Genomic DNA, 119,986 nt, shown 5'->3' on the forward strand with positions numbered 1-119,986 from the left:
TGTTGATCCTCGTTTCACGGAGATTTGCTAGAATTTGAGGTTACAGATACTACTCGTTAACAAGGAGACGTAGTAGTGAATGTGGAACAGGATATACGTTTCTTAACACTTTTCAATTATATGGTTTTAAAAAAATAATAACAAATGACAAACGGGGAATGTGTCAATAAGACAAAAAGCATACCTAAGAGTAAAAAACAGCTCAAAGCCCCAAATGCAGGGGGAAAATACTACTTCAGCCTCATGGATGCCACCAAAATATTAAAAACAAACTACCAAAATTTACAAAAAATAAAGATTAGTTAAACAAAGGCTATATAGGTTTTTGACTTGGGACATTCGCAAAAATTGCGACGGGATTGAATGTATAGCCGACTATAACTCTTTAATATTAAATATATCATGATTTCCTACGACTATTGTGTGTGCAAATATTGTATTATGTTACTGATTAGGTCCATTGATGAAGGACGACAAGTTTACAACAAAAGCGTTCAGTTTATATAATTATACATTATCAAACGGCAAAAGGGGAGCAACTCATCATAAATATGATCAAAAAGGATAGAGTAGTCGTTACGTGATCAACTGCAGTTTATTTCACAAGAAATATGAAACATGAAACAAATTTAAAATAAAAAAGGGTTTGTGTTATCATACTTTTATTAAGACTTGGAACTTCGTAAAAAAAATATTGTTGAATAAATACAAACGTGATAATTCAAGCATGTATATCTATAAACAGAAATCAGGATGAATGAGTATGGTCTGTTAAAAACTAAAAACTGTAAAACTTACAACCAAGTGAAAAATGATTATCGTGTAAACAATGATTAGTTTACTCATTTTCTACCGTAATGAATCCATGTAGGATTTAACATAAAAATAAGAAAATTATCTATCCTCTGAGGACAAGAGGACGTGAAATTAAACAACTGTATTTGTCAGATCAACAGTTCATCCTCATAAATATTTAGAACTTATATAAAAGAAGCCCTTCCCTAGCAAAACAAAACCAATCTTTAGACGTCATTGTTTTCTTAGACTACCGAACACATTTGCAGACACGAAACTTGTATTGAAAGAGAAATATGTGATCAGCATTTGGAGACAAATTTGTTTATAATCATCGATTTTGCATTAAAAATTTAGGATTCTTCATACAGGATATGGTACATGTTGTATGATTGCCAATGAGACAAGAAAAATTAGGGATCATTTTGTTGGTTGAAATACTTACAAGTACCATAAACGTTTACTTCCACTTCATTTGAAATCCGAAGCATATTTGTCTCATTGGTAAGTATATTTATTCTACTAATTCTAATTTTTTCAGTAGATGATACATGTAACTATGTTAAAGCAAATTAATTGGTAAATATGAATCGTCTAACCGTAAACATATTTTATTATGAAAACAGGCTCTCCATGACAAAGATTACATTCTACTTTTTCCGATAGTATTTTTTTTTTGTCACTAGTCTTTTTCTCTTGTAGAGATTTGTCTAACTCGCGATTATACCACGCCTTCTTATTTTAACACGATATACGACAAAAGTGACAAAATATTCACATAACATTGTTAGCTTCCTGGGTTTTTTTTATAATTATAACAGTTAAGTAAACACTCAGCTGCCACCTATTGGTTGACGCCTGATTTTTTTTCAAAGGTGAATTTAGATTTCGAATATACACATGCACATATTTCAAAAGTGATGAGGGGTCTCAGTGCCTGAGTGGTGTAAGTAGTTATTACTGTAATCACTAGCCAGTCAACACTGATGTTGTGAGTTCGAACCCCGCTCGTGCGGGTGCACTCGACTCCAATCTTTATTGACAAGAATTGTCAGTTTTCCTATCGAAGGTCAGTGGTTTTCTCCGGGCACTCCGTCTTCCTCCACCAATTCAAATTGACCGCCACGACAAAGCTTAAAAGTTGCGTTAAAACTCCAAAAATCAATCAATCAATCTAAAGGGATGCATCAAGAAACCCAATAAAACATGAAAACTCACAGGACAGTTTGCTCAATATCTATTTTTTTTTATTACAAATTAATTTAAAAAATAAGGAGATACAGTGTAAATGGCAATGAGACAGCTATCAACCAGAATTCAAATGAAGTGAACCATGCAACCTTCAACAACAAGAAAATCCCAAACCGTAAAGTCAGATATAAATTCCCTCGACTGGAAAAATATGAAACCATCCAATTGTTAAAACTAATGCCGGCATAATCAATAACAAAACAATTTGCCGAAAACAAATATGACATATATGAACCAAAGACGATCACTGACCTACAGGCTCTCGACTTTAGACAACCACAATAGTATGACATTGTTAAGCATAATTGAATGTGCAAACATCGTCAATGTTTTAACTCTGGGACGGTGGTGTAATCGTACAACACAAAAACATGGGGATGTATAAATAAAATGGTTTTTAATTAAACGACCGAATAAATATCAACCAATCAGCGCTCTCGACATAAAATCGTTTCGATCTCACAGACGACAGTTACATGTTTCAAGTATGGCTGGAGCAGCAGAAGTAGCTACTGAAAAACGCTTTTCATAAATATATTATATATAAATTATATATAATTATATATAAATATACTAAATAAATAAATGATTTGGAAAATACATTGAAGGTATAAAAAGTCATGAGAATTCCGAATGCAATTAGGTTATATCCGGGCACTCTGGTTCTAAACTGTGGTTCCATCTGGGTTTTCTGGTTCAGAACCTTGGTTCTTTGGTTCGAAACCATGGTAACTGGTTCAACATCCGGGTTGTTTGGTTAGGGCAACCCGACTTCTTGGTTCCATCTGGGTTCTATTCTAGATCATTCTAATCTTCCCGTTGAAAATAACAGAAGATAACCGCAAGTCTCCGAATAAACAGGTAAATTAGGTCAAAGACGCTATAATTATTTTATAACATTAAACATTTAAGCATCGACGGGAAAGGAAGCTATAAGGTATTTATCATCTCATTTTAATTATTCTGATAAGGAAACAAGATAAAAATAAAGCATCGTATAGATTTTTAAAACAAGTATACATGCAGTACATCGAGCATCCTTTTATTTAATTCAGTCGTTTTGTTTTCTTTTTTTCCCCTGTACGCATCCCTTATTTACGTAAATATGTCTAGACAGTGGCGGATCCAGAACTTTTCTCTAAGGGGGCCCGCTCCAATCATGCTTCAATGGTTCCCTATATAATCAACCAAATTTTTACCAACAAAAGGGGGGGGGGGGCTCCCCCTGAATTCACCTATGCTAGAAGTTTTAAAACCACCCAATGATAAAAGACATATATGTGGAAAGTGATGATCAAGTTGGTAAGCTTTAATTAGTTGGAAAAAAAGTTATGAAATATAATAAAATGTATAATTTATATGTACAACAAATTTGTCAAATTTGATACTCATTCAGTCATTGTGAAGGGGATGCATATGATAATTTTGCCAAAAATAAAGAAATTAAAATTAAGATTGAATATTTTTATAATAAAATTGTGTGTACATGTGTTAATGACAGTGCTAGTGAGATTTGTATCACCAGCAAAATAGTCAGAATTTATGTGCTGGCGCCATGATTTAGGGGCATTTACACTAGTCCGTCTGTCTCGAACGTCCATAAACACGGGTTCCGCTCTCCCAACTTTATATTAGTTTGCCTCAACAAAATACTACAAAACTTTTACAAAATTAAAAGAAGCTGGTGCATGAGTGTCAATGAGAAGTCTCCACAAGACACAGAAATTAATAATTATACAATGTAGCCTAGGTCACCACACGGTCTTCAACAAGGAGCAAGATTCATACCGCAAAGTCAGATAATTAAGGCACCGACATGACAATGTAAAACAATTAAAACGAGAAAACAAACGGTCTAATTTATGTACAAAAAATAAACGAAAAACAAGATAGGCACGTGCATATAAAACAAGGCGGGGTTAAACATGTTATCGGGATCCCAACCCTCCCCCTTATGTGGTATGAGTGCCAATGAGAACTCTCCACAAAAGACCAGATGACACAAACACTAACGACTATAGGTCATATGCAGCTTTCAACAATAAGCAGTCAATACTGCATAAAGTCAGCAATAAAAGGCACTGAAATGACATACAATATTCAAACGAGAAAATAAACGAACTAATTTATATACAAAAAATGAACGAAAAACAAGTATGTAACACATAAAAAACGACCTTCATTGAATTACAGGCTCCTGACTTACCATAGGCACATACATTGTACATACCGAATAAGGCGGGTTTGAACATGTTACGAACGTAAGCGGGATCCCCACCTCAACACAAAAATCAAATTTGAAATTTTCAAGTGTCACTTTTACCGTTCAACCTTTAAAACGTAAGTGCTGACTCTTTCGTTTCCTTTCTCTTAAATAAGTCTGACTCAATAAAGTGTTAGGAACCTTATACGCGATTCACATTATCCCATAACACAGATCTATTAAGTTCGATATTGGGTCCCGATGGCGTCACTGTTCATGAGTTTTTAGATGTAAAAAGTTGTGGTCTGAGTACCAATGATACAAATGTCAACCCCGGAACCTTGAGATACATGTAGGAAAACTGCTTAATCTATTGTTTCCGTTTTTTTACTTTAATTTGCCTCAACCAAATGTCTTGAAACTTATTCACAATGCGTATGGTCACAAAATGATCAAAATTACTCGAATCCTGCATCTATATGTGGAAGTGTACTCATTTTTTTCACAAGCAGGGGCATCTGTGGTTAATAGACATATTCTACATTTATTTCAGTAATCAGCGTATTTACTTCCATTGAATTCTTCTTTAAATAGACTTAATTTGCACATTTTTTTCAAGATCTCGATGCAGTTTGGTAACAGACAGTGATATTTCAAGTTACATGTGACCAACTTAACAAAGTGTTTCACTAGAATGAGCTCTCTGTCTTAGTGTACTTTAAAGGTTCTTAGCATTGAGTTCAATTTATTGATATGCGTATACCTTCTGTGTGAATTTTTATGATGTAAAATCAGACTATCCATATCTACATGTCCATGAAATGAAATCTAAGGAAAAATGATTGAAACATTTTGCATTATCTATCACAACTGGCAGCACGCGATGCCACTGAAGCAATGAATTTCCTTACTTGATATTCACGAAAATTAGAGGATTTGGTGTCATCTGAACCAAACATTCTTAAAAATTAAGAATGGAAATGTGGAATGTGTAAAAGAAACAGTTACCATGTCAAAAGAGCAGAAAACAGTCAAAGGCCACTAATGGGTCTTCACCAAAGCGAGAAAATCCCTTGCCCAAAGCGGGCTTCAGATGGCCCTTAACAGAATGTGTACTAGTTCAAACTCCAAATCATAAAATAAACTAACAATTAAAAACATACAAGACTAACAAAAACCAGAGACTCCTGACTTGACGTCAAGGTAATCATACCAAGAGACACATCCAATATGCAAAGGTCAAGAGTCAAAAAGTCATAGTCTGGTTATGAGATCCTTGTAAAAAAAAAAAAGAAGCGGATGTTGAGAAGGGTCATCGTGGTACACAAAACTAATAATATTATCAGATTATTACATGGCATTTGTCATATCGCATGTATTATCAGCCCTAGGTTCAATATCAGCCCAAGAGACGCATGGCTCGAGGTCTGATATTGACCGAGGGCTGATAATACATGCGATATGAAAAATGATATGTTATGATCTTTTTATCATATGCTTCAACAATGGAGAAAAATAACTGATTCGTATATTGATCCTTTTACGTGGTTCTGTAATAGAAGTTCAAAGATTCAAAAGTTCACGGACGTCGGACCCCAAATTTAGTACATTCGATATGAATTTTTTCTATCATTTGCCTCAACAGAGAAGAAACACATATCATGGACGAATCGACAAAAACAAAACAAAAACTCACAATACACATAATGAAGACTGATTGGCAACTTTTTAAAGTAACTTTCTAAATTATGTTTAAAACTTTTAAACAATGCATTTTTTTTTTTTTTTTTTTTTTTTTTTTTTAATTATTTCACAAAAATATACTTTCCAGTATCCAAATGATTGTTTTGTACACTACTTTGTAATGGTTTCTACTGAAAACGTAACATTGAGATGTATTTTCCGGAATTTGCCGAGTATCACCGGAATGCCATGTGATAACGTTACGGAAAGGCATGTGATAACAATCGAAACATGTGATAAACTTTTCATATCAGCCCGCTAAGGACCAATTCGAAAAATATGGAATTTACGTTAATTTAATCCTATTATCATACAGTAAAAATCATATGTTATTTAGTCTACGTATATGATAAATCTATATATCTAATATATCTAAGAAGATGTGGTACGAGTGCCAATCAGACAGTTTATTCTCCATTTAATTCAAACACGATATACAAGTTTTACATTGAGGGCAAAGGTAAAGCTCACATGAAGTTTCTCGTGCCAATAGACTCATCATCTTATGACAATACATCTACATGCCACATATTCAGAAGCAAGGTCAATTGAAAATTATATTTTGAGGTCGAGGTAATATACATGTAGGCCAGAAGCCAAAAGTCAAAGTCTGATCAAATGTTCCATGTAAAAAATACACACAGCAGTCTTGCACGAAAGCTTATTATGGTACACGTAACAATGTCTCATGTTATGACGCACTACACATGCAAACTATAGAAAACCTTGGGCAGAGACAGAAACACAATATATATAACTAAACTCAATTGAATGGTACTTGTATTACAGGTCAATACAATTGCCTTTCCACAAAAATAAACTCTCGCAACAATGCAAAGTTAAACCCGTCTTTCACTAAAGTTTGAGCAGAATTATTAGCAACGACTATCTTACCACTGTTAATTGAGAATCGAGTCTGATCATGAACATGTTACGAACGTAAGCGGGATCCCCACCTCAACACAAAAATCAAATTTGAAATTTTCAAGTGTCACTTTTACCGTTCAAGAGTTATCATGTCCCTTTAAAACGTAAGTGCTGACTCTTTCGTTTCCTTTCTCTTAAATAAGTCTGACTCAATAAAGTGTTAGGAACCTTATACGCGATTCACATTACCCCATAACACAGATCTATTAAGTTCGATATTGGGTCCCGATGGCGTCACTGTTCATGAGTTTTTAGATGTAAAAAGTTGTGGTCTGAGTACCAATGATACAAATGTCAACCCCGGAACCTTGAGATACATGTAGGAAAACTGCTTAATCTATTGTTTCCGTTTTTTTACTTTAATTTGCCTCAACCAAATGTCTTGAAACTTATTCACAATGCGTATGGTCACAAAATGATCAAAATTACTCGAATCCTGCATCTATATGTGGAAGTGTACTCATTTTTTTCATAAGCAGGGGCATCTGTGGTTAATAGAAATATTCTACATTTATTTCAGTAATCAGCGTATTTACTTCCATTGAATTCTTTTTTAAATAGACTTAATTTGCACATTTTTTTCAAGATCTCGATGCAGTTTGGTAACAGACAGTGATATTTCAAGTTAAATGTGACCAACTTAACAAAGTGTTTCACTAGAATGAGCTCTCTGTCTTAGTTTACTTTAAAGGTTCTTAGCATTGAGTTCTATTTATTGATATGCGTATACCTTCTGTGTGAATTTTTATGATGTAAAATCAGACTATCCATATCTACATGTCCATGAAATGAAATCTAAGGTAAAATGATTGAAAATGATTTTGCATTATCTATCACAACTGGCAGCACACGATGCCACTGAAGCAATGAATTTCCTTACTTGATATTCACGGAAATTAAATGATTTAGTGTCATCTGAACCAAACATTCTTAAAAATTAAGAATGGAAATGTGGAATGTGTAAAAGAAACAGTTACCATGTCAAAAGAGCAGAAAACAGTCAAAGGCCACTAATGGGTCTTCAACAAAGCGAGAAAATCCCTCGCCCAAAGCGGGCTTCAGATGGCCCTTAACAGAATGTGTACAATTCAAACTCCAAATCATAAAATAAACTAACAATTGAAAAATACAAGACTAACAAAAACCAGAGACTCCTGACTTGACGTCAAGGTAATCATACCAAGAGACACATCCAATATGCAAAGGTCAAGAGTCAAAAAGTCATAGTCTGGTTATGAGATCCTTGTAAAAAAAAAAGAAGCGGATGTTGAGAAGGGTCATCGTGGTACACAAAACTAATAATATTATCAGATTATTACATGGCATTTGTCATATCGCATGTATTATCAGCCCTAGGTTCAATATCAGCCCAAGAGACGCATGGCTCGAGGTCTGATATTGACCGAGGGCTGATAATACATGCGATATGAAAAATGACATGTTATGATCTTTTTATCATATGCTTCAACAATGGAGAAAAATAACTGATTCGTATATTGATCCTTTTACGTGGTTCTGTAATAGAAGTTCAAAGATTCAAAAGTTCACGGACGTCGGACCCCAAATTTAGTACATTCGATATGAATTTTTTCTATCATTTGCCTCAACAGAGAAGAAACACATATCATGGACGAATCGACAAAAACAAAACAAAAAATCACAATACACATAATGAAGACTGATTGGAAACTTTTTAAAGTAACTTTCTAAATTATGTTTAAAACTTTTAAACAATGCATTTTTTTTTTTTTTTTTTTTTTTTTTATTATTTCACAAAAATATACTTTCCAGTATCCAAATGATTGTTTTGTACACTACTTTGTAATGGTTTCCACTGAAAACGTAACATTGAGATGTATTTTCCGGAATTTGCCGAGTATCACCGGAATGCCATGTGATAAAGTTACGGAAAGGCATGTGATAACAATCGAAACATGTGATAAACGTTTCATATCAGCCCGCTAAGGACTAATTCGAAAAATATGGAATTTACGTTAATTTAATCCTATTATCATACAGTAAAAATCATGTTATTTAGTCTAAGTATATGATAAATCTATATATCTAATATATCTAAGAAGATGTGGTACGAGTGCCAATCAGACAGTTAATTCTCCATTTAATTCAAACACGATATACAAGTTTTACATTGAGGGCAAAGGTAAAGCTCACATGCAGTTTCTCGTGCCAATAGACTCATCATCTTATGACAATACATCTACATGCCACATATTCAGAAGCAAGGTCAATTGAAAATTATATTTTGAGGTCGAGGTAATATACCGAGGAACACACTGCAACATGATGACACACCCAACGTGCATACATGTAGGTCAGAAGCCAAAAGTCAAAGTCTGATCAAATGTTCCATGTAAAAAATACACACAGCAGTCTTGCACGAAAGCTTATTATGGTACACGTAACAATGTCTCATGTTATGACGCACTACACATGCAAAATATAGAAAACCTTGGGCAGAGACAGAAACACAATATATATAAATAAACTCAATTGAATGGTACTTGTATTACAGGTCAATACAATTGCCTTTCCACAAAAATAAACTCTCGCAACAATGCAAAGTTAAACCCGTCTTTCACTAAAGTTTGAGCAGAATTATTAGCAACGACTATCTTACCACTGTTAATTGAGAATCGAGTCGTGCAGTTATGTCAATAAATTAAAACGGTTGGGTTAAACAATGGAAATTAACACTGTATATTTATATAAACGATCAATCTTGTAAATAAATAAATAAATAATCTTTATTTCAAGAGGATGATCCCATTAGTTAAAACTAATCTTCCTGAGAGTCCTCAAAATAATAATAACATAGTTATGTTATAGTTATTGACCAAGCAAGTCGGTATATGGGATTTAATCTGCACAGCACGAGATGACACAATAACCCGAACGACGTAGGAGTTCGGGTTATTGGGTCATCTCGTGCTGTGCAGATTAAATTCCATATACCGATTTGATTGGCCAATAACTGTTTTAACACATGACGCAATCAATTTACGTGAACGTTTTAGAAATGTTGACGTCATTCCGCAATCCACGGATCCTAGGAAAATTTCTTGTAGGGTAAAGTAAGGCGAAAATACGACTTTGGTAAGTTTAAAATTTATAATTTTTTTCATATTTAGACTCATTCTAAAATTGGGATTTAATGGTATATTTTTTTTTTATCGTTTCCACAGGCGCTTGGGTATATGATAAAAAAAAATGTTTTGTTGATTAAAATATTTCCGTTAAATTTATTCCCCATTTTCATTTAATTGGTGACTATTAAGACTTTCACAAACTGTGTACTTTCGGTGTATGAATAAAAAAAAAACATAACTGCAAGGGTTATTGAGTTTAAATCAGAATAATTGCTTTTGAATTTCTCAATGATATGCTTAGAGAGAAAAAGAAACGAGGAAGATATTATATTACCTAAATTTAAAATGTATAATAAACAGAAAATACGTTTCTCTTTCAAAACCTTTTACTCCCCGCAACCCCGTCCCCCCCCCCCCCCCCCCCCAATCTCTTTTTATCTTCTGTATTGCTTTTTAAGACACGTCAGTCTAAATGAAGTCTGATTGATCTCAAGCTAATCCCCCCGTTTTAAAACAAACTGAAATATGGTCCTCATTAAATTCGATCCAAAAATAGTTCCTTTATATTCGGATATTCAAAAAGGCGTTATAAATTCCATTGAGTCTGAAACTAATCTAAATCAGATTGATTTATTTATATTCGGATATTCTTAGATACAATTCTTTTTGGGCAGAAATTAACAAAAATTGTTTTAACTTTCTTTTTTACTTTAAAACACTGATATAGATTTACGTTGTACACAAAATATAATAAAATAGTTTATGTCCCAGCTTTAAGATAAAAAAAAATTGAAGGAATGAGAAACATTTCTTTTTCCTATTTTGAAACTACGATGTTTGCACGAAGTTTATCTTTGTCGTAATTTCAAGGCAGATGGCAGACTCGGGGGTGGGGGCGAACAGGTCGTTAACCCTTGGATTTGACAAAGTATCGTGTTTTAGCTTCAAAACGTCAATATTGTCTTTAGTCTCGCTACACTCGGGGATTTTTTTTTAATTTGATAGAATAACGCCCCTTTCAAAATCCAAGAACCGCCCCTAAAGGAAAAATAGATTTGAACTGTGCAGTTATCTGAGGTAGTTAATGCACACCTTAGCTGTGCATTATCCAGATTATACCACAGTAAGAACAAAGAGATTTTACTCTTGCCATGTGTTAAAAGTACAAACAGTATTATAAAGTCATATTATACACAATATACAATTGTATTGAAATAATAATGAAAAGGCATATTAATTTGCACAATTGATGAAAAATTTGTAACATTTTGTTTTAAAAGATACAAGTGTATCACTCATTTTGATTTCATTTGGTAAACTGTTCCATATTTGAGAACCTGAATATGTAAATGTTTTCTTTAAAAAATTTGTATTTGGTTTTGGAAGATTTAATAGTTTTTCATCAGCTGAACGTAAGTTATAGTTTTGATTATTAGTAAAATGAAAATTTTCTTCTTAATAGTTAGGAACCATGCCATTAACTGATTTAAATACAAGTATTGCCTTTTGGTATTGAATTCGTTTTTCCACATTTAACCAGTGTAAACTTTTAAACAATAAACTGGATGATGTCATTATGTCAGCTTCTACTATAACCCTAGTAGATCTCTTTAATAACTTATTAAGTTTATTTATTCCACTTTCACAACAACTTCCCCATATATTGCAACAATAATCAAATAATGGCAGAATATAAGCATTAAAATAGATAATACGTATATGCATAGGTAAATATTTTCTTATCTTTTGTGATAAATTGATTCTATTTGATATTAGTAATTGACATTTTATCTATTTGCTGATTCCTATTTAAGTTTTTGTCAATATATAAACCAAGTAGTTTTTCACAATCTACATTTTCTATTTGTTCATTTGAAATATTTATATCTAAACTGTTTCCAGTTAAACAAAGCCTTTGTTTTGAACCAATAATCATTGATTTACACTTTTTGGCATTTAATGTCATACAATTTTGCAAACACCAGTTTTCAATAACATGAATATCATTTTGAAGGTTAGAAGCTAACTGAATTACATCATTACCTCTACAATGTAATGTAGAATCATCTGCATATAAATCTATTAATGAATGTTCTATATTAAGTGGTAAATCATTGATATATAAAATAAATAACAGAGGGCCCAGGACAGAACCTTGTGGTACACCAGTTTTTATGCATTTAGTATTAGACATGACGTTATTGACCTTAACTTGTTGGCTTCGTTCAAACAAGTATGACTTAAACCAGTCTAGTGTACTATTTGAAACATTATAATATTCAAGTTTTTTCAATAAAATTATATGATTAACCAGATCAAAAGCTTTCTTTAAATCTAAAAATATAACTCCGTTTATCTCTCCATTATCTATATTTGCTAACCATTCATCTACTAATTTAGTAAGTGGAGTAGTACACGAATGTTTAGGTCTGAAACCTGACTATGTAGAATAAGAAGGTCATTGCTTATTTAACAATATATACAAACTATTAGCTATATGTCGTTCTATGATTTTAGAGAGACAAGGCAAAACTGCTATTGGTCTATAATTATCAGGATAACAGGCATCGCCACTTTTAAAAATTGGGCATACTCTTGCAGTTTTAGAAATACTTGGAAATTTACCACATTTGATACTTAGATTAAATATATATGTCAAAGTTGGTGCTATGACATCGCTGCACATACTCAAAATATTTGGTCCGACATCATCTAAACCAGTTGCTTTCGACTTGTCAAGTTTTTTTAAATACATATTTACATCTAAAATACTCATTTCTGGTATAATGAATTTTTCACTACCCCTTTGTAACTTTGATTTTACAAATTTATTGAGTGCATCAAAACTGGCACCATCATCACTATTACATAATTTGTTATCAACTAAACCTTCAGCAATATTTGTGAAATGCAAATTAAATGTATTTGCTTTATCAACATCATTTTGAATTACATTATTTTTATATTCTACATGCGTGATATAATTACGTATTTTTTTTAGGATTAAGACTTTTGACATACTTCCAAATAGTTTTACTATCTTTACAATTTGAAATAGCATTTTGAAAATATTTTTTCTTTGCCTGTTCTACTAAAAATGTAACCTTATTACGCCAAATCTTATAATTATATATATCATTAATTCTGTGAAAATGATCTCTTTGGTGTCTAGCGTTCATCGTTAAATAATGAGGAAATTAAGAAGATTTTGATAGAAAAGGATTCTAAAAATACTCGCCGATCTACAGATTCTAGCGGGAGTCTATTTAAATCTTATTTACGAGAGAAAAATCTACCTGAATACCATCTAACAAGCTGGATATATTTCACAATCTAAAAATATTAAAATGACACTGAGAAATAAAGAGTCATATAATAAAGCAATTGTTGACTTTTGATATCAGTTGATACAATGATTTATCAACCCCAGAGATGTGATATTCACCTCGGCCGTTGGCCTTGGTGAATATCACATCTCTGGGGTTGATAAATCATTGTATCAACCTCATCAAAAGTCAATAATTGTATAATATCGTGTAATAAAGATCATGTCTAGATATGTCAAATTATTTCATGAGTTTTCAATTAATTTGGCTGTAAGTGGAAAATGTAAATGGAATTAATCCCATTTAAAAGTGTAATCTATTTTTTTTTAAACAGGTGTGTAAACGAGAAACAGTGCACTCCTTCTAAAACACATCATTATTTTTTTAGGTACTTGTTAACATCTTTTAATGTGTTATCAGTCTTGAATACACATTTAAACCATTGGGGATTTTTAAAAAGAAATTAGTCGATTTGTATAATAATGGATGTAGTCAATATGATGTATATATATTGAGTGTTGATCAGTTTTAAGGAAACGAAGCCAACCAATTGAAAATGTTCACAGCAGAAATTTTAGGGACGGTATTATGAACTGCAATATTGACACAGTATTCACTGATGAGTATGTAGACGAAACGCGCGTCTGGCGTACTTAATTATATTCCTGGTACCTTATCAAAAAGACAGGGCTATGAATCAATCAAATTAAGGTTATCACTTAAGACATTTTACAGTCACCATCATGAGCTGACAATTATGACAAAAGTGTGTCATAAATCATATCTTATGTTCTTCCTCAGTCATAATTACCTTCCATTATTACCAAACTGAACAAAGAAATAACACGACGGGTGCCGTATATGGTGCAGGAAATGCTTACCCTTCCGGAGCACCAGATTTCACTCACGGTTTATAGTGGAGTTCGTGTTGTTTCTTCATTATTTTTTATAACTGTTGATGTAAATGTCCTTTGGTTTTGTGAGTCTGTTTTCTCCTTGGTTTTAATTGTTATTGTTTGTTTACACCACTGAGTCGATGGCAGTGCTGGTGGAGGTTTCGTTCCCGAGGGTATCACCAGTCCAGTAAGTAGTCAACACTTCGGTATTGACATGAATATCAATCATGTGGTCATTTTATAAATTTCCTGTTTACAAAACTTTGAATTTTTCGATAAAAAAAACATGAGGATTTTCTTATCTTAGGCATATATTAACTTAGCCATTTTTGGCACAACTTTTGGGAATTTTGGATCCTCAATTCTCTTCAACTTCGTACTTACTTGCATTCAGCGTCACTGATGAGTTCAATAGTTCAATAGTGTCAATCCATAATAATCTATTATACTTTTAAACTTTAATACATGCTATTGTGAATAAGCCATTTTACTTATGTCACGACATGTATCAATACTTACACCAAATTATCGTTAAATAAATTGGATACCCTGCATTTATAAGGAAAAGGATCACGTTGTTTCAGTTTTCGATGTAGATATCAATAATGTAGACATATTTACAGTAGCGCAGAACTTTTATGTAATTCTAAGATCAATAAAATTTGTATTAATTGTGCTTTTTGATTATTTTGTAAGGCAAATTTTCTGTTAACAAATTTGTTTAGTGGACGTTATTTGCATTCAGTGAATCTGATGTTTTGTGGACAGTAAATGATATTTGAATAGACAACTTTCGAGTTCATCCGTCACCGGAAAAAACTCGTCAATTATACGCGCCTTTATCGCAGTCATCTGTGCGTTTAGGGGCGTCGTCACTTCCTTACAGGTGGCACGGTAGTATTTCCTGGCCATAAGGGATAATGATAGCCTTTTTAGAATTTTCACCACTTTCTAACACTGCAAAAAATTCTACATTCACAGTTAACTGAAGTACTTTCATTTTACCATTCAGAAATGAATTTGGATATGTACCATGACCGTTTACTTTTTTTGCTATTTTTAAAATCCTAAGGCCACTAGTACTTTTAGGTCTTTTATGGTGCAGTGAATGCAAAATTTAAAAAAAATCTCAAAAAATCATTTTCATCTGTATATAAAATTATTTCATATTTTTCTACACCTGATTCATCACTCAGTTTGGGAAAGTATGTTCAGTTGATACTGTATTTTTTGTCCAATCACACTGTTTAGATACATTTACCTAAGTAGGGTACACAAAAGAGCAACCTAAATTCTGGAAAGCAAATACTACCGTGCCACCTACAAGGTTGAGCGAGTGGTTGGAAAATTATAATTCTATATTGTACGAATTATTCGGCAAATTGAATTCTAAAAATAGACAATCAACACTGCTGTCATTAGGGAATTGTCAGTAAGTACCTACAGAGCAACCATCATTTCTAGTTTATCCTGCACAAAAACGATCACTAATACGCTTGATAAACGTAAATAGTGCAGTGATATAGGCGAGCCCCTCTATATCTGGTAAATGACGTCATAAAGGCGTGCATAATTGACGAGTTTTTGCCGGTGACGGATGAACTCGAAAGTGGTCTATTAGCTTGTAATGCTTAATAAAATGACATGGTCACAAATCAGAAATGTGTTTTGCTATTTTATATTATATGATAGATTTACGGTTTGGATTTGAAGTTGTTTTCCTAAATTAAGTAGCGGTGTGCATATAAATACCTAATGTTCGTTTAAAAGTGAATTCTGACATAAACGAGGATACTCTCCGCTGTCATATTCTGAAAGTGTTGACTCACTTGTCGCATAATTATTTCATTAGAACAAAAATTATATTGTAAAAGTTTTGAATGACAATAATTTCACGTAATAAGACGTACTGCATTACTGAATGGCTAACGTAAATAGTTCATTCAAATCCATATTCAGTCAAGATGTTGCAATCGAAATCAAGAATAAGACATATGCGGTAAAAAATGGAGTTGTATTCTGGTAGCTGAAGATATATGACAATTTTGGAACATGTCACTAGGGAGCTGAGACACAGACGTACAGCATCATCAACCTTTTCGGTCTTATACTTGTGGAGTGTCGATGTCAGACATTTCTCCTAATATAATAACCAATTGCACTGTACATCACCCTTAATCGTGATGACAAATAATGAAGGTTATCACAGGCAGTGTTATGAATAATATTGTAATATTATCGCCTGGATTTTTTCTAAAGAGCTAGTGAACTTATTTTTGCTTTCATTAATTCTGTATTTTAAAAGCCGTTAAAATTTCTGTTCACCGATTTACCTAAATTCTTTGGACAAAGGCCAAACCGACTGCTTATAAAGAAATATTGTTTCACAATTCCGCTGTTATGTTCCGTTTTGTACGTGACAGAGTTACTGGTTAAAAAATAGATACTCATGAAATAAAATGGCTAAAAATGACATATATTTAAGTCGAGTAGTTGGTATTAGTTTTTAACTAGTTTTTAGGAATTTCGAGTACTCCAGATTGGTAATTTGTTTCTTCAGTCTTTTTCATATTTATTTGTCTGTAATTTACGGTCAACCAACTCGAGATCGTAGTGAGGTCAGTAATACCATTTCGTAGAACTATTGATTTAGTATTCTCCTTGTATGTCATCCTCTTTTATGGAAATAATAATAGGCAATGCAAGCTCTTCATCAACTGTGAGATATATACTCCAAGGGATATCTAAGACTAAATACAAAACCGATATTATATAATTCTTTGTAGATGTTTGGCTTTTTTCATATTTTTATCTGAGTCACACTAATGAAACTTATGTAAACGAAACGCACGTCTGGTGTATCAAGTTATATTCCTAAACCCCTTTGATAACTAATAAAGTTGTTTATTTCTAGGTTACAAGATTGATCGTTTATATAAATATACAGTGTTAATTTCCTTTGTTTAACCCAAGCGTACATTTCAGATAAATAAATTGAATGAAAACTACGGTTCCTAATTTGTGCATTGGGATTAAAAATTCGATATGTATCATTACTTATTTTTGTTTACAACTCTGTCTTGTATTGTTCTGGTCGAACTATTTCAAATATTCAATTTCATAACTGTATCATGTTTTTCAATAAGTTAATTTACCTTAGTACTATCATATGGTTGGGTTAAAAATTAATGGTAAACCCTAGTTTTTAGTGTTTTAATGTCTAATCTTACCGTTTTAATTTATTGACATAACTGCACGACTCGATTCTCAGTTTTATGTGGTAAGATAATCGTTGCAAAGAATCGTGCTCAAACTTTGGTGAAAGACGGGTTTAACTTTGCATTGTTGCGCGAGTTTTTATTCTTTGTTGAAGGCAATTGTAGTGACCTGCAATACAAGTACCATTCATTTGAGTTTAGTTATATGTTCTTGTGTTTCTGTCTCTGGCCTAGGTTTTCTATATTTGGAAGTGTAGTGCATCATGACATAAGACATTGTTTCGTGTACCATGATGAGCTTTCGTGCAAGACTACTGTGTGTATTTTTTACATGGATCATTTGATCAGACTTTGACTTTTTGAATCCTGACCTACATGTATGCACGTTGGGTGTGTCATCATATTGCAATGTGTTCCTCGGTATATTACCTTGACTTCAAAAATAATTTTCAATTGACCTTGCTTCTGAATATGTGGCATTTAGATGTATTGTCATAAGATGATAAGTCTATTGGCACGAGAAACTTCATGTGAGCTTGATATTTGCCCTCAATGTAAAACTTGTATATTTTGTTTGAATTAAATGGAGAATTAACTGTATGATTGGCACTCGTACCACATCTTCTTAGATATATTGTTAGTTTTGTGTACCACGATGACCCTTTTCTCAAAATCCGCTTTGTGGTTTTTTTTGACACGGATCTTTTGACCAGACTATGACTTTTTGACTCTTGACCTTTGCATATTGGATGTGTCTTTTGGTATGATTTCCTTGACGTCAAGTCAGGAGTCTCTGGTTTTTTGTTAGTCTTGTATGTTTTTAATTGTAAGTTTATTTGATGATTTGGAGTTTAAACTGGTACACATTTTGTCAAGGGCCATCTGAAGCCCGCCTCTAGGCGAGGGATTTTCTCGCTTTGTTGAAGATATAAAAAAGAAGATGTGGTATGATTGCCAATGAGACAACTATCCACAAAAGACCAAAATGACACAGACATTAACAACTTAAGGTCACCGTACGGCCTTCAACAATGAGCAAATTCAATACCGCATAGTCAGCTATGAGGACCCATTAGTGGCCTTTGACTGTTTTCTGCTTTTTTGAAATGATTATTGTCTCTTTTACACATTCCACATATCCATTCTCAATTTTTAAGATTGTTTGGTACAGATGAAACTAAATCCTTTAATTTCCGTGAATATCAAGTAAGAACATTTACTGCTTCAGTAGCATCGTGTGCTGCCAGTTGTGATAGATCAAGCAAAATGTTTCAATCATTTTACCTTAGATTTCATTTCATGGACATGTAGGTATGGATAGTCTGCTTTTACATCATAAAAATTCACACAGAAGGTATACGCATATCAATAAACTGAACTCAATGCTAAGAACCTTTTAAGTACACTTAGACAGAGAGCTCAATCTAGTGAAACACTTTGTTAAGTTGATCACATTTAACTTGACATATCACTGTCTGTTACCAAACTGCACAGAGATCCTGAAAAAAATGTGTAAGTTGAGTCTATTTTAAGAAGCATTCAAAGGAAGTAAATAAGCTGATTACTGAAATAAATGTAGAATATGTCTATTAACCACAGATGCCCCTGCTTGTGAAAAAAGTGAGTAAACTTCCACATATAGATGCAGGATTCGCGTAATTTTGACCGTTTTGTGACCATGAGCATTGTGAATAAGTTTCAAAACATTTGGTTGAGGCATATTAAAGTTAAAGAACGGACAATAGATTTAGCAGTTTTCCTATCTCAAGGCTCCGGGTTGACATTTGTATCATTGGTACTCGTACCACAACTTTTTACATCTAAAACTCATGAACAGTGACGCCATCGGGACCCAATATCGAACTTGAGAGATCTGTGTATACAGTATAGGGTAATGTGAATCGCATATAAGGTTCCTAACATTTGATTGAGTCAGACTTATTTAAGAGAAAGGACACGAAAGAGTCAGCACTTCTTATGTTTTTAAAGGGACATGATAACTCTTGAACGGTAAAAGTGACACTTAAAAATTTCAAATTTGATTTTGTGTTGAGGTGGGGATCTCGCTTACATGTTCAACCTCGCCTTATTTGGTATGTATGTGCCTGTGGTAAGTCAGGAGCCTGTAATTCATTGAATGTCGTATTTATGTGTTACATACTTGTTTTTCGTTCATTTTTTGTACATAAATTTGTTCGTTTATTTTCTCGTTTGAATATTGTTTTACAATGTCATTTCAGTGCCTTTTATTGCTGACTATATGCAGTATTGACTTTGCTCATTGTTGAAAGCTGTTCATGACCTATATTTGTTATTGTTTGTGTCATCTGGTCTTTTGTGGAGAGTTCTCATTGGCACTCATGCCACATAAGGGAGAGGGTTGGGATCCCGCTAACATGTTTAACCCCGCCTTATTTTATATGCACGTGCCTATCTTGTTTTTCGTTTATTTTTTTGTACATAAATTATACCTTTTGTTTTCTCGTTTGAATTGTTTTACATTGTCATGTCGGTGCCTTTCATAGCTGACTTTGCGGTATGAACCTTGCTCATTGTTGAAGACCGTGTGGGGACCTAGGCTACATTGAATAATTGTTAATTTCTGTGTCATTTAGTCTCTTGTGGCGAGTTCTCATTGGCACTCATGCACCAGCTTCTTTTATATATTGTGTATACGTTTTGTAGTATTTGGTTGAGGCAAACTAAAGTTAGGGGAGCGAAACCCGTTTTTATGGGACGTTCCGGACAGACGGACTAGTGTAACTCTTTATGCCCCTAAATCATGGCGCCAACACAGAAGTTCTGACTATAATTGTGCTGGTGATACACATCCCACTAGGCAGCACTGTCATTTACACATGTACACATAATTTTATTATACCAATATTCAATCTTAATTTTGATTTCTTTATTTTTGGCCGAATGATTATATGCATGTCCTTCACAATGACTATGAATGAGTATCAAATTTGACAAATTTATTGTACATTTTATACATTTTATTATATTTTATAACTTTTTTTCCAACTAATAAAAGCTTACAAACTTATTGGTCATCAGTTTCCTTTATATGTCTTTAAACATTCTGTTTTGAACAAAAAGATTTGCTTCACATGTATTTCTTTCATATCTGACATTATTAAAAAGCCATTAAATAAAGTTCAGTCGAACTTGATAATAAATATGTGCAATCAAATATATATGCAAGTCGTCAACTGGTCAAGTGGCTAGATGCACATATCGTTAGCCATATACACAACATGTCCTAATTGGATGGTTTTAAAACTTCAAGCACAGGCGCCCCCCCCCCCCCCCCCCCCCCCCCCCCCTTTTCGTGGGAAAAATTTGGTTGATTATATAGGGAATCATTGAAGCATGACTGGAGCGGCCCCCCCTTAGGAAAAGTATTGGATCCGCCACTGTTTAGACATATTTACGTAAATAAGGGATGAGTAAAGGGAAAAAAACAAAAAAAAACCCGACTGAATTAAATAAATTAAAGAATGTTCGATGTACTGTTTACTTCGGTTTGTTTTAAAAATATATACGATGCTTTAGTTTTATCTAGTTTCCTTATCAAAATAATTAAAACGAGAAGATAAATACCTTAATTATAGCTTCCGTTACCGTCGATGCTAAAATGTTAAATATGTTATAAAATAATTTTAGCGTCTTTGACCTACTTTACCTTTTTATTCGGAGACTTGCGGTTATCATCTGTTATGTTCAACGGGAACATTAGAATGATCTAGAATAGAACCCAGATGGAACCAAGAAGTTGGGTTGCCTTAACCAAACAACCCGGATGTTGAACCAGTTACCATGGTTTCGAACCAAAGAACCAAGGTTCAGAACCAGAAAACCCAGATGGATCCAAGGTTTAGAACCAAAGTGCCCGGATATAACCTAATTGCATTCGGAATTCTCATGACTTTTTATACCTTCAATGTATTTTCCAAATCATTTATTTATTTAGTATATTTATATATAATTTTGTTTCTGATGGAAAAATATCTCGTTGGCAATAACATCACACCTTTGTATATGTGTAGTGTATGTACATGAGAATGTTATCCTGCAAGTACAACCAGTACTTGAATTAATCCAGTTTAATAGGTATATGTGTTTGTGTCCTAGATTTACTTGTCATTTCTATATAATTACATAAGATGTTTGTTTCATTATAATACGTTATTTTGATTGGCTAACTGCACATCACATGTTATTCCGTAAGCAATTGCATTAGACAATAAAATTTATCATTCATGATGACACGAGGTCTCACAATAAAGTGCACAGGTGAATTAAATAAAACTTGATAAAAATCGTGTTTTTCATGTTTGATATTTTACTCAACACGAACGTTGCATATAAACTTTTTATTATGATTAATTTCCAAGGCTATGATACAATAGTACTAGTATATCATTTAAATTTGATATAATAATCAATAATCTTTACAAACAATTATTTTAAGAATTGAATGCTTCTTTTTGTAACTTTATAGGGTTGTAAAAGCGTTGACCGTGCATACATGTTTAAAATAAAGCGCTTCTGCGCTTCATACAAAATGTACTTCGGTCAACGCTTTTACACCCCAATAAATTTACAAAAAGAAGCATTCAATTCTTAGAATAATTGTTTGTAAAGATTATTGATTATTATATCAAATTTAAATGATATACTAGTACTATTGTATAATAGCCTTGGAAATTAATCATAATAAAAAGTTTATATGCAACGTTCGTGTTGAGTAAAATATCAAACACATGACAGTTTTATTTAGTAACTCGATTTTAATATCATCTTACAAGAAATGGTGGTTGCAAAAATTCTTAAATTCGATGTCAGCGGTTGTTTTGTTATCATATTTAAAATATTAGTATATTTTTCAACAGTTTGTACTTGATTTTGCCTTTTTTAACTTGTTTGGTTTCAAGCGTCACTGATGAATCTTTTGTAGACGAAACGCGCGTCTGGCGTAAGTATAATATTTAATCCCGGTATCTTTGATGAGTTTATTAACAACCACTGGGTTGTTGCCACTGCTGATGGAGTTTTAATATCACCAGCCCAGTAGTCAGCATTGTTGTGATGACATCAATTATCATTGATATGGTCATTGTTTTGACCTTGTCGATAGTAAAGGCGAGTAATCACAAAATCATCTTCTATGTTCTGTTTGCTTTACTGTAGTGAAAATAAACATGGAGACATTGGCGCGTGACGGCGTTGCGGGCCTATTGTTACATTTAATGGCAAACGGTAAAACGTTAAACAAATAAAATAGTCTAAAATACAAAACTAAAACTATAACTTATTCACAACAGTTATATTTATAAATTAACTGTTTACAAAACTTTTGAATTTTTGAAATACTATGGCTTTTCTACCTCAGGAATATATTACCGTACCTTAGTTGTATTGGCAAAATGTTTAGGAATTATGGTCCTCAATGCTTTTTCAATGTCGAACATTATTTGGCCTTTTTAACTTTGGATTCGAGCGTCACTGATGAGTCTTTTGTAGATGAAATGCGCGTCTGACATTAATATAAAAAGTAAAAACACAATAATACTGAACTCCGAGTAAAATTCAAAAAGGAAATCCAAAATCAAATGGCAAAATCAAAAGTCCACACACATCAAACGAATGGATAACAACTATCATATTCTTGACTTGGTACATGCATTTTCTAATGTAGAAAATGGTGGATTGAACCTGGTTTTATAGCCCGCTAAACCTCTCACTTGTATGACAGTCGCATCAAATTCCATATCATTGTCAACGATGCATGAAAAAAACAAACATACTCAAAGAGTAAAAATGTCAAAAATAGGGGTACAGCAGTCAATATTGTGTTATCATCTTAATATCACTATCAAAACAACAAATGTAACGAAGAAGCACAAAAAGGAATACATCAAATTTAACATACTCATTTTGCTTCTCTTTTACGACTTAATATATCTATGTAAAGTCTACCCGTAAAGGATAGAAGGTTTTCAGTAAAATAAAGCTTAATCCTGGTATCTATGATGAGTTTATTTATATCAAAAGATATAAAAACAATATACAAGAAATTACCTTTCTAATTTTGAAACGTGATCTTATATATTTGTTTTATTTCTTTAAAGTCAGATGGAAAGTTTTATCTCGGAAAAGAACAGTGTGTATCATACATCAGATTAGCAGTTCCACTTGTGACTTAGACCGTCCACACCATCACTCCAATACGAGTATCTTCAGGTGCAAGGCCATATATGTTCTAAAAAGAATGTCCTGATGTATATGTACCATTGATCAAGACAATAAAGATCCAAAAAAAACTCCGACGGTGAACCTACGTGACTGAAGATTTTAAATGGACATGACATTTCATCATGTAAAATTTGCTAACAAAACCTTTAAATAGACTAATTAAGAAGGGATATAGTTACGATACTGTTTTCAGGTTATTAAAGATTGCATATCGGAGCGTTAATATTGATACACTTATAGGGTCCTTGCTTCGGAACTATTTATTTAAAAACCAGTTGTTGGTATGACACGGATTATGTTCTTCTCATATATGTTATGATGGTATGATACTAAACCCCTCACGGGAAGGATTATGTTTGATATTCAAATGATGAAGACATAATCTTTCAATCAGTTTAATTGAAGTCTTGAGCTATTTTGCGTATTGTTATGCGTTTACTTTTCTACATTGGCTAAAGGTATAGGGGAAGGGTTGAGATCTCATAAACATGTTTAACCCCTGAATTGTTTGTGCCTGTCCCAAGTCAGGGTCCTCTGGCCTTTGTTAGTCTTGTATTATTTTAATTTTAGTTTCTTGTGTACAATTTGGAGTTAAGTATGGCGTTCATTATCACTGAACTAGTATATATATGTGTCTAGGGGCCAGCTGAAGGACGCCTCCGGTGTGGGAATTTCTCGATGCATTGAGACCTTTTGGGTGACCTTCTGCTGTTGTCTGCTCTATGATCGAGTTGATGTCTCTTTGACACATTCCCCATTTCCATTATCAATTTTATGTAAGCATCACTAGCAACATGGACTACTGAGTAGAAAGTTGATGAATCAGTAGTATGTCAAAGAACGTCTCGTCCTTTTTCCAAAAAAAGTTCATCGGAAGGTACCAAGACCTTGTTGATAAATATTCCGTATCAACTTCTCAAATAATACACGATGGTCTTAATGTATAGATTCTGCGTACTGGTCTTGTTTATTAGCTTAACAACATGTTTTACTGTTCTTTCATTTGACTTTGTTCTATTATTAATATTACTTTTACTGTTAAATGGTTTTATGTGATATCCGTTTGACGTGGCTCGATACTTATACATCTCGTCAATGTTTGTGTATTGGCTTTCATTTTTTGGTGGTTCGTATATGCGACTCTTTGTATGTCTTTTGTTCTTATTACGTGACTCTGTACTTTAAAAGATCCAGTCAGTATTATTCTGGTCTATTATATGTCATTATGATATATTTCTATTATGAATTACTATATACGTTGAACCACAAACGTCAAAATCATTCAATCGCGTAGTGGAATTAACTATTTTTGGATTCTCATAAATTCTACCTATAACTTTTGGACTAGTTTAAATCTCGGTCTATTTCTGTAATTTGTTCTTACATACTTTTGATTTTTTAACTCTGTATGCTTACATTGCCTAAGTAAATTTTAAAACTGTTTGTATGCACAATGAACGACAAATTTATGTGACGTATACATATTTTATGACGTCAGACACTCAAGTCAATCCATGTGCTCGTAGATAGATGTTTTTGTGTTCTGTTAAATTGTCCCTTTTAAAATTGTTATGCGATGATGACTGATGTACCCATATTTTGACTATTTTATTAATTGTGACTGTTTATTTAACGCATCATGTAAATATAACGGAATTTGATGAGACTGTAATAAAAGAGAGAGGGTTAGCGCTATAGAACCAGATTTAATCCACCATTTTCTACATTTGAAAATGCCTGTACCAAGTCAGGAATGTGACAGTTCTTGTCTATTTGTTTTTGGTGCGTTTTGTTATTTGATTTTACCATGTGATTATGGACTTTCCGTATTGATTTTCCTCTGAGTTCAGTATTTTTGTGATTTTACTTTTTACGTATAAGTCGAAAACGGTTCGGTAACAGCGAGTATTCTTACGTTTGCACTTCATATCATATTTGATTAAAGTAGTTTTGTATGCTGCTAAGAACCTATCTTATGAGTCCAGTCCTTTTCAACATAGTTTTAAAGCTTGATCTGTTTTAACTCTTATAATTTGACCTCTTATAATTTGACCTACCGATATAGACTATTTACCGGATTTGTAATCACATAAGCTACACGACGGGTGCCGCATGTGGAGCAGGATCTGCTTACCCTTCCGGAGCACCTGAGATCACCCCTAGTTTTTTGGTGGGGTTCGTGTTGTTTATTCTTTAGTTTTCTATGTTGTGTCATGTGAACTATTGATTTTCTGTTTGTCTTTTTCATTTTTAGCCATGGCGTTGTCAGTTTGTTTTAGATTTACGAGTTTGACTGTCACTTTGGTATCTTTCGTCCCTCTTTTATAACTGTGTCTCAATTTAGTGTGATGGTTAAGCGCTCACAAACATGTTGTACACTGCCATATTCTGAATTTGTTTGTCATAAACCAGAGGCATGTAATCCAGAGATTGTTTTTGATTGCTGTCCGTTATTGATCGGTTGGTTGTTGATTTAATTGTGCATTAATTCATTGATTTGCTCTACATTTTAACATCTCGCTGCTTTTTATAGCCTAGAAAACGATATGTGTTTTGCTTATTCTTGCAAGTAAACGCTAACCTGTAGCTGTAATCAACATTTTCCTTGTTGTTAGACATAGACTTATGAGCAATCATACCAACTATCGTCTTGTATATATATTATTCTATTAGAAGACCCTTTAATTTGAGGAATTTCATATTCAAAATATATGTATTTTATCCCTTAATCACTCCCACTTAAATAACTTGAGCATGAACAAGATGAAAATGTGCAATATTTGTATATCAAATATCGTCTGCCTAAATATTACATCAGTCGTATATGATATTTTAGCTAAACACTGATTTTGTGACACAAATAGTCTTGACTGAAGGAAATCTTTGACATTTCAAAATAGCATACAGCTAAACCAATCAAAACATTTGAATTGAGACGTGTTACAAATTCACCTTTTTCATTTGTTTGTATGTTAACTTAAAAAATGGTTTATCATGGTTTTGGGAATCAAATACTTGACGTACATTTCTTTATTTCTGTGAATATAAATTAGTTATGGTGTGATAAAGAAATGTCAAAGTTAATATTTCAATGCCATTTACAAAGAAAAAGTTCAAGTTCACGTAACGACATTATGGAAGCATGCATTTCGGCCAAATTCCAATGCCTGTTTGTGATTTTTTTTAAATTTTGTTTTGAATAATTAGAAATTTCCTACATTTTGGAAGCCTAGCGACGATATGATGAAATTTTAATAACCGATAAACCAAATTGTATAGGTGTGCATTACTTGCTACAAACAATACATTTTCTGAGTCTTACTAAAAAGTAAAAAAACGAATGGACAGCAACTGTCATATTCCTGACTTGGTACAGACATTTTCAAAGGTAGAAAATGGTGGATTAAACCTGGTTTTATAGCGCTAAACCGGAAGAGAAGTTTTTGAGTATATTATTTCGTATAGCCTGTTTGGCGTCTAAACAAATATACGAACTGTTTCAAGATGACCGATTTATTGATTTTCAAAACGACTACTTGTAATTGCACAAAGTTGTAATACATGTCTCTTCAGTGGTATGTTCGATGTCAAAATTTTCGATAAAATCCAAAACAAATCCAGATAAGTTGTGAAAAATAAAAATAAATCTAACTGAAAATAACTGACAATAACTGATTATGTAATTAAAACTGTACCCTTATTTCGATCCTTCCCGGATATATTTACACCCAGCTGTAAACTTTTTTATGAACATATAACATTGCCATCAAAAACGACTAACAAAAGGAACAGAAAGGTCGTCCCGTTAAGATGTCTCCGTGATAATTTATAAACCACGTATTCAATCGTAACGATATATTAAGTTGTGATCTATTTTTCTATTGTCTTGATTGTATCGATCGTGTTCAGTTGTTGCAATATGTTTAGATATGATTCCTTACGTAAATTGGCTCGAGTTGCTTTTAAGGTTCGTGTTTTATTCAGTCATTATTAAGATTATGACTTTATCATTTCAATTAACTGGCTTTACTGATTTTGAAAAGTCTCGATCGCTTTAGGACGTTGGGATTGGTTTACAGTTGATCGATTAAATTAACTGATTCAATACATTTTCATGACAAAAAAATAAATCACAAAATGCTGAACGCTGAGTAAAATTCAAAACGGAAAGTCCCTAATCAAAAGACAAGATCAAAAGCTGAAACACATCCAACGAAAGGATAACAACTGTCACGACTTGGTACATAAGCCTGTTGTTATAGTTAGCTAAACCTCTCATTTGTATGACAGTCGCATCAAATTCCATTATACTGACACAACGATAAACAAACAGACATAATAGGTAAAAATGTCAATCGAGACAATTGAGGCTTCAGATTTGCATGATCAATGTTGATTTGTAATAAGGATAGATGATTTGCATTTTTTTATTTTTAATTAATTTGACAGTTGATGCCAATCGTCAGCAATCGAATACTAGTATTTCATTACGATCGCTTTTCAATTGTTATTGAGTTGATTGGGTCGGTATGTCGACAGATGTAAAACTCAACTTTTGTGAGTTGTGTCAATCGGTTGTCGAATACTGTGCAACTTTCATGTCTCATACGCGTAAGGAAGAGAAAACCTTCATATTCCTAACTATTCCTGACTGGGTAGGTATTGCCAATGTTAAAGACAGCCTACATGTATGTATCTGAAGCATTAAACTTTAAGTTCTGTGTTGTCAATTGCGTTTTCCTCAACCTTTTCTTTAGAGTAAGCCCTGTTGATATTGGCGGTTTCTACTTTTGTTTCATTGTATTTGCAATCCACAACTTGTCGTTTAGTGTTTACATATACGCAATTTCTTAACTGATGGAAGATTTGTTTGAAAAGGGGAAAACTTTAAATCAATGTTAAGAACATTTTCATAATTACATCTATCTAAAGAAGTGTCTATTTGAGAAAAATTGTAGGGCTGAAAACTACTTGTTGTTTATAGAAATTTTACATTAACGAAGCAATATGAAAGATGACACTTCTACGGGAATATTAAAATTAACGTTTTACAATAAAATAGGTGAACGTGATATTTAATTTCCCATAAATCAACTGTTCATGTTTAATTGTTCAATTTTCGCCATATTTATGATTATTACTTTTCTACAAGAAAAATGAGCACCTTTATAACAGGTAGATTATCCTGTATAAAAATGAATTACCATCTTTTAATAAATCAAAGGAAATTTACACCTCTACAATGCATTTCTTTGGACTACCTTTTGGAATTATTATAATATTTTGTGGTTTGTCATTTTCAATGCATTTAAATATTAAGTCTAATTGCATGTGTTGTATATAAGAGCTATTTTTTACTAATTTCATATATTGTTCTTTGATTTGTAATTTTTACCAAAAGATGTTTTTTTTTCAATTCCACAGAAAAACTTTATTTTAAAATATGATTTTTTATTAACTAAATGTAATATTGGACTTGTAATTTAGATTTACCTTGTGTTTTAAAACTTCAAACACCTAGTATATAATTAAACTATGCTTTTTAGTTGTTTTATTGTGGGTTTTTTATTGGTTTATTTTTTCAGAATTGTATTTTGCCTTTGGTATACGTAATAGCTTATGCAATGATGCTGCAGCAAGTATTGGGGATTGCACTTCGGAGGCAGGTTTGCTGCTTGATCGTTCCGGAACATTTATTCTTGAAAGTCAAGACTATTTCACTGGTTGTACAATAAGGTAAGTTAAGTTGTGTAAATCACGAAGGAACGTTACGATTTATATGCCTGTTACCTTTAATAACAGAAATAACAAAAATTAAATATTAAAAACATTTGTTTTTATATAATGCAATCTAATCGTACAAACATTTACTCAACACGATATGTCTACATCTTTAGCTCAAGATTATTCAAATATCAAAACGATTAAAACCAAAATATTAATACAGACACTAAAGCATAAAACGAAGATAATTAACAAACATATCAAACCTCGGTGAATATTTAAAACAGAATTCAAATATTTACTTGCCATTGAAAATAAAAACAAAATACAGTATCATCAAATATCATTTGCCAGTCGACATCAAAATACAAATCAGCATTAAAAAATCCACCATGATTTTGATATTAATTGAATCATTGCAGTCTTATAACCACGCTATCCGAATGTTACGAGAATGTAACTGATAGTTGTCCAGTATACCGGGGTGATGGACCACAATTGATGGACAAAACCACATATAAATCATTTCTAATTGGGACATGCGTAAACCAATATGGTAAGTTAGACTAAAGTTTGTACACTTTTTATTAACATACGAATGCTTTGTAATGAAAGAGTTTTATGGTAGTTGTATGATTTTTGCTTACATGAAAATAAATTCCTCAAGCCAAACTGCCTCATATCAAATTTTAAAACTGTCTTTTGAATCCTGTAAAATCATTTCAAGGATCAGGAGACAAAATCATCATGTGTGTGTTAAAAGTTGAATTATACGAACTAGGAAGTAATGTACTGTTGATTTAGCCTTTGTATTTCAGTATTTGAAGAGGGTTTGTTTTGTATTGGAAATAAGCTACCCGATATGACAACATATATCAACCAGAATTGTCTTTCTTCACAGTTCTATTACGAAACTATATGGGATGCATATATAGAAATGGGTGACTGGAATTGGCAAAGGTTTTGTAGGTAAGTTAAATGTGTAATAATGTTAAAAAGTTATACTTCAATATATATTTATAACTTATCGAAGTTGTTACAGCTCCACTTGTTCGTATGTAACCTTCCTAACTACAGATACAATTAAGTCGGCCTCATATCTTGACTTCCATCTACAAATTGACAATGAGGGTCGGTAAAAAACAAAACTTTACGACAAAAGTAATGATTTCAACTTTCCAATTGTGAACTTTCCATATCTTAGTAGCAAGATTCCAGCAGTACCTGCATACGAGGTATATATCTCCCAATTGATACAATATTCCCGTGCTTACATTTGCTATCATGATTTTTCTGATAGAGGGTTGCTATCATAAAGGAAGCTATTAAACCATTAGTTCCAAATTGTGAAGTTGAAATCATCCCTTCTTAAATTTTACGGACGCCATCACGAATTGGTTGATCGTTATGGAATAACCGTTTCACAAATGATATAGGATATGTTTCGTACGTCGTAACTACAACCCCCTTCCCTTTTATGAAGGTGAACTACCGAATTAGACTATTTACCGGATGTGTTACCATATAAGCAACACGAAGGGTGCCACATGTGGAGCAGGATCTGTTGACCCTTCCGGAGCACCCCTATATTTTGGTGGTTTCGTGTTGCTTATTCTTTAGTTTTCTATGTTGTGTAATGTGTACTATTGTTTGTCTGTTTTTCTTTTCATTTTTAGCCATGGCTTTGTCAGTTTTTTTTCGATTTATGTGTTTGACTGTCACACTGGTATCTTTCGTCCCTCTTTCCGAAGATTCGAGATCTTCTGGGGAGTTTTATGTGCACGCACATCCCTAGTAGTTTTAGTGAGGTTTATGTGCACGCATACATCAGACATCTTTGGTGGGTTTTAACAACCAATAAAGGTCCAAGTAACTGCTGATGAATGTTTCGTCCTCGAGTGTGTTGTCATCCCAGTAGTCGGCATTGCTAGTATTGTATTGACATGCAATACCATTGATATGTTTATTTTTTGTAAATGAAATGCATATGAAAACAGTTGATTACAAGAAACAATCAATTTTGTCTGCCGCAGGTAAAGGTTGCTGAAGGTGCATTTGTTACAATTTTTCGAAATGTTTGGTTGCTCTACAACTACTTTTTTTCATTTTGGCCCACAACCTGTTTTGAGTCGAGCACAAAAAAAAGCCATGATATGTAGACAGTCTCGCATCTGGCGTTCAACAATAAAAACCTGGTACCTTTGGAGAATTTTGACGCCTTTTTTAACATTATTCTATTCATTGTTAGCAATTTTTTTAAATCAAATGGGGATAAAACAACAATATTGAAAAGATACAAACACAGCTAAAAGTATGAAAAAAATTAGGTTTAGATTTAAAAGAAAGTTAAATCGCTCTACATGTTCACTTGGCGGCCCAAAGAGGAATCTCGTTATTTGTTATTATTGGAGAGTGTTTAGTGCTGATGTCATATCTTAGATACTAATACTTTTTGATTAATTTATACACAACTTTGTTTTCATTTGTGTTGAATTAATCTGTCTTTGTTAAATTCATCTCGTACTAGTATTTTAGTTCTTTCTGTCGTTGGATTTCGGTTACTATGGAGTGCGTCTCCCATCTTCTTTTATTTAATGTATCAATCAGAGAAACTGTTGGTTCTAAATTCAGCGATTAAAACACCATGGCAGACCATCGCCTGTTGGCCCAATACTAGTAATGTTCATATTCAGATATCAGCGATTAAAACACCATGGCAGACCATCGCCTGTTGGGCCAATACTAGTAATGTTCATATTCAGATATGTAGTGTGACCACTTTAATTGAACACTAAGAGATAACGGTACAGATAAAACCCATTAATTGAAATGAATTTCATTTCAAGCCCACTGTTACTTCGCTAAATTTAGAGTTGTAGTTCATGGTGATCTTCGTAACATTAATGACTTATAAACTGGTGTGTCCCTTCTGTATCTTTCGCTTCTCGTTAACATTGCGAATACGCAGTATTTAGGAGGCATTAAAGAGTTATAGCAAAGACTGGTTAGGCACGAGTTAGAGGGATGGGTACGGATGGGGAGTGTAACCCTGTGAACAAGAATGTTATAAATCCCACACAGATTGTCGTTCTTGAGCATATGCAAGGTTCGTAATTAGGAGGTTTGGCTAGCTATAAAACTCGGTTCAACCCATCATGTTCTTTGAAAAAAATGTCTGTACCAAGTGAGAAATATGAAAGTTGGAGGCTATTGGTTTTGTGTGAATTAGCTTTTGATTTTACGATTTTATCGGAGACTTTCCGTGTTGAATTTTCTTCGGAGTTCAGTATTTTTGTGATTTTACAATTTTCTATACGTTCTGCATCAACTCTAACGTTTGTGTTTCTAGTTGTTATGGACTACTTTTATGAATTTACCTTGAAGTTCGGTAATTTTGTTATTTTTATTTATATTATGTGTTTATTTATATCACATTAGCATATGTTTTATCTCGATACACATGCAATACTAGCCACTGGATATTTAACACCATGCAATCTATCATCATTGTCATCATTTTCTTATAAGTTTGAATTTCTGTCTTAGTGTTCATCTTTTTGTTTCGTTTCAGCTTGGTTATTCAGGGAATTGAATGTTCTGTCAATAAAACGACTGAGTACGGATGTTCCGATGAGTTTCGTGATTTTCTGATACATTCATCATATGTCCGATTACCAATTGAGTGTCGTGAATTGAATTCAACGACATTGAAATGGCTTGACATTTATCAGGAAATACCAGACAGTCTTCCCGAACCACCAGTCACTAACTCTTCTAACGTGTATAGTTATATCGGGGCATGCTTTATTACAATATCCAGCCTGTTATTGGTTTTCATAGCAAAATACACCAGTGACTGATGTTATGTCATTCTAAGTATTAGTGTCCGAATGATCGTCCATCTTTCCTGTTGAAGATCTCTTTTAACGTTTTTTTTCAAATAAAAGGAAAGACAACCTTTAATTAAACTATGTTTTCGTGCAGTGTCTTGTCACTGATAGCTATTGTATTATAAAATTTAAGATAGTAAATTAAATTAGAAACTAGAAACTAAGGTTCCAATACCTTCAGAAAAAGTTGTCCTAATTGTTTTTAGGTGCATTTTTTTACGTTATGACTCCTCGTGTAATTGTATTCAGGTGTTGCAATGTACACGTCCTTGCCTATCAAATGTTTTGGTTTGAGCGTTTCTGGTTATGCTTAATCAAGAAAAGCACAAAAAATAAGGTGCCATTTCGTTTCCAATTTATGCCGATTGATTAAAAATTTCAGAAAATGTTTTTTTTTTTTTTAATGAAGCAATGCATTGTTTACAAGGATACCGCAAATGCAGTCAACTAATTATAATTCGATTCTCGATGAATTTGAAAACATTTTTCGTTTTTTATTGTTTACTCTCAAGAAATATATGTGGCTATGTAAATAATCATTACATTTTTCACGGCATTCGAAATCATGATCTTTAATGTGTTATGCCAGCTGAATGCTGAAATGAACAAAAGCATCTATATCAAATAGTTTAAACAAATTGTACAAAAATAAACGACATGTGTATATTGAATAGTTAAATTACATTTTGAAGGCTAGCAACATAACACTATTTTAAAAATGTGGTACAGAAATGTGGTGAGCTCTTTCAGGCAAAGAATTGTACTTAAAGTTTATTTATTTATGTTTCATTGCTTTAATCACAAAGAACCAAGTCATGAGAATATCAATTAGATTGCATTTACCCTTCTGAAGAGGAACAATACTACATGGTTTAATAGATGCCCTACCTTTCTTCTCTAGTGGAGGTAGAAGTTTCTAATCTTTCATTGCTGTCAAACTTAACGGAACGACTGTTATATATACTTGTTCTCGTCCTGGGTAGATCTTATTATCTTATTAATATCAAGTTATCATCAGTATCTTATAACAGGTGCGTGCTTTCATGCTTTTCCTTTAAAAGTAAATTAGCTTAGAATATATACTTACAAAAACAACGAAATTGAACTATACATGTATTGATTGCTTTATAGTTATTATTCCTCCAAAACGTTGCTGAAGGGTAAAGTAATGTATTAAAGACACACGAGAGTATAAAGTAAAAATATAAGGTATGATCATTGCCTATGAATAGATTATCCACTCTAGAGTAAGCTATTATAAATGTCGTACTTTTTAAGACAATGGGCAGCAAATCAAAATAGAAAACTTAAGGCCTGATTTATGCTTAATCATTACGTGAAATACATTAGCCATTGTCAACCACTGGATTAATAGCCCCTTTGTTGTTAAAGTTACATCTTTATCAAAAGAAAGTGATTGGATTACTGAATCCCCTAACCTGGGACAGTTATGAAGACAATATAAGAACCAATTGTAAATATCAGTTGGAAATGGCTTGACTCATCAGACTGGTACAAGGCAACAACAACATTAAAACGAGATGACAACACAACGTGTCGATCTAAGAATTATTTCAAATCCTATTTCAGGTCATATTATTAAGTTATCCCTGACTCGAATATCAATAAGAACATCGCAAAGAATTACGTATAAGCTAAAAATAGGCAGTCTAAGAAATTGATGACCTGGGCTACTGTCAAAATTCTTGAAATATTTTCAGGAATTCATTTTTTAAGCTGGATAGCAATAAATCAATGTACAATGTACACTGTGATTTCAAATGAGAAACGCAATGGCCTAGGTTTATATATGACCTGAAAAACATAAATATGACAGACAGCAACCAAAAATGTGAAGGGAAATTTAACATGCTTCTAAGCTTTAAATCCTCTCCTTAACCCAGCGCGGACGTTTCGCTTTTTGTAATGGACAAATTCGCTTAAATTTTCATGAAATTAAATCCTTTTAGCTGCTAGGACAATTACGCTTTATCAACATAGCATGCGGGTCATTATGTTAAATGTCTAAAAATTCATTTGATATAAATTGATTTGCACAATGCATTCAGAAATTCACATACAGCTAAAAGAATCAACATTTCCCCATCATAATTGTATCAGACGAAAACGATAACATTTAAGACGTTGGATTGGAGTATTTTTACATAACAACCATGACTCTTTTCGAAGACGCTGGTGGTTTAAAAAAACAAATTTCGGTCTTTACAAAATAGAATCAACTCTAGATAAACCATGATAGTAAAGTTTCTCTGATCATCCGTGCAATGAAATGGACATACCATGCACGAATATATATATATATTTTTTTTTAATTCATTACTTGTATTAATTAAGCTGCTTGAATTGAAGAATTAAGGACAACATTTTTAAACTTTCGTTTTCTCTTCAGTTGTCCCAATATTGTTTCCTGATGTTACTAGTCAGGAGGGGTTTGTTTGGTTTTTTTTGTAAATTTGGTAAGATTAAGAGTTAAAATATTCTATTCAATTAAGGCCAAGAGCATCATAGTTTAAAGCGCAAATGTCCATAGTGTTTGGAGCGCAATTAAATTGTCCTTTCGTGTTGCAAAAAGAAAAAAAGAGGGGGGGGAGCGGAAACGTCCTGTGCCCAACACCCACATCCCCTCCCCCTTACCAAGACAGTGAGTAACATTGTAGCATGACAACGTCGTGAAAACGCAAACAGTGAAAATTAATTGAAAGGCTAATGCTACATTAATCTGGGCATCGGCCGTTCAGTGATAGATATTCTGGATAATGTTTGTGGAGGCGACCAACCTAATGATACATGGACTCATTCGATCGACGCGTTGTCAGGACAAACAGCTAATAGAAAACATCAAAGTATTGATATAAGAATACTGAGTGAATGAATTTGCAAAAAAAAAGCATATATATGCTATAGCAACGAAAACATAATTACAACATGACAAATGATAAACGGCAGAGATCAATACATATAAACCATTATAGGAAAACAAATAATATTAAGTAACAATATGTGATCTGACTGATCATACAGATGTTATGTAATAGTCTAAATAAACATTTTTTTATATGTAAAACAGACATTAACTTAACTTGACTTGATAAATCTTCTAATTTAGTTATGTTTGGCCGAGAACAATATAACTCAAGTAACAACTTTCATGACTTATAAAAATCCTAAACAATAGGTTTTTTGTTAGTCATGTTAGTTAAAATATTAAACAACCAGTATACTAGAATTTACAGTTGAAGCTAGTCCAAAGGCATTTCAGGTATCATGAATAAAGTTTACCATCCCGGCATTCTTTATTCTTATATATGATATATATATATGTTGAATTTTTTTTTTAGATATGATCATTGGATATTAAACTTACTTATTATGCTTATAAAATGTAGAAGAAATGTTTAAAAAAAAAAACAATAGGCAAACTCTAATAATATTTTAATGATAATCTCTGATAATAAATAACCGTAAACAGCATGAGTTAAAAAGTATACATTCTAAAATGAAATCATACAATGAAGCTTTTTTTTTAAATAAGTTAAAAGTAAACCTCTTCCTTTAATTAAAGATGGTATCCATCCAATCATAGATATGTTAAACATATCGTCAAAATCAATTGTTATGCCTCAAACGTTTATTTCATTAGTGTACAGATGGGTACGTTGCAAAATGTTTCTGGTGATTAGTTATATATTAAATGATTCCGTAGTGGGCTAATCTGAAAAGTGTTATATCGATCGATATTTCTTCTTTGTTTCTCGTATTTACATTATTTTGCATGAAAATGGTTTTGAGTATCATAAATTTTACGTTTAAAACCAAAATTTATAGATTAAACAACAAAGGCTAAAAAAATATATTATTTTTTTCACGTAAAGAATATTTACTGCGGGCTATTGTTTATCCTTAGCAACGTCAATTTTAATGGAGGAAATGTGATTTCTTTTTTTTTCTTGTTTATATAGGTAAAATGTTCATAATATATCAAAACTTCAATGACGAAACTATATGTTTATTCAGTTTTAAAGATAAATGTATTTTTAAATCTTTGTAGTGTCATAAATTAGGTGCAAATAACGCCAATCAAAACAAAAATACGCAAAAAAGATCGGACATCGATAAGGTACTGTAGATCACATGTCTTTAACTTTAGGGGTTCTTAACCACCTTAAGAGCTATGCTAAGCTTGCCCTTACCAAAGATCAAACCACCATAATCATTAGATTTGTTATGTCACCATGTATAGTTCCATAGAGTTTAAACGTTTTGTTTAGGAACACAATTCTTACATTGTCTTTGAAGAAGAACCATAAATGGACGTGACACATCATGCACATGAATGACTGTATAACACTGTTATATGAATAACACTTGAAATTTTAATATAAGGACTCAGGACATGATATTGTTTAATTTTATAGTGTTTTATCTAAAGCAAAAGGTCATTTCTGGAATCCTGTCTTTCACCCGAAAAGAAAGTCAATTTCGCGTGCCTTTATGACATCATTCACCAGAAAGATATCCCTGCTCTACTAAAAGTTTCCAGCACTTTCATAATCGTCATTCTGTAGGGTAGTATAGAAATAATTAATATTTGGTAAGTAAATAATCGAGATTGCCATTTGACTACAGAAAGTTGGCCATCCTTTTAGGTTTTTATATCAAAAATATTTAGTGTAGTATCAATCGTTTCCATCAAATAAACATGTTAAATGCTGATTCAAATAGCTATGTTGTATTTCTCACACATGTTGTTTTTTATCATTGCAACATAGAATGCACAATGCGACACTTGTCACTTGATTATTTAAACTCGAACTCCAAAACTATAATTTATAAACTTGAATCTTGGTACGTACACATCATTTTGGTTTAAAAATCTGCGCATTAGACGATGGTACAGGCCCTGAAACCGACCTCTTTCTGTGCACATTTCCCCATAAATTGAATTTGAAAGAAAGTTACGAAATCGTTAAAACTAATCACAAAATACTTACCTTTTACTGTTTGTCCATATAAAAAAATAAACAAATTAAACACTATGGCAGCCAAACAATTATTTCGAATTTTTCAGTATTTATCGCAGAATAAGGAAAAAACGTGAATAGCAATATCACTAACAACCAAAAAATGGAAAGAATGAAAAAGCGTGTAAAAGTGTTGAAAAGCTTGTACACGCTGTGTGACAAAATCCTCACCTGTAAACCATTGTAAATTTATGTATTACACGCGAATAATGACACATGGCATGTATGGTGATGTCTGATTTTAAGTATTGAAGGACAAATAAGCATACAAGTGTAAATACGTCTATTTGGTCAACTTGGTGTAAATACATGTAGTAGTGTGTCCAATCTTTTAAGCGGATTTATTTGAGGTAATGTCAGTCATATTTCCATTACCAAACTTTTGATTTGAATGAAATGTCAAAACATTGTGTTGAAAATTTCTATTATTTTATAGGTTAGGGAACTGTAAACATGGCGGCGACATTGCCGCCGATAAACAACAGAGGGCAAAATGGTGTTGGGAATAGAAATGTTTTCATGCCCACTCCACCTAGAGGCCCACCAAGTGGCAGATTACAACCTATTAAGGTACCAGGCAAAGCTGAAAGGGATTTGTTTTTTAAACAAGAAAAATTAAGACAACAACAGCCTGAACTAAGCAAAAAGCAGACCACAAGGTACATTGTAATTATTAATCATACTGTTACATACATGAGTACATATATTTATAGTTGTATACATTATATAAATATATGTTATTATATATAATTAGTACAAAACAATTTGTATATACGTACAATGTAAGAGGTGTGATGGTCTTGTTGCATTTGAAACAAGAAACACATTTTTTCTAGTCAATGAAATTAGTTACTACTTTTAAAGTTTTAAAACAAACAGGGTTTAACTCTTGATTTTTTGTTTATAAAAAAAAAAATCTATATCCAACAAATTAGACCGTTGGTTTTCCCGTTTGAATGGTTTTACACTAGTAATTTTGGGGCCCTTTATAGCTTGTTGTTCGGTGTGAGCCAAGGCTCCGTGTTGAAGGCCTTACTTTAACCTATAATGGTTTAATTTTTAAATTGTTATTTGGATGGAGAGTTGTCTCATTGGCACTCACACCACATCTTCCTATATCTAAATAGATATATATATATACATGTAGATAAAAAACATTAAAAATATGATTTATGTATAAATCCATCACACTTCAGATTAACCACTCGGCATTGACTTCAGCCTTTTTTCACCACCAAGCTATATAGCTAGTACACATGCATGATAAAAAATGAAACAGTGCACAATAGGGTGACCATCACGGTTCTGAGTTCCATTGGGGTTCAGACTGTCAGAGTCTTACATATATACATGTATCCACATAACTCCAATATCCAACTAAAATCATGTTCATGTACTGTTATTAGCAATTATCTATTCAACCACCACTAAATTTTTACTACAAAATCAATATGAATAATAAAGATACAATGTAGATATGGGCATATCATGTCAATATAAAAGTTACTTTAAAATAAAAAATAACTGTAAAGAGGTTATAGCTGCAGTATAATCAACAATAAACTGTTCTATACTGTAAGCAATATAATAAATCTCCATTAACATTAAACAAGCTTTAAAAAAATGATTTGCTAAAAACTTGAAAAAGATCTTCAAAAAAAGGAAAACACATAGAAATTCTGAAAAAAACAAGTGAAACGTCACTGAGGAAATGAGAAAAAATAACCATTGACCAAATTCCAGATGTTGGGACAGATAAATTAATTCAAAAAGACAAACTGTATTATGTCAAATATCAATTAATTTTGCAGTTTTTATTTTACAAAATAGTTTGATTATAAACATTTTGTATTTATATTTATCTCATATTTTAATAGGTACAGAAATTCATATAAACATAACTTGTGCTTAGACATGCTACAAGATGGATATCATAAATCATTTAGTGAACTTTTTGCACTTATAAAACAACAAGAAGAAGAAAGACAAAGACAAGGTGAAGAGTCATTAATGTGGACAATGGTCATGTTAAAAGACCAACATGAAAAACTGGACATGTTAAAACAACATTTGTGTAAAGCAGAAGAAGCTGAAAGAAAAGGTATATAATCATGACAATCAATGAAATCTCTGGAATTGATATTAAATAAAATTTAAAAACTGTATTGATTTAAAAGTTTTTTATAGCGTTTTTCTGAGTTAGTGCAAAGGTAGAAGATGAATGTTAGTAATTAGTAAACTTTATCATGAAACTTCTAAAGATTGTATTTTTCTGTGTCCAGAATCAAAAATATTGAAAGATTGTTATTTATACTATATCTAGGTTGCAAATAAAATTTCAAGAGCCCAATTTAAGATTTACTGTTTATGGCATGGGAAATGAAATTTTATTGAAAGTGGGTATGAACTCACAAACTCACTGGTTTTTTGCTTTACTTGCTTGATTAATGAAAGTTATGCTGTAACAAAGATTAAATGATATCAAATAAGCTATTGATGATGTATACTTTTTAAAATTGAAAAAAATAGGGAAAAGATATAAATGCTTACATTTAATAACATTTTTTTTCGATTCAGGGATAAGAAAATGCCAAATGAGTTACAGAAATATTAAGGCTTAAGAAAAAATACATGTGTTTCAGCTAAACTTACCTACCATAATTTAAGTGCCTACGGTACCCTTCAGATTTTTGTCATTTTTTAACATGCACTATTAAAGTCAGATAGTTTCCCCTGTTTGAAAAATTAGATTTTGAAATATTTTAATTTCAAATGTTATGTATTACATCATGAGACTATAAGAAATAAATAATGGTAAAGGATAATTTACACTTTATGAACTCATTTGTATGTGATTTATTATTCTTTGCGTTATTTTTCCAGGTGATTTTGGTGAGGTATACAGAAGTAGATATGAACTTGCCAGATATTTTCAATCAGGTGGAGATAAGTGGTTAGCTGATCATTTTTTTACAACTTGTTTACAAACCAGTGCCCAGGTCAAAGGTGATAATGGGAAAACACAAGCACAAGGATATTTAAATGTTGGATTAGCTTTAGAGGAACAAGGTAATTCAAAAAACTAATTATATGTGCACACCATAAATCATTTTATTGTTGAATATTTTATGTTATAAAAATATAAAACTTGTGGATGAGTCAACAAACATTCCCTTTGGGAAAAAAACTTAGGAACTGAAAGATATACATGAAAATAAAAATTCAGGGAAATTATTATTCATGTATAAATGTATCATTAATTGGTTTTAGGCATGTTTTTTCTTGGGTTTTTATTATTGTGTATTTTGCTTGACACTTAAGTCCAGAAAAAATATATATAATTGCTACTATATATCAAAATTTTGGAATTATATAGTAGATTTTTATTTTGTATCACCCAACAAAAGTAAACCAACAAATAGTCTTATATATTTGTTTGCTGATTTTAAAACTTAACACATTAGATTTATATTAATGCAAACTTCGTCGGGTTGTTGTCTCTTTGACACATTCCCCATTTCCATTCTCAATTTTATTATGTTTATTGATGAATGTAACAAATTGATATACATATACTTATTTTCTACAGATTAAGTTAAGATAATTTGCATACAAACCAAACATAAAATGTTGTAAAAAAATTACCATTCGTTTTTTTTTAGTTAATTGACCCACACTCAAAGACTTAATATCAAAATAAACTTATTTTACAAGGTTATGATATATTTTTCTCAACAAGTTTTTTGTATACCTACAGGAGATGTTTTGTCAGCTGCTGAACATTTTGAAGCTTATTATAAACTTTCTGTGGACCATAGAGAATGGATACAGGCAGATAACTTAACATTCCACACTGATGCCTGTATCAACTTATGGAGGATTTACTCTTCAATAGCTGCTAGTATAGAAGAGGAGGATCCACAAGAGTCATTAGATTATTTGATCAAGGCCTTAAAATTAGCAACAGAAAGTAAGTTATTAACCTCCTGGTGCATTATTTTATTGCTGTGTTGAAGACCCATTGGTGGCCCTCGACTGTTATCTGCTCTTTGTTTCCCATTGTTGTCTCTTTGAAATATTCCCCATTTTCGTTCTCAATTTTAATAATTCTAATGCATTTATCAATGATTCTGATTGGTTTGCAATTTAAATAAAATTCTCTATTTATCTGTTGGTAAAGAAGGGTTGCACAAATTTTGAATTCTGGAATATATTGACATGTAACTTTTTCCAATAATAAGCAAAAATACTCAATCATATCTAGAAATCTTCTGTTTCAAATATCATAACATTCTTAGGCAAACAGGAACATGGACCAATTATGTATGATTGCAAGCTAGAAACACAATCAGTGTTTAAGACAATTGGGTAAATAGGAAATCATAGTTTCTTCAATTTATCTACCCTTGCCTCTACATACTGTGGTATGATCAAAAGGTGTTTATTGTAAAAGATACAATGCAAAAATGAATTATAATGTAATGCTGTGTACATTTTAGGTCAAGACAAAGAGTTACAAGGAATAGCCTCCTACAGATTAGGTCATGCTTATGAACAGAATGGAGATGGGGAGACTGCTCTATTGGTTGGTATTTTACTCTCCTTGTTCAGATTTCTTCTATATTCGGCAATTTGTCAGAGAAATCCTCTAATAACACATATGTAATGTGTTGAGTGAACAAACAAATAAAGTGGTTGTTGGAAAAATGTGGTTTGGAATTTAAACACCTTAGATTCCAAGGGAATTTGTTTTTGTATTATTTTAGCACAGGATGAAATTGTTATTATCTTCATACAAGTTGATATAATGATTTATTGAATATTTTACATATATATCCAGATAAATCAGCAAGATCACTTAAGGTGCTATAAACATATCTTTCATTGTAAGAAAAAAGTGCCTTTTCTATAACTTTGTCCATAATCATTAAACTATTGAAATACATAGAATAGTGATAGTTTATAACTCAATTGTGCATACCCGTAGCCAGGGCAAACCCCCCTTGAAAACAAATAAGCACTGTTAAAGTCAATGTTCTGTTCGAATTGTGACTGTTAAATTCGAGTTTGTGTGAGTCCAACAACCCCCCTTTGGACATTCCTGGCTACGGGCCTGTTGTGTATAGGTATTTTTTTCCCCACAGGTAAAGGAATAAGTTTAGTCATTGGTTTTGTTGATTAACTGTATTATTTAAATGTTTCATCATTTGGTCTTGCAGTAGTCTGAATGGCAGTCATATCACATCTTAATATTTTTATATTAATTCTTTTTCATTTATTTTTCAGCATTTAAATGAATATTTGAAAATCTGTACCGCTGAGAGTGACAGTGAAGGAATTGGTAAAGCTTGTGATGCAATCGCAAAGGCTTATGCAAAGTAGGTTTTATTTTTAACCAAAGTTATCTACCATACAATGAGCACAAATATCAACACACTACACTCTTCATTGCTTTGAAATATTCCAGAAGGTTTTAAACAAACTATGAACAAAAAAATTGAAATTGATGAGACTTAATTTTCTGATTGTGTTTTAAGCACATATTGTGATAATGTTTTCAAACTAACTGATAAGTATATCAGTTAGTTTGAAAACATTATACAAATGCAACATTAACGGGAAAGTGGTTAAAATAGATTATAGTATTGTAGATTCAATCAGTTTTATAGATACCACTTTTTGTAGAGTAACATAAGTAAAAAAGGAGGAGAATATAGTTAATTAAATTCAGAATGTGTCCCCCCACTTCCAATATAAAAATTGTAGTCTCAAAAACTTATGTAATTCAAGGTTGTTTACATTGAAAGAATTTATTTTACAGACAAGGTAAAGTTGAAGAAAGCATCACCTACCTGAAGAAATTTGTTGAAGTAGCTGAGAAAAGTGGAGAGGAAGTGGCTCTTAGTAAAGCTTGTCATAACTTAGGAAATATATTTAATTCTCTGGTAAGCTGTAGTTGAATTTAAATAAAATTACAATAGTTATAGGAAGATGTGGTGTGAGTGCCAATGAGACAAAGCTCCATCCAAATAACAAATTTAAAAAAAAGTAAACCATTATAGGTCAATGTATGGCCTTTAACACAGAGCCTTGGCTCACACCGAACAACAAGCTTAGAAAGGGCCCCAAAATTACTAGTGTGAAACCATTCAAACAGGAAAACCAACGATCTAATCTTTATTAAAAAACAAGAAGCGAGAAACACGTATATATTACATTAACAAACGACAACTACTGTACATCAGATTCCTGACTTAAAACAGGTGCAGCACATTTTCAAAAATATAATTGCCTTTGTTGCCTTTTGTAGCATGTTTTGATCATGAAAAGTTGTGATTTTGATTCCTGAGTGTAGGGTCTAACCAAATACTTGAAAGCTAATATGGTATTTTACTTTTCTAAGGACATGTCACCAACATAAATTTATCATGTACTTAAAGGTGCCAACTCACTACTAAAAGGAACAAGTGCAAGACAAAACATAAGTCTGCTGATGCACATTATACATATTCATCCATTATTACAATTATAGATGTTTTATTTTTTTACTATTTTAGGGTCGCTATTCAGAGGCAACAGAATATTTCAGTAAATCTTACAATTTATCACGGTCCCTGGGAGACAAAGAAGCCATCAGTACTAACAGGGTACAGTTTGGTATTGCTATGGCCCACAAGATGATGAAGGGACTAGACAGCCACACAGTGATGGGAACAAGACCTGCATTGGAAAGATTGATCGAGTGGAAAAACGCTAGAGTTGATGAATTTGAAAAGCCCTTCCCAGAACCTAGTAAGTTTCCCTTCCTGTTTTAATATTATACACATTAAAATTTTCTATTTACAATTGTTTTTAAAAAAATTTAGTCTAGAGAGAATGTAATGTCACTTATTTTTACAGTTTATTGTAAAAGATTTCATTGATGATTTGCACTTTAATATGTCTATCTACTGTATGAAATGGATGTAGTTATATTTATGTGTGAAAATGGAAAGCATTACTAATTTAGAAAAAGAAAGTAAGCCATCAAGTTATCACATGTATGAAAGCAAAATTAATCGTACCAATTTTACCGCACCAGATGTGGATCTAAGTCTTCAGGTTAAAGTATAAATGTATTTATAGTCAGTAGAACATATTTTCAAATGACAAAAGGGAAATTTCTCTGACAAGCTTAAAAAAATCATTTACATAAATATTCACGTAAGGTAGAATATTTAAAAAGACCACTGAGTTTTTCCCAAAATATTTAACATATTTCAATACAGACAGTATGTATATAAATTGTTTTCTGCCTCTATGTCAGATTCAATGCATTCATTGTCAGTTTTTGACTGTCCTTCTTGTATCTTTCGAACCTCTTTTATGTTTCAATTTTTGTTTAAATTAAGAAATATTGGCTTGCATTATCATTACAAGTTTTTAACAAAGGACAGAAGTGCAAGTTTAATTATTTTAAGACAATATTGCAAACAAATAATGTTATCAAAATTTGAAAAGCAATTTCTTATTTATTGCAAATTCTATGCTGTGCCAAATTTTGCAATAGTTTGAAGAAAAAAACATTGGAAATATATCTGTTTAACAGAATGTGATTATTCTAGTCATTTCATCAATCTGAATCTGTAAATAAAATTGATTCTATTTGTTAGTTCCTGAATGGGAGCTTAGGTAAGAGAGAATTGACAAAATAAACTTTGGTTTGAAATGTTTTACAGCTAACTGCTGTGTTTTTGCTTTTTTCTGATGACGTTATATTTGGCTTACCAAAAAATATTATAACAACTTTGCTGAGTGTTATTTAAAGCATGGATGAGATTATTATTCTCATTATTTACATTATTCAAGAAGTTATAATTATGCATGGTGTGTTTTATAGAAAAGATAACATTCATTACTTTGATAATAAATAATTTTAAGGTGCGAGGAATATTGCTTTTTAACTTCTCACAATGTTATTATATTATGGTGTAAAAAAATAATACAAGTATACCAGGTAATGGTAAATAAATAAACAGAACATTTTTGTCTTCATGAATTAGAGATATAAGACCAAAATTATTGAGTTTATTTAATTAAGAAATGGACCCTATATTTTTGCATTTTGCAAATCCTTACCAATTAATAGTTTCCTTAAAATTTAATATATGAAAAATAACAAATGAGATAAAATTTAATATATTACACTAAAAAAGGATGAAAGCAAACAAAGGCGAAACACACACCCTTCTCATAGAAACCCTTGAATAATTTATATCGAATTATCTCCTTTCCTCTCCAACTTCAATTCATTTATTATGCAGACATATCATTTCAACAATACTGATTTTACAAAACCTTAGGCCAAAAATTTACAAATGAAAACGACAGATGGGTTTGACTACTACGTTAGGCCCTTATTGTTAATGTTTATTTCCTCATTATATTTATCCGTCTTTGCCAACCCAAAATGAAGTTTAGCTACATTTCCAGTTCCTGATGCCTGCTATCCAGAAATTAACATCTTATTACTGTTTAAAGGCTGGATTCATTTAGTAATGGTATTATGATACCCAAACAATCAAAGTTTTGGAAGTGAATAGGAGTGACCCTGTCTAGATCTGTCTGTCTGTCAATCTGTTTGTCTCTCTGTGTGGCTGGCTTTCTCTCTGTGTTATAATATTTTATGTCTTTGCTGAAGAGTATATTCTGCAATTAATAAAGAAAAAGGTTTTTGAATCTTTCAGTATTTTATTTTCAATAGTAAAAGATGCTCATACATATTTTTCTAATACACAGATTAAAAATACAGAAAACATCTTTGGGCAAAGAACTTTGCTCTTTTTATCCAAAATGACTTTAAAATTGTATATAATGCAATAGTTTATAATGTTTTTGTACCTTAAAAGGAAGTTCTCAATTGTCTGATTTTTCTAACCTTTCAATATTTTATCTACAGAAAAAGAAGAGCCAAAACCCAGAGAGCCAACGCCCCCACCACCACAGTCTCAAGTGACTGAAGAAACAGAGCAGGAGCCACAGGAAGAGGAGAAAGTAGACGATACCAAAACTAAATCTGAGGGGTCTGAAGATACCTCATCTGTCACTGAAACTACAGCTAGCTGAAATACTACAAACAATTAACTAATCATTGTATACATCTTTGTTGATTCAGTATTGAATAGAACATTTTCTGCTGAAAATTTGTGGTTTATTTCAAAGGAATGAATTGAAAGATACAAAGGTTTCTTACGATTTAAAAAAAAAGCAAGATTTACTCTATTTTATCCCTCCTCTGAAAAAAAAAACATAAGAAGAAACAATAGTCCTTTTAAGCATTCCTTTTCAAATGAATATCATATGATATGGGTGATTTTTCAGTACTATATTTGTGTTGATACTCATTTCCACAACTTAGAATTCTTTTCAATATTTTTTTTCATAAATTTAAAATACTGAATGGAATTCTATGTTTTATAATTCATTTGAATATAAGTGCTTTGATTTCAATTATGAATTTTCTGATAGCATTCTTGTACTTTATACTTAATGGACAGCATTAGTAATAAACTTTTCTTCTGTCTTCCAGTCTTACTCTTAAATGAACTTAAATAGGTGCCTTTTTTGTATTTTGGTCTATTGTAGATGTAAGTGGCTTATCACATTTTGTAATGCTCTGTTTCTTTCTTTTCTTTCAATAATAATAGGAAATTTATTTTTATATTTCGACTTTGTACTATTGTCATGTCAATGTGCATTACATTGTGTCATATTTTGTGTAAATTATTATATTTATTTGAAAGGAGATATTCCGTCCATTTTAACTTGAAAGTACAGAAAATCAATAAAGAGATTCTGTACTGAGTTGTGTTACAATTCTGTTTACATTTTTTTAACTGCTGCTTTTAAAATTGCAGAAGGAATGTTTTTTAATTTATAAATTGTTTTCAGATTAACTGATCTTTAATGCAAAATTTGGTTGTTTAAGTTCCCATGAAACATAATAGGTAAAACTTAATTTATTTCAAGTCCTGTTTCAAAAAAAGTGTTTCATTTTCTTATATAATAAAATAAATTTCGGAGATAAAAACATATTTCTGAAAAAAAGAAAATGGAAAAACTATATTATAATGTGACAAAGGACACAATTGAGTTTGAAACGTCTTAAAGGATTTAGTTTTAAAAGAAGAGTTGATTTGTTTTGTATTCTGTGATATATTTATCTGATATGTAATAAAACATATATTTTTCATTCATGTTATTTTCTAATCTTTCATATACAAATTGTTATATGTAAGTATATGAAAGATTAATTCATTAGAAAATTTAAAGAATAAAGTATAAAAAGTCTTTGGTATTGTTATCAGATAAAAAAAAACTTGTTTATCTCTTATATGCTAATTTTCATACCTGCCAACCTTAAATTGGGATATCCCAAATGAGGGGATTTGACAGGACTTAAGATTGTTTTGATATGATAAAGTGAACACCTCAAAACAGACATTCAAATGAGTTTAAAGGGTAATTAAGCACATACATACTCATTCAAACAGTACACTTGTAGATTAAAAAAACAATTGTGACAATATAAAAGAGGGTCAACTTGCTCTTTTTTAACAATCCCCTAAAGAGATTTTGAAAAAATATTGGAGGTATACATGTTCTACCATAGAGTTATCGTTTTCTTTTTAAATAAATAAAAGTTATAAATCTTTTTCATAATTAGACGTTGATTAAACAGTATAACAGTAACCGTAAAAAATAATTTCAAAGACCAAAAGGTCTAAAACTTTGTATGTCAGATGTGTGATAACAACATTAAGGGTACCAATTTTCCTGCACCAGATGTGCATTCGACACTACATGTCTCTTCAGTGATGCTCTTGGCCAAAATATTTGAAATCCAAAGCTAATAAAAGATGAAGAGCTTTAATCCAAAAGGTCCAAAAAGTATAGCCAAATCCGCATATGCATGAGAGAGATACATTCCTTAATTTATACTAATTTCTAACACTTTGTAACAGCAAATTTTAATAACACAAAGAAATCTGTATTTTCATGTACTGGCTACTGGGCTGGTGATACCCTCGGAGACTAACAGTCTACCAGCAGATGTTTCGACCCAGTTGTAGTAATAAAATTCATGGTACCAATTTTCTGCACCAGATGCGCATTTCAACAATACATGTCTTTTGAGTGATGCTGACTAAACTACAAAAGACTCATCAATTTACAGATTAAAAAGATTGAATCCAAATAAAGTATCAAGTTGAATAGTATTGAGTACCAAACATTCTGAACGTTTTTATCAAATACAGCTAAGATTACTTCCTGGATACAAAACACCATATCCAGTAACATTCAAAACAAGAACTCGAAGAAAAAAATCGCAACAACAATAGACGATAAAAATAAACATTCCTGCAAGAGAGCTAGAATTTTTAGTCTTGAAAAAAAAGATAACAGAAACAAAGAAAAACACACACAAAATACACGATGAAAAAGTTAAGGAAAGGATACAAAATTTCAACATGAAATGCATGATAGCACTCCTGATATGAACACTCACCAGAGCAATACATACAATCATCAGCATCATAGTAATTATTGGTCTTTTCATAACCACTCCTGTAAATCAAAACAACAATGAAGCAACCAAGAACACGAAATAATGGAAAAAGGATTTGGTCCTGTTATATAAATATATCATTACTCATTAGTACTTCTCTGAACTTGCAATCCAGAATGGTAATTCCACCTCCAACTCACGTTCCTTTTAAACAAACACCTTATATCATGGTCAAGTTGCCTATTTAAACAAAATGGGGTATATTGTCGGCATTCCTATGGGAATGAACTGTGCGCCTCACCTTGCCGACCTCTTCTTATTTTCATATGAGTCGAAGTTTCTTCAGACACTTGTCAAAAACAAGAAGATCAAAGAAGCCAAGTTATTTTATTTCACTTTCAGATATATTGATGATGTTCTTTCCACTTACAATTCGAACTTTTCTGATTGGGTTCCATTAATATACATACAAGAACTAGAAATTAAAGAGACAACAGACACGGCTTCCTCCGCCTCATTTTTAGACTTATACCTCGATTTGACATACACAGTCATCTCAGTACCAGTATCTATGACAAACAAGACGATTTTAATTTTGAAATTATCAATTTCACCCACCTTAGTAGTAATATACTAACTTCACCTGCATATGGAATATACATTTCCCAAGTTATTCGGTATCCAAGAGCTTGCAGCTCCTATTCAGTCTTTGTAATACGTCACCAGTGTCTGAGCAGAAAGTTGATGAACCAGGGGTATGTCAAAGAACGTCTTGTCCTTTCTCTAAAAAAAATTTCATCGGAAGGTACCAAGAACTTGTTGATAAATATTCCGTATCAACTTCACAAATACTATAAGATCAACTGGACACTTAATCAGAATGGGTCAAAACAATCAGGTCTCTGATAAAACGTCACATTCTTAAGTTGAAAAACTGTGTGAATGATCGACCTAAGTCCATTTTCAGTGACAAAAAGGCTGTTAAATGTCTATCATCTCTTCAAGATAAGTATGTTGTTGTTCCTGCGGACAAAGCTTCAAATAATATTGTCTTTATTTGTAAATCGTATTACTACGAGTGTCTTATAAAATAATTAGGAATAAATGAGCACTCAGGTAATCCCACATACAAAAACATATCATTTGACAAGGATGAGATTTAGGCGAATCATAAGTCCTTCATGGCTTCTATGAACATTGCAATGAACAACGAAACGGAGGACTTACCTTGTTTGTATTTGATACCTAAACTTCACAAAATCCCGTACAAACAACGGTACATTGCCGGCTCATCTGCATGTTCTACTGAATAATTGTTCATTAGATTGACTAAAACTCTGTCCGCAGATAAGGAGGGTCTTCAGATGTACTGTGAAACTGTTTACTCGCGTAGTGGTATTAACCATATGTGGTTGTACCAAGAACTTGCTGCTAAATATTCCGTTTCAACTTCACAAATAATACAATATGGTCTTGGAGTATAGATTTTGCGTACTGACGTTGGATGTCATCATAATAACGTGTTATAGTGTTCTTTTATTTGTATTTATTAATATCACTTTTACTGTTAAGTCAGGTTTTTTTTAGATATTCATTTGACGTGACTCTGTGTTTATGTAAAACATCATACTTTGAACGACAAAATTATTTATTTAATTAATATTACTTTTACTCATGGATCTTGTCTGCTTTTTATGATTTAAATTTGACGTGACTCTGTACTTATTTATCCGGTCATACTTTGAACCACACAATTATTTTATTTATTATTATTACTTTTACTGTCAAGTCTGTTTTTTGTTATATCTGCTTTACGTGACTCTGCATTTATGTATGCCGTCATAATTTGAACGACAAAATTATTTATGTGTACCTGTGCGAATTTCAAACGCGCAATTTTACACCAGCACTGAAAACCTTCCATCCTTTACGGGTAGACTTTATATAGATAAAAAAAAATCGTATAAGATAAGCGCAATGAGGATGTTAAATTTGATGTATGACTATTTGTGCTTCTTCGTTACATTTGTTGTTTTCAAAGTGATTAAGATGATAACACAATGTTGACTGCTGTATTCCTATTTTTGACATTTTTACTCTTTGAGGTTTTTTTTTATTTTGTTCACGCATCGTTGACAATGTAATGGAATTTGATGCGACTGTCATACAAGTGAGAGGTTTAGCTAGCTATAAAACAAGGTTCAATCCACCATTTTCAACATTAGAAAATGCCTGTACCAAGAAAGGAATATGACAGTTGTTATCTATTCGTTTGATGTGTTTGGACTTTTGATTTTGGACTTTACTTTTTTAATTTTCCTCAGAGTTCAGTATTTTTGTGTTTTTACTTTTTACTTATACTTATAATAAATATTTTATGAAGAACTTTGTACCATCACGGATCCCACAACCTGTTGTAAATTAACTGATAGAATTCAATTATCTTATAAACTTTTCAGATAATTAAAAATCGAAAATTAAGAAAGTAATACAATTTTGGTACTCCATATCCTCATTATCTTATGATCTCGATATTTAGATCATGCAAAGAAAAGCTTTTGCCAAATATGACGAGGACTTAATTATGTTAAACTATTATGAATACGACAATTTAAATTGTATATATGCAATATTTGTCAAAGTCTCGTTGAAAAATACCATAAGGAAAACCCATCAAAGTTTTCCCCACATATTGATAATGATATCAAAACTTGAATTGATTGATTGATTGATTCTTGTTTGTTTTACGCCGCATTAGCACAAAATGGCTATATCGCGGCGAGAGCTAATTCGAATATTTTTACATTTTAAAGCATATTTAAAAATCAGACAAAAGGTACTTCAATAAACTAAAATTCTAGACTAAAGCAAATTGATTATTTACAAATAAAAATCAACAGTAAGATAAGGTGATAAAAACTAATATCGTCTTAAATATAATAACATTTTTATATTTTATAATATACATGTATTCCAATTAATTGAATTGAACAATTAAACATATGAATCAATATCTTCAGAAAGCACATGAAATTTTGAGAACGAAAATACTCAACACCATCAAGGAAAACTATTCAATACCTAAATCTGTCCAAACAGGAATTCTAAATCAGTAACAAAGGGTGGAAAGTAATCCCATGGATGTACAGTGGAATCACTGTTACTCCTATTTTTTAAAGGTCCACAAATAATGTGAAGCTTTAATTATACCCAAGCACATATCTATAATTAAATGACGGATTTGTCACCTTTTGGTCGTGTAACCCCACATATTTATTTAGTATTATACGTGCATGCATATATCTTTTCGATTTGATATTCTATTATACAAAAAATAGATACTTATCACATAATGTTAATGTGTGGCGTTGAATGGGGATTCATAAGACCTCCATTCATTTTGACCGTTTTCAGGGAGACAATAAACGAACCTAGAACTGTCCCCCTCTTGCACATATCTCTACCCTAACGGCTCTTTAGGGTGAGTGTCAAATAATTTCCTAGGGTTCACTTGTGTCATCAAGAGGAATCCCCTCCACTTCTGGTATCTTCGCAGTACACATAATTCAGGTTGTTTGCATTTAAAACATCTGTGAGACTGATGTTTTCAGAGGTCTGTGTAAACAGAGGGGGGTTCCAGTCCACTCTTGCACGTAGGAGGGATGTTTTGACGCTTATGTTATCATAGGCCTATTAAATAACCACACATATATATTTTGTACATATACTTGTTGTATCATTAGTAATAAATATTATATATTCTTTCTAAAATTTGTATTGTCTGTTTTTCTGCACCAGTAGTCGTCCGTTTATAAATGTTAAAATAACACGAATTTTTCTTACATTTTATTTTACGTAAAGTGATATTTGGTGCAAATACCCTGACTAATCGAAACACTTTAATGTATAGATAAAATTGATTGGCTTATTTCTAACTAGTCAAAGTTCAGAAAAATATCGGATTACAGTAGCTTTTAAAAAACATCGTCCAGTGTTGTAAGTTGCTCTTGACATAGTCTTAGATATATGTTTCATTATAAATCTCATTAGATCATAAATTAAAACTGACCTGAGATGTAGATCAAATAGGCTGAAAAGGATTTATCATGTATGTGTATTGGGTAGTAATAAAATCAGTAATGTAAAGACATGACCCATAAACTATCAATACAATAATACAAACGTGCAAGGAAAGCAGAACTGGATTACTGTTTAAAGCTTTTTCTGAATAGTAACCAAAAAACACGGAAGAATCCTAGTATCATATCACAAGTCATGTTTAAAACCTTTTACCAATTTGTCACGTGATAAGTTCTTATACATTTAAGGAGGGGTTGCAGTATCAAAGATCCAAATTCTCCAAAAATTTACTGATAGAAATAGACGTAATTGTAGAACGTAATGTTGCTAAATTATATGAGTATCCTTTCTGTGTTTCTCCAAGTTTTGACAGTTCACAGTCAGCAGTGCCTTCAAGGATGTAAATGTTCGTCAAAAGTAACAATATGTGCATTCACCCAAATTAGTGGAATTCCAACCAATCTTCCGACAGCAATTACAGCGTTGACAATTTCAGGCAGTGTATCTAGTCCAAATTCATTTGGGCATCTCAGTCCATCTGCGTTTTCATTTTCAAGAATGTCCCATTTAATAATGAGGTATTGTGGAATTGATGCAATAGACGCTGGGGCATTTAGAACATTACCCGAATTGAAAAGATTGAATTTAGAATTCAACAGAATTAAGACATTTACACAGCAGTCGTTTCAAGGATTATCAAAGTTAACATCACTCGATCTGACCGGTAACAAAAACTGTGACATTAGATCAAATGCTTTTAATGGATTGTCAACTTTATTAGATCTACGATTAGGCGAAATGGACTTGGATAGACTTGATTTAAATTTGTTTAAATCGCTGCATAGTCTTGTTACCCTTGATCTTCATGGCAATAAATTTAAAACACTTGACTGGACTGTTATATCGTCGCTGACAAATTTGAAGCATGTCGATCTTTCCGGAAATCAATTAACAACAATTCCATCTAATGTGTCGTCACTATTCACACAAATAGTGACAAAGAAGGGGAGCATACATCTTGGAAATAACCCTTGGAAATGTAACTGGGAAATCAAATGGCTGAAAAACATGTCAGTGTCCTTCAGTTCCGTGTTCAGTATAGGAAACATTATTTGCGATTCACCTGCAAATCTTCAATACATTTCATTAATCAGTGTTCCTGATCCTAAACTAGAACCTATACTTCCAAAGATTTTATATTGTGACAAAACAACAGTAACAGTGAATGAAGGTTCGGCTGTATTTATAAATTGTACGATAAAAGGCGATTCAATAACTGTCAAGTGGATAAATCCGACTGGAACCCCGTTCTCGTCTTCCTCTTTACAACAAAATGGGCATAACGTGGACGTGAACGGTAGTTTGTATATTGCGGGCACTTCTTCAGCCGACCGTGGCAACTGGACGTTATCGGTATCATCGAAGTTCGGGGAAGATGAAAGGACTGTTGATATGAATGTTATTTTATCAACTACAACGACGACGACGACGACAACAACAACAACAACAACCACGCCGACACTAACAACAATCAAAACAACGATGAAGCAGACGACGTCGATTGTAACAACAACTATACCAACAGTAACGTCTACGGTTTTAACAACCAAAACGACACCAAAAAGGGCAACGTACGCCGTCAAGGTTCAAGATGTTTCGACAGATTTTACTTTCAAATGGAATTCTGCCCCTCAAATTACAGGAAGCGTAGGATACTTAGTCTTAGTTGTATGTGCAGCAATTGCATGCCAGATTTTTGTGTAATAAAGAATGAAGATTACTAAATTTGCCTTCCCCGGGAAGATAGATATATGATTTACTATTGTTTATTGCATTGATTTAATAATTCTACTTAGCGGAATTGAAAATTAAAGATTCTTTGCATAGATTCATATCTATATTTAATGAAAACAAACAATGATTTTGTAAAAAAAAAATTACTTGTAATTTTCATATTGTAAACAGAGTCATGAGAGTGTAATATATAAATACTAAATTTGTGTTGTTTTATGGGAAATAAATCTATTCAAATATTAGTTCTTGCGACTATGCAGAAAACTCTAAGCGTTAATTTAATATTTGTTCTAATACTCAAATTGCACACTGTTATAAATTATTGTTTGGCGTACATGAAACCAGTTTAACTTAGACACCATTTGCGAGTATGGTCTTGAGGAAACGATGAAAGTCCGTCGGAAGGGGACGATAAATGACTGACCCGTGTAAAGAGAGAGCCATATTTCTTGCACGTTAAAGACACCCTTGTAGATTTCGAAAAAGAGTAGGCTAATGGCGCTACAAGGCAGAACTCGCACCTTCAAAGTGGAAAGGGGTTAATATAAGTTGCAAAACTTGTTTCCCAATCCACTTTAAATAATTATGTTTAAACTAACTTAAAGAACAGCGATTGTTGTGACAGTCTTATTATGCCCAACCTAGTGGAATTGAGTTTTGCAGACTGTGCGTCCATTCGTTCATCGTACCGTTTGTTCACGAAGGAAGTCTTTAATGAAGTTGGCGTCCTATCAACTTGAAACTTAGTAAACATGTTCCCAATGATATGATCTTTCTAAATTTTACGCAAAATTAGAGTATGACCCGCATTTCAAGATCCAATGAACATAGAAAATGATATTGCAGGTGGGGAATCCGTGGTCTATTGACACCTTCATGTTATAAGAATGTAATGGAGTTATGATCCAAACTAAACACCTACACAATCTTTAAACTGAAATACTGTACCAATGCAGGAATATGACAGCAGCGCTTGCATACGGAATTTATATCTTCTAATTGATACGATATTCCCGCGCTTGTATTTCCTATGATTTCCTTGATATAGAGTTGCAGCTCACTAGACAGCTATTAAACTAAGTGTTCCAAAAGGTGAAGTTGAAATCATCCCTTCGTAAATTTTACGGACGACATAACGAGTTGGTTAACCGTTTCACAGATTGTGTCGGATATTTTTACGTCGTAACTACAATCCCCTTCCCTTGACATGAACTTAACCTACTAATTAGACTATTTATTGGGTTTGTCATAACATTAGCAATTCGACGGTTGCCACTTGTAGAGCAGGATCTGCTTACCCGTCCGGAGCACCTGAGATCCCCCAGTATTTGGCGGGGTTAGTGTTGCTCAGTTTTTTATGTTGTTTCTTGTGTTCTATCATTTTTAGCCGTGTGGTTGTCAGTTTTATTTCGAATTAATCGTTTGACTGTTTCTCTGATATCTTTCGCACCTCTTTTGTATCCATTCGTTTGAGCTTTTGATTTTGCAATTTGATTTGGGACTTACCGTTTTGAATTTTCAGCGGAGTTCAGTATTTTTGTGATTTTACTTTTCACCTATGTTTACATATAACACTTATCATGCTTATCCAAACTTATATCCTAAAGTATGTCAGTACCAGTTATAACTCCAGCTGAACGATTCGAGAAGAGAAATTACAACACACGTGAGGCTTTTTTAAGCATTGTGAATGTATGAATAAAAAGTCAACGAAATAACATTATTTTTTTTTAATAGTAATAAAATCCTATTAAGGTAGATAGAGGTTCTGAATAAATATATAATTTATGATAATTTGTTAAAATGTTGTTTTACTCTCCTTCATTAAGGTTACATAAATTGTGTAGCTTATACGACACATACATATGTTTCATGTAGTAATATGACAATCCTTTTCTTTTATAAGAGCATTTTCGCATTAATGTTGAAGGCCATACAGTAATTTTTAATTGCTTATATCCATTTAATTAAAACTCTGGATGATGGTTGTCAATTTGGCAATCATACCTCATCTTCGACTTTCTTTAATTTAGAAAAGTTTGTTAATAGATGTTTATAATAAAGGAGATTTTATATTCTTAAATCTACGCCTAGGTGTTTGAAGTAGTATGTAAGTGACTGGGCATATATGATATTTTGTTGAATTAAGTTCAAAATATTCATTTAAATCATTTAAACTGTAAATCAGGAAATACATTAACATATAGAGATCTAACAAATCGACATTTTTATATGCATAAAGCTTTTCACCTGATATTGTGTTTAAAGATAAAACATTGTCCCTTTGAGTTGATTCGTTATATATTAACTATATTAAGTTAAGTTATCGGTATTCATTATTTAATTTTAAATAAGTCATTAAAATGCCTTTTTCAGATATATTTAAAATGTCCTTTCACTCAATAAGTCCTTTTAAGTCTCGTCTATTTTGAGTCTATACGATGTCTTCTTCCTTAAACTGGCACAGATTGACGACTGTTTACATGTAGCTTTGGTCCAAATGATTTAAGTTTTGCTTCTGTCTGCACCGCATTCTTGAATGTAAAGTATCTAAATTGATTTGAAATGCCCTAAATAAATACGCATTGCCCAAACCCGTTAATAAAAATCACCATCAAAATTAATGATATCGTTATCTTTAATAATTTCCGTTAATTATTAAATTGAGAAGTTGTGATAGAATAAGGTTTAGTCTACTTCGGGCAGAGTTGATCTCGTTATTAATGTAAGGTCTCTATGGTCATACATAGTTGGTTCTTTGCAAATGTTGGGTTCTAGCGTTCCTCAAAATCCTAAAAGCCCTGTCCATACACCAAAATATTTAAGTGTTATTTTAATATATAACAATTAAATTTCAAGTAACTAAATAGTAAACGATCGTCCTAACACACTGGTATCTTTGTTTCTCCATTTCCTACATAAATATTATTATTGAAATTATCTCATGGTCATATCGAAAGAAAGCTAACAGCAAATATGATGAATTATTCCTGTCATAGAGGCCGTCCAGGATTAGGGTCAGAGAAATTAATACTGCCATATGAAACCATGGATATATTGGAAAGGGTCATAAACTTGTTCCTTGTAAAAGGCTACCTACTCATCCCTCATTGAGCTATTGCAAGAATTGTCAACGTTGCAAAGTGCGTGGCTTTTACATCCCGCGAAGCCAAACGAATACGGCAATTTGGAACATGTTTTACTTCTGGTTGGAAGACATCTCCGTGACCATACTTCTATTCCCTGGTATATTTTTGGAAACTTAAAATTGACTTTCAGTAGTTATTACAGTTTGTTCAAAGTGTTTTCTCCCAAGTATACCCACGCAATTACAAACCCAAACAGTTGCTCTGTCTGTTTATCTCTCTTAGCAATTGAGTCAATGAGACATGGGGTGTAATTCTGTGCATATATATAATCTCCTATGTGACTTTTTTTCTCTCTTTTGAAAATATGTTTCTCTTGAAAAAAACTTGGAATGACAATCCTATTGGAAAAACAAATCGGCTATTAAGAAACAAAACAAGCCACAAAAATACTTGCCGACAGCTTTGCAACCATTTTGTGCCCTAAATAGCATCAAATAAGTCAGCTGACAAGAATTTCGAAAAAAAAGAACTTTTCTCCTAAACCGTGGATTTTTTCGGTAACATGCTTGATACTATAAACTAATATATCGTCTCGACATGACATTCGGTAATGATGTAACTAAGGTACTTTAAATAACATAGATTGATAGGACAACTGATCTGTATTATATCATATGTTACAAACGAATTCCCAAATAACCAGCACATTTTCCCCTCAAATAATTCATGGCATATGTATCTACCGGAATAAAAAAAAACATCCACCGACAAATTGAGAAGGCCAAAAAAGTTTGTTTTATTCTTTGTGGTAAAACAAAAAACTGAATTACATATCAAGTGTAGGTGTTGTACATAACTTATCTATGCCGAATAGAGTTCACTAGATCCATGAGATCCGATCAATGGATGTCCGTAATCGCAAAAGCCTATTACACAATTGGTAGCAATACAATAAGCTTACGTGTTCTTCAATTTCAACTGATTATAGTTTATGTGAAAGCTAAAACTCATTAAAAGAGTCATGCATTTGTTTTGGTTGTGAATATTAAGACTCGGCATCGACTAAGGGGGTACAACAAAGAATGTTAATAACATAATATATTCCTCTGCATTAAAAGGACTTACAGTATGCATCTTTTGTATTGTCTTATATTTCCTTTAAATCACGCATATCGAACATAACTCAATATTTAATTGACAAATTGTGAAATTAGACTTCAAATTCATGAAATAACAGGCATTGAATAAGTTAAAAGGTCTTTTAGTTTAAGTCTTATTTAGTAAGATATAATTGTAATATTACGAAAAGACATGAAACGTGCATTAAAAATGATTTATATGTGCGCACGTGCATGATAGAATGGTTCATTTTAGTTAAAAAAAACTTTATAAAAAGAAACATTTACAATGTATATGTTATGTTTTCTTTTATATTAAACATTTATTATTTATTCAAAATTATATTTTCCAGAATGATTTGTTAATAAACCATTATAAGATTCTCTGGGGGGGGGGGGGGGGGTACAAATGATTAAACCTATATATGCAAGTTTGCTGACTTCATTTAAAAATATTAATATTGGTTATTACTGTCTCTTTTAATTAATTTGTTGTTATTGAAAGAAAGCAATCTTTATTAACGAATAAATTTAATTCTTTACTCAGGAGGGATTGTCAGACCCTCTGTGTTTTTTTCGCTCCCGAGTTTAAATTTCTGATGGTTGTTAAAAAAATTGTGCCAGAAATGTCACAACAGAATCCGGATAAATGGGAAAATCGAATTACAAAAATATAAATAAAAGATCAGATAAACAGGATTGAGTGTATTATACGTTGGTCATTATGTCTGATAAAGCTGTCACCTGGCTACCATAAAATTTTACTCAATAATGCAATATAAAGTCAAATAGGTCATTTGTGAATTGAGAAATTAGTAAAGAAATTTTGTCATAATTTAATTAGAAATGATGAAAAATAAGTAATTTATTAAAGTGATTGGCCGTCATATTTATTCATATCAGATATTTTATATAGAAAAGCTATTCTTAATTTTCAATGACGTGTGTTTCGAATTGAACGTGACAACTTAATGCTAAAAATATTATAGTATACTCAAAAGTTAAAGAAATATATTACTAACTTCTAGTTTATTTTTACAGTTTTCACATTTAGATTCAGATCTAATTTTATTCAAAATAAGAAGGCGTCAATGCAAGTTCCTGCAATTGAGATGTATATATTTTTTATTGTTAACAATGACAATATTGATGGTATATGCTTCTTTGTTGAATGTAGAGGATATTTTTAACTCTGCTACTGAATTTATACAAAGTCGTGTCCAATTGTAATTAATCACCACCTACTATCCATGATGTTTCTATTTATGACCCTTTGCCATTCATACATAATCCGTCATGTGCATACCACCTTCAAAACTTATTTCTCTTTACAACTAATGTTTGCGAACCACTGTCACAAATCATCATTCCAACCAATAGAAACAAGTAAAATGAAAATAGCGTACAGCAGTTAACATTGTGTGTTCATCTTAATCTCTATAAAAACAAGCAGGTATGTCAAAAAAATCAACAAAAATGCATTAAAACAAACCACATCAGCAAAATCAAAAGACTCGAATACAAAATTTTCCCGTCGAACAATTAATGACAGAATGCATAATGAAGAGAGCCACGTCAAATTGATATCGCCAAACATAGATTAAACAGTAAAAAGTATAATTTACAAAGATGAGTAAAAGAATACTATAACACGTTATCATCCCTTTGTAAATTCTTCAGACGCCATCACGAGTTCATTGACCGTTATGTAATAACCGTTTCACAAATAAAATCGGATATACTCTTTATGTTGTAACTACAATACCCTTCCCTTTTCACGAATGTGACCTGCCAATTATTTACCGAATTTGTAATAACATAAGCAACACGATGGCTCTGTACTCCGGATCATCTAGAACCCCCAGATTTTGGTGGGGTTTGTGTTGCTTAGTCTTTAGTTTTCTATGTTGTGTCTTCTGTACTATTATTTGTCTGTTTGTCTTTTTTTCAGCCATGGCGTTGTCAGTTTATGTTCAATCTATGAGTTTGACTTTCCCTCTGCTAATTCGTCCCTATTTTATTAAGAAGATAAACAAAGTCAATACCTTGATCTAAATTTCAAGACCATTGTGATCATTTGTGCAGTTAATACAGAATATTTATCAACAAGGTCTTGGTATTTATCTGATAAATTCTCTTAGAAAAAGGACGAGACGTTTTTACCATACACCTGGTTCATCAACTGTCTGCTCAGACACTAGTGACGTTTTACAAAGTGTGAATAGCAGCTGAAAGTTCATGAAAACCGAATGAGTTTGGAACTGTTTATACTATATGCCGGTGGAGTTGGTGGGGGAAATCGAAGTTCCGCCTCTTATTTAATTCTGTTGACCACGTTATTATCTGTGAAATCTGTTTTCAAAACATCACTTATTGGAAACACAGTTTCAAAATACTGATGAATTCAGTCGCGGATTATGCCAGTCATAACGTGCATAATGCCCAAAATAATGAATTACTGCAGTAAGGTCATTGATAAATTATTAGAATTAAAGTCTATGTATACACATGCTTCATCGATCTTTATACCCAAATGTTGCTGAGCTCTTGTTCTACTTCAATAACAAATATTTTAATATATCCGCATTTTAAAAACCCCAAACAATATCGTTTTTGTGTGAAAATCTCATTGCATCAACTGTTTAATAATGAATGAGGTATTGACACTTCACATAAGAACTCAACATATACCCCACCACACTTACGAACGAAGAAATCAATAATAAGAAATCTCTTTCTTAATTATCAGAATCAATTTTATCACAAATCAAAGTTGGGCATAGAAGTTAATTTAAAAGTTGTCTACTCTATGGGCCGTGTGAATCAGATGTGAAAACCTAAAATTTGTATTTCGTTGAACATTTGAGTTCGTGGTTCTCCTGTACCCAAGAAATCTACGAAAATTGGTATCCAACGAATATTAATGAATCCACAGTATACAAGAAAGCTATTACACCAGGGTTCAAAGTCGTGAAGTTGATGGTATGCCTCCAAAACCTTTGCAAATGGCAACTGTTTACTCTTTTTGTTTTGCCGTTAAGGAATAATTGCAGTAACCATAATTCCGTCTGTTCGGTCATATTTCTGTCCACGTCACTTTGGTCAGCTCTTAATAAAATTGTACATCACAACTTTTCTACATACGAGAATGCCTGTACCAAGTCAGGAAAATGACATTTGTTATTCATTCGTTTGATATGTTTCAGCTTTTGATATAGTTTTTTGATTAGGGACTTTCCGTTTTGAATTTTCCTCGGAGTTCGGTATTTTTGTTATTTTACTTTTGTGTGTGACACCATATACGTTGATTCTAATAACCATATATATCATCGAAGTCATAATGAATGAACTAATGTTAATAAGTTTGACCCGAACTTATCAAGTAATCTTTTGATTTGCTGGTGCAACAAAGAAAACACTTCTTTTATCATGCAAAATACAAACGTACAACAATCATCTAGTTGTCTGCATATTGATATTGTAACATTTAATAAAATATCAATGTGCAGACCCCCTGATAATCAGAAGATATTTTTCCTCGTATCAATCCGTCTTCACCGAATTATACTTTATCAACGAATTTGTAATTAAATTAAATTATAATTAAAACGACGGATGCACCATGTTACCAATCCGATCAGTGTGTGATGGAGTACGTTCTGCTCAGCGGAGGCTGTTGTTTGTCTTATGCTCGTTGTTTTTAATTGCTATTGCATTTACAATTTGTTTTGTTTCGATTGATGTGTTTGAGCTTTGGATTTTGCCATTTGATTATGGACTTTATGAAGTTTCCTTGGAGTGCAGTATTTTTGTGATTTTACTTTTCATTATGAAAGACTATTTTGATGTAGTGTTGTACATTTTGGTTCTTTTGGTGCACATCTAAATTTATAGTAATTAATTTGAAAATTAAAATTGTTAACCTTAAGAAAAGTGATAACTTTAGCTGCCCAGTGAACCTTTGGCATGTCCCTCTTATTATAATTTTTGCCAAATACTGAAAATGTGCCAAGCCTTTATACTTAAGCTCGGCATCAATATGCATTCATATGTCTTTTTTTTAAAGAAAGCACGACATTATAACATTATAACTTTAGACCAAACTAATACATATACAATATTGGTTAATGTCAGGAAAATATCATTTGTTTTTGTATGAGGCTAAGAAAGTGGGGAAGGGCGAGGTTCTACCATGTTGTTAACCAGTTTTGCGCCGAGTACAAAAAAGTTGATATTTTTCGGACATTGAACTAATATTGTTTTTATACTGCAACTTAAATTAATACATTGCTAGCTTTTTTAATCGAAACACAAATGTCAAACTTATTGTCATCCCTGATTGAGGAGAAAGTGTTCCATGATGAAATTTACATGATACCAAATATAGCTTTGTTACTATAATTAGGAAATAAACACAACTAGTTGCAGTATAAATACCAATGCTCATTTTTTTTGTAAATATTAAGCTGACTGTGAAAACAATAAGTGAAACTTGGCTCTGCTTTCTTTTCGATGTCAATAAAATCATGACAGGATTTATATGTATTATAAAAACAATCAAAATGTTAAGTGACCTTTTTTTAATTGTTAAACAAGAAACCCAACAATAAACAAGAATCAATATGTATATTTTATATCAAGTATAGCAACGAAAGATTCTTTCCTTCGAAAAAATTCCAGATAAATTCAAATAATCAAATAAGAAAAGAAAATAAGCAATTCTCGTTTGTAAAGTTAAAACAATAAATAAAAGGCAATACTTTCAGAAATATGTATGCTAACTTTGGTCTCTTTCTTTCTCTCTCTTAATATCTTTTTTTCGATCCCCCTCTACATTGATCGTGGTATTCCCTTTACATACGAAACATGCGAAATGAACTAATTAAATCGATAATAAATGATATGAGTGTTCAAAACTATGACATCAACCTCCTATGCATTATTTGATTGTGTTTCTGATGTTATGCCAAACACAGAAATTACTTGCTTTTATATTACCAATTAGAAATTGTCTATCAATTAAACATCTGGAAATAAACTTGAATAAAATATCGATTGATCTTTCAACTTTGTGTTTCCTCAACTTTTGAATCATAAGGGTTTTCAAAGGTGCTATAGTTATGTTGGTAAAATTTCGGACATCTATAATTGTAAAGACGGGTTGATATTTAAAAATAAAATTTTGGGATCATTTTTGCACTTGGTCCAGGGACGTGGTCTAAGTAAAAATACTAATGCAACGCACAAAAGTGACGAAGTAGTTATCTGATGGCATAATTGATTTTATAATAACTGAAACTAACATTTCCGTCGACATTTTGTTTTTAATTTTGTTTTAATTGAGATGAGCTTTTTTACACAATTTGCCGTACTCAAAACAATAGCTAATAGATAGACCAAACTCTGAAGTCTTATAGAAAGACACACAATTTAGACGCCATTCGATTTATATCATACGTAATGCAATGGCAATGATAATGATAAATGAATAATGCAAACTGAGCTGCTAGTCTCTCAACTTTACGATAATCAGGAGAAAACTCAATAGTAAGCATGTTTCAAACTATTTGCTCGTGGAGCCACATTAACCCTTCTAGGTCTTGGTGTTTTCCGCGGTGTTTTCACAGAATCAAATCGTTCAGCATCATTTACATGTCCAGATTTCTTACATTTTAAACAACATATAATTATAGTGATCAACAACAATAAAAATCCACCACCACCACCTGCTGCGTAATACATTAACATATTTGGCGCTTCCGGTGATTCTGGTTCCTTGGTTTGTGAAGGAACAGTCGACATTGTCAAAATCGTAGACGATGCTGTTGACATAGTTGTCGTTACCATCCTCGTAGTTGTCGGCGTCGTAGTTGGCGTTGTAGTTGGCAGCGTTGTTGTAATTGTTGTTGGTGCCGGTGTGGTTGTTGTGGTTGTTGTAGTTGTCGTCGTTGTTGTTGTTGTTGTTGTTGATAAAATTACATTAACATCAACAGTCCTTTCATCTTCGCCGAACTTCGATGATACCGATAACGTCCAGTTGCCACGGTCGGCTGATGAAGTGCCAGCAATATACAAACTACCGTTCACGTCCACGTTATGTCCATTTTGTTGTAAAGAGGAAGACGAGAACGGGGTTCCAGTCGGATTTATCCACTTGACAGTTATTGAATCGCCTTTTATCGTACAGTTTATAAATACAGACGAACCTTCATTCACTGTTACTTTTGTTTTGTCACAATATAAAATTTTTGGAAGTATCGGATCTAGTTTAGGATCAGGAACATTGATTAATGAAATGTATTGAAGATTTGCCGGTGAATCGCAAATAATGTTTCCTATACTGAACACGGAACTGAAGGACACTGACATGTTTTTCAGCCATTTGATTTCCCAGTTACATTTCCAAGGGTTATTTCCAAGATGTATGCTCCCCTTCTTTGTCACTATTTGTGTGAATAGTGACGACACATTAGATGGAATTGTTGTTAATTGATTTCCGGAAAGATCAACATGCTTCAAATTTGTCAGCGACGATAGAACAGTCCAGTCCAGTGTTTTTAATTTATTGCCATGAAGATCGAGAGTGGTAAGACTTTGCAACGGTTTTAGCAAAATTAAATCAAGCGTATCCAAGTCCATTTCACCTAAGCGTAGCTCTAATAAAGTTGATAATCCATCAAATGTATTCGGTTTAATGTCACAGTTTATATTTCCCGTCAGATCGAGTGCTGTTAACTTTGTTAATCCTTGAAATGATGTCTGTGTTAATGTCTGAATTTTGTTGAACTCTAAATTCAATCTTTTCAATTCGGGTAATGTTCTAAATGCTCCAGCGTCCACTGCATCAATCCCACAATACCTCATTATTAAATGGGACATTCTGGAAGATGAAAACGCAGACGGACTGAGATGCCCAAATGAATTTGGACTTGATACGCTGCCTGAAATTGTCAACGCTGTGATTGCTGTCGGGAGATTGTTTGGAACTCCACTTATTTGGGTGAATGCACATATTGTTACTTTTGACGAACATTTACATCCTTGACGGCACTGCTGACTTTGAGCTGACGAAACTAGCTGAACAAATATTACCGCTTTCATAAATTGTAGATACATTGTTATAAATTTTAAAAAAAATATTCAAAATTTGAATGTTCTAATTTTTCAATTCTATTCAACTCCCGTGTCCAATACTCTCCTATCAAGAATACTCTACGATAACTTCGAATAATTCGAATTTATATTTTCTCGTGAATATATACAGGAGAGTCGAATCAATTATAAATATGATAGATAAGATTGAAAGTTTTTATATATTACTTATTTATGTGACTGATTTAAGGCCATACATACATACATATTAGTTTTTCTTTCTTCTATCTCGTATTTGTTTTGATTTGTAGGTGTATATGTCAATATTCGCACATTATTCGTCGATGTAACTCGCAGCATTTGTTTAAAGAGATAATGCTTATCATTTTTATGAGCGATACAAGCATTTTATTGGACTGTATGTAAATGCTTTTGTGTGGGTTCCTGGTTCAAAAATATAAGAAAATAGGAAGTCGGTATCTTTATGAAAGTTTTCCCACTTTACATATAATCGAGTTGATACTGTGTATTTGAACAATTTTAAAATTGTAAATTCTACATAAGGATATATTATTATCGTATTTAAGGATGCACTTAGGTGAGGTTTTCAAATTTGTTTCAAATGTTCGGACTCCTTGGTGATTTTCCATACAATACAATGTAAAATATTATGCCCCATAACACCCATTTATATTTTTCATTATAAGACTTAATAGCTCATGAAAGGTCATTTACCAAAATTTTAGAGGATTCTTGATTTTCTTTCTTTTGTTTTGGGACCCAAATAATACCAATGCAAATATAAGGTAATACTGTATACTACTGTTGCCTTTCATTTATTGGTTAAAAATTACTTCTAATATCTAATATAAGTGCAAATGGAAAAGACTATAAATATTGCTTGTGCTATGAATGCCATTGTATAAAAAGTGAACTAACATATATCATTCGTAAATAATTAATTAATGAATTTAGATATTTTGGAAGACATTTTTGTTTATGACAAAATTTGTAAACCTTTTTTTTTTTTTTTTTTTATCTAAGACTAAATAAGTAAACCCAGTGGTCTAGATATCCAAGAATCAAACTTTAGAATATTTTAAGAATAAATTATGATAATGTTAGGACCGACCATGTCCGAAGATGGCACCCACAACCAGTTCCCAGTTTAATAACATATAATTTTTAACCAGTACTTTTTAAAAAAAAATGAATCTGTCAAAGTTCTAAATAAAACGATTGTACATAAAGTAGAACTTAGATGACGAAAACTAATATATATACAAAATTAGTATTGCAGTTTTTGCCAATACAAAATTGCCACTGCAAATAAAATTCATTCATTAAAATACATATATATCTTATACATGCACGGATGATATATATTAGATTTTTATTTGATTTTCGATTGTTAGATGCATAGTATTTAGTAAACGGGTAAAACAAAATTTTATATCTTGAAAGGTAAAAAGACAAAATTTCTTAAACTTTTGTGTGGTGATCCTATTTTCTAGTTTTTAACAGTCGCCCGAAAATTATGTATCAAGTTTCTATAAAAACGTTATGTAAAAAAATGCAAAGAGATAATTCTGACATTAAAGACAGACTCAAATAATAGTTCATTCAAAAGTTCAAACATTTAAGAAAAAATAAAAATGATGTACTACTTCTTAAAATTATAATATATAGCTCCATAACAAAGTGAATCAAAATAATAACTATCAACCAAACCAGAAAATATTATCGGCCTTTACAAGTGCGACTTTCTACCCCAAGTGAACCAATTATCTGTTAAATGCGGGGATTATTTAGTGAATAAATGAACAATTTGACGTTTTAGGATGGTATTCAAACATTTATATACATACTTAGGTTGCCCGTTTATCAAAATCCCGATTTGAATCTATCATCTAAATTAAGCTTTAAGACCATTTAATACAATCCAACTCTTTATGTGTGCTTTGTTCATTACTTTCAATTCCAATTGAATGTTTTGCCGTAAATTATTTCTTTCGATTGATAAACAATGGTTAAAGTAAAAGGTCGCCTGGTAAATTAGAGTAAATAACATGGTTATGTCTAGCTTGTTAGTATTTGACAGTTGTGAAAATGTATGTTAAAAGTTCGACATTATAAAAAAAGATAGGTTTTAAATTAGATCAAATATTTTCTATCGAGTCCATAAAATAGACCATGCGAAGAGTGTGCGGTAAAAGGGGTTGAAAACGTTTTATACGAATATGGAAAACAACATGTATATGTGTCTCCTTGCATTAATCCAAATAAATCAACATTTTTTAGCAAATTAAGTTTTACATAGAACATAACTATATGTGTTGGCCACTTAAAAGAAAGCGAAACAACTTCAAATTACAGACGTTTTCATATTTACATAGTAAATAACCATTTGTGACTTTATAATGATAGTGTTGCCTGGATAAAATAAATGTTTTCTAGTAATTCATTAAAAAAAGATTTAATAATAACCTTAATGAAAAAAAAATAGTTTCATTTAGTAAGCTTGTTTTTTGTAAATTGTTTGTGTTTTTAACCTTTATATCTATTACTTTTGAATTACTTGCTGTTTTATAAGGAAAGAAAATAGAATATATAAATACCAGAGATTAAGGTTTTCAAACAAAAATTTATCAAACCAATAAAAGCTATTATTGTTATATATTGTATCTGTTCGTGCATTATCAACGCTCTAATAATTCATATTAATATATTAGTATTTACTGTTTGAGAAATATATATAATACTAAAATAGATTATTCGTCGACATGCATAAATACAATTTTGTTTTTGTATATAAAACAGTATAAATCAGGAAATCAATTATTTTATACGCAAGGGAAAACTTTCTCAATGAAGATATTAAATGGGTTACCTATATCAAAACTATTTTGATGACACATGATTTGGTAACATATGGCATTACCAAGAAGGCGTCAATCCGGGGTTTCTTATATACTAATAAACAAAGATTACATTGTCAATCTTAACTTATCCAGAATTGATACATCCAAAGGAGTAAGTTCGGTAAGGGCCATATTTGGCCCCAATTATAAAGTTCATAGTTACAAGACAATAAATGTTTTAAGTTGCCTTAAAGACATGTTAGAAAGTTAAACAGAACTGTTTTTGTCAAAGTTTAATTCTAACACGTTGATTTTTACATCCAAAAAAGGTCAAAATAAGGGATTTTGGGGAAATTTGACAAAATCAGTAAGATTTCAACCAAATAAAGGACCAGGAAACATAGAGCGCAGGCGTCGACTAGCTTAAGATTTAAATAAAGGATGTGAAATGTCTTCACAAACATTATTTTAAAAGATCTTTGTTGTCGACGCATGCGCTCTATGTTTCCTGTCCAATTATCTATGGAAATTTACCCATTTTCATTGATTTTTTCGTGAAAAATCAATATGAGTACAACTTTTGACGTCATAATGAAACGCAGAAACGTAAAATTTTCAACAAAATGGTTTATATCCTAGCTAGTCAATGTATTAGCTGTAATTTATCGTGATATTGGTCGATAAATCTGAATTTGAAATTTACGCTAAAAAAGGGGGCCATTTTAGGACCTTATCGAACATACTCCTTTCCAACTCATCAAGGGGCGAATTGCAATTTAAATCAGAAATTTAAAAACATTTATAACTTTTTTAAATCTTTACAGGGACAAATATCTTTAAACCCAATGAATTTATTTATCAATATGAAATGCATTATTCAAAGATATCATGTGTTTCTTCACTTAGCACTTAATGATGTGTGTGAAGTTAGCAGCCGGTTCGTTATTCGATATTCGATATTCAATATCCAACCGGCTGCTAGCAGTCGGTTGGATATTCAAAATTAAGTTGAAAATAAAAAAGGAATAATACTTAATAACATTAAAAGCATGATGATTTTTATAGTAAAAAGAACTGATAAGACACGTAGGAAATAGTTTCATGACCTCTTCAAGCTGTCGCATATTCTCGTTGTTCTCGAATATAAACCCTTTTCTAATTTGCATATTTGTCTAAATGTAATATAGATTGTTGTCAATAAAAAAAAATCAAAGAGGTACAGTACTTTTACACAGGATTTTTCTTAAAAACAAAAACAAAAACCGATTACTCTAGAAAACAATTAGGATTATAAATAGAAATATTTATGGAAAGCCCATAAAAGAAATATACAGTGAAAAGCTACCTGAGACCGCTTAAATGAGGGTGAGACCCCCCTGGTCTTTCAATGTCCACAAAATTTAAGAAAATCATAGACTCTGTATATATAAAGGTTGTATCAGAAGGATTGCCAAGAATAATGTCATATTCGATATCTATGGAGGGCTTGTCACTTTTCAGCTAAAAATTATCAAAATTTTAGGACAAAGAGTACAGGGCAATAGTGAGAGCCCCCTAATTGCTCAATCTGTCTAATATTTTGCAGACATTTAGTCATTAGGTAGATACACACGTGACTAAAAGGAATATGGGTAGACTTTCTGTCTTTTATGTTTACGGAGCGCCCAAAGTGCCAGTTAGATATTCAAAATATATAGTGAAAAGCTACCTGAGACCGCTTAAATGAGGGTGAGACCCCCCTGGTCTTTCAATGTCCACATAATTTTAGTAAATCATAGACTCTGTATATATAAAGGTTGTATCAGAAGGATTGACCAGAATAATGTCATATTCGATATCTATGGATGGCTTGTATTGTCACTTTTCAGCTAAAAATTATCAAAATTTTAGGACAAAGAGTACAGCGCAATAGTGAGAGCCCCCTAATTACTTAATCTTTCTAATATTATGCAGACATTTAGTCAATAGGTAGATACACACGTGACTAAAAGGAATTTGGGTATACTTCCTGTCTTTTATGTTTACGGAGCGCCCAAGGTGCTAGTTGGATATTCAAAATATATAGTGAAAAGCTACCCGAGACCGCTTAAATGAGGGTGAGACCCCCTGGTCTTTCAATGTCTACAAAATTCAAGAAAATCATAGACTCTGTATATATGAAGGTTGTATCAGAAGGATTGCCAAGAATAATGTCATATTCGATATCTATGGAGGGCTTGTATTATCACTTTTCAGCTAAAAATTATCAAAATTTTAGGACAAAGGGAACAGGGAAATGGTGAGAGCCCCCTTATTGCTCAATCTTTCTAATATTATGCAGACATTTAGTCAATAGGTAGATACACACGTGACTAAAAGGAATTGGGGTAGACTTCCTGTCTTTTATGTATACGGAGCGCCCAAAGTGCCAGTTGGATATTCAAAATGTACAGTGAAAAGCTACCTGAGACCGCTTAAATGAGGGTGAGACCCCCTGGTCTTTCAATGTCCACAAAATTTAAGAAAATCATAGACTCTGTATATATGAAGGTTGTGTCAGAAGGATTGCCAAGAATAATGTCATATTCGATATCTATGGAGGGCTTGTATTGTCACTTTTCAGCTAAAAATTATCAAAATTTTAGGACAAAGGGCACTGGGCAATGGTGAGAGCCCCCTAATTGCTCAATCTTTCTAATATTATGCAGACATTTAGTCAATAGGTAGATACACACGTGACTAAAAGGAATTCGGGTAGACTTCCTGTCTTTTATGTTTACGGAGCGCCCAAAGTGCCAGTTGGATATTCAAAATATATAGTGAAAAGCTACCTGAGACCGCTTAAATGAGGGTGAGATCCCCTGGTCTTTCAATGTCCACATAATTTTAGGAAATCATAGACACTGTATATATGAAGGTTGTGTCAGAAGGATTGCCAAGAATAATGTCATATTCGATATCTATGGATGGCTTGTATTGTCACTTTTCAGCTAAAAATTATCAAAATTTTAGGACAAAGGGCACTGGGCAATGGTGATAGCCACCCTAATTGCTCAATCTTTCTAATATTATGCAGACATTTAGTCAATAGGTAGTTACACACTTGACTTAAAGGAATTTGGGTAGACTTTCTGTCTTTTATGTTTACGGAGCGCCCAAAGTGCCAGTTGGATATTCAAAATATATTGTGAAAAGCTACCTGAGACCGCTTAAATGAGGGTGAGACCCCCCTGGTCTTTCACTGTCCACAAAATTTAAGTAAATCATAGACTCTGTATATATAAAGGTTGTATCAGAAGGATTGCCCAGAATAATGTCATATTCGATATCTATGGAGGGCTTGTATTGTCACTTTTCAGCTAAAAATTATCAAAATTTTAGGACAAAGGGCACAGGGCAATGGTGAGAGCCCCTAATTGCTCAATCTTTCTAATATTATGCAGACATTTAGTCAATAGGTAGATACACACTTGACTTAAAGGAATTTGGGTAGACTTCCTGTCTTTTATGTATACGGAGTGCCCAAAGTGCCAGTTGAATATTCAAAATATATAGTGAAAAGCTACCTGAGACCGCTTAAATGAGGGTGAGACCCCCCTGGTCTTTCAATGTCCACAAAATTTAAGAAAATCATAGACTCTGTATATATGAAGGTTGTGTCAGAAGGATTGCCAAGAATAATGTCATATTCGATATCTATGGAGGGCTTGTATTGTCACTTTTCAGCTAAAAAATATCAAAATTTTAGGACAGAGGGCACAGGGCAATGGTGAGAGCCCACTAATTGCTCAATCTATCTAATATTATGCAGATATTTAGTCAATAGGTAGATACACACGTGACTAAAAGGAATTTGGGTAGACTTCCTGTCTTTTATGTTTACGGAGCGCCCAAGGTGCTAGTTGGATATTCAAAATATATAGTGAAAAGCTACCTGAGACCGCTTAAATGAGGATGAGACCAAAGTATAGTTTTTATATATATAAATGATTGTATCAAAAGTGGAATGTTCTTGAACGGACTGTTTGCTGCCGATCAGATCAGACCAGAACCCTAGGCCTAGTAGAATCGATGACCTAGTTTCAAATACAAACCGTCACTATAGGTTGAAGGGAAAACATACAGACCTTTATCACGCACCTTCACACAGCTCACACAACCACCCCTTTTGATGTAAAATCCAGGTCCAAATGCATTGTTGATCTCTTTTTCACACAGACAACACCTCATGCTGACATGAATTGTGTTCGCCAACATAGGAAGGGCTCGCATTGCCCTTTCCGCTAACATGGATAGGAATCCACTTTCTTTTTGAATGTTTTTCTTCAATTGGTTAGTGCTTTTTTCCACTAGAATAATTTTGTAGGAGCTTGGTGATCTTTTCAATCAGTCACGGGGTAAGCAACATCTTGTGTTCACCTTGCAGGTTTGTGTGTGATAAACGAATGGTGACCGGGAAAACTTTTTTGTCTGCTCTCTGTAATATTTAGATTGACCTTTTATAAAGTTCAAACCGTATTTCGAGAGACTATTTATTCATGCCTCGCGAAGATGGAAGCGGATGGTGAAATGTTTTCTTCCGAGATTGTGGAGGATCGCCGTCTGGATCAGTGAGGTATGTCTGCATGCGATTGATGGTTCTCAAGATCACGGGTAAGTACACCATATTTTTGGGGGGTTTGAATGATCTTTACCCCAGGATCGATTGCGGGGGGGGGGGGGAGCTTCAGATAGTGGACTGTTGGGTGCCGTGTATGTAGCTGCTATTGATGATGCCACTGTTCACCAGGATGCTGTTGATTCTTCTGATGCTAACAATGTATTCACCCTCTTTGTAACATGTGTTGCCCGATCAAATGTGTAGAGCTGTCTCTTAAATCCCAATGTGGTGTTCGATTCCTTAAATTGTAGTTGGGGGAGGGGGTTGAACCGAGTACAAATGCGACTGTCGTTTCCAGAGACAAGGATGGAAAACCCTTGTTTTTGGTCTGTGTTGTGGACGATTTGCTGCAACAGTGTGGTGTCCATTTATTTATTAAAACACGACGTTCAACTACTGACCGACCGATTCGAACTGGAGGCCTAGGCCTCCTACGGAGATTGGAAGTGCAAATGCTTCGATGTTGGCGGGAACATAACGCTCGAATTCCGCTCGAATCTGGATGTCCGCTCGGACTGATGACTTACATCGATGACAAACAGCGGCTATATGTCAATGAAATCAGAGGGGTTGACACCACCGTTACTGAGGAGGGTGTCAATGTTGTAGAATTTCTTTCTGGAGTCTACATCCTCCTTGAACACTCTGGCAACCTTGTTTTGTGAAAAAAACGGCATTAAAGTCGACGGCTGAGTAGCGTTCACCTTTGAGGGTGACATGGATATTTTGCAATCGACAGCGATTGAACACGGAAGCATTATGGGTTTTGTCATTATCTCTGTCGGTTTGAAAGGCAACGATAATATATCTTCGCTTTTCTTGACCACTATTGGCAGCTAGGCGGCAGTTAAACGGTGAGGCTTGGGGAACGGCTATGAAATCACACTGTCTCATGCAAAATCCACAGAGGATCGTGGATTTTTTCTGGATGGTTTTGTACAGTTGCATCTTGTTTTCGTCTGCAGGAGTGACACTCAAGAGTTGGTAAGTTGGGCGCCGGCTTAAGGTTCGAATTCGTGAAGCTGGTATTAATATTTTTGAAGACTTTCATCGAAGGTCAACCCTTCTGTGATTGTAAGGATGTCAGACATTATGTATTTATGTATAGCATTGGAGGAAGTTGGGATGGTACCGATGCCACGACCAGAGATGAGATTGTTTAACTGGGTTTGGTTGTTGGGCTTTCTGCATTTAACACTGGGCTTGCTGCGTTGGTCAATGGGTTTTCGAGTGCGGGTCACTTTGTCAACGACATGGTTGACGACTACCACCTACCACTCCTATCATGGCTGCATTGGTGGCAGTGCTCATAGGCCTGCTTTTCAATGTCTTGGCAGCAGAGGAGGTGAACATGCGACCTGCGATACTGGCGATAGCGTCAAAAAACTTCTACCACCGTATGCATACTTTCGAGCAAAACCTTTCTTAATTGAGGATATTTCGATGGAGTTGCTTATATTCCTTGATGCTGATGTGTTCCCCTTTCTTTATGGCATCGAGGATCGCCATAATCGCGTTGCGCACACCATTGTTTCCAGCACGGTATGCAGTGTTGCACAGATCCAAGCGATAGAGGAGCTGGTCAAAGTCGGAGGGTAGAAACACGGTTTGAAGTCCGCTACAATGCTTATTTTGCTTCTTTAGTTGTGAGACACAATCTTCGTCCACTTTTAGATCTTTATCGCCTTAGGGTTCTCGAGAGGGTTAATTGCCTTGATACATGGCACCGGAACTGGGACAACATCCCTAATGCGCCTTGAAATGAGGAACTCAAAAGTCACGTGTAAAGCAAAAATCTCTGTGTAGTGATATTGGACATGTTTCTATTTTTAGCAAGTGACTGAACTTATAATTGTTTGTGGTGATTAGAAAAATAGAGGAACATAGAACGAATGTATAAAAACTATGGAGCTATTGAATGTGTTCAAAGTATTAAATTTTCAAAGAACTTATTGTGTTAAAAATGGGATATTTTACCACAAGGAGCCGCATCACAAAAGGTTGTTCGGGGTTTGCTAATTTACGGAAAAAGTTATCTCACTTCGTACCCCGAAAATTTAACCACATGTGTGAAAATGTCACAGCTTCGAAACGAGCTATCATACATATCCAAGTTAACGATATGGACTGAGCTACAGGAAAAATCGTTACCATTACCGCCTATGTAAAAACAATTTAAGATTTTGACCCAACTGTTCAGGAATTTCTGGAGAGTCGACAAGGTCTTTTCGAGGCGATGCTGCATGTTATTGGCTTGAATCTTCCGCTTGATCTCTTGCAACTCCCAGGCGAGCGCCTCACACTGTTTAGGGTCTGTTATCTTTATAAACGTTCATTTATTCAAAGCGTTGACGTGAACCTTCCTAAGTGAAGGGTTGAATACCTGTAAGCGTTTGTTTGAACGCCCCTAAGCGTTGGTTTGAACAGTTGTACCTTTCATGAAATTATAGGCATATATCTATCGAAAGGTTAAAAAAAAACACATGCATTTTTGCTCGTTTTTCCATAAATTGAATTGAAAAGTTCGAGCGATAAATATTTGTTGATAAACACTACAATAATTAATGGACCTATGGGTGGTACGGATAGAAAAAATACGGACTGTCAAACAGATAAATACCATATAAAACATGCTAAAAACAATCTAAATGTTCATATAACCCCACTAAGGAGGCTATATTATTCTTCAATTATCTAAAAATCTACTAAGTATTTCATTGTACAAAAACTTTCATATTTAAAAAAGTCACCATGGCCATAATGCGACACTAAACTTCTAACTGTGTATTGCTACAGAACCTTATCGTTTTTTGTTTCAACCTTATCGGTAAATCAAAGCACTCAAAGTCCGCGTACACTACGAAAGGGACTCTCATCGGGTGGGTGTTGTTGACAAAAGTCAGCTGGTATGTTTTTTTTTTGGCAGCTCTGATTATGACTGCCTTGTGGTTGACGCAACACTCTTTGTTGGTTTCCAGAACTTCCTTGCTATAAACGTGGTTCAAGCACATGTAGCCTTCGATCAGCAGTAAGTTGGGTTCTCTCTCCCTCTGTTCAACAACGTTTGAAATGTGCAGCGGGTATACTTCACTATCATCTATTCTAAATACATTAACCGCCAGGGTGGAATTGGTCTTCTCAACTTAATTAATATCCTTAAGGCTTACCAGATTGAGCTCTGTGTAACACTGTCCGGTTGTTTTGGTCTACCTGCAAGGCCGAAAGTATGGCCCACTTGAAACACTCCTCGTCGTTATTTTTCACATTGATTACAGCCTTCTTGGATTTGATCCATGCTTGCTAATCAATGTACTGTGACCTACCCAGCGGTCGTTGGTAATATTGACTTGAAATTTTACAATTGCTTTCGATGTCCAGTCACTTTTGTCAGAGGTCCACTGTGCAATCTTCTCTCCGATCTTTTCATCCATCTTCTCAATGGTTTCAAGCAAGTCCGTGGTTGAGGGGAAAATCTGGTTTCCCGAGTGAAAGTATCCCACATTCTCATCATCCATCTTACCTGTTGGGTTAATCTTCACAGTGCAGCATTACATTGACTTGTTATCCTTTCAATGCCCAATCGTCTATAAGTTCCACCCTTGACATCTGAGAGACCTCAAGGAAGGTCTTCACATCCATCTTTCAGGTAGTAAATACATCTTTAAAGGCTTTCTTCAGTTGATGTACCTCAATTTTATCCCCAATGATTTCCTATCTTCTCTGATCTGTTCCTGTAACTTCTCCAGTAGTCGATCTTTCGACATCCTGCTAACCTCTATCAACTCATGCTGTTTGGCTTGGGTGATAATATCCTTCTTAGTATAGGGTTGGGACAACGCTAAAAAAATGTTGGTCTTCGTTACGATCAACTGATCCAACTGATCCTTCCTCATCCGGAAGTACCATCGGCGGTGGTTCATTTTGGCAATTCCACTCAGGGCTTTGACGTTTTCAACAACTAATTCCAGCTATTAATAGCTATTGGATCGACGTCTTAATCTTTATAACAATCCAAAATAAAATCAATTTGTCTCACCCAAAACCAATATCCACGATTAAATGGTTTTTAGACCCAGCTTTTGATCTTTCGATCCTATCGTCCATATCAAAATATATAAAATTCGTGGTAACCATAACCGGTGCGCCTGGTTTTTTTCATCCCATAGCTCACAATTTGCCGAGCTCAATCGGTCTCTCTCTTTGTCAAGACGGTGGTCAGCTGCTTGTTTAATCTCTCACAACACCAAGTAGGGATGGTTGCCCCCTTCCAACATCAGGTTATAATGTCTGCCTACCTATTAACTAAATGTCTGCTTAGTAATACAAAGATTGAGAGATTAGAGGGCCATCACCATTGCCCTGTGCCCTTTGTCCTAAAATTCTGATTATTTCGGCTAAAATGTGACAATATAAGCCCTCCATATATATCGAATATGACAATATTCTGGGAAATCCTTCTAATACAACCTTCATATATACATAGTCTATGATTTTATTAAATTTTATAGACATTGAAAGATTAGGGGGGTCTCACCCTTATTAAAGCGGTCTCGGGTAGGTTTTCGCTATATATTTTGAATATCCAACTGGCACTTTGGGCGCTCCGTAAACATAGAAGACCGGAAGTGTACCTAAAGTCCTTCTAGTCACGTTTGTATCTACCTATTGACTAAATGTCTGCATAATATTAGAAAGATTGAGAGATCAGGGGGCTCTCACCATCACCCTGTGCCCTTTGTCCTAAAATTTTGACATTTTTTGACTGAAAAGTGACAATCTTAGCCCTCCGTAGATATTGAAGATGACGTTTTTCTGAAAAATCCATCTAAAACAATCTTTATATATACAGGGTCAATGATTTGGTTGAGTTTTATGGACATTAAAAGACCAGGGGGGTCTCAACCTCATTTTAGCGGTCTCGGGTAGGTTTTCGCTATATATTTTGAATATCCAACTGGCACTTTGGGCGCGCCGTAAACATAGAAGACCGGAAGTGTACCTAAAGTCCTTCTAGTCACGTTTGTATCTACCTATTGACTAAATGTCTCTTAAATATTAGAAAGATTGAGAGATCAGGGGGCTCTCACCATCACCCTGTGCCCTTTGTCCTAAAATTTTGACATTTTTTGACTGAAATTTTGTTTTTTTGGCTTTCCATATATATTTCTATTTATAGTTATAAATATTTCTGGAGTTATTGGTTTTTCTTTTTGTCGTAAGAAATATTATACACAAAAGTACATCTTTGAAGTCTTTTTTGTGACAAAACTCTATGATACATACAGACAAATAAGTCGCACGGAAAAGGGTTTATATTCAAGGACAACGAGAAATTACGACAGCTTGAAAAGGTCATTTTATGATTCCTACGTATCTAATCAGTCCTTTTTACTATGAAAATCATGCGTTTTATGATATCAAGTATTTAATTTTCTTATGATTTTTCATTTAATTTTGAATATCAAACTGGCTGCTAGCAGCCGGTTGGATATTGAATATCGAATAACGAATAACGAACCGGCTGCTAACTTCACATACATCACTTAATGTATCTACACTTAATGTATCTAAATCCAAATAAGCGCTTTGGAGACACAATTAAGGTTTAAACTAATATTGCATGATACTAGCAGTGGGTTAATATATATCACTGCGGGTGGTATATCAGTCCCTAAGTGTAGCATCAGCTCATGATAAGTTAGTTCGAGTTTCGGAACAGACGTTATTTATCATATAAGTATTATTCGTCGATCATTGTCAGATGTCATTTGTAAACTCTCTACATGTGCACTTCATAACAAATTGAACAAAACTATGCAGGGATATTTTGCTTATAAAACTTCCTCATTTCGTTTATGATCGATTGATTTATTGATTGTTGTTATTTGATTCGAGTCCAGTGGCAAATGGTGTTTGTATGATAAAGACAAGAACGAATTTACAATTTACAATGATTACAACAGTGGGAACAGGTAGGTTCTGTGGGAAGGGATCGGTTGGGGTGAGAGACAGCAAATTTGAACAGTCAGTGAAAATGAGAGACGAAAGAGGACAACGCCATGACTAAAAAAGAAAAGGACAAACAAACAACAGACAACAAATCACAACATAGAAAATTAAAGTAACACGAACCCCACAAAAAACTGGTTACCCGTCTAGTTTCACATATCGAATAAAAAAAAATGGGAATACGTCTCATTTGGTAGGTCACATTCAGGGAAAAGAAAGCGCTTGTAGTTACGACATTAGGATCATATCCACTATAATCTGTGAAACGATTATTCCATAACGGTCAATCAGCTCGTAACGGCGTCCGTATCATTTACGAAGGTATGGTTGAAAAATTAGGATATGTTGGATAACCAAAGGTATTTTGATTTAAAACTTAATTTTCTGCCGAATGGGAAAAGCTTCCGTGCTTCATACAAAATGTACATCGGTCAACATTTTAAAATACACACAATAAATTTACAAAAAGAAGCATGTGATTTTTAAATCCAACTCGTGATTGCGTCCACAGTTAAACAAATTGAAAGTTACAAGTGATAAATTCAGGCCAATCTTATTCGCGTCGGTTCATTTAATATCTTAGCCGTATTTGGCAAAACTTTTTTGGAATTTTGGGTGCTCAATGCTTTTCAACTTTGTACTTGTTTGGCTTTTTAACTGTTTTGATATGAGCGTCACTTATGATTCTTATGTAGACGAAACGCGAGTCTGACGTATTTAATTATAGAGGCCTCATTATAATCCTGTTACATTTGACGTCGTTAGTCCGAGTCAACGTTGTTATGGTATGGTCAATGTATTTGATATTTTAAAAGCTTTTGTCATAAAAAGCTGAGCAGATTAATGCAAGCAGAAGGAAATGATCATCATTTTTGTTTATGGTTACCTTTTGTCATAATATAATAATTGAGCTTCGATAGACTTCGAAATCTTGTATTTACGAGATCTAGTCTACTAAAATTATGTATTTATGAGCTAATATATACAGGAAGTTTATCGAGTTATAAGAGTTCATTGCTTAAATTAGTGCGTAGAAAAACAACGGTAGTCTGAAAATTAATGAAGTTGAAACATTCTGGTGTTATGGGCAATACCCTAGTCAGGCTTCTCGGTTGTAGGTCAAACTATTATTCACTTACATGTAACAGAACAGTCAAATAACCCGGGAAAACAGTAAATACGGAGTTTGACAACTACTGTATTGCATGGTGTATAAAAGTAACAAACTCAAAATCTGTCAATTTTACTAATCAAATATTAAAATATTTCAAATTCAACTAAGAAATAAGTACATTAACAGAATTGGTTTAACATCAGTCTACCTAGTAGACAATAACATTCATTTTGCTAACAGAACAATCGTACAAATCATCTACATAGTAGATAACAAAAATCACTATCATTATATAAAGCATATATAATTAGTTCTTGTCAATACCTTATTGTTAAATCCTAAAGTTTTAAAGTTCAGAATGATATTGAATAGTATTAAAAATTTCAGAATGTTGTTGAATGATATTAAGAAATTCAGAATGATATTAATATTATTAATAATATTAAGATTCAGAATGATATAGTCCTATAATATAAGACTCTGAAGGTTCATATCATTTACATTCAACGTTTTTTATCGGATATTTTTTTTTTTTTTGACTATCGATAGCTTAGTTAATTAATTAATTCGCTACGCTCACTCGACAAAAAGCTTCATATTATGTCTCGCAGCTGATTTTACAATATCAACATGCAGATAACCTGATAATCGGTACATATTAAAATTCAGAAAGCTGTTAATATAATTAAAATTCAGAATGAAGTTGAATAATATTAAAAGTTTGTTTTGGTTTTGGGTTTTTTCCTATTGCTAAAATACCTGTTGGATTTTACTTTTAAAGAAAGCTTTTTTACAAATCTACGGTGAATAAAAAAGGGAAATCACCACAACAACCGCAGACATGTATATTAATAGATCGTCTTGTAACTTTTGTCATCCGTCGGCCTTGTGCCTTTACTTTTCAAATTTCAAACACATTTTGATTGTTACTCTTGTTTTGTTTTCTAAATCATGATTGCGATATGTCCTGTTGGAGGACTAGAAGATCTCACAGGCAAATGAGCGTGTAAGCAATCCGCATAATTGAAAAACATCAAATCCATTATACCGGATGATCCCTTTGATTATTTTCTTGCTTTGGTTTTATGACATCAAAGTCTACTGGTTTAGCAAACATATAACTGTGCAGTTTAACAGCAATTTGTGGTATCCTTTGCATTATATGTATTCAAACAAACGATAGACTTTCGAACCGTATCCTGTCTATGCTAAATTTTGTTTATGTTTCCCAAATTTTGTTGTTCTGTACTAAGGTTCGTTTTGCTTTCTTTATCATTTTTCTGAGCACGTCCAGTTCAGATGTCACTAATTGGTCACAGAAATGACGAGTCATTACGAACTCGGAGTTCCATTCTGATTTTTCTATTGTGCAGGAACGTTTTTTAATATTCCTGCAAAATTTGTGCACACTTGCAATTATTTTCTTAAAATGTCGTACTTCAGTATAAAAAGAATCATTCTGTTGAGTTATTTGATTTTCGAGACGTGTTTTGAAGAAGTCGTACAGTAAATTATCAGCATTGTTCAGATTCCTGACGATGTCTATGTCTTCTCTTGTCAGATTTGGTTTGACGGTATTCCGCCATATCCCTTTGTTAACCGGTTGATACAGTATATCTTGTATATCCCAGCATAAGTACCTTCTCATCAAAACCAGAGATTCGTCGAAAAGCTCAGTTATGATTACAAGTTTGAAATCCTTATCAAGTTCCCGGATGTATTCTAGAACAAACGAAGTATTTGATGTTTTTGATTTGGGGATACCGAAGTCATACGACATTCCATTAGTAAAAGACCGCCCTATAGCATACTGTTGGTATACCTTCTTCACTATAAATTCGTGTAAAAGCAAACTCCGTTTTATATTTGGAAATTTCCTCATAACAAGTTTATTAAAGCTGAAGTGGTAAAACGCAGACTTGAATACTGATAATGGATCACGAAGTATTCCGATGCGAACTGTGTCGTTTGGCATAATCTTCTCAAAATCTTGTTTATTATAAATTGCATGGTTGCAAAGAATGTTATAAGACATATTTTTCGGTAAGCGAAGTACTGTTTCTTTCAACTTTAAATATTTAGATGATAGATAATTAAACATAGAGCCATTGTCTCTCTTTGGAAGAACCATATTTAAATTGTTGGCTTGTACAAATCTTGTAAAAATTCCCCATGCTGTTGTACTCCCTGTTTTGTGAACTTTTACGAATATCACATTTCTTTGTTTATTGCACGTGTTCTCTATCAATTCATTCGGCATATCGTCTGCGTACGATTTTCTTACAAAATATCGATCTGGTATTGCTTTAAAAGCTTTTGATGTCATTGCCCTCTTTTCTATTCCGTCCAAATTATGAGATGTCCACTGTATTTTCGAGTTAACATTTATATTGGATTTATGTATTATTACAAAAACCACAATTACGAATAATCCGATTATCCTGAAATGTAAAAAAAATATATTTTAAAAACAATATGTTAAAATTCGAGTGCATTATCCATGAGAACAAAATAAGTAATTTAGCTTTAAAATGTATAAACTTATTTGTATGTTGTTACAGAAAAGACGGATAAGGTTTTCTATTTACTATTATCATTAATATACAAATTAATAATACCAATTGTATACATATAGGTTAAGATGACCTTCTTTAACATTAAACTTCATTCATATGCAAGATTGTATTTTTCTATAACCTGCTGTTGCGTAAATCTGGACCATAGCATACAATTAAGTTAACCTCATTCATGAAATATTTAGGTCAAGTCGTGAAAATTTTAACATAATCAAGAACATTTTACCATAAAAAAAACTACCAATGAAATTATAAAATAATATCTGAAATATGTTTCCTCTTAAACTGACAAAATTATTGAGTATTGTCATATGAAAAACTAATAACTTTCAGATTTATATTAATCTAGCTATATCGTCAATATGTATCGCTTCATTTTAAGTCGATTAATATCGAGATATTTTAGTCGATTAATATGGGTCATACCAGTCGATTAAAATGGGTCATATATCGAGTTACTTCACTTGTGAATGTGTATCAATTAGTCGATTATTCTTGTTCTGCGATTTTGGATTCTTATTGACTATATATAAATATATTCATTCAAATTGTTTTTAATTCCCAGTCTTTGTAAGAAGATTATCATAACATGGTTGAAACGAACCTAGTACCGACATAACCATCCTATTTTGAAGGTCTTTCGTTTCTATGGGTCTGTCAATTCGTGTAATATCTAGTTAACTCTTGGTAAGCAAATTACGGAGTTATCTACCCTTATTGTTTATTTCTAGTACATTTCAACCAAATTATATGTTGAAATAACAAAACAGGAAAAAGAAACGATTATAGGACCATAAGTGTTTATCCTTATATCAATTATACATTTAAGTTCTGCGTTAGTGTGTTAAAATGGTTAATCTAAATTTTAAAATTCCAAACCAAACATGTGTTTTTATGAAAGGTTTATTGTAATTTGTAATATCAAAATGTCAGACTTAAAAAAATACCAGTTATTAATAGATAACGTTCCTCAAAATGTAAAACGTCACAACATACACGCGCATTTCAGATATCAATATAACAAACGATTTGGAAGATATACAAATATTAGAAAAATCGCCACGTCTATATCATTGTGCCCGCCAATTGACAATGTATTTTTTTCAAATCTCAACCAGAAGCGACACGGGGTTTTGGAAGTCGAATCTTAATATTTGGAAGATAATATAATTACTAAAACTAGACAATTTACTTACTTCCATGCTGAAAGCAATTTTTTCCAGTACACTAAAAGCATTCTGTAGTCATTTGTAAAATGAACTTTTTTCACTTTTCATCTGTTACCATATTAAATAAGATTTTCTCTTAGTTATTTATTTGCCGACGTAATTACAGTTTTATTAGAGTTATTCTTATTTATGCATTATTTACACACTTGTAATGGTTATCAAGCTAAACTGACAGTATAACGACCTACCACTATTAATAAAGATGTATTTAGTCAATAGCTGGACAATATGTCACAAAGTTGTATTGATGCGGACCAATGCTGTGACGGAAGTTTTATATGTAAAATAAATCAATGCCACCAATTCGAAAAAAGGGATTTTTTTCTCGAAAAATATGCGATGAATCATCTAGTCACGACCCGTATTCGCCGTTTTAATGGTCATATTCTTCTTGAAATTCTTTATTGCTTCTCTGTATTAACTTCTTGCAGCACTTTTAAGAAGGGAAAACATATAAAAGATATAAACCTTTTTTTCATTTTTGAAAACAAAGAAATAAAAAAAGAATCGCTGTCTTTTCTGATGGGACTTTTAAACGAATTCCGAAGAATTTTGCACATCTATTAACTTTTCAAAATTATACATTGTAATTGGTGTACGTACTTATGAACATGTCGTGTACATACTTATGAACATGCAGTGTACGTACTTATGATCAGTGTACATATATATACTTATGATTATGCAGTGAACGTAGTAATGATCAGTGTACATATAAACTTATGATTATGCAGTGTACATACTTATGATCAGTGTACATACTTATAATTATGCAATGTACGTATTTATAACCAGTGTATGTATAGTTCCAAACTTTATTAAAATATAATATATAAAAACAATTACTTTTATTCATTTAGCCAGGTTTAACCTACCGGTCAAATCCCACGTATAAAGGTGGATCAAACAGAGGGCTGTGTATAAAAATAAATGATTTTCTATCGGAAAGTAAAAGTGATTGTTTAGATTTTTTTGTGCATTGGATACTTGACACTTAGAAAACAAATTGACACAAGAGGGTACGTCTTTAGTGCATTTGATTCCTTCTTTTGCAAAAAGGTAGAAATCTAAAGCTTAATGTATCTAAAGTATGATATTGATAATGAAAAATATCAGATTACGAAGTACGTGTAGATGAGAAATATAAACCACAACTATTGGAAAATTGCTGTATTTTCTTCAATAGTTATCAAAGATACCCCATGATTATAATTTAGTACGCCAGACGCGCGTTTCGTCTTCAAATATGATAGAAAAGGCATTGCATATCAAGGAGAATCTATGAAGTCATGTAATGCTATTATGTATTGAATTAGTTTTAATAAAAAGAGAAATATCAGTAATTGTTAATGCGACTGCAACTGAACTGCACACGTTCACTGAAATGGAGACCTAGAGGTCATTAAATAGAAGTATTCAACTATTGACCATCGGTCACATATACCAAATACAAAATCTAATTTAGCGATGTCATGTACTTTAAAATTACAACATTACAATGGCTACGACAAATAACATATCAATTGTGACACAAATTTTCTATAAAGGCCAACCAAATCCTTATTGCTAACTTTCAACATATTTGAAGTGCATGATGGCTTCAACATGGCCATTATAGAAACTATTTGTTCCTTGTAAATAGCAACCATGTATCAAGGAAGTCATCATGGAAATGCAGATCCTAGAACATTTAAATAAAATGCAATGTGCAAGTGATTTTACTTTATTTTTTCAAAGGAAAACTCACAACGGGAAAATGAAATATTAAAACGAAGATATGGTATGATTGCCAATGAGACAACTATCCACAAAAGACCAAAAATGACACAGACATTAACAACTATATGTCACTGTACGGCCTTCAACAATGAGCAAAGCCCATATCGCATAGTCAGCTATAAAAGGCCCCGATAAGACAATGCAAAACAATTCAAACGAGAAAGCTAACGGCCTTATTTATGTAAAAAAAATTAACGAAAAACAAGACCCGTTGGTGTCCTTCTGCTGTTGTTTTTTTCTATGGTCGGGTTGTTGTCTCTTTGATACATTCCCCATTTCCATTCTCAATTTTATGTAACACATAAACATACGACAACCACTGAATTACAGGCTCCTGACTTTGGACAGGCACATTAATAAAGTCACTATATTCTTTTTGTCATTGAATCTAGCATGCCATTGACATTTTCTTGCAATTGAAGATACTCAGCAATGTTACTTTATCTGTGGTATAATTTATTTTAGTTTCAAGGGAGATAGATGTCATCAACAACTTTATCAAAATGAATACATCGTGTATATAGCGTAATATTTATTTGAAGATTTAAGCTGGCTTCTTTTCATTCTTCTCTTTAATAAGAAGACCCTGTGGGTATAGGAATAAACGGATGTGAGGGGTTTGCGGTAATGAAACAGAAATAAAATTACAAAAAAATATCAATACACATCCTCCTGAGTACAACATATACAATATCTATCACGTTTTGAGTAGTATCAAATTAATAAAATTTGTGAAGAATAATACATTAATCATAAAATGTCTAAATAGCATTCCTATAACTTGAACTATCTAATATTTTAATGGCTACCTAGAAACCCCCTTCAGATTAACTTTGTAATAAGGCATGGTCAAGAGTCGTGAAATTGTGTTTACACAGTAACAAAATTAATGTTTACATTTTGCATTATATTCCTATTAATTAAAAATGAATGTTAAAGGTTTGCAGCTGATGGCCCAAATACAACAGTACTTCACTTGTAAAACCAAAGATATTGCCTTCATCTTTTCTTTGCTGATGATTGGACCAAAGTTCTACCGATATTTGCTCTCAGATTAGTAGTGAAAAGATTATTCATAGGCTGAAGTTAATTAGCATTTTTCTGCCCTTTTGATACTTTAAATGTACAAAACATCGGACTACAGATCGAAAGTATTTGTACGACTAACTTGGTGATATTTTGTTTGATTATTAACAGCATTCAAGGCATGTGTGACTTGCTTAACTTGTTAGTTAAAACTCATGAAAGAAGAAGAAGATATGTTAGCGTATATATGATATATGACATTCGTATATTTATGATATATTGCACATACAACCTTAACAGGTTATGCATGATCTTGAGCTATATAAAAATATGTCCCCACTAAAACGTAGTTCCATTTCTAAAATTACAATTCTTACTTAGTTGATTGTTAGTGTCGTGCAATATTCAAGGCGGGAAAAATTGAACAATTTGTACAATATACATGATATAGGAAAGTTGAGTCTAGACAAAGCGGGGAGTTGTAGATGACCACTAGAAATACGTTTGGTGGAAAAGAAATAGATCTTTCTTTACTTTAGAAACTTAAAAAAGGAACTATGATTAAGCTATATATAGTGACAACACCTAAAAAAATGAAAAGAAACTAAAACCATTGCAAACCTAATTTCAAGTATCAGTAGTAATCGATTCGAAATAAATACCAATAGAAAAATCACAGTTAAAACGTCACTTGACCACAGTCAATTTCAAAATTACTAGGGGCAGCACTCACTGTTACAGAATGAAAAGATTTTAATGCTTGCACAGCACCATGGCCACCACAAAATAATTCTCTGTGGTATAAAAATGTCTGCATAGAGAACTTAAAACATCAACATAAAAATTTATTCAACTAACTATATAAAAATATATGAATAGTCCATTATTATTTTATTTAGCGTGTTTAATTTCATGACATATCGGGTAACAAAAGAGGAGTAACAGTACATGTTGTTTCATTTCCACTCACCCGTTAATTCGATTAACCTCTCTGCATGCTTCTGACCTATGGAGGTAGAGGTTTTACTATCCATGATTTTTTAATTTCTTCTCAGTTTTAGTTATATTTCGTTTCGGTGACATTCGTTTTTACAGAGAGTACAGTTTATAGTCGTAAGAAGCCAATGCATTTACAATCATGGTATAACTTATATATATATATTGAATTTTATCAAAATAATACTTGACACTGTGTGTGCTTTTACGTTAGGACGTGAAGAGCTGAATCTGCACTGTACGTTTGTAAATAGGATCTTGAAAAACAACAAATCTGGTACGTACAATTAAGTGCACATGCAGTCCTTACTGAATAAATTGTTCATACCGATTTCGTGAATGGTTATACATATAAATAACGCCAGAATATATAAGGTTATACATATAAATAACGCCAGAATATATAATGATTTGTTTAATTCAACACAATTTGTAGTATAATTATAAGTCAACAAAGCAGTCATGATATGAACTCTTGTTCAGTAGCAGGATCTGCTTTGCCTTACACATCCGCGAAGCACGTTAGATCACAGGTGGCCCAGTTCTTTGTTGGGTTCTTGTCTTTCGATTTTCTATTAGGGATTTTGATTAGTTTGACGAGACTGTTAATTGTCTTTTCGTCTCTCAGCTCCTTGTTGTCATAGTATCATCGGGTTTTCTTTAACTTTTAATTTTAAATTATATCGTTGGTATCTCCTGTCTCTTTTCTTTGATTGGTGAATCTAGTTTATCTATGTTAATGGGAACAGACGCACGTTCAATTATGGTTGTAAAATTACTTCGGCATAACATTGTATAGAATTGTATGTACTTTTAGCCATCTACACATTCAATGCATGTCTCTGATTTTTATTTATCTATGTGTATGGTGGTTTCTTTTAAATGCAAGGTACATTAGTACAAATTTGATACAGACCTCTAAACTATAATAGACATGGAGTCAATTCAAATAGAGTCAAATCTTCCAACGAGTTATTCGTCGTTGTTACCACATGTTCTTTAACACAATTTACTATCACCAATAGGTTTCATTTTCTTCTTAAACTCTATGATTGAATTTTGTACTGTATACCTTTTGACTGTATACACAATTGTCATTTCTCCCTTTATTTGAGAGCCTTTTTGGTCAGCAAACTGATGAACCAATACAGGACATGCAATCAGAAAGCTCTATTATACGTTTATATATATCAAATCGGTGTATATTCACTCTTCAAATAAGAACTTGCCAAAGTAAACCAAATGACTTTTGGCAGATATGTTTTCTTTTAGTTTTTATATTATACTCGTTGTATATTTACTTCTAAAATTCTGGGATATACCTTGTCTGTCGTACCTTAGACTATTTCAGACGTCGCTATGATATTTTAGTTTATATTTGCATATGAACAATTGAATACATAATTCCGGAGCACACGGGACCGTAGCTAAATCTGGTTATTCTGTTTAGGTCTCTATTGGTCATTTAGCTGCTTAAGTTGCTACGTATTTATACATCCCTGGCTTTCCGGATCAAGTTCAATTCAGAATAACGTTAAGAGCACACAAAATATATAAGCTGTTATTTGCATTTAGTAAATAGCAAAGGGATAGCAATTACTGCCTTCCGACTTGTACCAGGGAACGCTTATAAACTTGCACTATTCGTTTTTATCTTGAATAAGATTAAGTGGAGAGATATATAATAATGAAAACAACGCTTTCTGTAATGCTTCCAAATCGCCTTTTTTTATTTACCTTCATCAGAAACGCTTAAAGCCGAAAATTTGAAAGCCAAAGATGTAAAAGAACTGCAGCAGCGGAAGAACAATAGGACCAAAAAAGACAAATTATTGATAAACAAATCCGGCTAAATTGTACGAGTTAGGTTAATTGAACACCGAATATTTTATGTTTTAATGATGAAACTATCTCCGTTTTCAAAGTAACAACTTTTTTCTAGGGTTTGACCACTGTGCATTGTTCGGATTTTAACCTTAAAAATTTACTTGATTGAAATGCAAAATGAAACAAAACTATTGAATTTCTAATCTGTCTTTTGATGAGGTTTGTATGGAATGTGATCGGCATGTTTCATGCTGTCTCTATCACCTGTACGACTATTCAACCTCTCACAATGCTTGTTTATGCTACAACGCTTTTTATTGGTTTTCTATTGAGTGCTACTTAGGAGTTTAGCATAAAATAAATTCTGTGTGAAATTTGGGTATCATTAAATTAACATTTATGGAGACTGTATCAACGTTAGGAAGTGTGCATGTATGGAATTAAAATAAGAGTGTACAGGTATGTTAGACTGGGTGTGTTCTAATTACTAACTTGATCTTTTAAAAAATCCAATTGTCTGTTTTTATCTATTTCAATGTGATATTTATCTACATTCCCAAAATCTTTTTATAGAACTTTGCCTAGCAAATATTTTGCTCAGTCCACTCACTACCTTTAATCAGAGAGGCCCGAAATGATTGTAAATGTTGTGTGCATTTGTCTGTGTTTTCACAATTAGGAGGAGGGTGTATAAAACAAAACTTCATCAACTTTTACTAAAAATATCGACAAACGTATGTAAAGGGGCAACTTTGAACCTCTGTGGTTGCAAGACGGTCCCGGAATACCTTTCAATTGAGGTAGGGTTGCCTTTAAAAGTTGCCCCTTAAGGATGTACTTGTAGGTGAGGTTTATGGTTAGATGTTCGGACTTCTTGGTTTCCCCCCTTCAATACGGGGTAAAATCGTTTGCCCCATAACACCCAATTTTCGTTTTCGATAAGACTTTAATAGCTAAAAAATCATTTTCCAAAATTTAAGCAGATTCGAAATTGCTGGCATTACTTCAACACATTTATTTGGATTGGACCTCCATCAGTTGTTATATAAAATTGGAAGATTTAGTATAAAAAATAAAACAAATGTCTACCAGGGACAAAATGACATTAGAAACTATAGAAGACATAACCGACCCTTAGCCATGAGCATAGTAAGCTATAAAAGAAACGAAATAAATGCATCAAAAGTTAATACAAGGACAACAAATTAAGTCAAGAATATGATAGCCCTAGCTGCGGAATAACATAAGGACCTATGAGCTACGGTTCCGCAGCTATGATAGCCCATGCAGTAAGTCAGACTGCATACTTAACATGTATACTTGTTTCAATTTATAAAAGTATTATAAATGAGGAACAGGTAAATGCAAGTATGTTCTTTCTGTCTAAATTACAACTCTGTGTTGAATTAAGTATTATTTATAATTAACTCTTCTAAAAACACTTGACTCGAGATTTATATAAGATCTTTTGTTTTTTTATCTGACATGCCAATAATTGCAGATATTAAAATTATATTCATAATTAATGTTTTTTATTTAGATAAAGACCAAATTTGTACAATGAGATACCATTTGTTTCAGCTTAATAATTAATAAGGGTGACACGAAAAAAAAACAATAACCGTAATATATATATATAATGTTAAACACGTCTGCTCTTATTTAAAAATAAAAAGGCTTTAATATGAAAGGAAAAATCCGTTTTACTTAAATTTTTCACGACTTTAGATTTCGTGTTTTATTTAAAGAAATGTTTATCATTCGATGTCTTTTTTTTTCTATTTGCGTTTATCTCTTGTCCTATTCTTGATTGTTAACAAATGTTCGAGACCAGATTTGTTATTAGATTAATTGGTACAACCAAAAATCAACAATAAAAATTGTATATCTCGTCCAACCCAGTTATTTTTTCGCCTTTTCAAAGTCAAAACCGTCAATCCTTTTGGTTGTTATTTCACGCTGACTGTCATAATATTGTAATTAGCATAATCCAGACCGCTTGTGATTTCTTTTGAATTGTTTCACGGTTTTTTTTTCCATGCTCGGGCCATTTGCATTACCATATTTATGGCCTTGTTGTTTCATTTGAATTGATAGAATGCCAGAATTATGTGTACCTTACTATACGGCTAGGGTTTTGCTCATTGTTGATGAACCACGGTTAACATGCATGTTGCATTGGAAAGTTTTGTGAAATATTGCCACAGTAATACTTGTCTCTTTTTCAATCATATTTGGTTTTCCTTGAAGTTCTTGGCTTACAAATTTTATTCGATCATAGTTTACATCATTCTCACTTAATCCGATATTAAAAAATGCTCTTCTTCAAATAAGGATTTATAAATATATGTCCTTCTTCAAAATAAATTCAAGACGTACGAAAGGAACAATTTTGCATGGCCAATAGTTTACTTCTGTCGTCATGGTCAGTTGTTGCAGGCCTACGACCTCAAACATGTATGATATTTTCTGTTTCATTCTAGTTCCTCGCCCCCTCTACATAGTTCAATATTTTAGCTACATTGTATGGCTTCCAACATGCAATTGTTTTCTCATTAAATGATCACCACTTTTTAAGAGAAATCAAGAACCCATAAAAATATAATTGATAAATAGTCAAATTATAGTTTAAGTTTAAGAAATTATCTGAAAAGAATATTTCTTTTGGCATCATATAAAGCTGAAACGCAAAATCTGAGTTGATAATTTGTTACCCATATTAGACGATCTTCTATCTAAGTGAAGGCAAACAAGTTTGAAAAGTTTTAAAGATTTAACACAGATTCCGATAATTTAATTTACGAAAATGTGACATTTAGCCTCAAACAAACAGAAAATCAAAGATGTTAGCACCTTTGATGCCTTATTTCCGTTAATCCACCTGGATTAAGGAAATACAGACTTGTTAATCTAATTATCTTCTAACATCTACATTGGATTAACTTGTAAATAAATTATTTTTCTTCAAACACCGGGTAATCACACCTTTCTTTTGCAGTTACAATACCAGATTGTAATTAAAATCTTGTTTGGTAATATCGATCCATCTCATTAAATATTAAGGTGATAATTTTTGAATGAGTAATTTCAATAGAGTAGAGATCCATTTAAAAACTGGTATTTGTAATGCAAAATTACTCCTATTGAAAGATAATTGTTAATTGTGTATAAATACAGTTGGATTATAACATGAGAATTAAAACTTGTTGATTTATCATATTGTAAACATATAGCACTGTAATACCTAAATAGAAAATATTAAATATTTATTTTACATACTTATACTTGAGAATTGAAGGAATATTTGTTGTTAAAAGGTAAGATTTAAGTTTTCAATATGAATAACATTATAAAATGTATAAAACTATTTTCTGTTTTTCCCCTGTATATTTCTTGTTAGTAAGCTTGATTTCAATAAAGTGGTTTTAGAAGTGGATGTTTAAACTTCATTCTGAAATTATTTCGATATAGCTAACTATATGATTAATATATCAGTTATTTAGTTGTCACTAATGAAAGTTTGCAATTAACAAAAAAGTTACATACAATTATTACATATGAAATGATTGCATGATAATGCATGCCAAAGTATTAAAAATCTTACTAATCCAGGAGTAGATAATCCACAATTGTACAAATATATATTGCATCAATTTTACTCATTTGAAAAGCTTCTTCATTGAAGTTAAGCCTTTATAAAAACAAGGCCGGTATGCTATAGAGCTACTATCCACAATGAAAATGTTTATTTAACTAATGTGTGGAAGGTTAATTCTATAAAGTATAATGTTTTTCAAGAGATTATTTATTTTTGTTTCTTGTTTTTCTATCAGATTTTCAAAGTGTCAAATGCTGACACGTTTTGTGACAACATTATATAAGGTATAATATATATTTTACAGATTTATAAACATTGAGAAGTATTGGATGTTATAGAGAGAACAGACCCACACCTTAAGCGTGAAATAATTCCATGGTAAGTAATAACTTTGGATTTTAATTTTTTTTAAATATGATTTCATTTTGTAAAATATTGAAGCCTGCGTTGATATCTAACTTGCCATCTCTTCTAAGTATAAAAGTACAACGGACATACAAATTTAAAAAAAATACAGAAAATAGCTAGACACATGTATCATATAATGATCTTTGAGAAATAATTAAATAATACACGAGGTATATGAAAATACAATGACAATGTTTTTAACTTTTGTTGTCATTTGTGAAGCTGCAGATAACATTAACAAGCATGCACAATATAATGCCTTCCAGAAAAGAAAAGAAAAGAAACACACTTGATTACAATCATAAACTGTTTTAGTACTCTATTTCACTGGATGTATATATTATTTAATTATTTTTTTTCAATTTTACTTTTATTTTTATTACAGTATGCTTACGTATGCTTAAAATGGCTTACATACTGTTAGGTGTGCTATTGTTGACTGGTGTCAGTTTGGCAGAAAATATTATTCGTTTTCATATAGTTGAAGAACTTCCAGTCGGAACTTTGGTTGGGAATTTAGCAGTTGAAAGCGGACTCCAGTTTAATTTAACAGATGACGAACTTGAAAGCATTCGATACAGCTTTTTGGACAAAACAAAAATGCGTTCTCTATTCAACATTCACGAAAGAACAGGAAATGTCTTGATAAAGTCGCTACTTGACAGAGAAACAGAATGTATTTTCATGGATTTATGTGTTTTATCCTTCGATGTTGCAATTCACTCATCAAGTCCACAAATGTTCGAAATTTATTCCATTGAAATAACGATAGAGGACATGAACGACAACTCTCCGAAGTTTCCAACTGAACGTATTACTATTAGAGTGCCCGAATCAACAGTAGAAGGAACATATTTCGGACTTTCGGAAGCAATTGACGCCGATTCTACGAACAAAAACATAATTCAGACATATGAACTAGTTAATGGGAATGATGTTTTCACATTTAATGCTTCAAAAGATATAGATGGCAGATTATCACTAAGACTTATTCTGCTTAGCGAGTTAGACAGAGAAGACATCGATTTGTATGAATTAGAACTTCTAGCTAAAGATGGCGGAGATCCAGTAAAAACTGGAACTTTAACGGTTTACATCGACATCGTAGACACTAACGATAATTCTCCAGTTTTTGAACGTGACTCGTATGCAATAGATTTAAACGAGGGGACAAACAAACAAACCCCATTGATTGCCGTCACTGCGTACGATAAAGATGTTGGTGATAATGGAGATATTGTTTACAGATTTAGTCCTAGACAACCAGACATTGAAAGAATTTCAAAAACATTTTTGATTAATGAGAAAACTGGAGTTATTTATGTAGCTGGAGAAATAACATTTGGAAAACAAAACACTTTCAAAATTATTGTTGAAGCTAGCGACAAAGGCTCCCAACCTAGAACGTCTTATGCTACTGTAACAGTCACCATACTGGATACTGCAAATAACAAACCGGAAGTGTTTATAAATTTTCTCGTCCCAGCAAACGACAGTCTTGTTAGTATCTCCGAAGCAGCCGATATAGGAACCGTCATAGCTCACGTGACTGCAGATGATGCCGATTCAGGACCCAATGGACAAGTTATATGTGCTGTAACAAACCAGTATGTAACACTTCAGAATATTTCTGGAAAACCCGGTTATCTTATTGCATTAAAGATGGAACTTGACAATGAAATGAAACAAGAACATTATATATCTGTTACATGTTCTGATAATGGCTCGCCAAAATTAAGTTCTTCAAAGAGTTTCATGCTGCGGGTTTTAGATGAAAATGATAATGCGCCAATATTCAAAGAGGCAACCTATTCGGCGACAATTGATGAAAATAACCCACTTGGTAAATATTGTTTGAAAGTGTCCGCAACCGACACAGACATGTGGCCAAATGATAAACTTCATTACTCGTTGATCGAAGATTCTAAAAATGCATTCTCCATCAATCCTTCATCTGGTGTAATAACAGCAAACCAAAGATTAGACAGAGAAAAGCAAGATGAATACAGGTTTACAGTCCTAGCCGTTGACGGCGGACGTCCACCTTTGACGGGAACAACTGTAGTCGTTTTAGTAGTGAAGGATGTAAACGACAATAAGCCACAATTTGATGTACCATTCTTTCAATTCTTTATAAAAGAGAACTTACCGGCAGATACCATAGTTGACACGGTCAAAGTATCTGACAACGATACCGGAAACAACAAGAAAATAGTTTTCTCACTTGTACAAAATCCTGGTGAAAATTTGCCGTTTATCATCAACACCATTGGAGAAATTAGAACAACTGCTTCGTTTGATCGTGAAGAGGACAGTAGCTTTATCTTTGAAGTAGTTGCCACTGATCAAGGTATTCCTGCTTTGTCGACAAGAATATTTGTCCGCGTGTACGTAACAGACGAGAATGACAATCAACCTTCCATTATATATCCGAACAGAGTAAACAACACAATAACAGCGTTTTATTCCACAGCAGTAGGAATTTACCTCACTAAAGTCAATGCCGTTGATATAGATGAAAATGGACCAAACAGCCAATTAACTTATGACATCGTGGCGGGAAATGAAGATGACATTTTTACTATCATTCAAACTTCGGGCAAGATATATTTAAGACGACAACTTGAAGAAAGATCAACAAGCCTGAATTCATTGACAGTGAAAGTTGCTGACAATGGAAATCCTCAATTACAGACGAATGTAACATTTATTATGGCTTTAAGCTATATCGATTCTAATGCCATAGCCTCGTATTCGTCGGCCGATTCTAGTAGCAAAAATGTCATAATTGTTATAGCAGTGGTTTCAATGACTATAATAATATCTGGTGCTTTGATAGCGGTGATCTGTGTTTTACGGCGAAGTGAACAAATCAGAAAGAAACATATAGAGGAACATACCAAGAAAACGACTATCGTTCCACAGCTTTACAAGGAAGCCAACTATAAACCCAATATTGAAATAAATGTCCAGGAAAGTGTATCTTACCACGAAGCGTTACCGCCCAAAGGGAAAGAAATTCACTCTAGTTACGATGAGGATCTTGACAATATGGAACTGTATTCGTCATTTGGTACCTCAGTGTTTACAGATACTCTACCAGGATTAGAGGTATGTAAAATTAAATCAATAAGCATTCTACGTCCGTGTATGTTATTTATATAAACAAGTCAATCTTTGTGTGTTCCTTTGGTCATATCTATAGCTCCTATCGTCATGACATATTTAAACAACCATCACATTGAAATGTTATGGACGCACGAATTTTTAATCTTTATTTTCTTTTAAAAACCAATAGAATATTTTATATAGATTGTTTAATGTAGTTGCCTGGCAAACGGACGTATTATATTCAAACATAGATTAACATTCAAGAATGGAAATATATTGGCATTATCATAACACGACTGCATTTGATTTTTTCAGAAACCTGGTCAGAGTATGGAAGATCAAAGAATAATTATACGATCGTCTTTAAAGCATGTGCTTTCTGATGAACAGGTAAATTTTATGGCTTTAGTCTTAACTTTCCCATTTAACTTTGAAATTTACGTATGCAGACATTTCTTCCATCTGTAGTTTTTGGACTACAAAATGTATAGAAATATGTATAAATTAATTGCATTTCTATTATCAAATACATATTCTTATTCTTTCAAATTACTCCACTTGAAGAGAGCAATCTGATATAATAAGCTTTTAATTTAAAATTCGAAGAACAAATGCGCTCTTAAGATTCTGATATCAAATTGCATCGCAAGTAAAACTAATTGGTACTTGACAGTAATTTTCCCGGGAACGACTTATACACGATCATATGATAATTCATATTTGTAGGTTTTTCCTGATTTTACCAATTTTAACATTCTAATCTTAAACGATATATTTTTTTTTTCGTTAAATTTTGATTTTGTACTTGTAGATATCTGGAATCCACAGTTTAGATGATATAAGTGAGATATCAAAAGAAGATTACAATTCTGACAGTGGGCGTGGCAGTAGTGATCCTGATTCAACAAGACAGTCAAATCTGTACTGTAAGTATTACTATCAAATAAAATCATCTAATTGTCTATATCATTATTTGAACTCGAAGTCTTTTCGGGATAAATTGCGAAAAAAATTGTAAAACCAAATATCCACCAACACCTTTCCGAAAGAACAAAAATAATCAATCTTCTAATAAAGCAACCTCTGACAAGGATTTTCACTTGGGACCGGGGTATAAACATACGACTTGGTTATACCAGTTTTATTCTAGCGATTCGTTTTCCCGTTTTATTCTCAAAAGCGCAATAGCAAAAATGAACTTGAAATTCAAACAAATTTCTGAAAAATACAAGAAAGATGAAAACTTACACAGAAAACCGAAATCAGTACAGAAACAGCATTTTAAACTATAATATGTAGGTATACTAGACCATTCATTTTACAATATCAAAAAATCAAGGCAGAAACTAAAATTGCTTCTTAAATCTCTGAACGGAAACCATGAAGCCCTTCTTCTTACGTCTGCATACATGTTTATTTAGATCTAATGATTCGTTTTCTCTTTCCAGATAACGAAAAATCTACGCAAAGATTTAAACCAGTACTGAAGTCGAATATTGGAGATAGATTCACAGACATACAACGTGAAGACGACCGTTCTTATATTCCATTTGAAAAGAAATATTATGGCTTTGTGGATAGGCCAGCAATCCGCAGTCAAAACACAAACAGCTACAAAAATGATATAAAAACTGTACGTTTTGATGAGAATGGACAATTTTGTGTAGAAACTTCGTCATTTGTTTAATGAATAGAATCAGATGTAAAGGCTAAACAGTAATAATGCAAATGAAAAATTAATTTACTTTGAAATTGTGTTTCTTATTAACCGTACTTAGGCAATTCACCATGTACATACAAATCCGAACACAACTACCTGATTGATACAGAAACATATTTAGATATACTGGTCCTAGTTTGATATAACAATTATTTATTATAAAAACAATGACACCATCTGAGATTACGAACGTTTGTGTGTATGTGTGTGTGTAATGGTGTGTGTATGTGTATATGTTTATAGTGTCATAGACAATTATTGAATCGTGCTAATGTCTTTCTTTTCAGATTGTACATGTGTAATTTATTATATTAATTTATAAATTATCGTTTGTTATCTTGCCTAACTTTGTTGTTATGTTGTTGAAATAACCAAATAAAATATTTAAAATCAATTCACGTTTTAAGATTAATTGATTATTGCCTGCTGAACTTTCAGTTGTAATATTTTGGCCACGTCTGATGTCACTGGTGGCGCAGGAAACATTAATCCTTCCAGAAGACATGACTGCATGCTCTCAGATTTTTCATATGCCTTTTTTTGCTTAATCTGCGCCTTTGTTATGTAGTATTTTCATCTATCATTATGTTTCGTTTCCTCGTTTATTTTGAGGTCATTGTGTTGTCCTTTTGTTAAACCTCTGAATTTTCATGACAGTATTGCTATTTACTCCTTTGTCATAGCTTTGACGCTTTTGAAAAGTTAACAATCGACTATTGCTGGATACTAAAGCAAGCAAAGTCGAAATAGATGGTACAGGTGTAAAATTTATATAGTGTAAGACAGTTGATTACCCTTCCGGGGCACCTTAGATTTAAAATTACAATAAAAAAAAGTCATTTTAACTTATAACAAGATGCAAAAGATGTGTTTAAAGTTTTTCAAAATATGAAAATGACTGAAAAATTACCTATATCTGTATACTAGTTTACCATTGGCCCCTCTGGTATCTTAAGTCCCTCTTTTACCACAGATTTCGCAAAATACGATAATACGAAAAGTGGAATACAATCTTTTTTTGGCAGTGTCAAGTGACAATCTCAATGAAATGCAATCAAATCAGTAAGAAGTCGGCATACAACAGTTTTTACAGTAAAACATCATACTGTTCATTTAAATGTCAATGAACAAATCCAAAGATCTTACTTTTGATGGCGCTAACATGAGACCCACTACGACATCAAATGTAACAAACACAATCGTAAAAAAAGTAAGATATTTAAAAAATAAAATAAAAAGATTCTTATCAAATTACATTAGTAGATATAAATAGCAAGTTTTAATGAAAAAAGGGTTATTCCTAACCTTAATATGTTAATACATTGAACATTCAACAATACACTTACCTTTAGTTCAAAAATGAAATTCAGCCAAGAACTTTTATATTCTGAATACAACAATTCAATACCGTCTTTTTTCAATACCAAATTTACGAAACACAATACGAATTTTTAGGAGAAGTGGACACCAAATTAAATAATCAAGGACATTAGAATATCACTTTCACATCACAATCTATCTACAACAATGACCATGTACATGTACTATATAGTAATAGGAAATAAGATACGGTTAATGTTGACAAAATCAGTACCGGATACACTGAAAAAGTGTTATAGGTCACTGTTGTTCATACATGTAACAATCATATCTATAATACATTATCTATGATGTGGGATTATGAAATCCGACTGACTGATCAGATATTTTCCCAGATATATTTTTTTGTTTTCTGTAAAATCAAATGTTGAACAAGCTCCAGACAGGTTTATTGTAAAATGTGAGGAATTTATTTTGATTGGTTTCTGGACGCCAATCTTTGCTCCTTTATTATGTAATTCACTAACAAAACAATTATGAAGCTAAGAAACGGAAAAATACTAAATACTAACTACACTGGTTAGAGGTATAGGGGGAGGGTTGAGATCTCACAAACATGTTTAACCCCACCGCATTTTTGCGCCTGTCCCAAGTCAGGAGCCTCTGGCCTTTGTTAGTCTTGTATTATTTAAATTTTAGTTTCTTGTGTACAATTTGGAAATTAGTATGGCGTTCATTATCACTGAACTAGTATATATTTGTTTAGGGGCCAGCTGAAGGACGCCTCCGGGTGCGGGAATTTCTCGCTACATTGAAGACCTGTTGGTGACCTTCTGCTGTTGTGTTTTTTTATTTTGGTCGGGTTGTTGTCTCTTTGACACATTCCCCATTTCCATTCTCAATTTTATACATTATATTAAAGCTAGCTATTCTTTCTGTTATCAAAATTAAACACGAAATGCGTGAAACAATACGATGTGTACACAAAGACCAGTGACCAACGTTAACATTTTATTATTTTTTGGGTTACAAACTTAAACCGTAGGAAAAACATCAACTATAAGAGGAAAACAACGAAGCAATAGAAACACAGAAATGCAAAAAAAAGAGCAAACAACAATTCATCATTCATAGAAACGAATTATTAGATTATAAATGTCATTGTCCTGACTTGGTACAGGACATTTTAAAAAATGGTGGGTTGAACTAATACAAAATTGAACCAACCGTTTAATCAGAAAAATTACACTGGTTTTATAGCAGTTTGGCAAACACTTATTTTGATCATTGAGAAGCTTAATAGTCCCGAAAGAACACAACGTCATTAAAACGTTCTGCTGATTTTACTCCTGAGTTATCTCCCTGTAATGTTAGGTACCACCTTAATAACCAGCTACTTGCTTATGTGTGTCCGATTTTCCCGCTGCGTTGGAGAGCTATTGGTAGCCTCATATAAAAAAAGAATATCAGGTATGATTGCCAATAAGACAACTATCCACAAAAGACCAAAATGACTCAAACATTAACAACTAACGGTCACCGTACGGCCTTCAACTATGAACAAAGCCCATACCGCATAGTCAGCTACAAAAGGCCCTGATGAGACAATGTAAAACAATTCAAACGAGAAAACTAACGGCCTTCTTTATGTAAAAAATGAACGAAAAACAAATATGTAACACATAAACAAACGACCACCACTGAATTACAGGCTCCTGACTTGGGACAGGCACATACAAAAATAATGTGGCGGGGTTAAACATGTTAGCCGGATCCCAACCCTCCTTATAACCTGGGACAGTGGTATAACAGTACAACATAAGAACGAACTATAAAAATCAGGTGAAAAGGCTTAAATCATCAGAAAGACAAAACATACAAGTGGACGTGGTCATGTTCTTTTGTATGGTTGTTTTATCTTTTGTTTCCATTATCAATTCGATTCACAGTAGTAAGTCAATACTAATGACATGGTTATAACGTTGAATAGTTGATGTGTTTAATTTGAATCACCATAACATAGTTTGTTATACTTCCCCAAACAAGTTTATGGCATCAATGAGGAATCTGTAATAAGAATCAATAAAAAGAGGTGACAGGAATTGCTCAACACAGCAAAACAAACATACGCCAACACCTTACTCGTACAATCAAAAAATAGTTTAATCAAACAAAGAAAAGCATTAACGAAAACACAAGTTCCCGATAGCGAAACTTGGAAAAGGCACAACATGTAGAGCTAACCCAGTCTTACGTTCATAAAAACCTTGCCTGTCAAGATAGACAAAACCTCAATCCTTTGTCTTTCAGTACAGCCAAGACTTTGTCCACCTTTTACAATATACTACAACTGTGTTGAAAAAAAAGTCTGTCTGTTTAGTTATTTGCATTGGTTATGTCGTCTTTTATGGCTTGCTCTGTATTTTGTGTTTTTTGTTGAAGACCGTGTAATGATATGTGAGTATTGGCTGCTACGGCATCTAAATCTCTGTCAGACATTGTTCTCATTTACAACCATATCATTTTCTTCTTTTTTAAATATATTAAACAAAATACGTGTAGACAAGAAGACGTTATAGTAATATCATTTTTGTTTTATTTCCTATATCATGAATCCAGAAAACGATGAATGACTATCCCCACGTGCATTGTCTACTGCTGGTCCTCTGTGCTGAATGAAAATATGATCACCTGTCTTCAATGTGACAACACCACTCATGACCAGTGACTCAGCATGGGAAGAACCAGACGAGTAGCCTTTTAATAAAAGTTCATGATTCTTATTCATCTGTGCTTCAATATCTGCACCCTGTCCATTTGAATAAATGACGCCTGTAAATTGATATGTTCCATCTTTTGGAGCTATGAAAACTCCGGTTATAGGATCATATCCTCCTTCGATATTGGTTTTTACACTGTCGAATTTCAGTATTTGTTCGTTCCCGAAATTTTCACCAGAAACTAATAACACTGCAAAAAAGGCTGGTTTCGTATCTGGAAACAAAAATGAACACAACATTAATTTGAATTGTTACTGTTTAAAATGTGAATATTGTTATAACGTATTGAGTCTTGTAACGTCACATGTACGTATACATGGCAAATAAATTACAACGATGCGAAAAAGGTATGATATTGCTACATGTATTTCAATCAATACGAAAATTTAAAAAAGTATCTTCCAAACAAAACTGTTCAGATGTTTATAAAACAATAGTCAGATCGATATCTGTATTGTTCGAGTTAAATTTGTTTCACAATTTGATTTACATATAGAGCTAGCTGGCATTGATTACTTCATACTGCACTATTACATCCTTGTGCACGAGTAATGCAAACATTAAGAATATTTATATCATTTACAATGAAACAACTATCCAGGAAAGACTAAATAAAGTAGATTTAAGCAATTAATGATAACCGTATGTCCATAACCAATGAATAAAACATGTCATATAGCAAGCTATGAATGGGTCGACACGACGAAATGTATAATGGTTTAACAAAATAACCAAAGGAATGGTTGTGAATATCAGAACAAACGAACTACAGATATGGCAGACAGCTACTAACGTCAACGAATTAATTATAGGCTTTTGACTTCGAAGTGTTACATACAGATTGTGACGGAATTAAACTTGCACAGGAGCGTCCAACCCTATTCGTTTCCTAGACAGTGTTGACATATCACAAAATATAAAAAAAACACCTGTTAAATTTTCTGCTGAAGGCTGGATACATAAATCGACACTAGTCACACAATCAGTAGTTAGAATTCAATAATCAAGTGTACGGTTTATATAAGACCCCCCCCCCCCCCCCCAAACCGAATAGGAATACAGTTCGTTTTAAATGAGGGGTACACTTTTTTTCAAATTAAACCTAATAAGCTCCATATATCTAAATATGCAAATCTTAGTAAACAGAATACTTGATTGTTTACAAATATGCCTGTAACTCAAACTTGTTCATCAATATACTACGCGTTAAGATGACTAAATCAATATTTGAGACCTAAAGGCATGATTTAAATAGGTTTAATTGTAAATCTTTATATGAGCTTTGTTCAATAATTATAATGGTAAAATAGTTCCTTTGTGAGACGGTACATTCTTAGATATAAGAAGATGTGGTATTAGTGACAATGAGATAACTCTCTCATCAAAGTCACAATTTGTAAACTTATGATAAGGTAAATACAATTCATTTGAAACATGAAAAATGGAGTTTTTTTCAAAACTAAAATAAGATAATTCAGTAACCACTTTTTTTAATCCAATGCTGTAAACGTGGTACCTATAATTATATTGTTTCTAAACATCCGGGATCCCCTATAAGATATTTTGACAAGATATAACAAAAATACCTACCATTCTGTGTTCTTTTCAGTTGATCAAGTTCTTTTGTTTGGTTTAGTACGGTTTTCTCCAACTGATCCAGACGATTCAAAATAGCTGCAGGATCATCTAATAATAGTCGTTTTCTTGCAACCGTAGATGCACCAACATTCAACAAAAAACACATAAATAATAAGCGATAGTGTGCCTTTGCCATTGATACGATTTATTCTGAATTTGACATTGAATATCCGTCTTATCTATTCTCACTTGTCATTCTATATTCTGGCCTTGTTAGATATGACATGGTTAACTTAATTGAGAAACCCAGTTTTCGTGCATTACAAGAACTTTGGGATAATTTCATTTCAGAATTTTTCTTTTTTTGTATTTGCATCATTTACAATTGTTTAGACTTGGTAACAATTAACAGATCTACGGTTTATCACGATTGTCAATCATCAACTACCACACAATTGAATTTCATTTCCGTGAAATGCTGAAATTCCAGCTGTTGTTTGGATCATTCTTGAATTGCCACATGATTACTTAAATGCGGGAAATGTGTTATATGGTACAGGTATCGACATACTTCAGCTTTGTTATGTTTGCGTATTACTTAAATTTCCTTGCAAGTTTTAAATTCCAAGTTAACAGAAATAATTCCAGAGTTGTCTCTCTTAGTACGTTTTTCACTTTACCGTTTCTATTCTGATCAACTTCCATTATTTGTATAAAATCATTTAATTATTAAGAAATGGAATGTATATAGCAAAATGTAATCTTGCTGAAAGTCAAGCAGCTATTTTTCATTCTGCAAAGGTCGTGCCCTTACCACTAAACAGGTTTTAGTGGTCAAACATTATTCTAAGGTTCACTCAAAGTGTACACGATCTATCTGATGCCATTTGTGACTTTAATATCAACTAGTATTATAATAATGAATCAGCTTGTATTCAATAAAGAAGAATCGACATGATTTTATTGTTATGGTTGTATTAATGAGCAGCAAGATTCATAAATTAGCATTATGCTTTGTCAATGAAATCGTTGCAATTTAAAAAAGATATTTTGTTGTTTGCTGTTGTGTAACATTTGTTTTTCGTTCACTATTTTGTAAATAAATTAGGTCTCTAGTTTTTTTGATCTGAATTATTTTACATTTTTGATTGGAAGCTTTTTATAGTTGACTATACGGGATGCGTGTTGCTAATTGTTGAAGGCCTAATTTCTGTGTCATTTTATCGCTTGTGTGAAGAGTTGTCTAATTTGCAATCATACCACATCATCTTTTTTTAATAAGACAAAAAAACAGGGAGAATATATCTAAGGGAAAATAAACAATCATTATAGTTATTTTTTTTTACATAAAACCTTTGCTCGATTCGATCATAGCTATAAACAATTTGGTTTGGAAGATTGGCAGAACTTGTAGAAAACTTATTACAAGCAGAATAGAACATCCTAATGTCTACGGTAATGTGGTTTAAAGTTAGGTATACACATATTGATCCTTAAAAACTTATTCTTAAAGGTTAGTAACCAATTTAACACGGTAATCAAATCTTTTGTATATTCATTTTATTTGTAAAATATCGAGTTTGTTAATATAATCTAACTAAAGTTCATTGTTATACACATATGTACATTCACGGTCCTACATAGAAATCAGAAGATGTGGAACGACGTATTACGAGTTCCAAATAAGACAACTCTCCACAAGAGAACACAATGACACAGTGATTTACAACTATAGGTAATCTGTCATGATTATCTGTGACTTTTAAAGACTTCTTTGCAATTGACCTATTAGTTGTCGGATGTGTACTGCTTGATATTTTAGTCTTATATATATTATTGTCTTTCAACTAGATTTCAGTAACTGCGATTTCTCTCAGATGTGTACTGGGTCTTTTGTGTTTGTCTTAGTTGGTTTTTTGTGCTTTGCATCAATCTAATGAGTTTAGCCCTTTTCAAGGGATTTTTATGGTTTGTTCTTATTTTATGCTGTTACGCCATTGTCATAAGTTGGGATGGCTTGGTGTCGACACACTCGTTTAACCCTGACAATGAGTGTTTCCTAAGTCAAGAGCATGTTATCGTTGTCGTTCGTTGCTGGGTATCTTTGCCCTTCGTGTATTGTTTTGAACATTTAACCAGGCATTTACTTTCTCGTTTGAATTGTTTTACATTTTTAATTCAGAACCTTTTATATCTGACTTTGGGGTACGGATTTTGCTCGCTGTTCAAGGCCGTACAGTTACATGTATCTATATTATAACTTTTACATCAATTGATGTTTATTAAAGAGATGTTCCATCGGAAAGTATACCACATCTCCTTATGTTTATATAGATATTACTATGGACAATTCAAAACCCAAGAACAGTCTCAACACACAAATATATGTGAGTTATGACGTTTTGTCCGGTGAATATCACTTTTTGTCAGTGCTGTCCTTTGGGAAAGGAGGATTTCTTTATAAATTTAAACTAGTTAAGGTCATAATCGCATTCATATGTTGTTCGTGCTTGTGTCATTTGGTCTTGGTATGAACCCAGTTTATCCCACGTAGGAATTATTGCCCTTCTAGAAAAACCTCAACAAGAAACACCGTCGGTTATATGATTGTGTAGCAAGCTATCTGTTTGCCGTCAAAACCGGCCTAGCACGCTTTGTCTTTGGAATGCTGTGTTTCCGTCGTTATGCATGACAGGTATAAAACGGATACATCCGATCGTGATTTTTCTTGTGAGACGGTCTAAATACTAATTTTTGGTGAAAATATTTGTTTTGGTTTTGCTTTTGTTTATTTGCCACAAATACAAGGGAGGCAATTTAGAAAAGGCAAGTATATTGGACTTGAATTATCCTTCTTCAATTGCGGAAGTAGTCTCATGAACACACGAGCTCTGATTAAAATATTTTGAATTCATTATAATATATTTAAACTCTTCAAACGTATGAGAATTAATTGAAACTGACAATAACTGAACAACGATGTGGAAACTAACAAGATTTTAAATAAGAGAGGAGGGTATATTAATTGGAGGCTTTTCAGATTTCATCAATTATTTTTTGTCCAAATTTAATCAAACAGAAATTCAATCGATTTCGTAAACTAAAGGACTTTTTATTTGTATCAGAAAACTGCGTTCAAATTTGTATATCTTTTTGTCCAGATCTCAATAGATTAGGATAAAAATAATTTAAAGCAATCGAGAAAACAATTGTTACTGTCATCAACACGTGACACTCTGCCATTTAAATGGAGGATAGTTCCTGGTATTTATGAATAATTCAATCAGTTGGAAGTAGACGGTTGCTGGTTTATTGTGCATTGTTTGTATATAGAGTCTATATGAACTCTGATCTTTTCATTTCATCCTAGTTCGATCCTCTTCAAATTCAATGGCTACTTTTGAAACTGTAAAACTAAATTTTACAAGGCAATGATTAATTTTTTAATGATTCAGATCAAATTTTCATTGTTGATTATAAATCAATCTTTTGTTAATTACGCTTTGAATATTTTGATGCATAATACCGCACATGCACTTTGCACTGCGAAAATTGAAATGTTAATTAAAAAAACGTGTGCCCTGCAGCAAAACTCGCATAAATTTCGTGAAGACTGACGTACGAGTTTTTAATTTATTTTTTTTAATTTTCATTATTTGCAAGTGAAATAGAAAGTAATGTATCTACATTTAATTTCACGTTCTATTAAGAAAAGATTGAAGATTATAAACTATTCTATTTCATTTATAAAAACATCAATTTAGATTTTTAGAATTTTTAAAGATAAAGAATGAAGACTGTCTAAACAACAACTCAAAATGATTGATTATTTTGAAATTTGAAGGGTGACGCCATGTATAAAACCTCCCCAATCCCAAATCCCGCATAGATTTGCGGTATGTATATATAACACTAGATACATGTCGGTTCATTCTTCAGAAGGCCAGACCACAATACACCATAACTGATTCTGTACAGCAAAACCACGCTCGTAATACATGTATCTAAACTTATAGTGTTATTTTTCTGAATAATTGAAAGACGTGTATACAAATTACATAAAAACAATGCATGCCAATTTTTTCCTGTGTTTCTATACATATAAAAAAAAGTATTACAAAAATATCAAAATCCAAGGTTAATGCAGAAAGGGGAATCCCCATAAAAACTGTCAAATTCAAACGTTATCAACCAAAGGACTCAGAAAAACAACTGTCTTATCCCCTATATATAGCTACTTGTTATAGACATGCTTCGAAGAAAATTGTGACTAAACCTGATTATATATGGCGAGCTTAAGCTGCTACTTACATGACCGTTGCTTATAGGTCCGTTATATTGACAAAATGTTGTGGGCAACCCAAACAGACACGATAGGTCAACGGAACAATAATTAGGATCCAGAAGCAATAGCTGTGTTAACATACATCACAGACATAGCACCACTGAGTAATACACGGCAAACATACACATAAATCTAACAAAGACGCCAACCAAAACAGTTTATGTAAATGATACTATAGTAAGTTGACAAAAACACAGATACAAATTATATATAACCGCATATATAGTATAACCTTTCTCGACCAAGTCCAAAAAAGTAAGATGTATACAAAATGTACCAAACCAAAATGCGAAATAGAAACAACACTGTAAAAACTTTCGTGTTTGAATCGCCTTTCAAAACAGGAACCTGGCAGGTACGTCAGAATTCCGATAGTGGACATGTTAAATGGAAACGACAAACAGAAACATGAAAGCACGATGATATAAAATAGTGGGGGAAATTGTTCAATTTTTTTTAACGACGGTCATTGAGATTTCCCCCAAAACACTCCAGTACAATGTACTTTTGTTCGTAGATTCTTTAGTTTAGTATTTTTTTAAGTTATTTTGTTCTCCTATTATTCAATTCATATAGGCCCTACATTTATAAATTCTTCAATCAATCAGATTAGCGTAATTTTTTTTTTAAACATCTTTTAATTATATTGAAAATGAGCTGTAATTGACTTTTTCTTATTCGTCCCGTTGGATCAGAAACTCGGAAGCCAAAATAACTATTCTATAAGGTCCAGAAAATATAATACAAAACTTATTTGGAAAAGTCAAGGCAACGCAATCGTCTGTTTATTTTTTCTAATGCTTTTCGACTTAATTGCAGTCCATGGCTTGAAAGAAATTTAAAAAAAACTTCAACACCACTTCTGACTCAACAGCTAAGTTACATGATAATTTAAGTACGTGCTCCTTTGCCATTTTAAATTACCTAAGCCAATTAACATAAAAACAATTACATAATTTTGTTAAACTTATTTTTGTCGGCAAACTTTGTTTTAGCGATATTATGGTACAAGATGCAGATTAGTTCGTTCTTTGGCCGTAAGACCATTAACTTTAAAAGTGGATATATTTAACTTTAAAAATTGGAGGCCTTTCAATTTTTAATAACTCTTCAACGGATTTAGAATTGAAGTAGCCCTTTGATTCATGTTCCGTATACGTACCAAATCTTCTTATTTTGATCCAACTAAACCCACTTGAAAATATAAATCTTATTGTATTTGTAGGCTTGTAGCTTTCGTTATATAATAAACAAAAAACAACCTTGGGGGAGGAACAAGAAAGGATGGCCGGTTACATATACATTATGTACACATATGGAAAATATGCGACAATTGTTACATACCTGTCGGCATTTCCTACACAGATTGTTCGTAACCTTCAAAACGTAGAGAAAAACAAAACAGTGACTGCATATATTTCATACCAAAATTATTTCAGTGAGAAAAAAAATACTATAATAATACATAAATATTTCAATATAAATCCCAATTAGTATTGTCGTAAGATCTTTTTGTGAAAGAGCAACTGACAACGTCCGAATGTTCGTTTGCGTCCGGGTTGTTACCTTCAAAACTGCTTCAACGAGTTCCAAATAAACTTTGCTGTGTATCTGTTTTCTGAAATGAATACATGTGTCCAATGTTCCAGCTAACTAGATATTGGCCACCATAAATTCATACCATGTATACGTAGTCATCAATTAAAGGTATAACAAGATGCAAAACAATTCAGAGATTTTTTTTAAATATTTTTTAATACAGTTCATGCATTTATTGAATTTAAATATAATAAAATGTGTGATGATTGCCGACTCTCCATGGACAGGAGACCAAACGCCAAAGAACATAACAATTATAGGTCTCAGTACGGCTTAATGTAACCCGAATAATTCAGTCGTTATATTCCGCTGATCTACGAAGGCTACATTAACTTCGTGTGGGAGAAAATCGGACACGGAAAGGGCTTGAATTATTCGAGTTAGGCTTAATGGCGCTTTACCAATGAGTAAACCCATACCGCATAGTTAGCTATAAAAAGCCCCGAAATGACAAATGTATAAATTTAAGGATGTTCGTATACATGTATGTAGGTGAATTTAAATAAATCAAGAGTTAAAAAATTAAACTTTAAGTCAAAAAAGCATTATTTAAGGCTGGTTAAGGGACAAAATAAGCTAAAATTATTCATTGGTTATCATCCGGGAGCTCTTCTTCGAGATAAATGGCGGGAAAAGGCTCATTCGGACTTTTACCGGCTTATATTTGCATGGTATCATTTGGCATTCGGCAATCCTCTGGGTAGAATCTGGTTTATTTACAAAATAATGGACGAAAACAAACACGACATTCAGCAGCAAACGACATTGCCTAATTACTAATCTTTCTTATATATAATACAAATATCGTTATCAACATAGACATACAACAAAAGGTACGGAGGAGAACTTTATGTTAGATATACTATTCGCAGATATCAAGTAATCTAAATATGTCATTGACATAAAACATGCATGTGCTCTTCAATACATTTTATCCGTTAATTATAACAATTTGTGATAAAAAAAAATCATTTTGTAAATCGCCAGTGGCATCTGATACTACAAAACAAATACCAGTAATGTTAGTAAAAAGAACACAGGGTCGTTCTTTTATTTGTTTTCTGTGTGAACTCTATGAAGTATATTTGTCTATATTATTATAAAAGGCTATACCAGGGTTAAGTGATCATTATAGTGAGCGTGGCTTTTAAGTAAAGAAACATTAATAGCATTAACTAAATAGTTTAACAGTCAACTCTACCGCTGTATAGTGATCTATAGTGGGGTATCGATTAATAGACAAATAGAAATATCAAAATGAAAATTAACTTAGCTTTTGTAAACCTTTTTGAAAAAAAAATTCTATTTGTATTGACTCATGCGTTATTGAAATTTTTCACATCGATGTTTAAACTGACCAGGGAGACTCTCCGAACGCATGGTGCCAATGTCCGAAAAGTAAATTTGAAAATGTCCGGTATTTAAGAAAACAACTTCATCAAATTAAAAATTGTACAATGAACTACAATCGAAGAAGAAAAATATTATTTATGTATTTAATGTAAATCAACAGATGAAATAAAAATATGTTTCAATAACTGAATACATTAACAAATGATAAAGGTACCTTAACTAAATAAAAGTTGGAAATATTTTGATAATCACACAGGGACGCGAATGCCATTCCTGTAAGATTTATAAAACTTTCAAATGTCAGTAAATAAGACGAGTACCTCGTGTTTAGTCAATGTCGTTAAACACTACCTATAGCTATAGAAGACTTAGAAGTTTTAAATAAGACTTGATCTTATACCGATTTTTTTTTAGAAAAAAAATGACAGTATAAGCTGCAATAAAGATCATAACATAAACCCAGTATACAATATCGCAGGAAAAATAAACCAAGATGTTGTTTTTCGTACCCGTCAATTAAGAAACGATCCTGGTTACTTGTAAATCCTTTAAATAAACTATTTGAGGTTACCATACCAACACTGTAATTAGATCATTGAATATTGTGTTTTTTGGTATAAGTATTGATTTCTTATCAGTGAATTAAAAGCGAACTACATATTGTTGTTAAATACATAATGTATGCACTTTTATGGATTTTCAATATGTCACTATCTGTATCTTGGCATTGCCCAAGGTCGGTTTTTCTCTGGCTGTTTATTGCGTCTTTACACTAAATCCATTGGATGTTGTAACACCACCACTGTCTATGGGTAGGGGAGGGTTGGTATCCTGCTAACATGTTTTATCCCGTCACATTCTGTATGCATGTGTCAGTCTCAATTCAGGAGCTTGTAATTCAGTGGTTGTCGTTTTTTGCTGTGATACATATTTGTTTTTCATTCATTTTTTGTATATTAACTTGGTCGTTAGTTTTCTCGTTTGAGTTGTTTTACATTTGTCATTTTATGACCTTTTAAAACTGACTATATGGTTTAGGTTTTGTTCGTTGTTGAAGGCCATACGGTTATCTAATAAGACACTATATTTGTCACTTGCTGTATTCTTTGGTTTCTTGAGAGGAGTTGTTTCACTGGCAATCATACCACATCATCGTTTTTATATATAGTAGAAATACTATAATTTGATTTGAATACTTTATTTGAATAAAGTTATAATTTAATATGAATACAATATCAAAAAAAGATAAAAATGCATGTCGGTGCCTATTTAAAAGTTCATGTAAAATCAAAATGAGTTAAACTGACATTTTATGAATCATCACAACTTTTGTGCTGATATGTACCATACTATAAGCGTCAATAGTCGTCACAAAAACCAAAAGGGGTGGTCCGTCTAAATAACACTACAAGGTGAAAACTTTTAATAAAGCTAACGGTTAGTAATACATAAAACAATTTGTATGGAAATCAAGTACCCAAATCGTCTTACAACCCTGCTGAGAACTCTAATTAGGATGGCTCAATTTTCAATGGACAACTAAATTTATTGAATATAAAACTTTTCTCCAGGCACTTTATTTCAATGATTTGCTATTTATTAAACTTTCGAAGGAATGTTTTACCTTCTTAGATTTCATTATAAATTATGCGAAGAAAATATTAAATTTTGTAAAAGCTTTTGATACAAAAACCGCACCGATGTCATTGTAAAACATCAACATTTTTGTTAATGAATCAGTTTTTAATAAACTCATCCTTGAATATTTGTTCAATAAAGTATTAAAGAATAAAAATATAGTTTTTCACACCAAGCTTGTTTTCGGAGGTAATATGCATCAAGCTCACAAATTTAAGACTTGTTTCGTATGACATATTCTTTAAAGTATAGCAACCATAATTCATAAGTGTAAGGTTTATCGCTATAGATGTCTTTTGATAATTGTGTATTTCTGTGTTGATGGTTTGCTGTTTCAGTGATGGTCACCCCAAGTTGCCTATATATATATCATTCATATTTATTGGAAGTTATCTTACCATATATAATAACTCAAAGTTTTCAACAAAAATATATGAAATTATAATGATATGTTTAACTGATAATATGTGTAAATGCACCAAAGAAACTTTTGAATTCTTTGATTAGGTTTAAGTCTCTTAGATCTACTGCAGTCTTTATTTTGTATTATAAGTTGAAGATTGTGAACATAAAAGAGTTTATATCCTTTTACACAAACGGCAGGTCAACGTTTGTCAATGGACCGTCAAATTAAATGAATAATTTTGTAAATTTTATGTTTAACTGTTTTTCATTTATGAATGTTTATTACTAAAATGAACTGAGATATGCCGAATATTGTTATTAATAAAGCATGAAAGGTGTCGTCGTAAATTTCACAAATTGGTGTAAATTTCTTTGTACAAACTTCATATGAACTTTGTTGAAAAGGTGCAAAATGAAAGTTTTGGAACATTACTGTGAGGTTTCACAAAAATATTTAATAATTCGATGATTGAGGATAATTATGATTTCAAATAGCCGTTTGTCCAGTTTATTGCCAAATTTGTACTGGCCATATTATTTTCGTCTTGGTGGTCTCTTAGTGAAGGAACAAATTAATCAAGCTACTGAATGAAATCGCTTTTTTACATTTACCATTTTAGATTCTTTTTTTTTGGTTTGTTAAAAAAACTGTTTTCTTAATCAACAATAATCAAATCCAACAAGAAGCATGAGACATTATATAGGAAATACACAAAACTATAGCTGGCATTAAATTTATTCTTTACACTCATGGTTTATTAATCAATGGCGGAACCAAGCATGCTCTTTTTTTTTATAGATCTTTTGTCTATACAATAAAAATAACTTGACCAAAGAGCAAAAAACAGCACAAGACAACCAATGGGTCATCAGCACAGCAAGAAAAGCCCTCAATCATATATGTACATATAAATGAACCAAACTTAAAACAAACATACAAGACTTACAAAGGCCAAAGGTTTCTGACTGGACAGACGCAAAAATGCAGCCAGTTTATATTGCAGTTGAAATTTATCCCTAACTTGTGTTTCTTTTCAAACCTCATGCTAGAGTCTTATACTAATATATAGAAACATACGTTAGATTGTTTCTGCTTTTTTCTCTGGTTGTTGTCTGTTTGGCATATTTCCATTCTCTATTCTAGTACAGTGATCTATTGTTTATGTATTGTGTAGTTCATGATGATTAAACTGTATGCATACAAGACTATTGTTGTTTCTTTTTTGTTATTGTCTTATTTATGTCTTATATTGTACTATGCTCCTTGTGAGCCCATTTAATGGAAATAAAAATCTTCTTCTTCTTCTTCTTCTTCTTCTTCTTCTTCTTCTTCTTCTTCTTCTTCTTCTTCTTCTTCTTCTTCTTCTTCTTCTTCTTCTTCTTCTTCTTCTTCTTCTTCTTCTTCTTCTTCTTCTTCTTCTTCTTCTTCTTCTTCTTCTTCTTCTTCTTAGTTCTTCCATTTTGATCGTTATATACATCAGGTTTTGACTGAAAGTATTCTAAGTCATTTAGAGACGTGCTAAATAGTTATATGTGCATATTGTGAGACATGTAGGAGCATATAAGTCGCATATGCGACGTTCCTAAGTTTTAAAGGAACACAGACAGCAAAAGTGTTGACTGTGCTTGTGCTAAGTCCTTTAGAAAACCCAGAAAGAACTGTTGTTGTCTGCGCTTGTACTGTGTCATATAGGAATTCAGACAGAAATATTGTCTGTATACTTCGCCTTGTTTTAAGTCCTGTAGGAACCCAGATAGAAATATTGTTATATGCCCTTGTGCAAAGTCCTCTAGGAATTCAGGCAGACATGTTTTTGTCTGCCCTATAGTGTTTAGTCCTACATCAGAAGTGTTTTGTTTTTGTATGAGAGAACCTAGCCAGTCGTTGCCGTTGTTGTATTGCCAACGGATCTTTCAACAAAAACATATAGTTTTACGATTAAAAGTTACCAAAATTGTGAAAGCGTATATTGGATAAGTTTATTCACATTGATCTCATTTTTCCGTCCAGGCGTTGAGTGACATTTCGGATACGCTCGGTCTGAACATGCATGAATTATTTGTCACTGGACGTTATAAGCAGCTAGCAATCAATCAATCAATCAATAAATATTTGCACTATTAAAAGTCAGTTTACAACAAATTAACATATATATATTCTGTTGACCCATCTGTTCTACAAATCGTATAAACTTGGCAAAGTTCGTGAGAATGATTTAGAAAAGCCATTAATACTGTTGTAAGTTGTATAACTATAGTACTATAAAAGATTAGTTTTCACTTCTGGAGAGGTTAAGACTTGCTCGTGATCTAACCCATTAGTACAATACAAAGCTATACTAGTGTAATAAGTTAATTGTTTGTAAAAACGGTATTAATCTTAAAGCCGTCTCTTTGGATTATTGTAAAATGAAAGATTTATGAATTAGGGGATTACTACTAATCCTGGCTTTTAACTTCAAGATTAAGAAGTCGATCGGTGCTTATTAATCATACGGCACTTTTCGAGGTCGTTTTACTGTTACAGATTTAATTTGATTCCCCAAATTCTGCCTAGAAAACGATTTCTGAAGATATCTGCTTGTTTTGTTCCTCGCGGATTTTCTTACTGTTAACTTTTGATAAATAAAATTAATTGGTCTGACAACAATTTGCTGCTGAAAAAAATATCAAATATCAGATTTCTGTAAACTATAGTATGGTTTTGTATCTGTTTTGTAATTTGCTGTTATTTTATACCACTCTGATTCTGTAGAACTTTAAGTTGTTGTATGTATGCTACAGATATTCTTTACCACGATGAGAATAGTTCCTTTCAAATTTAACTGCATGCATAGAAAGTTAGCATCTAAATTTTTCACAACACGAATTGCATTGAAAATGAAAAGTGGGTTGTTTTGACCTATATGTTTACGTATATATTGATAGACGTTATACAAACCTACTACATGAACGCCAGATACATATACAAATACTAGTAGTAAAATAAAGACCGACATACAAACCTACCACATGAACGCCAGATACACATACATATACTATTAGTAAAATAAAGACCATCATACAAACCTACCACACGAACGCCAGATACACATACAAATACTATTAGTAAAATAAAGACCATCATACAAACCTACCACATGAACGCCAGATACACATACAAATACTATTAGTAAAATAAAGACCATCATACAAACCTACCACATGAACGCCAGATACACATACAAATACTATTAGTAAATTAAAGACCATCATACAAACCTACCACATCAACGCCAGATACACATACAAATACTATTAGTAAAATAAAGACCATCATACAAACCTACCACATGAACGCCAGATACACATACAAATACTATTAGTAAAATAAAGACCATCATACAAACCTGCCACATGAACGCCAGATACACATACAAATACTATTAGTAAAATAAAGACCATCATACAAACCTACCACATCAACGCCAGATACACATACAAATACTATTAGTAAAATAAAGACCATCATACAAACCTACCACATCAACGCCAGATACACATACAAATACTATTAGTAAAATAAAGACCATCATATAAACCTACCACATCAACGCCAGATACACATACAAATACTATTAGTAAAATAAAGACCATCATACAAACCTACCACATGAACGCCAGATACATATACAAATACTATTAGTAAAATAAAGACCATCATACAAACCTACCACATCAACGCCAGATACACATACAAATACTATTAGTAAAATAAAGACCATCATACAAACCTACCACATGAACGCCAGATACACATACAAATACTATTAGTAAAATAAAGACCATCATACAAACCTACCACATCAACGCCAGATACACATACAAATACTAGTAGTAAAATGAAGACCGACATACAAACCTACCACATCAACGCCAGATACACATACAAATACTATTAGTAAAATAAAGACCATCATACAAACCTACCACATGAACGCCAGATACACATACAAATACTAGTAGTAAAATAAAGACCATCATACAAACCTACCACATGAACGCCAGATACACATACAAATACTAGTAGTAAAATAAAGACCATCATACAAACCTACCACATGAACGCCAGATACACATACAAATACTAGTAGTAAAATAAAGACCGACATACAAACCTACCACATGAACGCCAGATACACATACAAATACTAGTAGTAAAATAAAGACCAACATACAAACCTACCACATGAACGCCAGATACACATACAAATACTATTAGTAAAATAAAGACCATCATACAAACTTACCACATGAACGCCAGATACACATACAAATACTAGTAGTAAAATAAAGACCGACATACAAACCTACCACATGAACGCCAGATACACATACAAATACTAGTAGTAAAATAAAGACCGACATACAAACCTACCACATGAACGCCAGATACACATACAAATACTAGTAGTAAAATAAAGACCATCATACAAACCTACCACATCAACGCCAGATACACATACAAATACTAGTAGTAAAATAAAGACCAACATACTCGCTACACAAAACTAAAGAATGAGCAAGTTAAACCCTATCAAAAAATGAGGATGAAAATGACTTAAAGTATACAGACGAGCGGAATCGTGTCATCACGTATCAACGGTGAAAGGAGGGAATTTAAAAAAAAAGTGTCCTTTACTCCTGTAAAGCTCCGAAGCGGCCAACCAATTATTTTTCTTTTTTTGTGCGAGGTTATCATGCATATACATATTTCAGTGTACAGTAGTGAACACATATTTATTATGCATAGCTACTAGAAATCTAGTGACAGTGCATATACTTTATTGACACCGAAGAACTAATGAAAATATGTCATGTTCTTGTCATATCTCTTTCATCTCAGGTGTAAAACTTAACACATATTGAACATAAATAACCTAATATGTACTCGAAAGATACAACGTAAAAAGGTGATGTCATCTTCACAGT

At 32.6% G+C, this 119,986-nt stretch overlaps 6 protein-coding genes across 7 annotated transcripts; 3 read left to right on the top strand and 3 right to left on the bottom strand.

Annotated features, from left to right (window-relative positions):
• Positions 1–37,218: 37,218 nt before the first annotated feature.
• LOC134697360 (tetratricopeptide repeat protein 29-like) lies at positions 37,219–48,712 on the top strand. 2 transcript variants are annotated; one of them, XM_063559587.1, is made up of 10 exons: positions 37,219–37,321; positions 38,820–39,042; positions 40,261–40,484; positions 41,267–41,452; positions 42,141–42,353; positions 42,883–42,968; positions 43,670–43,761; positions 44,205–44,328; positions 44,941–45,175; positions 47,322–48,712. In XM_063559587.1, exons 2-10 carry the CDS (start codon positions 38,837–38,839, stop codon positions 47,486–47,488), a joined length of 1,533 nt encoding a protein of 510 aa, XP_063415657.1. In that variant the 5' UTR covers positions 37,219–37,321; positions 38,820–38,836; the 3' UTR covers positions 47,489–48,712. The 2 variants fall into 2 exon arrangements, with proteins under 2 accessions (XP_063415657.1, XP_063415658.1); XM_063559588.1 differs by lacking the exon at positions 37,219–37,321 and adding an exon at positions 46,036–46,054.
• Positions 48,713–54,332: 5,620 nt separating this feature from the next.
• Positions 54,333–60,370, top strand: LOC134697579 (leucine-rich repeat-containing protein 15-like). Its single transcript, XM_063559863.1, has 2 exons — positions 54,333–55,242; positions 60,366–60,370. The coding sequence occupies exons 1-2, from the start codon at positions 54,333–54,335 to the stop codon at positions 60,368–60,370; spliced, it is 915 nt and encodes a 304-aa protein (XP_063415933.1).
• Positions 60,371–65,175: 4,805 nt separating this feature from the next.
• Positions 65,176–67,201, bottom strand: LOC134697016 (leucine-rich repeat-containing protein 4C-like). Its single transcript, XM_063559023.1, has one exon. It carries the CDS (start codon positions 67,126–67,128, stop codon positions 65,554–65,556), a length of 1,575 nt encoding a protein of 524 aa, XP_063415093.1. The 5' UTR covers positions 67,129–67,201; the 3' UTR covers positions 65,176–65,553.
• Positions 67,202–82,386: 15,185 nt separating this feature from the next.
• Positions 82,387–83,987, bottom strand: LOC134697580 (galactose-3-O-sulfotransferase 2-like). Its single transcript, XM_063559864.1, has one exon. The coding sequence runs from the start codon at positions 83,985–83,987 to the stop codon at positions 82,947–82,949; it is 1,041 nt and encodes a 346-aa protein (XP_063415934.1). The 3' UTR covers positions 82,387–82,946.
• A 10,295-nt stretch (positions 83,988–94,282) lies between these two features.
• Positions 94,283–100,391, top strand: LOC134696309 (protocadherin-11 Y-linked-like). Its single transcript, XM_063558027.1, has 6 exons — positions 94,283–94,477; positions 95,063–95,136; positions 95,552–98,277; positions 98,593–98,667; positions 99,089–99,203; positions 99,726–100,391. The coding sequence occupies exons 3-6, from the start codon at positions 95,563–95,565 to the stop codon at positions 99,962–99,964; spliced, it is 3,144 nt and encodes a 1,047-aa protein (XP_063414097.1). The 5' UTR covers positions 94,283–94,477; positions 95,063–95,136; positions 95,552–95,562; the 3' UTR covers positions 99,965–100,391.
• Positions 100,392–103,919: 3,528 nt separating this feature from the next.
• On the bottom strand, positions 103,920–105,927 carry LOC134697581 (complement C1q-like protein 3). Its single transcript, XM_063559866.1, has 2 exons — positions 105,688–105,927; positions 103,920–104,311 (listed from the first exon to the last, which is right to left on the bottom strand). The coding sequence occupies exons 1-2, from the start codon at positions 105,869–105,871 to the stop codon at positions 103,920–103,922; spliced, it is 576 nt and encodes a 191-aa protein (XP_063415936.1). The 5' UTR covers positions 105,872–105,927.
• Positions 105,928–119,986: the final 14,059 nt, after the last annotated feature.

This window comes from Mytilus trossulus, chromosome 14 (assembly GCF_036588685.1).
Source record: "Mytilus trossulus isolate FHL-02 chromosome 14, PNRI_Mtr1.1.1.hap1, whole genome shotgun sequence".
NCBI classification, from domain to species: domain Eukaryota; kingdom Metazoa; phylum Mollusca; class Bivalvia; order Mytilida; family Mytilidae; genus Mytilus; species Mytilus trossulus.

Bases quoted from the DNA above. Each gene is read 5' to 3' on its own strand.
- LOC134697360 (XM_063559587.1), top strand. From the start codon at position 38,837: ATGGCGGCGACATTGCCGCCGATAAACAACAGAGGGCAAAATGGTGTT. The intron at 43,762-44,204 runs GTAGGTTTTATT...TTTATTTTACAG, and splicing joins ATCGCAAAGGCTTATGCAAA to ACAAGGTAAAGTTGAAGAAA. The intron at 44,329-44,940 runs GTAAGCTGTAGT...TTACTATTTTAG, and splicing joins GAAATATATTTAATTCTCTG to GGTCGCTATTCAGAGGCAAC.
- LOC134697579 (XM_063559863.1), top strand. From the start codon at position 54,333: ATGTTGCTAAATTATATGAGTATCCTTTCTGTGTTTCTCCAAGTTTTG.
- LOC134697016 (XM_063559023.1), bottom strand. From the start codon at position 67,128: ATGTATCTACAATTTATGAAAGCGGTAATATTTGTTCAGCTAGTTTCG.
- LOC134697580 (XM_063559864.1), bottom strand. From the start codon at position 83,987: ATGCCGAATGAATTGATAGAGAACACGTGCAATAAACAAAGAAATGTG.
- LOC134696309 (XM_063558027.1), top strand. From the start codon at position 95,563: ATGCTTAAAATGGCTTACATACTGTTAGGTGTGCTATTGTTGACTGGT. The intron at 98,278-98,592 runs GTATGTAAAATT...TGATTTTTTCAG, and splicing joins ATACTCTACCAGGATTAGAG to AAACCTGGTCAGAGTATGGA. The intron at 99,204-99,725 runs GTAAGTATTACT...TTCTCTTTCCAG, and splicing joins AAGACAGTCAAATCTGTACT to ATAACGAAAAATCTACGCAA.
- LOC134697581 (XM_063559866.1), bottom strand. From the start codon at position 105,871: ATGGCAAAGGCACACTATCGCTTATTATTTATGTGTTTTTTGTTGAAT. The intron at 104,312-105,687 runs GTAGGTATTTTT...TTTTGTTTCCAG, and splicing joins ACTGAAAAGAACACAGAATG to ATACGAAACCAGCCTTTTTT.